Source organism: Anolis carolinensis, chromosome 2, assembly GCF_035594765.1.
Source record: "Anolis carolinensis isolate JA03-04 chromosome 2, rAnoCar3.1.pri, whole genome shotgun sequence".
Taxonomy (NCBI): Eukaryota; Metazoa; Chordata; class Lepidosauria; order Squamata; family Dactyloidae; genus Anolis; species Anolis carolinensis.
In genome coordinates, this window is record NC_085842.1 from 116055450 (window position 1) to 116199628 (window position 144179).

At 40.8% G+C, this 144179-nt stretch overlaps 2 protein-coding genes across 5 annotated transcripts; both read right to left on the minus strand.

Moving 5' to 3' along the window:
* Positions 1-266: 266 nt before the first annotated feature.
* Positions 267-6965, minus strand: rpl26l1 (ribosomal protein L26 like 1). Its single transcript, XM_003217342.3, has 4 exons — positions 6823-6965; positions 4099-4271; positions 2934-3074; positions 267-441 (listed from the first exon to the last, which is right to left on the minus strand). Exons 2-4 carry the CDS (start codon positions 4264-4266, stop codon positions 313-315), a joined length of 438 nt encoding a protein of 145 aa, XP_003217390.1. The 5' UTR covers positions 4267-4271; positions 6823-6965; the 3' UTR covers positions 267-312.
* Positions 6966-11313: 4348 nt separating this feature from the next.
* Positions 11314-121520, minus strand: ergic1 (endoplasmic reticulum-golgi intermediate compartment 1). Of its 4 annotated transcripts, none has more exons than XM_008104686.3 (11): positions 121360-121520; positions 79981-80042; positions 65541-65613; positions 48594-48647; positions 47049-47143; positions 45645-45769; positions 35112-35216; positions 29174-29234; positions 26005-26105; positions 21493-21615; positions 11314-13863 (listed from the first exon to the last, which is right to left on the minus strand). In XM_008104686.3, the coding sequence occupies exons 1-11, from the start codon at positions 121503-121505 to the stop codon at positions 13756-13758; spliced, it is 1053 nt and encodes a 350-aa protein (XP_008102893.1). In that variant the 5' UTR covers positions 121506-121520; the 3' UTR covers positions 11314-13755. The 4 variants fall into 4 exon arrangements, with proteins under 4 accessions (XP_008102893.1, XP_008102895.1, XP_008102894.1 ...); XM_008104688.3 differs by lacking the exon at positions 121360-121520 and adding an exon at positions 78025-78101; XM_008104687.3 differs by lacking the exon at positions 48594-48647.
* Between the last annotated feature and the right edge of the window lie 22659 nt (positions 121521-144179).

Sequence of the window (144179 nt, forward strand, 5' to 3'; positions counted from 1 at the left end):
TTTTGAACTGTTTTTTAGTGTCTTTTCATATTGAAGGAGAGTTTTTGCCTAGCCCTTTGTCTTTTACGGGCATTTTTTGGTTTTGTATCTTTAATAAACTGTGTTGAATCTTATCTGGTGGCGTTCTGTCTGTGACAGCAGATGTCTATTTAGAGACACTGACCAAGACTGTGTATTTCATCATTCCTGCTAGCAGAACGGACCTTCGGGTTATTTGAGCTACTGTTCTTTCACATTATGTTCAGATACAAAAATCAACATGCTGGTTTATGTTTCACTAGAATTTTAATGGGTTTCTCAAATGAGTCCATTTTATTCTTGCATCTTCTCAATTGTTTCTTCCTTGTATTTTCCTTTCTCTTTGCCAACTTGGCGAGACTTTGCTTTCCGTTCCAATATCTTTTTGCGATCCTTGTCCAGCTTTAGTCTTGTGATTACCACCTAAAAAATAAAATAAATGTTTAGCAGTATTCAATCGTATGCTTTAAAAACATGTTATTTTAGAAGCAACTGCTGAGAAAATCTATATGTGGAGGGGAAGCCTGCCAAAATCTACTGAACCTATATATTAAACCAGAGCAGTTAAGAAGGAGTTTTTTTTTTGTTTTGTCTCTCTCTCTCTCTCTCTCTCTATATATATATGTGTGTGACCAGTCAAGGAATGCTTGGCAAAATTAAAATACATGGAGTGTCTGAGAAAACTTTCCACAAAAAGGGTTGCCTCTAGCACTTGTTTTAAACCGTGCATTAATAGTCTTGCTGTACTCTGAAATTTGTAACAGCACTACCAAGTTGCAAATATAATCCTGAAAAAGCAATGCAGTGTCATTCATAAAAAAAAACTGGACACTGACTCTCCAGTTTTAATTCATGTATTCCTATTAAAAATATTTCTGCTTTCATTGGTATCTTGATTTCTAATATCTTTTCTAATCATTCCTGGATTTTTTTCCAAAATATTTTGGCTTTTCCACAGTACCACCACATATGGTAATACGTTCCTTCCTTCTCCCCGCATTTCCAGCATTTTGTGTTTAGATTTTTTTTACTTTATTAATTTCTGAGGAGTCATGTGCCACCTATAGGCCATTTTTTATCCAATTCTCTTTTAAATCTATCACATAACTATATTTTATTTTTTTATTCCACATTGCCTCCCATTCTTTCTGCCTAATTGTTCTTCCTATGTTTTTTTCCCATCTGATCATGTAGTGCTTTTCCTCTTCTTTCTCAATTTCCCATTCTAATAATTTTATATATTTTTGTTATTACTTTCCTGTCTGTTTGCATTATTTTGTCCTAAAACCTATTTTGTTCTGAGAAGCCTATTTCCTTGTCTTTTAAAAATGTTCTTTTATTTGCCAGTATTGGTACCATGAGATGTTTTAATCTAATTTATTCATTTGTTGTTGAGTTTTCATTTTCCATTCCCCTCCTTGTTTCTCTGGTAAGTCTTTGTATCCTAGCCATCTGTTCCATCCTAGTATTCTCTTTTGTGATGCTTCTAGGGGTGATATCCAAAGTGGTGTTTTATCGTATACAGTGTTCCCTCACTACTTCGCAGTTCGCTTTTCGCGGATTCACGGTTTTTCAATAAACTCTAAAAGACTATTATAAATCATAAAAAATTACAATTTACAGCCTAATGAAGTGAGGAAGGAGAAGCCGAAGGGAGAGAAAAGGAGCCCGAGCGGCAACAGGAGAAGGTGATTTATCAACACACAGTTGGTTGATAAAGACTTAAAATAGTGTATAACTACTAAAATAATGTATAAATATTAAAATTAATATAGTGTCCCTACTTTGCGGATTTTCACTTATTGCGGGTGGTCCTGGAACGTAACCCCCGCGATAAGTGAGGGAACACTGTAATTTCTTTTTATACTTTTCCCAAGTTTTGAGTATTTTGTACTAATTGTAGATGATTGTAATACTTGTAGGTCTCATCACAGCCTCATACATTTCCATTTCCTGAAACCTTGGGATTTAGTTCACTGGAAGTAGAACAAATACCATAAAATAAAGCAAGCCTATCAACAGAAGTGCTAACAGAAAAAGTTGATCCACATACAGTGTTAAATCAAAACTGCTGTTAGTTAAAATGCTATCACTCGCAGCTTTTTTTACCTGTTGGAAAACCTAGTGTAGACCATGTCCCATTGATGTATGCTCCTGCTACCTAGCCTATTAACATGCCAAGGATCACGACTACAATGAATAATCCCCAAGGTAATAGGGTCTTGCCAACCATCACCCTTTCACTCTTCTTTCAAACCAATGTCAACAGAATAAATAAAATCCTAGTTTTTTAAAACCATGTAGTGATACGAATGTGTAAGTTAGGTGTTGTTACACAACACTTCAGAAGAATGTATACTATCAAGATGATGTAACATCTTATAATAAATTCCTCTATAGCTTCAAAATATGGGAAGAAAGAATCAGCAGGGACATCCCAGGGGGATAGAATTGACTGAATGGATGTGGCCTGCCACTGCCTGCATCTGAGCCAGGGGACTTTCTTTCATGAAGACATGGAACAAATTAGACTCGGCAATGACAAATGCTATTCAAAGTCTGCTTTCTGCCTGAGATGCAATCTCTTTGTACCAATCTCCAATACATCTACTAGCTGGGATAATACATGGCAAACATAAGCACCTGACACTGCCTTTACTTTCACCAGTAAAACTTTGCATCTTTTGCTTTATCTAAACATGTTAAACACCTGAACAAAACAAAATCTAAACAAACGGTAAGTCTTAACTCCAAAACATCAAGAAAGACTGAGATATTGTATTTTAGCCAAATTAATTCTACTTCACCAATTAATGAACTAATCTGTACTAATATTTATTTATATAGCTTCAAACAATTATTTCTGGAAATGGAAGATTCAATCCTAGAAATGTTTCAATTTTCACCAAAGTTACCTTGCTAGGGTGGATGCCAACATGTACAGTTGTGCCATTGGCTTTCTCACGTTGTACGCGTTCAATGTAGATAACATATTTCTTCCTGTACACCTGGACTACTTTGCCAATTTGCTGCCCTTTGTAATGGCCCCGGACGACCTAAGAATGCAGAAATAATTTAGAGGTTTCAGGTAGAAATGACTCTCTTTCACTATCATTATCTATTTTGTAACAGCAAGTACAAGGAGGACGACATTCTGCAAACATATAGTTAGAGAAGGCTCTACCTTGTGTGTTGCATTAAGAACAATGCAACCACTAGCTGGGAAGCACATGAAGGACAAGAAAAAAGACAGGTGTCCTTGCAACATGATTTCTATGTAATGGTAATGATTTGAACTATGAACTGGAAATACTAACTGTAAAAATATCACAATGGTATGAAATCAGACAAAACAGAATTCATGTGATCCAAACTACACACTCTTTTAATACTGTTAATAACTGTAACTAATTTAGAGTAGTAAAAATTAGCAGACCACTCAATGAAGGCCTTACAAAGGTTTTTACCACTCTAAATTTGTTACACTTCTGTATTATAAGAGTATATATCCCACACAAGGGAGAAAAGCAGAATAAAAATACATTAGTAATGATGATGATGTATAATTTGGAAATCACTTGTTAGACTTTTGAAATGCCAGATATATTTTTTATTGTTTCAGCAGACTGATACAGGTCTCCTTTCACCTAACACAATTATAGTACTGCAATGGCTGCAGTCTATAGTACTTTGGGATTCATAGTTTGGTGAGGTACTACCAGTCTGGCAGATAATTCTAAATACTTACCAGTACTTCAGATCCCACGATTCCACAGAATAGTACCATGGTAGTCAAAGGGCTATGATTGCATAGTGTAAAAGAGACCATAATGAACCACCCCACCTCAGAACTCAAATATCAACTTAAACAATACAGCATCCACACTACCATATTACAGATGCACATCCAAAATTATTGTTTTAGGAAATTAGGCTATATCATGAAATTTAATATTGTTATGCCTGATGCCTAAGAACTTAAGGTGTTTCAAAAATTAACCACCCATCTCATCGACTTTGAGCTAGAAATAAAGTAAGTTTTTCCCCCCCACCCAGAAACAGATATTTAAAATCACATACCTGGACTTCATCATCCTTTCGAATGGGCATGGAACGGACATTGTATTTCTGCCTCAGTTCCTTGGACAGAGGAGAGGACATGATCTTTCTGCGAATATGTGATGGTGCATTGAAGTGCCGTTTGCGATTCTTGCTGCGGTCAGAGGTCACAAATGGATTGAACTTCATCTTGACTGGAGAAAACACATACAAAATTGTTACATATTCGCTGACAAAAAGCTCGTTTGATAACACTACAATCCAATCCAATGATTATGAAAGATAAATAAACATGTAAAGGGGAAGAGTACTAACCCCACTTCTCTCTGCTGCCAGAATAGCTTTGGAAGAGTAGAACCTCAGAAAAGATTAGGAACTATTTACAACTTTTATGAAAGTGCTTATGTGATTTGATGTTTAGTACAATCATCATATAGATACATGATAAAAGCCAGGGCTTTAAATACTATACTATAGTGAGATGATGTCAAATTGTTTTTATAAAAGTGTCTTTAGGTTGGTAGGTGAAATGTCAACCTATAAATTAAAAAAGTGATTGTGCTTTATTACTTTTTATTTTCTTATTTCTTCTTTGGTAAGAAAGTTTAGGTATAGGTAATACATGTTATGATATATTTGGGAAATGAAGATGTACTTCTGTTGCCTATACAGTAATAATAACAATGATGAACGAATTTTAAAAAGCAGTTTCTTTCCTACAATTGTGAGGACTCTCCGTGATACAAAAAGCAAGAAATTCAGCCTAGCCTTGTGGACTGTATGTTGAACCTTCAGCAGAAAGTTGCCCATTGTGACAAAAGATTAAAGCATTCCCCTTCCTCACAGGTTTATTTTTCTTACATTCACAGCACTCAAATCAATCTTACTAGAACCCCTCCTTAAAAAAACATTTATTATAATAGCTTTTGAAGAGTAGAGTCTCTTCAAGCTAAGTAATATATGTTATGATATATTCAAATACTGCAATGTTTTGCATTTAGAGAGGACAACAGCTTTCCCCCTAAAGTATAACAAGAGGACAAATACTATCAAATCCCTCCAAAAAGGGTACATCAAGCAATGCAAGTTAGACATAATTATTGTCATGAGGTCTGGACTACTACTGCCCCCATATTCTGAAACTAAGGGCCCTTTCACACAGCCACATAACCCAGAATATCAAAGCAGAAAATCCTACAATATCTGCTTTGAACTGGGTTATAGGAGTCCACACTGTCATATATTCGTTAAAAACAGAAAACGTGGGCTTTTCTTCAGCTGTATGGAAGGGGCCTAAGAAAAGATTCTCTGATCTGTATAAATGGGGTAGAATGTCTTGAAACTTGAATGCCAGGCTTAAACATCCCATGCAACTCGATTCTAATGGTGCTCTCTATATAGCATTAAAATAATTCAGTGTTCCCAATTACCAGTGTAATCCATAACTAAGCAGATTTCGGGTTTAACCAGAATAACCATATTCTGGCGATAACTTGCAGGTTCCTAAAAGTTCCTCAATTGTTTCCCTTGGAAAATGCTCAGGTTGTGAATTTAAGATTAGGAACAATATATTGATTAGTCTTGCAGCAAAAGCTCCTTCAGGTTTACTCTGAATTAAATCTCATAATGAAACCTAACTATGCATGCACAGGATAATCTTAATAAAATACTTCAAAGACCAGTGCGTTGTGCTAACAGAAACTGTAATGGTGCAATGGCCTAAAGCAGTGGTTCTCAACCTGTGGGTCCCCAGGTATTTTGGCCTACAACTCCCAAAAGTACCAGCCAGTTTACCAGCTGTTCGGATTTCTGGGAGTTGAAGGCCAAAACATGGGGATCCACAGGTTGAAAACCACTGACCTTAAGGGCAGGAGAGCAAATCATATCAAACAGTTGGACCACTAGTGGTAAGGACATTTGTGTATGTGGGGGTTGGTAAGATATACAAACAAGATGAAGAAATCTCTGGAAATTCCACTTGTAGCTTACAATGCGAGTGCAATGGTGTGCAGTGATCCCTTTGTAGCTGCAAGGGTTTGGCCCTGGGACTCCCATGGATTCCAAAACCCAAATAAAATGGCACAGTAAAATGGTGCCCCTTGTAGCAAGTGACAGTTTGGTGTTTAAAAATATATGTTTATTTAAAATGTATATTATTTGATACATATTACATACATACATACACACATACATATATATATTCAACCATCCACAACTTGAAAATGCATATACTATATATATATATATGCATGTTCCAAGTTGTGGATGGTTGAATCCGTGGATACGGAGAGCCGAATACACTGTCACCAGTTCCCCCACAGAAGCACCAAGGAGGGGAACGGAGGATGAATGGGAAGCTATTCCCTCAGGCCCTGCAGTGGAGCTCCGTGGTGGCATGCGAGGTCTCCCAGGTCAAGCGAGGATGCTCTCGAGCAGCCCCTTGACGTGCCACGCTCACACTCCAACTCAGCAAAAGCTTCCTAGCTCTCGCCTTCGAGAGAGGCCACTCCACCTTTCCCGTCAACACCATCCACTCTGCCGGGCGCCCACAGGCCCCGAAACCACCAGAGACGGCGAAGGCAGCGGCGCCCCCGCAATCCGCTCCTTCCCGCCTCCAATACTGGCGCCCTCGCGGAAAGCCTCTCCCTCCCTTTGGGTCTGGCCGCCAGCCGTGACCCAGTACCGGTCCGCCACGGGCGGATGGCGACGGATTCCAAAAGATATCCTTCCCCCGCCGGGCCTTACCCGCTGCTGCCTCGGCGATGGCCGCCCGGAAAGAGAGCTCCCACACACGTCCGGCGGTACTAGTGAGATCTCGGCTCTCGCGAGAGCGGCTTCCTATTCGGAGAGGGCCCGGCAAGGAGTTCCCGCCAGCGCCATCGCGCGCCCATCCAGGGAATAGCGTGCGTTGAAGATTCGCTGTCCTCCGGGAAAGGCGGACTCGTTTAGGAGCCAGTTTGGCTGAAACAGCAAAAGGACCTTTCCCTACTTGTTTTTCCCTCAGGCGCAATTCGAGGACACAATTTCTACTCCTGTGCAGTTCTGCTGGACTTCCTCTTAAATTTGCAGTGAAAGTTTTCCCTTTGTTGTCGAAGGCTTTAATGGCTGGAATCACTAGGTTGCTGTGAGTTTTCCGGCCTGTTTGGCCATGTTCCAGAAGCATTCTCTCCTGACGTTTCACCCACATCTATGGCAGGCATCCTCAGAGGTTGTGAGGTCTGTTGAAAACTAGGCAATTAGGGTTTATATATCTGTGGAAGGTCCAGGGTGGGAGAAAGAGCTCTTGTCTGTTTGAGGCAAGTTGCAAGTTGAATGTTGCAATTGGTTAGTTTGATTAGCATTTAATGTCCTTGCAGGTTCCTTTATTGGGAGCTGAGGGAATTCTTTGTTGGGAGTTGTTAGCTGGCCCTGATTGTTTCTTGTCTAGAATTCCCGTTTCTTGAATGTTGTTCTTTATTTACTGGCCTGATTTTAGAGGGTTTTTAATACTGGTATGCTAATCAAGAGTTTTTTAATACTAGTATGCTAATTCAATCACCCATTATTTGAATTTTAAAAGAAAAATTGAGAAGGCAAACAAAGATTTTGCCAACAAAGGATTCTCCCCAGGCAGGAAGCAGCCAGGCTTTGAAGTTGCAAGGCTATTCAGTACTAATCAAGGTGGCCATTTGCAACATTCACACTTGCCTCAAACAGACAAGAGTTCTTTCTCCCTACCTGGACACTCTGTAGATATATAAACCTCCCTTGCCTAGTTTCCAACAGACCTCACAACCTCTGAGGATGTCTGCCATAGATGTGGTTGAAACGTCAGGAGAGAATGCTTCTGGAACATGGCCATACAGACATACAGGGCGGAAAACTCACAGCAACCCAAAATATTTCCCTGTCTAAGGGTGCATCAAGATTGTAGAATTAATGCTGTTCAATACCGCTTTGACTGCCATGGCATAATGCTCTGGAATCCTGGAATTGGTCATTTGGGGAGGCACTAGCATTCTGCCAGAGGAGACCAAAGAACATACAGAACCATGACCACAACCAGGATTCCATAGCATTGAGTCGTGACATTCCCAGTGGTGTCAAACTGCATTAATTATACAATGTGTATGGCTGCACTTAAAAGTCTGGGAAACCTGCTTTTTGAATTCCAACTGGTAATGCTAGCTAAAGAAAGAAGCTGGGTTGCAGTTAAACATAAAAAGAAACCAAGATGATGGCAACCAGACTGACTGATAATTGGCAAATAGAGGGAGAAAACGTGGAGACAGTGACAGACTTTATATTTCTAGGCGCAAAGATCACTCCAGATGCAGACTGCAGCCAGGAAATCAGAAGGCGTTTACTTCTTGGGAGGAGAGCAATGGCCAACCTCGATAAAATAGTGAAGAGCAGAGACATCACACTGGCAACGAAGGTCCACATAGTCAAAGCAATGGTATTCCCCATAGTAACCTATGGATGCGAGAGCTGGACCATAAGGAGGGCTGAGCGAAGGAAGATAGACGCTTTTGAACTTTGGTGCTGGAGGAAAATTCTGAGAGTGCCTTGGACCGGAAGAAGGTCCAACCAGTCCATACTCCAGGAAATAATGCCCGGCTGCTCACTGAAGGGAAGGATATTAGAGGCAAAGATGAAGTACTTTGTTCACATCATGAGAAGACAGGAAAGCTTGGAAAAGATAATGATGCTGGAGAAAATAGAAGGAAAAAGGAATAGGGGGCGACCAAGGGCAAGGTGGATGGATGGTGTCTTTGAAGTGACTGGCTTGACCTTGAAGGAGCTGGGGGTGGCGATGGCTGACAGGGAGCTCTGGCGTGGGCTGGAAGCGACTGCATGAATAAACAACAATGCTATCTGGAGAGTCAGAGTGGCGCAGTGCGGTTTGGACTAGGGCTCAGCCTCCCACTCTGCTGTGGAAACTCGGAGGTCCCTTTTACACTGCCATATAAAATCCCGATTATCTGCTTTGACCTGGGTTACATGGCAGTGTAGACTCATATAATCCAGTTCAAAGCAGAGAACCTGGATTATATGGCAGTGTATTGGGGGCCTGGGTGACCTTGGGCAAGTCTTACTCTTGTAGCCTCAGAGAAAGGCAAACAAATCTTGCACAGAAGAAATTCCAGTGATAGGTTCACCTTAGGGTTGTGCTAAATTGGAAATGACAAGGAGGAAACTTCACAATGCCCTGGGTGACGGATTTAGGGGACCATTGTCCAAAGAAGCAGTTTCCCAAGTTCTGCTAAGAGTCCACCGCAAGTGGCTCTCCAAGGCGCAACCAGGACAAATCCTGCCACTGAAAACAAACCCAAGTAAAGTGATTGGCCATCTTCAAACTGCTGTTGTTTCATGTCAGAAGCAAATTAAGAGTATACTGCCAGTCACTTCTGGTGTGAGCGAATCGGCTGTCTACAGAGACATTGCCCAGGGGATGTCTGGATCTGTTATCCTGTGGGAGGCTTCTCTCATGTACCCGCATGGGAAACTGAAGCTGACAGAAGCTCACCCTGTCTCGCGGATTTGAACCACTGACCTTCAGATCTTCAGATCAGTTCATGAAATGATGAAGTAGAGCCAGGTTCTATTTTTTTTTTAATGAGCAGGGAATATGACCTCAGTTGTCACCCACCGGGGATTCCCTTCTTCCTCCTCAGTTTACCTGCAAGAACAAGCACTTCTATAGGTGGAGGAGAAACACATTTCCTCAGTGTGACCCTTACACCATTAGTTCTACAACCTTGCTATTTTGGCAGGCCCCCCTTTGTGCATTTTTCATTAAGGTAAAATGTGACTGCAAGAGCTGAGTGTTAACAGTAATTTGGCACAGATGGGCTAGGACCTCACTGGTAGCAGAGTGTGAATTTGAACTGCAGACCCTCTTATTTTTTTAGTAAAAGCACCTTACGTTTTACAACACATACACTTGTCCAAGTTTAATCTGCCTGTGAGTGCTTGATAGTGTTGTAAAACAAAAAATGAAAATAAAATGTTATTGGCATGGAAAAATAGTTCTACTTCTCCACAGGTGTGATGACTCATGGGCCTTGTAGTCCTGTTCCTAGTACTATTGTGGCAGACGAAGAGGAAAACATGGGATTTTCGCCGGTTCAGCAAGAGCCGGAGCCTCTTCACCTGCAGGATGTTGATGTTTGTCCACAAGAATTCAGCCAAACAGGCCTTGGGCAGAACTCCCCCCCGTTTTCCAGGAGGGAAAATTATTCTAAAGATAGGGGAGCCAGGGAGGCTAATCACAGAAGCCTGAGAATCGCTGCCAAACAAATGGCTGATTAGGTCTGCTTCCCTTGGGAAATTCTAAGGAGTCATGCATCTGGACAGAGTTGGGTTTCGCTTCTCGTTCTCTAGGGAAAGAGTTCTGTTGGCGGGAAAACGAGACCCAATATAGGTGTTTGGCGCGAGGATTTCTTTGTGGAGTCAATTGATCAGCTTGAGGAGAGAGATCGTGTGTGGACTTCGTAATCCCAGTTCCTTGCTTCCCGGATCAAGCTTCAAGCCTAGCCTTGTCTCACGTTTTACCACGGACTCTGTTTCATGCTTCATGTTCGTCTTGCCTTCAGTCAAGGATCTAGTCGAGAATCAAGTTTATTTCCAGCCTTGTTGTCAAGCTTCATTGGACTTTAAAGACTCTGTTATTTCCCCACACTATTGCTTGGCAAAGTGTGTGTTTCGGTCAAGTGGATTTAAACTTTGAACTCTAATATCTTATATTGGACAATACATTTCTGGACTATAATTGACCTTATCTGAAAGGTCTGCTTCTGAACTATATTCTTCACTTGTTTTTATTGATTTTATATATTCTTTAATAAAGATATTAGATAGAGACTGGCCTCTGTGTAAGGTTATTGGTGCTCTGCAGCCAGGATCCTGACAACAGGAGAAAAGAAATCAGAAATCTAAACAAACTTGTTGCTATCGGAATGGATCAGCTATTTGGCTATATGAATCAAATGAGTCCAAACACAAAATGCAGTTAATGTGAAATTTAGCAAAATTTCCCCCCAGACTCAGTGGCTACTTCAGTTAAAAAAGGAACCTTGAAAGGTTTCAAAGTGAGTAAGTTCTTCAAGACATTTGATTAAAAAAAAATCAAAGGCTTTTCAAATACCTATGTAATAATTTTTTGTTATAAACTATCATCATAAGGACCAATCCTTATTTCAACATGCAAAAAGTAGCACCATCCAGAACCCAATGCCCAAATAATGCACAACATTGAAATAACACACATGTATTATTTTCAACTTGATTTTTGCGAATGAAAAAATGTATAAAATCCATCCAAATATTAAACAAGGTACAAGAATTTATAAAATCCAGTTTTACACCAAGGTAGCAAGTTATTTCATAAGAAAAGTAGGGGAAAATGTAAAGATGTATAGATATCACTGTAAAGAGATTGAGAAAAAAAATCAGGAAAGAAAGGGATAATGAAAAAAATCCATACAATTTTTAATAGACAAAACCCAACTATCTTCCCTATACCCAAACACCGTGATTTTTTCAACAGGCATACTGGATAGATAAAGGCTGTAATCTTATATTTCTTTGTTTAAGAATGACGCCATTGAATTGAGTGGGATTTACGGAGAAAAAAAAATACACAGAATTATAGTTTGAAATACATCTGGGCCAAAGTTACTTAGTCACACTGTATCAATTTGACACTTTAATTTTTTTTTTTAAAAGGCAACCCTTATAGGACCACACACTGTTCCAACTGATGGATACTTTTCTCCAAATTGTAACATGGACATCCTTAGTTTTTGTTTTAAGAAGTGCAGCAAAACCTAGAAAACACACAGCAGATGTGTATGCAATCCCAGGTAGTATAAAAATCATGTAATGTTATCAGTTGGTTCATATAACAAAGGGCTATTTGAGGTCTTTGGAAATATCCTATTCTAGTTTCCTATGTCGACAGTCTTATCAAAAAAAATTATTCTTGGTAAAAGTTTTGCCTCCCAGGACTCTTTTTTGGGAGTTAACAACCTATTGTTATATACAGTACTTCAAAATGAAATATATCAGTAGGAAAATCTCTGTGTAGCAACTTTATCATATTCCTCAAAGTGCTGTGGAGTATCTTAGGCATCAGTAAGTAATATTCAGGAAAATATTAGGAAATTAAAATTGAAGGTGGTGTGTCATTGAAGGCGGTATGCAAGTATTGGGATTCCTCATAGCGTGGGCTACATCCTATTTGTTCTGCATATATGGAATACACATGTATTTCCTGTCCAGGTTACTTGAATCCTTCGTACCTTCTCCTTCCCTTCGTCATATCAAAGGCTTTGAACGAGTCGTATAGAAGCTCCCTCTTTTATACAAAGCCAACTCTTATATTCTCATCTCATTCATTATGTTCAAGTTTTCAGTTACTTTATACTATCTGTAAACACTCAGACTGGATAGTCAGTTGCTGGGAAATAAATTAACTGTTTCCTAAATTTGTTAGGGAAACAGGTACTGTTAATATCTGTCCTATTTAACACTACCACTTGTCAAGAGCATCTCTCCAAAGAGCTTTCCAGGAACTGCCCCCCAAAATATTTGCATGTCATTTCCCTCAATGTATTTTGTTTTTCCCTTGAGAACAAATGCTTCACAGTATAGATGCATATATAGTAGGCTTGTGCAATTTGGCTGGAGGGCGATCTGTTTTTAGTATCCGAATTTCATTGGGTACCCAGATCCATTTTTGGGAGCCTCTCAAAAATTGGCTAATGGAAAAATCTGTTTTCGGCTATGTAGGAACATCCGGCCCATTGGTGAGAATGGGGAACTTACAAGGCTCCCCTTTCGGTTCCTGTGACCCTTTCCTATCTTTCTTTCAAGGGAGCCTGGATTTGAGGAACAGGGTGAAGGAAGCATCCTTCCTGGGCTCCTTTTTCCCTCCTTCTTTTCAAGTAAGCCTGGGTTTGAGGAATAGGGTTAAGGAATTACCCATCCTGGGCTCCTTTTCTTTCTTCTTTTGAGGGAGCCTGGGTTTGAGGAACAGGGTTAAGGAAGCATGTACCACATGCTCCTGGATAGAAGGGAAGAAGCCATGCCCGGCAGTCACACGGGCCGTTTTGGCTGGAAAAAACATGGCGGCTGAGTCCTTACCATTACAGCCAGCCAAACAAGCCAGATTGGCTGAAGGGAACCGATCAAACCAAAGCGGTGCACAAGCCTAATATATAGAGTACTGTGCACACAATGTAGCACTCCATCAATGCATCTGAAAAAGTGGATTGTAATCCACAAAAGCTAATGTTAAAATAAGTATTTTTAATATTAAAATAATTATTTTGTTTGTGTTAAAATAAGGATTTTGTTTTATTTGACAATTTGGAGCTATTAAAATATGACTGGTTAGAAATGCCACAACGCTCCTCCTCTCTCTTTCCTCCCTTTAATGGTGAAACAAACTAACATTTCTTTCTCTCTTTGAAATATCCGTTTGTTAACACAATTAACCTCCATATACTTAGGGTGGATTTGGCTGGCATACGGGTAGTTTATTTTGTTTTTGTTTCATTTACTGCTTTTAAAAAGCTATCAAAGTGCTAACTCAATGTTACATATATCAACTAAACCAATAGGGAAAGAAAGATAGCTGTGGACTTCTCATTCTTTGTTTCTTCTCACAGAACCGGATTGAGAGTTGCTTTCCTACTGCATCTTCCCCAGCTGGATCTTCTTCCAGGCTTCAGAGGCAGTGAAAATGCAGGAGTCAAAAATACCAGCCACAGTGAAGGTCCCTCCAATGATGGCACAAATCTGAGATGTGAAAAAAGACAGAGAGAATGTGTGAATGTTTGTCTTTTTCCCCCTCCAGGAATGACCAAAAAGGCTATCCTTATCTTTAAAAGTGGTCCTTGGTTTTGGTTTCTAGTTAGCTATTTTTAGATGGGTGAGAGTAAGGCAGTATGTAGTCACTGGCTGAACTGAGTGTGGATTTAAACTTTGCTTTCCACATCCATGTTTACCAATTTGCCCTCCTACTTCATCAAAAGACTTTTATTAAATAGCATACCTAACTATTTTTACATGTTCTGCTAAAACATACTCCTGATCTAATTCCATCACCTCTTGATTTTGCTCAGTTTTCTGCTCCTTATCTTTGCCCCCTGCTTTTGAATAGGAGTGCATCTACACTGTCAGCCAAACATTGACTGCCACAGCTTAGTGTTATGGAATCCTGGGATTTGTAGTTTGGTGAGACATCAGCACTCTTTGACAGAGAAGCCTAAACACTTTGCAAAACTCCAGTTCCCATCATTCTATAACTCTGAACCATGACAGTCCAATCAGTGTCAAACTGCATTAATTCTACACTGTAGATATATCCCCCAAGGAACCCACACAGCATATGATTTCACTTGGCTCTCAGTACTCTGTATGACAGTCATTACTTGAATTAAATAATCATCCAATGGCAATTACTGATGTTCTTTCTGTACTGAATTACATCCCTTCCTTTTCACAATTTGCTAAGCACAAGGAAGCCTTGAGCAACAATTACCGTAATTCCAACACCAATGATAAAACATCACACAAGCAGCCTAGTTAGAACAAGGAGGCTAGGCCCACAATATCCTATTTTTTCAAGTAAACAAACCATATAGAATAGAGCTCAACATCCCGCTATTAAGGCAGAAAGCTAAGTGGTATATTGCACAGAGTTTCACATGTATCTGTTTGTGAGGTAGACACTGTGTGGGTGTTTGATGTAATGAGGTCCTGCTTGTCAGGGGGCAGGTCCGAGCCTTGGAGATACTAAGAGAGGCAAAAAGGAATATAGACAAGATCTTCAGCCCTATGACAATTCTTCCCACACACAGGCTGCCAGGGGAAGCATGGGTCCTGGGGAAAGGTGCATCATTGTAAGGAAGAAGGAATGAAACCTTAGACAATCTGTGCAATAAATCAATATCCTCTCTGGACAGCGAATGTGACACACCAAGGTCATGTTTCTGGGAGTTTTAGCAGTGAGTAAGCTACTACAGAGATACTGGTTTGTGCCTAGTGTGCTCCCTTTCCTACCTAATGTAAAGATTACAGATATCATGTGCCATCCAGGTTGTCTGGCAGGAGGCAACTATAAATTATCATAGCGCACTCTGGCCACACCGAATCATAAAGTTGGAAGGGGCTTCATAGGACATCGAACTCAACCCACTGTTTAATGCAGGATCTCTAGCTAGACTACCCCCAGTTGAAAGCTATCAAAGAAGGAGACCCTACACCTCTCTAGGCAATTGGTTCAATTTCTGGGCTACTCCGACTGTCAAGACGTTCCTTCTAAAGTTTAATGGAAATTTACTCTACTCTTGTAACTTCAAACCTTCTTGACAAGCTTTTGTCATTGCCTTCTTTATGGACTTAGAAGTGTCAAACCTCTGGCTCTCCGGGTGTTTTGGCCTTCAGCTCCCAGAATTCCTGATCACTGGACAAGTTCGCCGGGGCTTCTGAGAATTGGGGTCCCAAATACTTAAAAGGTCACAAGTATGACACCTCTGACCTAGACTGTGATGACACTCATTGGGTTTCCATGGCCAAATGACAATTTGAAACCTGGTTTCTCAGCATCCTAGTTGAACGCTCAAACCATTACACTATGTTGGCCCCTAAGACACATTATCTAGGTTTACACTTCATTGAATATGGTGGGACTTACTCCTAATCAGATATAATATACAAACTTGTTCTAAAGTAGTTTTTTCTTTAAAAAAGAGAACTGTCCATATTCTGCAGAGAGGGCACACATTTTTCCTGCTCTTTTCCACATATATCTCTCAGCCTCTGACACAGAGATGGTTGTTTATGAGAAGAGTGGCTAAGCTAGAAAGAGAACTGGGTAATATGAGTGGACAAGATTGTAATAGCAATTAGCAGAAATAGCAACAAGGAAGGAATTGGTCATTTTGATGTGTATTTTAACTCAGATATTTGTGTCCAGTGAGCTCAGTGAAACTGGAAGATGTTTTCCATGGCAGAAAGGCAAGGCAATGCATTTTTTTTCAAAGCACAACTGACAATCTGGGGAATAGAAACCACAAAAGAGTGCAGGAAATACTTGTACTATTACCTTAAAAAAAGAGATGGGTTAGAAGCTTTCATTATAACTTTGCCCTATCCTTGATCCAGTCTTTTTTCAAGAGTGATGTACTGTAAAGTTATTTTTCAGGGGGAATAATGGCAGGATGAGCTGGATAACCAAACCATATAGATCAGCTGACGCAGGAGGTCTTTTACTGAAAGAAGGGAAAGGAATGTATTTTGTGCAATGAGGGAAGGAAAATATGACTTCACAGCACCAAGTACAAGAAGAAAAATAAGCAGAGAGAAAAAGTATTCATTTGTACAGCTCTGTACTGCTGTTTATGACTCACATGTACCTGGCATCTGCTAAGACTCTTCCTCCACTGCATGCCACTTAAATCTATTTGATTTTGTAGGCAAAAAAGGTAGAAAGAAATGGTGAAGGAAGGTGTGAAGAGGCAGTTGAAAGACTTTCTTTCTTTGTTTTAAAAAGGGGGAAATAAATAACTTCTGCCAGACAATGCCCTTAGTACAGGTCCCAGAAAATAGGAAATACAACTGTTTAATCTACTAAGGTCTTACTAATCAAAAACAGAAAAATCTGATACATGGCTTCAGTGTACTTCTTTTTGACTGGCTGAACATGTACGTTAGATGACCAGTGGGTACTGAAACTGACATGTTGAGATACATGTTGTAGTGGTTTGAGTACTGAAATAGGAGACATGGGTTCAGGTTTCTTGTCTGTTCAATTTCTAAAATGTTTTATATTTTGATTTACTAAGAGAGCTCTAAAGGATGCCCCCTCCTCCATATGTCCAAGCTTCCTAGGTACCTGTCAGTGGTTCCATTTTCAATCTAAAGCTAAAAAGCTCATTGGGTGAAATGAGCAGTCATTACTGTATACCATTGCCTGACAACAGTCCAATCAGCTATGCTGCTTTGAGTTTCTTGAAAGAAAAGCAGGTCAAACAAAATAAGTGAGCAGGTATCCTCTTCAAATCAAAGGCAGAGGCAACTGGGTAAGTTACGGTAATCTCCCTTGCCTCTTGTTTATAGCTACTAGATATGCGAAGAAAGCAATATTTATTTTAATAACTGCTTCTTACTCCACTGTTTTTCCAGCAGTTCTACTGGTCAAAATTAATTTAGAAACATAATGAAAGCTACATCCAAGGTGGAATCAAAGAATGATAGAGTTCGAAGAGACCTCGTAGGCCAACCAGTCCAACCCCCTGCTAACAAGCAGGAAAGTCACGTTCAAAGCACCCCTGACAGATGGACATCCAGCCTCTGCTTAAAAGCCTCCAAATAAGGAGCCTTCACCACACTCCAGGGCAGAGAGTTCCACTGCTGAACAGCTCTCACAGTCAGGAAGTTCTTCCTAATGTTCAGGTGGAATCTTCTTTCCTATAGTTTGAAGCCATTGTTCCGCATCCTTGTCTCCAGGGCAGAAGAAAACAAGCTTTCTCCTTCCTCCCTATATGGAGCTCCCTCCATACCTTTCTGTTGCTTCTCCTGTAACCAAATACACACTAAATATCTTACCAGGGTCCACCTGACTGATCAGAAATACTTCAGTTTCAATATTATTCTTCCTGACAGCCATGCTTCAAGCTATCACAGAGAACAATGCTAAAAAGTAAGTCTCTTTAAGGTAAGAATAGAAATGTTTTACATTTCCAAGCTGGCCAAAGTATTCCCCAGCCTAGCAAGATCTTTTTCCCACCTAAGTTCATGCAAACCCACTTACAAAAACTTCCAGTGTTTCTGTGACCATTGCATGGCTTCAGCCTGATAAGCAAGCTGCTTAACAAAGGAGCAGCAGGTGCTCTTTCCACTGACTTCTTTTGTAGCTTTTCAACCAAGCATCTGTTGCTTAACCAGATCGAGGATGCATCTGTGGCTTGCCCTGCTTGACAATAACTCCAGCTGCCACAAGTGGATAATCCCTGTCTGGGCTAGAAGGCTGTGGCCTCTTCTCAGTAATGACGACTAGCCAGTCTCCAGGGCAACCATGATGCAGAAAGGCACTAGAGATGCTACTAAAGGCTGGGATGGCAGGGATGATGTCAGGATGGAGTGTCACTAGCAGAACTGAAAGAGACAGTAAAGCAGCAGTATCTGGAGCACTCTAGTTTCAATCCTAGAAAAGATCTTAATTTCTAGGATTGAATATCCAAATAGATCTTAACATTCTATGCTGGGAAAGCATGTGCCTGCTGTGAATATAGTTGGAAAACAAAGATAATACATACAAAGCATGAAAGGACTGCTTGCATTGAGCAAGAGACCTTTTACCGGAAATGAGCTGAAACTGTTCTAAAGGCTAAAGCCATCACCTGGATGAAGAATTTGAGCTTCAAAGCTCTGAGTCCTTGCTTTGCTTGGATGCAGGGTATGGGCAACATAAATGTATCATGAGGACAAAACAAATACCAAGAAACAGCAAGAGCAAATGGTAGACAGCACTTATACAGAGCAGGTGTAATTCATAGCCAATGCAGATTGTAAGAGGGGCAGGAAAGAAAAGGAAGGAGTAAACAGGGAAGGCATAGGCTAGGACCATTAAACAATGGTTCTCAACCTGTGGGTCACAAGGTGTTTTGGCCTACAACTCCCAGAAACCACAGCCAGTTAACCAGCTGTTAGGATTTCTGGGAGTTGAAGGCCAAAACATCTGGGGACCCACAGGTTGGGAACCACTGCTCTAAACGGAAGTTGCAGACCATCCTGCCAAAGGCCTCTCCCTTTTTCTTTCTACCGGTGCATATACACTGTCAAATTAGCAATCTAAGACACTACTTTATCTGCCATGGCTCAATGCTACAAAATCATAGGAGTTGTACAAGATCTCTGCATTCTTTGCCACAAAGGGCTAGAACTTCACCAAACTATAACTCTCATGATTTCATAGCATTGAGCCATGGCAGTTAAAGTGGAGTCAAACTACATTAATTCTACACTGTAGATGCACCCTCAGTCTCTGATTAGTGTGCACTTCAAGACAAACAGGGAGGCAAACAAAGTAGAGGACCAATAAGAGTGTGGAGAGTAAAAGGATAGTGTTGCATGAGTTAAAATGATATATACAAAGTTTCTGATTTGATTTAAAAATTTGAGTTTGATTCCTTCTAGAAATTAGAATTTCTACCAACTGCACTGTACTCCGAAATAAGGAATTAAACAGCCAAACTTGCCACCTTATAATCCCTTCATTTCTTAAGTAATGAACTTCCAAATAGATCTTAGCACTGTTGGGAGTACTGTGGCAATAAGTCTGTAACTATTGGACTCACTTGGACATGCCAGCAGCCCCAACTCTCTGCCACCCATATCTTGAGAGTAAGATCTGAATGTGCCCTGTGATTTGGTATCCAGCACCATAAGATTTCCATATGATAGTGAGTGTCTTGGTATATTTCTCAGGCTTCCCTTAGGACAATCCTTTCTCCTCTCCTGCCAAAAGTGTGAGAGGTGGGGACAGCAGCTACAGTCCTGCTCTCCCCATCAGGCATGTAAATCATGTGAATGAAGAACACCTGAACTGGTTTTTAGTCATTGCTTCCACACTTTTTTGGCATGTTTGTGGTTCCAAATAATAACATGTAGGGGGAAGCAGCAACAAAGAATGTTCACATGGTTTATACATCTAGAAACCTTTAAGATAAAGGAAACAGACAGAAAAAAGTAAGTATTCATGAAATAACGCAAACTTTGATCTACCTAAGTGTATAGTGAAGCTATGGGATATGGGAAATGTTTTAAACAGAGGTTTCCACTGAGATTCAGAAGAATATTTAGAACATATATTATTTTCTCAAATGTAAATTATGACTTTATTTGCTTTTAGTCTAAGCGACCATCTGGTTCTCTAAATGCAACCTATGGGCTTTGTCCTATGATAGTTTCAGTTTGGAAACATTAGGTGTCTTTTGTTACTCAAATACTATATAATAGTTCAGAAAGGAAAGATACAGTTGTTGAAAAGTAAAGTCAAATTATTGTCTGTTGTGGTGCAGAATCATGTAATTCTCCCTTTCCTTGTACATACTGCAAACTTCATTTGTGTATACTTTTTTTACAAGGAAAGTAGTGAAAGCAAGTTAGAGTCAGATTTAAAACCTGAATGAAAGATGACAAACTGTTTCAGTGTCCTGTTTCAGTAAAGGCAAGTTATCTCAAAATATCCAAATTTGGCAGGAACCCACAACAGATCATCTTATGAATTTTCAATGATAAGATCTTATCAATGCAGGAATCAGTCAAACAATTCTTCCAAGAATTAACAGATTCTCATGGTTAACTCAGTGCCCTTCCACATAGTCGGTTAATCCAGAGTAGCAAAGTGGGTTTAAAAATCTTGGTACCTGAAGGCAAGTCCATACATAAACCTATTAGTCCCGCTAAATAGTCCCATGGCATCCACAAAGGTTTGGTTAATGTAGATTGAACAGAACTGCAAAAGCTATGGCGGGACATTTGCTTGAAAATTTCCTTAAAATTTTTCCCCTAATGACTCTCCAAGATGTTCTGCACCTCATAACCATTTTGCCAATATTACAGCACTGATGCAGACACAACAAAGTGCACACAAGCAGATTTTCTATCATCGTCTCTCCTCACCCTCACTCTTGGTGCCTCCAAGTTTGCCCTCTTGAGCCCCATTTCCCTTTGGGGTCACTTGCCTGTGACATGCTTCTGCCCACTGTATAATTTCAAGCTCCAGTTCTATTAAGTAATAAACAGGAAATGAGAACAAAGGAATGGTTGGAGAGAGCTCTCATGGGAATTGCTTTCCTCTAGTGCTTCCATTTAGCCACCTGTGTGTCCATGGCTGCATCTGTTTCCATCCCATCTGTTGGCTGTTTCAGGATTTTAAAATGAGGATAAGCACTGGAGCAACCTACACCAGAATACCACAAGGAACTCTAGTTTTTTTTGGGAGCCCTGGGACACACAGTCGTATGTAGCAGTGCATTTTCCACCTGATCTTGGATTTTATTCTACATTTTTATCACATCTTTTCCATGCCGTTTCACAATCAAGTGTGCATTATGGGGGGTGTTTTGTAGCCACCCCCTCTTTTATCCCACTTTCTTATGAGTTTTCAGGCCTGTATAGATGGGTCCACATGCAGCTCTTAGGTTTCCCTTGAGCAATCGGGGGCAACCCTATCTTCCAGCAGTTAGGAGAAACCTCTAAAATCCTTTCCTGCTCCTCTAAGTTTCTTTCGGCAGCAAATGGGTGAGACTTCAGCATTGTGTCTCTTTTTTGACACAGCTTTCACATGAGCTCCTCTGGACACATTTAGGAAATTATAAAACCAAGTTAAAAGTAGATAAAAAGATTACAGCAACTTACTGTTGTGATAAATCTGTACAAGGGCTGCCGCCTTTCTATGTATTTCAATGTGATGGGAGTCAGGTCATAGCGGAACCAGATAGCTGGAGTGATGCGCCCTGTATGGCTGTACACTACGTACTCCTAGAAGAAAGAAGTAGGGAAGGGATGAAAAGCAGCAGCCGTGAACATCAAATACCTAAGAATACCCCCTTTGCACCTGCTTCTTGCCCTTCAAAACAATGCTTTGGTTATAGACTTATGCATACTTAGAGCAGACCCACTAAAATCAAAGAAGTAAGCTGTGAGTTTATTTTCATCTAGGTATGATTTAATCTGGATCCCACCCAATGATTTGATGTTTTAAGTGACAGAAAAATAGTACTAATAAGCTTCTGGGCTTAGGAAAAAGGAGAAAACGTTAGGCAGCCCTGCAAAATATGCACTCTAAAGTAGCACTGATTTTCCTCCCTTCTAGTTTCAGTGGCTAGAAGTGATAAAGGTGTCCGAGATAAGACCCCAACTGTAATAACTTCAGAGCCAAGCAAGCTGGGGTTGTGTGACAAATAAATTTTGAAAAATACTAAGAGAGTGCAGGCAGAACTTTTGGTATTCCTGGCCTAGAAAATCTACACTAGTTTATCCCACTGATGTCAATTTCTAGCATAAAATATCAGGACTGAGAGGATAACGATTCAAAACCTTATAATTTAAAAAGAAAAAAGCAAGAAGAAATACAGAAAACTAAGTTTTAAAATTTCAGAGAAAAACAATCCGTTACTTGCACATCCCTGCTCTGTGAAGCATTAGGCTTGCTTTTCTCAATTCTCTCACAGAACCTGTGTTCCATATAGTTCAATAGATGCTCAAATTAAAGAATTAGGCACTTTAAGAGAGTTGTTTTCTTTTTTATATTTTAGAGCAGATAACCTTCTGAGCAATCCAACATGCTGTAATGAATATGTATGCTGACTGTATATTTAGGTACTGCATGTGGTTTGTTTATTTATTTACTTTTATTCCGTCTTTCTCCCATGATTGGGACTCAAGGCGGCATACATAAGACCACAAACAAGTGCATAATACAAAATCCTCATTTCACAACCCCCAACATATGGACAATAAATCAACACATTATGTAGACCCAAATTACATAAATATAAATAAGCAAAAAATACATATATCATCAACAGTTTAAAACTCTACACCTCCAGCCATTGAGGTTATCCTAACACATTAAACATAAGTGCACAGCTCAGAGCTCCATGCTATATGAGCCTTGAGGCCTTATCTGACCAAAGTGACTAGTTATGTGTGTTATCGGGGAAGGCCGGCTTCCATAAGAAGGTCTTCACTTGGGAGCAAAAGACCAATAATTAGGGGGCTGAATGTACCTCTTTGGGGAGGGAATTCCAGAGCCGTGGGGCCACCACTGAAAAGGCCCTCTCCCATGTTCCCACCAAGCATACTTGTGATGGTGGCGGGACCAAGAGGAGGGCCTCTCCTGATGATCTAAGGGCTCATGTGGGATGATAGGAGGAGATGCAATCCCTCAAATCTACTTCAAGTTGCTCAAACTGGACCAATGAAAGAATGACTATAACAAAATGTACAGTTTACTTCCTTGCTACAAATAAAGCCATTTTGCTTCACACTCGCCTCATTACACTACATTTCTTTTTATAGAGATGATAACCAACAAAAAATGAAGTCACAGAACTGGAAAATGTACAAATACCCTCATGTACAGTAACCCACCCATGCTTTTACAGCACATTGTTGTGAAAGAAGAAGTAGGGATGAGTAAATATTGTTTCCAGTTTGTATCATTTCCCCATTTCATCTGTACTATTCCATACTGCTTCTGCTTAGTTTAAGTGGTCTACACTAAAATCTGCATGTACATTATATGACTATATAATAATAATAATAATAATAATAATAATAAAAACTTTATTTATATACCACCCTATCTCCTCAAGGGACTTTGAGCAGTTTCCAGTACAACATGAAGCATACAACAAGTTAAAATCATACAGCAATTAAACATAATATCACATAAACATAAATACAGAAGACCTATCTATATATATAAAAGAGTGATGGCATCACGGCAATTCACAAAACAACAAAAGTACAGGCCCCCCAACCTCAAAATTTGACAACACAACCCATCATCCACGCCTCAAGGTTGATACAACAAAAAGAAAAGAAAAATAAAGTCCTAATTAGAGGGAGAGCAATAATTTTTTTATCCAATTGCTGCCAGTTTAGAGGGCTAATCTCTGCCCACTTGGTTGCCTAGCAACCAGCCAAGGGACAGCCAGGTTTCAGTTAGGGGACAGGCAGATTTAGGCCTCACTGAGTCTTCTTCCACAGATTATCTAATTTGCACTGGATTATATGGCAGTGTAGACTCAAGGCCCTTCCACACAGCTATATAACCCATTTATAATCTTATATTATCTGCTTTGCACTGGATTATCTTGACTCCACACTACCATATAATCCACTTCAGTGTGCATTTTATACAGCTGTGAAGAAGGGGCCTCATATAATCCAGTTCTGAGCAGATAATATAAGATTAGAAATATACATTAGAGTCTCACTTATCCAACGTAAACAGGCCGGCAGGATAAGTGAATATGTTGGATAATAAGAAGGGATTCAGGAAAAGCCAATTAAACATCAAATTAGGTAATCGTTATACAAATTAAGCACCAAAACATCATATTATACAACAAATTTGACAGAAAAAGTAGTTCCATGCGCAGTAATGCTATGTAGTATTTACAGTAGAGTCTCACTTATCCAACACTCGCTTATCCAACGTTCTGGATTATCCAACGCATTTTTGTAGTCAATGCTTTCAATATATCGTGATATTTTGGTGCTAAATTCATAAATCCAGTAATTTCTACATAGAATTACTGTGTATTGAACTACTTTTTCTTCCAAATTTGTTGTCTAACATGATGTTTTGGTCCTTAATTTGTGAAATCATAACTTAATTTGATGTTTAATAGGCTTATCCTTAATCCCTCCTTATTATCCAACATATTCACTTATCCAACATTCTGCCGGCTCGTTTATGTTGGATAAGTGAGACTCTACTGTACTGTATTTACAAATTTACCACTAAAATATCACAATGAATTTAAAACACTGACTACAAAAACATTGATTATGAAAAGGCAGACTGCGTTGGATAATCCAGAACATAAGCGAATGTTGGATAAGTGAGATTCTTCTTTAATATGAAATAATTACTGGGATAGAATAATGCAGAACAATATAATCTCTAAAACCAGGACAGTAAATAAACAGGGGAATTCCACACAGGAAACAATCAGGGCCAGCTAACACCTCCCAACAAAGTATTCCCATCATCAAAGTCTGGCAAATCCTCTGTTTTCTCAGGGCCACAGACAGTAGAAGCACATAAAATATCGCAAACAACACCACTCTGAAAACAAGGGAATTCCAGACAGGAAACAATCAGGGCCAGCTAACACCTCCCAACAAAAAATTCACTCAGGGAGGAAACAGCCAGGCTTTAAATCTGCATGGCCATTACATCCTAATCATTTTTCCTAATTGCAGCATTCATACTTGCCTCCAACAAACAAAAAAAAACCATTCAGAATTACTGTATATTCACAACCTTTAGGAAATAATATCCCTTGATGGCGCAGCGTGTTAAAGCGCTGAGCTGCTGAACTTCTGGACTGAAAGGCCGCAGGTTTGAATTGGGGGAGCGGAGAGAGCCCCCACTGTGAGCCCCAGCTTCTGCCAACCCAGAAGTTCAAAAACATGCAAATGTGAGTGCATCAATAGGTACTGCTCCGGCGGGAAGGTAACGCCGCTCCATGTAGTCATGCCACATGACATTGGAGGAGTCTACGGACAACGCCGGCTCTTCGGCTTAGAAATGGAGATGAGCACCAACCCCCAGAGTCAGACATGAGTGGACTTAATGTCAGGGGAAAACCTTTACCCTTTACCTTAACTACCACCAATTCCTCAATTCTTTATTTCCCATACCACCAGACTTCGCCACAGCAACGCGTGGCCGGGCACAGCTAGTAATCATATAACAAGATTTAAAACCAATGACAAAACTCCATCAAAAAACCAGATACAGACTAAACATATTTTCTTTCATAACATGCAAGTATAAACATATTTTTCTACATACTGCATTTTGATTTTTTTTCCAGCAGAGCACTGGACTGGAATGTCTACAAAGTATGATGGCTAATGGACAGACCCAATATGCACAATACAGCAGGACAGAATTTGCAAAAAAGAAAAAGAAAACAAAAGAAATTCCCGGGCAGGCAGCCCAAGCAAATAGCTGTTGAATTTCCTTTTTCTTTTCATTTTTCCACTTTTCCAGCAGGGACTGCTATTGCTCTCATTTTGAGCCCAGCAAGCTCTGCAGCAGAGCAACAGTGGAAATGAGACTTGCAACTGAAGGTCTCTCCAATTAACGTTTTTTAGCTTTTCTAGAAAAAATGTGGCTATCCTTACCTTATTAGCGACAGTATATTGAAATGGGTACTGCTGTTTTCCACTCATGTCTTCATATACAGTGGGAACAATCTTTAGTATATAATCGTGAGATGCAAGGGCTGTGTGAACAGGGTAAAAAAGGTAGGATATGTTCAAATTCAAAAATGGAAGCATCAAAACATAGAAACATGATTGAGATTATTCCCCTTTCTGCAAATTAATTTGGAAGTCTAAGTCTTGAATCTAAATTGATCTGCTCTACCCTGTGCTATTCCCATTTTTAGCAGGGCTCAATGCACTTTAACCTCTATGTCCCACAGTACAAAAATCCATATATGACCTTTAAAAATGTTTCTGAGAGCTCCCACAAACACAAATCAAGTTTTCAGTAGGTGCTGCACACTTTATTTAGAACCTCCAATTGTTCCACAGCACTCATTGCACCTTTTCAGTGTACTGCAGAAGGCTACTTTGGCCAGATGCTGGAAGGACCTCATACGACCCTATTTAAGTTTGACAGAAAGTACTTAACGATAGATGGACGGATAAATTGACAGATATCAGATGCCTTCGGACTTAGATGCCATTTTGAAGGTAGAGTTTGGGGCAGTGACTGCAGCAGGTACTTGTCCAATTTTGATGGATGACTTTTAGGTTGTTCAGAATATTGATGTTGCCAAGTTGTTTGGAGAGGTGAGGCTAACTACTTTTCTGTTATATCCATGTCCATCCTGGCTAATTAAAGCTGCCAAAAAAGGACTGACCAAGGCTGTAAATGCTTCTAGATAGAGGGTTATGTATAACTTCCCCAAAAGAAGCAATCGTAAGGCCTTTGTTGGGGAAAAAAAACCCTTCACTGCATCCCATCTCATTGGGTAACTATCAGTTAGTCTCTAATTCCCCTTTTCTAAGAAAGGTCCTGGAGCAAATAGTGTCAGGCTTTCTTGGATGAAACACATTAACTGAACCCATTCAAATCTGGATTCAAACCTGGTTGTGGGACAGAAACAATCTTGGTCACTTTGTTGGAAGACCTACACTGGGAATGAGACAGTAGAAGTGAGTTCTTTGTGGTCTTCCTGGGTCTTTCAGATACATTTGATACCATCAACCATGGTATCTATCTGGATCATATGTCTGATATGGGATCTGGGGGGATTGTTTTCCAGTGTTTCTGGTATTTCTTGGCTAAATCTTCCCAGAGATGATGCCTGGACAACATCGTTTAACCTTTTGGCCATCAACCTATGGGGTTCCACAGGGATCAATATGGTCCTATATAATTTTCTACATTTACATGAAGCTATTTAAAGAAGTCATTTGGACCCTCTGGATGTTGGTGCCATCTCCATGATTATATCCAGTTGTATTCATCTTTTATAACTGATGCCAAGGAGGTTGTGGTTGTACTAAACCATTGTATGGATGAAGTAAAGGATGATGTAAGTGGATAGACCAAGCTTAAGTCCAGTCCTGCTGGTCAGTAGAAAAACCACCCTAGGATTGGGATTATAGCTAGTTCTGGATGGAGTGATTCTCCCTCCAAAAGATCAAGTTTGTAAGTTCTGAAAGTCAGTTTCTCTGCAATGTCTTTGTCAAGCTTCAGCTGGTACACCAGCTGCACCACTTCTTAGGAAAGATAGGTCTGGCCATAGAAGCTCATGCCATAGTGTCAGGTGTGCATTTCAGAGATCCTGCATGAACTACACTGACTTTCAGTTTGTTCTAAAAAACTCTAAATGACTTGGGACCAAGGTATCAAAAAGATCATCTCCTCCCAATGAGCCTACAAGAAATTTGAGATCTTCAAAGGAGGTCTTGTTGTATGTCCCAAAGGAGGTCTTGTTGTATGTTGTATGTTAGGTGGGTGGGTGGATATATCAGAGCTTTCTCTGTAGCAGCACTTTGACTGTGGAGCTCCCACCAAAGGAAGTTTGGTTGACTTCGGGCTCTTCTAGACAGGCCCTATATCCCAGATCTGAACCTAGGTTTTCTGTTTATCCCAGATTATCTGGCAGTGTGAATCCAGTTTAAGGCAGAAAATCTGGGATCAGATCCTGGGACATAGGGCCTGTTTGGAAGGACCCTTCATCTCTTTTAAGCCTCTAGCAGGTATCCAAAACAGTGCTGTTCTGCAGGGAATTTAATGTTTGAAATTTCTGTTTTGACTGTTTCACAACTGGATTCTAGGATTGCTTTTAGAATCTTTTAGTAATTCTTAAAGAGTATTCTAACATGCTTTAAAATGTTTTATCTTTGCATTGTTTGAATTGGTTTCCATGTGTTTGTTGCCTTGGGAGACCTTGGGAGTGACACAGAAATATTATAAACAAATAAATGTTTCTGGGAAAGATCAAGCCTGGAGTAGAACTACCACTTGTTCAGCAACCTGTGACAGTAGGTTCCTGGACTGCTTACAATAATCTCCTGGATAAAGGGACCTTTGAAAGAGATCTTCAGAGAGCAGAGAGGGAGATATTCTGTCGCAACAAGGGAATAGTGGCACTAAAATAAGAATGGTGCTACATCCCCAGTTAAATTAAATTAACAATAGTCAATAAGTGAAAAGAAATGCCCAGAATTAAGATAATGGCTCAGAATAGTCTATGGTAATGATACAGAATACATAAAAGCCCTTGCAGTTAAGCTTCTCATTGCCCTCCATGGTTCCTTTCAGTGTTCATTGATAAGTTTCTAATACATATGAGCTGCTTTTCTATTAGAAGTCTCCAAAAGAAACACATTTATAAGGACACTTCTGTACTTTTTAATCATTTTAATTATAAACTGTGTACCTTTTGAACCAGATCTCTTCTATCACCAGGGAAAAGACAAAGCCAATTGTTATGTGCCAAGTCCCTTTGGCTAATGTTATATTCGGATACAGGAAATTGCCTTATGCAAAGTCAGCCCACTCATCCATCTGATTCAATATTGCTATCCCTGACAGACTGCAGATCTTCAGAGTTTCTGGCAACCATTTCCTAACTCTACTTGGAGATCCCTGGTGGTCTTCCATTCAAATTTTAACTGCTTTTGTCCTATGTAGCTTTCAGGGCGATGCATTATCTTATTAGCAATATTTGTCCTATTAACAGTGTTAATTTTAGTTCCTATGGGTATCCTGAACCAAGGATTTTTAAAAACTATACTGAACAAGGCCCTAACAGTCAGAGACGATACTTACGGTTTGAGCTGAGCTTGTCTGCCCCTTCCAGTGCATTGAAAGATCCACGGATCTTCTGGGCCTAGAAAGGGAAAGAACACAGAACATACTTAAATCTGTATGTTCAAGCTTCGAGGACAAATCAGCTTGAAGACTGAATGCTCTTACATTGCAAATGGAAACTGGGAGCAGGTGAGGGAATGAACCTGTTCAGTTCTCACTGCAATTCACAAGTTACTTTAACATACCATTCATCCTTACTGCGGAATAATAATAATAATAATAATAATAATAATAATTATTATTATTATTATTATTATTTTATTCTTATATCCCGCCCCATCTCCCCGAAGGGACTCGGGGTGGCTTACATGGGGCCATGCCCGGGTACGACAATACAAATCAAATAAAAACATTAAACAAATCACCAAACAATAAAACTACAACATGATTAAAAACAGTCATAGAAAATCAATATACAAAATAATATTAAAATCACGATGTGGGTCAAAAGATCCAGAACAAATGTCCCACATTTATACAGTTCTCACAAATTAATACACTGCACTCAAGCCTCTCAGCACAACTTCAGGCCTTCAGGTAATTACATTTTCACCCTGTTTCTGAAGGTTTAGAATGGTTAATGTATAAAAACTAACACAAAATCGTTAAAAAAACCTTAATGAAATCCAGTGTCCTAGAATCATAGAATAGAGTTGGAAGATATCACATCGGCTATCTAGTCAAGCCTCCTGCTATGCTGGGAAAACACAATCAAAGCACCCATGACAGGTGGCCATCCAGCCTCTGTTTAAAAGCCTCTAAGGAAGGAACTTCCACCACCAGGCCTGTAGCCTCGGGGGGTGGGGTGGGGTGTTAGGGGTTCAACCCCCCCCCCCCCCCAATTTTTCAAGTTAAAAAAAACCTGGTTTACTCATGAATTTTAACTGGTTAACCAAGTCTATGAGACTCAAAACATTAAGAGTCCCTCTAGGCACTATCTCAAGCAGATATTGACAGGCCTGAACCCGGGGTGGGGGGGGGGGTGGGTCAGGGGTTCAACCCCCCCCCCCCCCCGAAATTTTCAAAACCCCTCCCAATTTTTTTTCTGGCTACGGCCCTGTCCACCACACTTCAAGGTAGAGAATCCCACTGTTGAACAGTTCTCACAGTCAGGAAGTTCTTAATATTCAGGAGGAATTTGAACCCATTTCTCCGAGTGCAGGCAGCAAAAAACAAGCCTGCTCCCTCTTCTTTATAATCAAAAGTAACTTACAGCCCAGCTTTATAAGCTAAGGGAGTCCACCTTGCACTATGAAGCTGAACTCAATATCTGGAATATGACATTTGTCACAATGAAGCAATGTTTGTTCAGGACAGCATTAGATTCAAATCAGTGTAGGATTCAAATCTTCAAGCATGTCAAAAAATAACAAAAATTATCTTTTTCTGATTCTCAGGAAACCTAACTGTCTCAGGTTAACTCATCCAATGTTGAGACTGCACAATGAACCAGCACAGACATCATTGGAGAAGCCATTCATGCTATAAGGGTATGACCACGTTGGGCTACACCATTCCAAATGAAAGGGGAAAAATCGTATTTCAATATTAGAGCACAAGTCCTGCGTGACAACATTCTCAGGCTCAGTTCCAAACTTCTCTGCTTAAAAACAAGGATGAGATTTTGTGTGTGTGTCAGGAGCGACTTGAGAAACTGCAAGTTGCTTCTGGTATGAGAGAATTGGCATCTGCAAGAACGTTTCCTAGGGGATGCCTGGATGTTCGATATTTACCATCCTTGTGGGAGGCTTCTCTCATGTCCCCACATGGAGGACAGAGGGAGCTGACAGAGGGAGCTCACCCGCTCTCCTCAGGTTCAAACCGCACTGCAGTCCTGCCGGCACAAGGGTTTAACTCATTGCACCACCAGGGGCTCCAGTATGGATGAGATGCAAATGGTGAGAAACTAGAGAGCCACTGCCAGTTGAAACAAATAACAACTTGCCAGACAGACAAAGAGCCTGTCTTGGTGCAAATCACCATTGCAAGAAGATGGGTAGAGTAGCCTGTTATTTCTTTATGTCAGAATATTTCAAGGAGGAAAACAAACAAGGAACTGTGATTACCAGGAATGGAGGGGTAGATATACAGACATGAAACTTTGGGCAGGTTCAGATTAAGGATGTGTACAGGCAGTGCGTGTTCTCTGAAACCAATTTGGAAGGTTAACATATTCAGGTCAACATCTGTTTCACAGGTGTGTCTGAACATTATATAATGGGATCTTGTCTACTAACCATTTACTCTTGAGGCATGGAGAAAACAGACTTGCAAATCTTGAATCATGAAAGCTTTTCAATAATGCTGCTGGTTCAGTAATTACAGCTGGGCCTGTTTTACTATTTCTAATCTACTGTACGTCTAATGGTCATATTGTACATTACTACTATGTATCATGAAATCTCTCATGGAACTAAGATTTCAAGATCTCTTTTACATGTACTGTTGTTGAGTCAGGATTGGTAACACCTGGCTTGACAACTGTAAATGTGAAAGATATCTTGGACTCTTATTAGACCACAAGTTGAACATGCTCCAACAATGTGATGCAGCAGCTAAAAAGCCAATTTGATTTTAGGCTACATCAAAAGGAGTATAGTGTCTAGATCGAGGAAAGTGATGGTGCCTCTCTATTATGCTTTGGTTAGGCCTCACCTGGAATACTGTGTCCAATTCTGGGCACCATAGTTCAAAATAGATATTGACAAGCTGGAACATATCCAGAGGAGGGTGACTGCATTCTTAAATTCTAGATGATCCCAGTAAAGATTGCTAGAATGAGCATATCTTGATGGAGGCTTTGTGTACTGCCTTCTGTGCACAGCCACCTCCAGTGATTTCCACTCAGAAATGTCTGTCCATCCAGAAAGGTGTCCTCATTTTCTGCTTGTTTTGAATTTAGTTTCATGCTAAATGATATACTTTGTTGAAAATCTGTAAACTAAAGTGTGCTCTGAAATTAGACCTACCCAATAAATTCATATTAATATTTGGAAACAGTTACTGCCAGGTCTCCATTTGAAGTTTTCATCTTGTTTTTGAAGAAACACAATACATCTCCCCAAATGTTACGGTTTGGATACTCTACTGGCCAGGAGGTACAGTCTTCCCATTAACACACAGCTAGCATGTTTTCATGCTATTATGTATAGTTGTTAAAATATAATGAATATGCTAATATATTAATACCTCTCTGGAGGTAGGATTAAGTGTAATGTAATATAATGAAACACCTATATGGAGGATCCAAAAATGCAGAGATTATGGTGTAAGAAGCATAGCTAGCACGCATGGTGAGTAGGCGGGGAGAAAAAAGTATTACAACTGCATGAAGCCTTTGAAAGTAGGTTACAGAAGGTGGAGTACAGTGATCCACCCGCACAGAGAAACCAAGAGTTATGTAACAATATGCAGCTCTCCAGATTACACCCATTACTACCAGTAGGCAGGCCCATGCCTTTCCTCAATCTGTTCTGGCCTGAGTGAGGAGACATGTCAAATGAAATCTTTTTTACTTTGCTCTCCGAAAGAGGAGCCGGGATAAATAAAGAGTAGCCACAACCTTTCCTAATCTGGTATTCTCCAGAGACACCAAAGGTGCTCACTGTTTAATAGTTCTAAATTCTCAGACAGCAGCTTTTAACTATTGTATTCTTCTGAGTTGCCTCTTGGGATGCAGCCTGGATAGTCCTGCTTTCCCGTGGATCTGTTCTTTTTGGAGGGGCATTCTTAGAAGGCGGTGCTGGGGGATTCCTCTTTGGCTCCTTGACCACTGGCCTGTGGGGTCCCTGGTTCAGTCTTGTTCTCCCATTCTGTTTTCTATCTACATTAAACCACTGGGTTTCCTTTCCACTTAATTCCAAGGAAGCTGTTCCTGTGCTAAACTAGTGCCTGGGAGCTGTAATGAACTGGATGATGGCAAACAAACTGAAATTTAATCCAAACAAGACAGAGGTGCTCCTGGTCAATCGAAATACAGATCTGGGTGATACACTCCCTCTGAAAACTCAGGTTTGCAGGTCGAATGGAGATACTCATGAATTCAGCTCCGAACCTGAAAGCCCAGGTATTAGCAGTGACCAGGGATGTATTTGCACAAATAAAGCTAGTGCACCTACTGTGCCCATTCTAAGAAAAATCGGATCTGTCCATGGTGGTACATGCCTTTGTTACATCCTGGCTGAATGACTGTAATGCACTCTGTGTGGAACTGACTTTGAAATGTGCTCAGGAACTACAGTTGGCCCAAAGAACAGCAGCCAGACTGCTGACTGGGTCTGGCTACAGGGAGCATACAACTCTCCTGTTGCAATGATTCCACTATTTGCCAACCCACTTCCAGACACAACTAAAAGTGCTGGTTTTGACTTATAAAGCCCTATACAGCTTGGATCCAGGTTTTTGTTTTTTGGTTTTTTTGGAGAACTGCATCTCTTTTTATATCTTTTAAGAACAATCATCTTGAAATTGTCTTCTCTCTGTCCCACCACCCTCTGAAGCTTGTTTGGTGAGAACAAGAAGAGGGCCTGTTCAGAGGCTGCTCCCAGATTCTGGAGTTCTCTCCCAAGAAAGACCAGGGTGGCCTCGTCTCGATTGCTTTTTGTAGGCAAGTGAAAATGTTCCTCTGAAATTATGGACTAATGAAAGACAGGATTTTGGGGTGATGTAATTAGGATTTTGGCACTGTTGTGGCATTTTAATGCATTTTGATATTTTTTATGTTTAATAGTTTTAATAACACAAATTGATTATTTTTAATTTTGCATTTCAGTGCATTTACATTGTTTTAATTTGCATTGTGTCATATTTATTGCTAGCCACCTTCAGTCCCTATACTGAAAGGCAGATTAAAAATAAAGTAAGTAAGTACATTCTTGGCAGAGTTTGACCAGAGACACTGGTATGTTATGCTTGATAAGCAGTACACTAGAAGAGTTGGGTGTTTTTCTTCTCTTTCCTCCCAGCTGACATTTCCATGCCAAGCATAAGCAACTCAGCAAGAAATGAAGAGAGATCCCCCCCCTCATGAAAAATAAAGAGGAAGATGATAGGTAGAGATAATCTGCCTAAAACCTCTGTTTTTTAAGGAAAGACAATCAAAAAAGTGGTATAAATTTTACCAAACATTTCTATGATTAGCAATTCATATAGACTACATATTCTTATGAAAAGTTATTACAACCAGCCAATAGAATGCAACATGATCAAAGCACCCACATTTGTTGTGAGCAGCCACCATGCAAACTATATGGAAACAGCATGAAAACTACAGTGAGCGTACACAGGCAAATATGAATGAGCAGAAATCAAATTGCATTGACTGAATCAAGTGCTTTCAATAATTTAAAATAACTAAAGTACAGGATTCATTCTTTAAATGAACAGGTTCTGTTTTCTTCAACATGTTTCAATGTGCGTGTTTTTTTAAAAGAATGCAGTACTTGAATGACACAATTGTTTCCCAGATGAGGCAGTCTGTTTAGTTTCCATCTTGATCCATTCCTGCTTCTTTTCTGCTGTAAGCCAGCATTCCAAATTGCACTTAATTTCATAACAACCTAGTTCATGCAGCTGTATTTAACAGATGAAAAGGACACATACAAATGTGCTCATTCTAAGTCATAAAGCTTGCAAATGGAAGTGGATTCCCATCTTACAATCCACATTTGTACGTACATGCTTATCACACATATTATCACATTAAATATGCAACAAAGCAGACCTTTGCCCAATACTGTCACCTAACACAGGAGATACTGAAATGATATTTCAGGCTGACAAGTCTTTCCACTTGACTGCCTTTTTTGGCAAATACACTTGGGAAAAAACAGTGAAGTTTATTTTAGCAACTATGGCTTCTCTTCCACCCTCTTAAGCTGTACCTCCCAAGACTCACCTGTAACTGGTCCCCAAAAGATAGTTTGTGGATGACATGTGTCATGTCAGGGTTCTGAGGCTGTGCCGTGGCACTGTGTGTTGAAACATGAAAGTTTCCTGGAATCTAAACAGAGGCAAGACATTAGAATTAAAGCTCTAAGTGACAACTTAGCTGTATGATCAGAAACACAAAGTTTAGACTGAAGACTTCTATCATTTGAGCCTTTTACATCTAGCACCAACTAATGGCTGAAATTCAAAGACTAAAAAAATTCTGATCAGTTGCATCACTAGGGGACTGCAAGGAGTGCAGGCTGGATGTCAACGGAATGGATGTCATCCTATGGAATTTCAGTGGAAATTTATTGATTATTTTTGATAACAATATTCCTGTAGTTATAACCACAAAACATTTCTGTAAGCCCAGCTGACATATACTGTATACCTAATTGCCTAAAGCCATATGATGATGATGATGATGATGATGATGATGATGATGATGATAACTTTATTCTTGTACCCTGCCTCCATCTCCCTGAAGGGACTTGGGGTGGATAATTTACCTTTTGAACCCTCTGATACACATGTACTCTGGTCAGAGCTGTCATTATTGCCCAGTTACAATGACACTTGACTCATGTGATTTGCCTGCAAGAGCTACAAGCATACACTATTGTTTTCACTGAAATGTGGGAATTACGATTTATAAGTAACTTTAATATGAAAACATTATTATGGAGTGTGTGTGGAAGGTGACAACATGAGTTACTGCACTGGGTGACACCAGCTTTGGTGATGCCACTCTTTATTATGCCTAAAAGACTAAATCACATGGTTATGGGGGGGAGGGGGGAGGATTTGCAGGAGATTACTATAACTGGGTATACAATAAAGGGCCAGAAAAGAAAGCCAATTTTAAATAAATGAACAAATGATTGGCTATGTATATGCAAAGGATCAGGCTCAACATTTTATTTCCTAGAAGTAGAAGTGCATCATGAAATGTTTGAACACAAACATGATTACATTAAGCAGCCATGTTTATCTACTATGTGTATGCTTTCAAGGTACTTGGCTTCTCACATAGCATTAAGGTGTTAATGTCAGCACTATACTGCAAAAGATAAGGAAAAACTATATAGAAAATCATCACGATACATATCAGCCCAATTCATTAAGTCCAATTTCATATGCCTTATTTCATACATTTATTAGTTGTACAGTAGAGTCTCACTTATCCAACATAAACGGGCCGGCAGAATGTTGGATAAGCAAATATGTTGGATAATAAGGAGGGATTAAGGAAAAGCCTATTAAATATCAAATTAGGTTATGATTTTTTAAAGCACTAAAACATCATATTATACAACAAATTTGACAGAAAAAGTAGTTCAATACTCAGTAATGCTATGTAGTAATTACTGTATTTACAAATTTAGCACCAAAATATCATGATGTATTGAAAACATTGACTACAAAAATGTGTTGGATAATCCAGAACATTGGATAAGCGAATGTTGGATAAGTGAGATTCTACTGTACTTGCACACCCTAATGATTACAGTCTATTGTTTTTACATTGCATTGCATGCTGCTTTGACTGCACATGCAGAATGCAGTACTAATAACAAGAACAACTATAGTTAATTCAAATAATTTTCTAGATTATAAGAACACGTGGGTTTTTTAAAAAAAGATTATTTATTTATTTATTTTAAAAACTGTCTGATGATAAGAACAAGTAATCTTCCTCCCTAATCATTGCAGCCAAGCCCATAGGTGACATTGGCTTAAGACAGGAGTGTCATCCTTTCATCTCCCTCCGCTAGACAGAATGGACAGGTACATTTCAGTGTGATTGCATGAAATGACGTGCCCATCATTTTGACCGACTTTTAACTGATATTCTTCTGTTGGGTCTTTTGAAGGGGAGGTTGGGAAGGTATGGGAAGCAAATTGCTGTATTTTCAGGTGGTTTGGGTGACTTCTGGCTCACTGTTAGGCAAAAAAAAATCACTCCTCTATCATAGCCTGAATTTCTATTTAAAAAAATCTGTATTTGTGGGCCTGAGAGCTTGGAAGGGTTTCAGACACTGCACTAAGGGCATCTTATAGGACACAGTTTGTCTAAAGGCCCCTCTTTTCTGCTCCTTTTGCTCCCATTCAGTCTTTCAAGCTTCTGATCCCAGTCAGCTCCTGCGCATTTATCTACCTGTCGAAAGTTCACACAGCAATGAACAGCATAATGCTTGCAAGCCAATGCTCAGTCTGTCACATCAAACAGCAGACTACTGTTCATGCTCATTTGCTGATCTGCCAGTGGGGAAGGCTCAGTTCAGCTCATCACTCTGGGCAGCCTTCTTTCTTTTCTTTTTTTTTAAATTCCTTTTTATTTAAATTTGTGTAGTACAATTAAAAAAAGGAAAAAAGAAGGGGAAAAAAACCCAGAACACTTTTAAATGTATAATTACAAATCTGCACGTATTTTTCTTCTTTCTTAAGAAGATCCTTGCAAGCATTAAATTCTAGTGTATCGCTCTCAATTCTAACTGTAAAACTGAGTAGTCAAATGGGTTCCTTCCCACTCTCCAGGAATAAAACAGGGTTAAGGAGAAATTGCTTGCTAGGCACTGCTCATAAGGATGGTTTACAGCCATGGAATGTCAGTCCTTCCTAACCAGATACACATCTGGGGAGAACCTGAAGCAGCCTGCCACTGGTTAGAATGGTCTGCAATAACTACCTTGTGAACTCATCTACTTATCATAAATATGGTACAGTACTCTGTCCTGTCATTTTTCCTAGCAAAGAACTCCTAGGGTCCACATTGTTCCCAATATTTGTTTACTTCCATCTTATCATGCCTGCAAATGTGTTAGGGAGGACTATAAGATACCAGCACATGAACTGAAGGCCTTTTTGGGCAAACAATGATTTTAAATGCATGATGGAACCTTTTCCTACCATACTATCAGCTCGCCACATTTGTGGCTCTGACTTTTGCAGATTTGATTATTTACAGATTTAATTAATATGTTATCTCTAGGAATCTCTAGGCCTCGGCATAACTTCTGCCAGAAGCTGACCAGCGAGACATTCTGTAGAACGTAGATATTCCAAGAGAGAACACGCATCTAGGCATTTGTAAGCCTCCCCGCAGTGCTTTCAGTGGACGTTGCCCATAGAATCAAGCAAGAGGACCTAGAGATTCCTAAAGAGGTGTTCTTTCAGATAAAAATAGCTTTTTTATTTGCAGTTTTTTTTCCACTTCTATGGGGATCCTGTGCCCCTAACCCCCTTGAATGTGGAGGGCTGACTATAATGTAAGATACTTCTCCAACACAAATGGAGCTTTTAATCTCATAAGAGTGTTTAATGATTCTTTTATATTTTAAGAGCAAATATTATCTCTCTTCTACATTGTATCTGTATGTATGTGTGTTCATACATTCAAATCCTCTGTCCACTTATGGTGGCATCATAAATTTCATGTGGTTTTCTTAGGCATGGAAGGTGATTTCGCTAGACCCTTCCTCTGGCATACACCCCACAGCATGTGATATTTGTTGGGTGTCCTCCCATCCTAGTCCTGGATTAGAGCTGAGCCTGCTTAGCTTATAAGATATGGTACTTTTAGGGTACATTCAGCTCTCCATCTCAACTGATTTTATATCCATAGATTCCACCATACAGTTTGAAAATATTCAAAACAATTTTTTCCAAAAAGCAAAATAATTTTGCCATTCTATATAAGGCACACCATTTTACTATGTCATTATATATAATGAGAACTGAGCATCCAAGGATTTTGGCACCCACTTACTTACTTACTTACTTACTTACTTAGGCGATCCCTCGACGTTCGAGGACGATGGTCTTCCAACCTTGGTATCTTGGGCGTGTGTTCTTAGGTGACTGAAGAGACCGATTCTTGACCCGCATATTCTCCCGCAGTGAGGACATCGGTTTCCAGGTGGAAGGCGGTCCCGGTCGGGGTTAGCTTGACGCTCCTTCCTCTTGGCACGTTTCTCCCTTAAGCCCTCCGTTCGTGCCTCTTCAAACTCCGCAGCACTGCTGGTCACAGCTGACCTCCAATTAGAGCGCTCAAGGGCCAGGGCTTCCCAGTTCTCAGTGTCTATGCCACAGTTTTTAAGGTTGGCTTTGAGCCCATCTTTAAATCTCTTTTCCTGCCCTCCAACATTCCGTTTCCCATTCTTGAGTTCAGAGTAGAGGAGCTGCTTTGGGAGACGGTGATCGGGCATTCGGACAACGTGGCCAGTCCAACGGAGTTGATGGCGTAAGAGCATCGCTTCAATGCTGGTGGTCTTTGCTTCCTCAAGCACGCTGACATTTGTCCGCCTGTCTTCCCAAGAGATTTGCAGGATTTTCCTGAGACAACGCTGATGGAAACGCTCCAGGAGTTTGGTGTGACGTCTGTACACAGTCCACGTTTCGCAGGCATAGAGCAGGGTTGGGAGGACAATGGCTTTATAAACAAGCACCTTGGTCTCTCTACGGATGTCCCGGTCATCGAACACTCTCTGCTTCATACGGAAAAATGCTGCACTCGCAGAGCTCAGGCGGTGTTGTATTTCAGTGTCGATGTTGACTTTTGTGGAGAGGTGGCTACCAAGGTAGCGGAAATGGTCAACATTTTCTAATGTTGCACCGTTAAGCTGTATTCCTGGCTTTGCAGAGGGATTAGCTGGTGCCTGTTGGAAGAGCACTTTGGTTTTCTCGATGTTCAGTGAGAGGCCGAGCTTCTCGTATGCTTCTGCGAAGGTGTTTAGAGTGGCTTGTAGGTCTTCTTCTGAACGCGCACAGACTACGTTGTCATCAGCATATTGGAGTTCTATAACAGATGTTGTGGTGACCTTGGTTTTGGCTCTCAGTCTGCTGAGGTTAAATAGCTTGCCATCTGTCCGATAGATGATTTCCACTCCGGTGGGAAGCTTCCCATCAACAAGGTGAAGTATCATAGCGATGAAGATGGAAAATAAGGTGGGGGCAATAACACATCCCTGCTTGACACCTGATTCAACCTTAAATGGGTCACTTTGGGAGCCGTTGCTGTCCAAGACTGTTGCCATCATGTCATCATGGAGGAGCCGCAGGATGTTCACAAATTTGTCAGGGCACCCGATTTTTTGGAGGATGGTCCAGAGAGCGCTGCGATTCACTGTGTCGAATGCCTTTGCAAGGTCAATGAATGCCATGTACAGAGGTTGGTTTTGTTCCCTGCATTTTTCTTGGAGCTGTCGAGCAGTGAAGATCATGTCCACTGTTCCTCTGGAGGGGCGGAAGCCATTCTGGGATTCTGGGAGGGTGTCTTCTGAGACAGGGAGAAGGCGGTTTGCAAGGATTCTTGCGAGGATTTTCCCGGCGGAGGTTAGAAGGGAGATACCACGATAGTTCCCGCAGTCTGTTCTGTCCCCTTTCTTGAAAAGGGTGATGATGGTGGCATCCTTGAAGTCTGCTGGGATTTTCTCGGTCATCCACACCTTTTCAATAAGCTGGTGGAGTTGTTGCATCAGCTCAGGTCCACCCTCTTTGAAGATTTCAGCGGGAATCCCATCAGGTCCGCTAGCTTTGTTGTTTTTTTGTTGGCTGATGGCATTGCTGACTTCTTCCAAACTAGGCAGTGCTGCAAGCTCATCCCTGGTTTGTTGTTGCGGGATTTGTGAGAGGGTCTCTTCGGCCACATTGGAGCTGCGATTCAGCAGGTTCTGGTAGTGCTCTTTCCAACGTAGTGCAATTGATGTTTTGTCCTTCAGAATTTTGGTTCCATCTGATGAGCGTAGGGGCTGTATGCCATGGTTTCTTGGTCCATAAATGATCTTTGTGGCTTTGAAAAATCCCTGAGCGTCATGGGTATCTGCAAGGTGTTGGATTTCTTCAGCCTTCTTTGTCCACCAGATGTTCTTGAGTTCTCTGGTCCTTCTTTGGACCTCGGCTTTTGCACTGGCATAGATCTTTTTCTTGGCAGCACAGTTGGTGTCTCTCTGCCATGTTTGGAAGGCTTTCCTTTTGTTATCAATCAGCTGTTGGATCTCTTTGTCGTTATCATCAAACCAGTCTTGATGTTTCTTAGTTAGGTATCCAATGCTTTCTTCGCAGGCTGTGATGATGGAGGTCTTCAGTTTGTTCCAATGTTCCTCAACATTTTCGGGGTGTTCTGTGGGTAGATGATCTTTGAGTGTTGTTTGGAGAAGGGCTCGTTTGGAGGGCACCTGAAGGGCTTGGGTGTTCATTTTTCGCCTTGTTTTCCTTCCTTGGAGTCTGCGTTTGGGGACGATCTTGATAGCCATCGTGGATCGGATTAGCCTGTGGTCTGTCCAGCAGTCATCAGTACCTGTCATGGCTCTTGTGAGAAGCACATCGCGGCGGTCTCTGGCACGTGTGATAACATAGTCCAGGAGGTGCCAATGCTTTGACCGAGGGTGCTTCCATGATGTCTTGAGCTTGTTTTTCTGGCGGAAGAGCGTGTTGGTGATGACAAGGTTGTGCTCTCCGCATTTGGTGAGAAGCAAGATGCCATTCGAGTTGCTGTTTCCGACCCCGTCTTTTCCTATGATCCCTGGCCACAGGTCAGAGTCCCTTCCGACTCTTGCGTTAAAGTCCCCCAGGAGGATGATTTTGTCCTCCTTAGGTATCTCCGATAGGATGGTATCCAGCTGACAGTAAAATTTTTCCTTGATGTCTTCGTCAGCATCTAGAGTTGGTGCATAGGCGCATATGATGGTTGCCTGTTGGTTTTTGGCAAGGTTAATTCGGAGGGTTGAAAGTCGTTCGTTGATGCCAGTGGGTGCTTCAGTCAGGTGCTTCACCAGGTCGTTTCTGATAGCAAAGCCAACTCCGTGTATTCTTCTTCGCTCTTCTTCAGGTAGTCCCTTCCAGAAGAAGGTGTAGCCTCCCTTTTCTTCCTTCAGCTGCCCCTCTCCTGCTCTCCGGGTCTCCTGAAGGGCTGCTATGTCGATCTTGAAGCGTCCCAGCTCTCTTGCAATGAGAGCAGTCCTGCGTTCGGGGCGCTCGCTGTCAGTGTTATCTAACAATGTCCGTACGTTCCATGTTCCAAAGTTCATTTTTCTTTTTTGGCCGCAGAGTGGTGACCCCTCTGGACGCGGCAGTCCAGTCAGGGTAGGAGAGGCAGACTATGTTTAGGGCACCTTTTCTAGCCCCTTCCCCGTGTGGGGTGAGCAGAGCGGATCCTAAAAAGGGCTGCTCAGTCATGGATACAGCTGCCGGACTACTCAACTGCCTCGGTCCTTGAGGTAGAACGACTGAGTCCATATCCACCGCCCATGTGCCAGTCTGTGACTAGGGGCTTCCAGATTTCACAGTCCTGCCCCCGTCGCCACTCGCTGATCGCCATGGGACTTTTGTAGGTTTGTTTTTATTTTTGTTGGAAGACGCCTGTGCGTGATTTTTTTTAATGTGTGGAGGTCGGTGCACGGCCGGTCAACACACAGTCTTCACAGAGTGAGGTTCCAGCAGTGGTGTGGTTAACACAACGACAGTGGCTTCTCAGTCTGTTGCAGCCTTCTTCCGCCTTCACAGCCGTTGTAACATGTACCATGTTATCCTCCGCCTGCTCCGCCGTTGAGGTCTTTGGGTCTTCGGATTGTGCTTGGTCTGGAACCTCCCCTGCGGCCACTCCTGGGAGTGCATCACTCCAGTGCCCACAGGTTCATCGGAACACGCAAGCCCCCTCACCACGGCAAGGTGACAATCCATCGAGGGGGGGGGGGCACCCACTGGGGCTCCTGGAACAAAACCCCAGCAGATACCAAGGGGCCCACTGTTTTTGGGCCCTTCCATATCAACTCTCTATTTGGGCTAGTTAAGACAAAAAACAGCAAAAAATAAGGGGGGGGGGTCACATTCTACCATGCAGCAGAATGAGACATTCACAAATGTTTTTACACTGCAGAATGAGCATGGGTGGGTCCAGTGTGTTATTTTTAGGTAGCCTCTAACATGAATTAGTAGGAAGAGGAAGCAACATAATTTTGTAGCCTGTGGTGTATAAATGAGGTGTGAACGATGGTGACATCTTTATTATGCCAGCAGCAGTCCACACACTCCCTCTTCCCCACCCGCCGGAGTCATAGGCCAATTAGCCAAATCCAGACACACCCATCCCACAGAGCAGCCTCCTCCAAGCCCACTTTTAATTCACTTCTGGAAGAGAAACATGGGTTCTGCTGCAACATGAACAGTGAAGACTCTCCTCTGATATTAAGATATCTTCTTCTGACAGGCTGGCATTCCTTTAAGGGCTAAGCAGCGCTTGGAACAGAAGGCAGGCGTGTGGCAAACTGGCCCTGTTGAGCTCTAGTGACTCACAGGCTGGAGGCACACCACTTTGGGAGAAGAGCAGAAAGCAACACACATGATCTGGTACTCATCAACCATGCCACAAAGAACTCTGAGGCACTTTCAGATATCATGTTTACTCATGTCCCTGTCATTCAGGTTACAAGGGGAACACCACCAAGTCTGCCTACTGCAACTTTCTTCATTCTTTGCCTCAGAAAATAGCCACCCATACTAGCAGCATTCTCTTGTAAGGCTGCTGCAAGTATTTAATCAATTAAATTGATAGTATAATTGATTTAAAGGTGCCCCAACTAATAACTGATATTTAGATATTGTCTAAATGTGTTTATTATTTTAATGAACCATATATACTCTTGTATAACTTGACATCCTGTATAAGCCAAAGTTCTGTGGTTAAGATTATGGATATGATCCATGGATAAGTCAAGGGTCATTCTGCAGAGAGAGGAAAGCACCAATATCGTATCAGAGGGTCAGTAGCTCATGGCTGCTACTGCCATTTTCCCAGCCAGGCATTCAAAATGATCAGGAGCAGTGCTATGGTGGAGACAGTAGAAAGGGCTGGTGCTTCTTTTAGTTTCTCTCAGGATGGACTAAGCTCTTGCCTTTTGCCAAACCGCTCAGAGAAGGGGGCAATTCCTTTTCTGATAAGAAAATCTACGGTTCACACTGACCTATGCATAAGTCAAGTCAGGTTTTGGGGGTTGCATTTTTTATTGTGATTATGATTATTATTCACTTTATTTCTATCTTGCCTTCCTTGTTGCGGGGACCCAAGGTGCTAACAACCTCAAAAATCAAATGACACTTTAAAACAAAACAAATACAATAGTTAAAAACCCAATTAAATATTTGTGTGTGGATATAATATTACAGTACAATTAAAATACAATAAAAATGACATTTTATGGACCATCCTCCGAAAATACCAACAATAACCTCCACAAATTTCTAGGCTTAGGGAGGAAGTATGGTGTATTCAGGCAAGAGTGGAGAAAGTTCAGGTTCACAGGATATAACTTGGTTTTTTATAATACATTAAGGGCCACCAATTGGAGTCTGGTATTTATACATAGGTAGGTAGAATGAAGGTTTTCTGAGCCTAGGTACCGAGGAGCACACTGAATGCATTTTGCAGTCCTTCCATGCAATAATCTAAACATTTACCAAACCACCTCCAGCTTTCTTTATTTCAGCAATATAATGAGAGTTTGTCAGGGTGAGTGACATATTGTTCAATATTAGGAAGAATGAATCTTTTCCAGTGTAGAGTAAATTACTCCTAGACCCACCACTAGATCCAAATTCACCATCTAGTGTGTAGGATATTTTCATTTTTTCCATTTCTATTTTCCTTTGTTATGTTAGCACTGTTCCCATGTTATTCTTTGTTATATTTGTAAACAAAAAACAAAAAACACAGAGAACAACATAAAAATGATGTTTAATAACACTAAGCTGCCATTACAAGACAAAAGAAAGTACGGTATCTGTAGCAGAAGCACCAACATCCAGTTTCAACAGTCAGAATGACATGTTTATTTGTGAACAGATTTATTCACCAGGTAGGCATCCCAACTTGCTGCTTGAAAGAGTAAGACCTGCTCACATAGACCCTGCCATGACTGAGTCAATACTGTAAGAGACACTGAAGGGAAATTCTGACGATATTCTGATTTCTTGGAACAAACCTAAATGTTTAACTGCTTTGGACCAAGTACTGGGAGGAAAGATGGGATATTACATATTTTGATTAGATTGTCACTTTATATTGTATTGCATGTATTTGTGTTTTTGTATTGGGAAAGTGTCCTTTCTAGGAATTTTCTAGGTCTAGGGGTGCTTCTGTGGTGTGCTTCTACTAGGCGTTACCATTGAGTCATCCTCTAGGAATTTTCCAGGTTCTCCTGGGTGACTCTATGATAGCTTCCATATTGTTAATTTCAGTATGTTTCTCTTTTATCCACTGTTTCCTGTTTCCACTGTAAATTCAGGAATGTATCCCCATGGATACAGGGATCCATTCCATTCCATAGGCTATAGCTATGGCAGTCTAAGTGATCTCTCAGTGCTATAGTTATAGGGCATGAAAAGGCTAATGGGTAGAGCACATTGCTGTCAACCTATTAAACTGTACAATCCCTAATTGTTTCTCCTTAAAGCATGCAGAATTATATTAATCTCAGAATATGGACATATGATTGTAACTTGCCTTGTTGATGCTGAAGTGGCTTTCAAACCTGCATCCATCCCCATTATTCAGGGGAATTTTCACTGAGTTGTCAATGTGGCCGATTTCATGTCTTCCCATTTCATCTTGAATATCCAGTCCAATCACTATAGGGCAAAATCAAAGGCAAACAAGGGAAAGAAGATATATGTGTTAAAAATCAAGCTACTAGAAAGGGCAATCATGAAAAGAACCCTCAAGAAGTGTTTGTAAAATATGTTTTTCCCTCTAAAGACAAAAATGAAATCATTTAATTAAAACTAGTTTCACTAGTCAGACAAAATAATCATCACCCCCCCCCCCCCCCAATCTTTGAAATGTAAAACTAGTTATATGGTCTCTGTATCTGATGGGCTGTCCTCCTAATCTAGATTCATGCAATTCCAAATCATTTTGAGAAGGCAATCCCTTTCCTCCTGCCCGGTTGCAGCAATGTTACTAAAAAAAACAAGCTAAAAGAGACAATGTCTCAAGGTAACAAAATACATATGTTTGATAAATGAGAATGAACACGATGTTTTTCAACCCAATGTGTATTCTGGGGCCTTCCTCAAAGAAGTGAGATATCTGGAGACTGTTTGTCATTTGTTTTGGCCTTCAACTCCCAAAAATCCTAACAGCTGATAAACTGGCTGGAATTTCTGGGAGTTGGAGGCCAAAACACCTGGGGACCCCAAGCTGAGAATCACTAGTTTAGAGAATATATGTTTATACCTTCAAGAAAAGTCTCAGACTTCGCATTGGGTCAAAACATGGACAATTCTATTGCGAGCATCTTAATACCCAGCTTTTTTATTTTCTTCAGTGGGTGGATGCTTGCCAGTATTTCTCCTGCCTTAACAATGCTATTTACATGATTTGTACCACTGATCAATTTAAAAATATTCTCAGAGCAATTAAAAATTACAGTCGTTTTAGAAACAATTCAAATAATAGAGTAACCAATCAAGAGCAAAAGCAGGGATCAACACAGCAGAAACACAATAAACCATAGCAGCACAACAGGGGAAGGTTAAAATAGTGCAAGTGATAACTAAAAGGGCCTGGGCAAATTAAAAAAGTCAGATGCCACAAAAGTAGGTGCCAAGCAGCCCTCCTCCCAGCCCATGAGGGAAGAGTGTTATACAAATGCTTTCATTTTATGTTATGGTCCATGCCACTTTCATACAGTGCTTAGCACACCATTGTCTAAAGAAGTGTTTACCACTGGTAGAAAGAAGCCATTCATAAAAGCAGCAAGAATGCACTCTAAACAAGATATCTTCCTTTTTTCCTAGAAAAGAATGGGAATTACTCATAGCAATCTAAATGTGAAACATAAAGTCAGTGGAGTGGTTGGTTACTCAACCACCCTTACAATGCCAGCTGCCAAAGAGGGGTACTCACATTCACAGTGCAGATTTGGCAAGCTGATGTTCAAAGTTACTTCTATTTTGCCACTACTGTCTTTGTCTGGATCCTCCACGTAGAGCTCGTTAACTCTGCAGGGGAGAGGAAGATCGGAGGCTCCGCATTAGAAGGAACAAAGCCATCATTTGAAAGGGAGAGAGACAAAGAAAGGAAATGGCTATAGAAGGAGAATAAAAACGCACTTTCTTTAATATTGCTCTCAAATGCTTAAAAAGACTCACTACAATGTTCTTCAAAAAGGTCATGTTAACCAACCTCTCCACAGAAGAGATGCATCACATAGAAATACAGGTCTAACAGTACTTGCAAAGTTATCTTGGTCTCCTTTGAGCCATTAGGAAAATAGGACCAAATATGATTATACTAAACCCCAAAAACTGCTCAGAGGAGGGCAGAAGAGGAAGAGGAAGTACTTTGGCCACATAATGAGAAGACAGGAAAGCTTGGAGAAGACAATGATGCTGGGGAAAATGGAAGGAAAAAGGAAGAGAGGCTGACCAAGGGTAAGATGGATGGATGTTATCCTTGAAGTGACTGGCTTGACTTTGAAGGAGCTGGGGGGTGGCCATGGCTGTCAGAGAGTTCTGGCATGGGCTGGTCATGACTGAATGAATACACAACAAAACTAGCCCAAGGCAAGCTATGTGCTTGGAAATGAACAAGTAAATAAAGATGCTTTAAGTAAGAGTATATTTCAAGCTTAGGACATTAGTTTCAGGTTTAAAAGAACCTTTATAGTGATCAGAATTTAAATACTACCTTAACCTTGTGAAACTACTGGGTGGCCTTGACCAAGTTATCCTCTCCCAGCCTCATAGGAGATAATTACGATCTGCCAACTGCAAAAGGCCACCCTACTGGGATCTGCACGCATCATCCGAAAATACATCACACAGTCCTAGACACTTGGGAAGTGTTTGACTTGTGATTTTGTGAAACGATATCCAGTATATCTATCTTGTTTGCTGTGTCATACAATGTCGTTGTGTCAATAATAATAATAATAATAATAATAATAATAATAATAATAATAATAATAATAATAATATGTATTCTGCCCTATCTCTCCGAGGGGACTCATATGTATGCTTTAAGCATATTGGGTCACAAGCCTACAAGTAAAAATCTATTTTTGAATTTAAAACGTAAGCAGTCATTAGTATGTTGAACAACGGTATGCATGATAACCCCCAATTACACTCTTAAATATACATAACACTTTAAACACAAGGACCAACAGTTAGAATATTAAGAATAATACCAAGGCTAAAATCTCCCATAGTATTCCTGTAAAAAAAGAATTAAAGTACAGTCACAAAACAGACCAAAGTCAAGTGAGGACTAAGATTAAGTACACAGAAACCAATTAATAGGAATAAATTCACATCCGAGTAAACATCAGAGTGACGGAGCTTAGTTCCCATCACATTCATCCTGGTCACACCTATTTTCTAGTAATTCTTTCACCATTTCACTTCTGCTGATTGTTCCTTCTCACTCATTCTCTCAGGACAGCAATACCTTTTTCTGTAACAACTTAGGACTTTATCTTCTCTGTTCCTTTCACATTCTTTTCTGGAAAAAAAACTTCAGTTGTAATAGGGTTGCCACAGAGAATCTTAATGAATGAATATTCAGACCAAAAGGAATTGAATTCTCTTAAAATGAATCTTCTTTTTAAAGATAACCTCATGTGGAAAGAAGTTGGGAGTAACAGAGAAATATCAATCAAGTGAAGTACGAATTAGGAAAGGTTGATTTTTGAAAAAGGTTTCCATTTTACATTAGTTTCCGCCACTGACCATCACAGGAAACATTGGAGTTCATGTATAAAACATCTACTTCCCAACTGAAGGAATATTTATTGAGAAAACAGGAGGCAGTTCTTCTCTGGAAATGTTCATACTTCTTGAGTAGGTCCATTACACATTTTCAGAAGCACTACTTTCTCTGTGTGTGTGTATTTTTCTTCAAGTTACCTGCCAAGTTATGTGACCCCATACTTTTCATGGGGTTTTCTTAGGCAGTAAATACTCAGAGGTGGTTTTATCAGTTCTATCTTCTGAAATATAACTTACAGAAACTGGTATTCATCGGTTGTCTTCAATCCAAGTACTATGTTGGCTTAGTTTCCAAGATCAGATGGGATCTGGTGTTTTGGGTGTTTTAGGGTGTTTTGGTTTTTGAATAACAAAACTTCTTATTAGTGTTCAAGATAGTATCTGGTAACTGTATAGCTGAGGCAGATTTAGCATGGAACAGTGAGTTGCTCCTTGTTAAAACACTAGGGAGCTTTTGGATCAAGAGCTTTCATCTAAGAGACAACCCATCTATCCTATTATCCCAGGAAAGGAAAAGAGATTTTGTTGAAACAACAATTGTGTCAGCAGGATTATGAGCACCAGGTAGGTGATTACAGGTAGGATTTCTTTCAGAGCAACACACCACTCTTACTCCTCTTGTCTGCTTGAACTTCACCACCCTCTCTCCTTAAAAAAGTCCCCAAGACCTACTGGTAAGCATTGCTCAACATATTTTCAGGTGATTAATAAACATGACACAGAGGGCAGGAACATGTCTACTCATGGATGATCGGGTTTGATGCTCCCTCTCACCCCAGCTGTTGCTTCCTGATAGGTAGAATTAAGTCTTCTGTATGGTTTATCACTGGCTGATTATGTAGTCTTTAGGATTAAGTAATATGGTTTTACCAGCTCCCAGGGGTGACCTCAGTCAGGATAAGCATTCATTGTCATTAACAGTGTACTATCTGCACCCAAGTAGTACTTCCTGCTAGATGTCAGTTTGCCAGACAGCCTGTTTCATAACAATGCTTGCTGTCCTCTTTCCCATCTCTTTCTGGATGTATGAGATCAGAACCACACCCATCCTGTCAGTTTAACACACGCATACACAAACACAACCATATCAAAACTTGATCTCTGATTGTCATGCTTTTACATATTCTCATGGCCGGAGAACACAGATGGTCAACTAACACCATTGATTAACCCTGGAGTGTTATATAGTGATTAGGGCCACCTCCTCACAGTTGCACAAGCTTCTTTTAACAACCTGAAGAAATAGATACTCCACTGCAATTTGTATTTTATTGCAGGATTCTAGCCTGTTCTACACCAGTTGGTGCCTTTATTTGGGCATGCTGTGGCGCTACTCATTTGAAAAGTTTATCTTAAGGTCCCTCCAGCTGCCTCCTTCTGCTGCATAGTTTTCTTTCTCTCCTCTTGTTACTCTGGTCACCATCCCTCCCTAACCCCACAGATATAACATTCTGTGTAGATAATACCAAGCTAGATAGTTGTGTGCCTTACTGTAACCTATCTTCTTATGTTCCCCTTCCTAAAATGATAAAGGGAAGATCACCTTTGAGTGCAGTGGAAGTCCTTCTGCTAGTTTCTTCTTCAGAATCCTGCTATTTGGTGAGATTTCACAACTTCTACACATTTGTTCCTTTTGTCTGATGAGTGGAAGGGTACAGACATAAAGCCTGTGTTGGATGATTGTCCTTGTCGTTTTGACTCAACCCTGCTCCCCAACACAAAAGGAGAAATAATTCAAAAGACAGTGGGCGCGGAATGCTAATTGTGTATAGCCAAAGTCATATGTTGGATAGAACACTGTGAGGCAAGTATTGTCTCAGGGGCAGAGATCCTACTGGGATCAGAAGCAGGAAAAATTAATCAGAGATCTGTGTTGTTCCAGCAGTAGATAGACAAGAATAGAGAAGCTATATAGCTTGATTTTGCAAAGCCTCAACCAGGCTCAATGGAAAATAGCGCACTCAAGGCTTCCTTCTCTGGAGGTGCCCTGTACTCTTGATTAGCCTTGTTTATTCAAATAAGCTTTTAAAGTTCTCTTTAGGATTGGATGGTAATTCAGCCACCTCCTTCTTACACAAGGAAAAACCTAGGTTCTTTGCAAGACTATCAAAGATTGCTTTAAGGTCCAGTGTTGCCAGAAGATCAAGTGTAACTTCTACAAAAGTGTAGGAAGTTCTGGTGCAAGTGCTGGAGGCAGGGTATCTCATAGGGCTGTTGTCCTCTGACTTTTAGAGGTGGTGACAGTCAAGCCCAAACATCGATCTAGTATGACAGAGAAAAAAACCCTGAGATACATGATGTTGTTATTGTATTTATTCTGCTTTGATCTGACCTCACATGAACTACTATGTACAGTTCTGAGTACCAACAGTTCAAGAAAAATATTGACAAGCTAGAACATGTCCAAAAAAGAATGACTACAATGATCATAGGGCATAGACAATGCCCTATGATAAGCAGATTAGAGAGCTGAATATGTTTAGTCTGAAGAAGATTAAGCGGTGACATGAGAGCTATGTTGAAATTTTTGAAGGGATGTCATATTGAAGATGAAGCAGGCTTATTTTCTGCTGATCTAGAGATGAAGAAATGGAACGATGAATTCAAATTGCAGGAATCATAGAACTGGAAGGGACCACAAGGGCCTCTTTGTACCATCAAATCCAGGGGTCCTCAAACTAAGGCCCGCGGGCCATATGCGGCCCTCTAAGGTCATTTACCTGGCCCTGCCCTAAAGTTTAGATTTAGAGTTGCCTTAAGTCCAAAACAACTTGAAGGCACACTACAACAACAATCCTAATTCACTTGACTAGCTCATCAGTCAAAAGAAGCATTTCCCTTTGAAATACTGGTAAGTTTATGCTGGTTAAAATTGTTCTTCATTTAAAATACTGTATTCTATCATGTTTTTTGCACTACTAATAAGATATGTGTAGTGTGCATAGGAATGTGTTAATTTTGTTTTCAAGCAAGTGTTGGGTCCCTTAACAGTTTGAGGGACCATGAACCGCCCCTTTGTGTAAAAAATTTGAGGACCTCTGATCTAGTTTGATGAAGAGATCTGGAGAACCTTAAAGTTTCCACACTTTTGTGGTATTTTGACCAGTCCTAACAGAAATGTTGCTCACCTTATAAACCATCAGAACAAAAATATTTGGGAGATATTATGAGCACTGTTTTAGGACATAGCTTCCAGTCAGTACATTTATACTATGTCCCCAAAAGTCCTTCAAAGGATGGATGAATGGAAGGCATATGGGATAAACAAGTTCTGTCAGCACTTTAAATAGATGAGGCAAACCTTCCTGTGTTGCAGAAGTATCCAGAAAATAGAAATTCTTAAGATTCTTAGGCAGGCTTGAGCAAGGCTGGAAGGAGAGCTTTCCAGAAGAATCTGGCCAAATCTACAAATTACATAAGCAGCAGCTGCTGACTGGGGTTTAGGTAAGGAAGGAGGTCAGATCATCATTTCATGGATTTGCCCCAAGAAGGAAAGGTTGGCTCCTTAACTGATGCCTTTTACATAGAAATTTTGGGACAGCAGTCAACTGAACAGAATTTGTACATATTTTTCTTCATCAGTCATATTAAACTGTTTGAACACATCTAAATGTTATCTTTCAGTGTCAGGGAGTGGAGAAGAAAGAAAATATCTTATACTTCCTCTATTACAAACATATTTTAGCACATCCAGCATTTTCTAATTATACCCACCAAACAACTCCTAATAACTCCCCCATTCATTTTAAGGGATGCAATAAGTATCTGCCCTATTTAAAAAAAGAGTTGCTAGATAAAAATATTTCTAGCTATCAATTCTTAAAATAACTGACCAATCTGCAACACCTTCCATAAATGTTATAAAAATGAATCCTTTATATTTAGAATAAAAATGGTTTCCTCCACATGCTTCAGAATCCATCCTCATCAGAAATTAAATTATTGCAGACTCCAGAGACACTGAAATTTGCCATGTACATATTTTCCATGCAAAATGGACCAACTGTTTTGCCTTGTTTATCTCTCCTGCATAACAAACAACTCTACAATGATGTTGCGAACAGATAAAATGTGTCTTGCCTAAAAACCTCTTACAAATAGCCATAAAATCATACAAGTCACAATCTAGACCAGCAGTTCTTAATATCTGCATTACCATGGACCTCATTTAAAAACATTTTGTTGCTGTGCACCATCAGGATTTAAAACCCTAAAATGCATCAAACATTTATTTCAAGTTGCTCATCAAAGGTCTTCATATTTACAGAGAAGAGATTGGCTTGCAGCTTGCATTTTGGTGGGAAGAGCCAGTCGATGGATTCAAACTATGACTTGAATTCAGTAGCTAATTGGTTTGGCTACCCAAGCGGAGTAACCAGCATTGAAATTTTCACTCCAGTCGGGAGGCCAAGCATTTATCAGGAGACATGCCAGGTTTCCAGGCAGTTCATTCTGAACTTCATCTCCCTCAAACTCCCTATATATTTGTGTTATGTCATGCATATGCCACAAAATTGTGCCATATGCATAAGACATAGATCTAAGATCAGGTAATCAGTGTCTCAGGCATTGGTGGTGTATGGGGGTATAAGGATTGTGATAGTGAGTGGCTACACTCAGCTGGAATCAATCATACTATATATCCTGGCAGGCCTGTAGCGGGGGGGGGGGAGGGGGGGGAGGGGGGGGTTTTAGGGGTTCAAACCACCCCCGAATTTTTTCAGGTTAAAAAAACCCTGGTTTTAACTGATTAACCAAATCCCCATGCTAAGTCTATGACACGCAAAAATTAAGAGTCCCTCCAGGCACTATCTCCAGCAGATATTGACAGGTCTGTAGCCTGGGGGGGGGGGGGGACAAGGGGTTCAACCCCCTCCGAAATTTTCAAAACCCTCTCTGAAATTTTTTTCTGGCTACGGCCTTGTATCCTGGGGGCTGTGAGATTATTCTGGGTATCTGAACAGTTGGACTCTTGCATGATATTCCAAGGATTCCAATATCAGCATGGAAATTCAACCTCACGGGATCAAAATGAATTGTTCAATGACTGGATCCAGATCCACATGTACACCAGCCCTACCAATAAAGATAACCAAATAAGGTTCTTGGATTTCTATTCAGTAAATAGGTCTTTGTCTAGTCTGTGTTCTCTAAGCACAGTGGACCTCACTCTGCATACATAACTGATGCCTATCCTTTAGCAGCTTCCAATCAGAGTTTAAGGCAGAAGTGGGCATAAGGGTGCCCATGACCCATGGGCAGTCCTTGGTACCTCAAAATACAGCCTCTGAAGCCCTCCAGAAGCTCCGTATCTCCAGACCTCTTAACAAAATAATCTTACCAAATTTTGGTCAATTTTTGGCCTAAACATTGGCCAATTGATACCCAAGCTTTAAGGTGTGGCCTTCTGATGTCCTGCAGGGACTCAAACCACTTAACAAAGAAATCCTAGAGTTGTTTCTTGACTTTTAGCAATGGAAAGAGTCTTTTTTAAAAAAATCAACCAATAATGAGACAGACAGAAAACAAAGCTGGAGAGGCACCTTCTTTAATGTTGATACAAGTCCACAAATCCATTCATTAAGCTTTATAGGATTGTTCTGTTAGTGTCCCATCCCCTCAGTTTCCATGTTATTCCTGTGCATCCCTATTCACCCATTATTATGAAAGGTATAAGCTTGACACAAGGCATGTTCTTAGTCTTCAAATTTATGTTTGGAACCAGCAAGTAAAATGGAAGTACAACAGAGCTTGGTGTTGCCTTGCTATTTTAAGATTTATGACGTGCCCAGCCTCTTGGCCATTTCCTTCCTGTTTAGATCAAGAATATTCAAAACGGACTGGCCAACTAAGGAAGGAACCACAGTTCCTAGACGAAGATAAAAGAAAATGGAGGTTAGAGGTGTCAACATTCCTTTGAGTCAGAGATTGTAATTGGCACACTTGTGATGGCACACAGCCTTCTGCTTCCTGTTAACCCAACCATCTTGATTATGAGGATGAATGGTGTAACCCTGCCACTTCAACACTCCTGCAACACCTTTCATTAAAGTATCTCAAAAGTGTTGAGCAAGCATTAATTAAGCTGAGGAAGTAGAGAGATAGAGGGAGTTTATTCTCATTTCAAAGCTTGGCATAATAAAAAAAACAGAAGCAAAGCTGTATGTACAGGGTCTGCCAATCATAACATTAAAAAAGCAATTTAGGAGTCCAACGTATTGTTTTGTTCAAGCAATTAAATCACACTCTCTTTATCGAAACAGTTAACAGTTGCTCTAATGCTGCAGTTTTCAAATAATGTTTCTGGGAACTCTAGAATTCTTCATAAGCTTCTCAGGATTTCTGAAATGAAAACATCAGCACCAGTAGATATGTTATTTAAAAGGACTTTCTTGATATTTCCGTCTGTCGCAGAGGGTCTGCTTAGCTGAATTTTGTCATCGGCATTTTTAAACAATGTGCTCTTAGAAATGCAGTTGCATTTATCCTGGGCGAAAGAAGCAGTAAGAGTAATACTTTTACCATGGAATTTTGTTCCCACAGACAACATATTATTTGAAAAGTGCTCTCAATATTGTGTCTAGAGGTTCACAAAAGCTTGAGTGAATTTACATTTTTGCACTCACCCATTCAGATATCTAAAACGATTAAAGATGTTTTATCTTCTAAATTCTTTTCACAAAAGCCAAACTTGACTACTGCCTAATCATGTTAAGTTACTCCATAATTTTATATATGTTTCAAAGAAACTTGTACAAGTCACTAAACATGCATAAGTATCTGCCTTTGACATTTATTCAGGAAGCTAAAAACAGAAAATTAAATTAAAGATATGCAACTGTCAGTATTAGGAGAAGGGGGAAAATGAAATGAAATGTAATAATGAACTGGAAAAACCATAAATCGTAACAATATGGAACTAGCAAATCTGCTGACCATCATTTTATCTTTTTTTGGGGAGGGGGGTTGATGCTAAGGAGCCTATATCGTCATGTATTCTTCTAATCCAACATGGGCAAATTTCGGCCCTACAGGTGTTTTGGACAGTAAGCTGGCTGAGATTTCTGGGAGTTGAAGTCCAAAACACCTGGAGGAATGAAGTCTGCCCATGCCTGCATCTAACACATTGATAACATTATTGGGGAATTTGAAAAAAATTAGAAAGTGAACTATTTCTTTAAAATAGATGTCAAAATGATATGCAAGTACTATTTCTCATCTTCTGTATGGTTATATTCCTGGACTGACTGCCACTCATTTGCATGTTGTTCTCATTTAATGGAGCTTTTTTAGAGGGCACCATCGCATTTTGGGGTTTTTAAAAAATAATTGTTGCCAATGCTGGATCACTTATGACATAAGAGTAGCAATATGGTGTTCTTGACATTAAAAAAACAACTTTGGCACTACTTGGTTTTTTGCCACCATTCTGCAAACTTGGTTCACATCCTTGCTATATAGCGTTCAATTAGTTGTGGCATCAACTAGGCTAATGACTTCATTCCACTTTAATTAAGGAATATATGAAAAGGTGTTTAACATTGCTTCTTCAGGGTATTAATTGGGTCAAAAGGGACATGACTATCACCTCAGCAGTTAGACTATTATGATAACAGCTGTCAGCGGGTAAGGTGGAGATCTGGGTTAACTATGAAAAAGGTTATTTGATTTATGATGTATCAGCAAGATGAGTTAGGAAAGGTGGTTAAAAATGACAATGAGTGACCTCTGATGGATCTGAACCTGCCACTACTCCTGCCCAGGAAATACCAAAGGCATTTAACACTTGCGGCGTTATTTTCTTAACCACCTGAGTCATTCACTTAGTGGAACAGGGTACCTGTTTGTGACTGTAAAGTTTGCAGAAATCCAAATATGGAACACTGACCTCATTTCCTTTATCTGTCTCTTGGGGACTGTTTTCCCTTTTATGTATTCTTTCACGTGTGAATAGAAAATGAATTCTGAAGGAAGGAGGTTATTTAAGACAAGCTTGTCAATATGTATCTGGAAGCCTTTATCTTATCATGATATGCATTTATTCTCTGCCATGAATCTTTTTTTTAAAAAAACCCTGCATATTGCATCTCACTGGGGGGAAAGAGACATCTCATTCTGCCTTAGATTTTAAAAATCAGGCATGTAATACACCTTGCTGAAGCTTCAATAGCCTTGAGTCTAGGCGCAAAGATCACTGCAGATGCAGACTGCAGCCAGGAAATCAGAAGATGTTTACTTCTTGGGAGGAGAGCAATGGCCAACCTCGATAAAACAGTGAAAAGCAGGGACATCACACTGGCAACGAAGGTCCGCATAGTCAAAGCAAAGGTATTCCCCATAGTAACCTATGGATGCGAGAGCTGGACCATAAGGAAGGCTGAGTGAAGGAAGATAAATGCTTTTGAACTCTGGTGCTGGAGGGAAATCCTGAAAGTGCCTTGGACCGCAAGAAGATCCCACCAGTCCATCCTCCAAGAAATAATGCCTGGCTGCTCACTGGAGGGAAGGATATTAGAGGCAAAGTTGAAGTACTTTGGCCACATCATGAGGAGACAGGAAAGCTTGGAAAAAATCATGATACTGGGGAAAATGGAAGGAAAAAGGAAGAGAGGCCAACCAAGGGCAAGATGGATGGACGGTATCATTGAAGTGACTGGCATGAACTTGAAGGAACTGGGGGCGGCGACGGCCGACAGGGAGCTCTGCCGTGGACTGGTCCATGAGGTCACGAAGAGTTGGAAACGATTGTGTGATTGAAGAAGAAGAAAGACACCAAATCCTGTCTGATCTTGTAAGGCAAGCAGGGTCAGCAACCTGGTTAGAACTTGGTTGGGAGACTGCCAACAAATGTCAGGTGCTGAAGGCTAAATTTCAGAGGAAGGAACTGGCAAAACCACCTCTGAGAATTCCTTGCCTATGAAAACTCTATGAGAATTCAAGAGGTTTCCATAAACTGACGGATAACACGAAAGTTATTAGTTTCCTTGAAGAAAAGAAAATGAGATATAAAAGGAAATTTAATAATAAATTAAAATACACCAAAAGGCCCATTTTTGGAATGGATGTCAATCTTTATCTCACCTGAGTCGGCTCTAAGAACTACAATTTCAAGGAATCTCTCTCATCAGTTATTTATTTATTTATTTATTTACTGTTCCAGAAGCTAATTGAAGGTACAGTTACAATGTATTTAAAAACACAAACAAAGTTAAACTTGGCATGACACTAAATGTCCTTTGACCAGAAGCTGGCCTCTTGGAGTGCCTCTGGTGTCACTGTGAAAAGGTCCTCCATTGTGCATGTGGCAGGGCTCAGACTGCATTGTGGTAGGTGGTCCATGGTTTGCTCTTCTCCATACTTGCATGTAGTGGACTCCACTTTGTAGCCCCATTTCTTAAGGTGCCAGAGCGCAGCCTGTTCACTGCCTTCCAAGTTGCCCTGTGTTCTGTATGCCCAGGAACAAGTCTCTCATCGGGTATCAGCCCCTGATTGAGATTTCATGTTCTGGCCTGCCACTTTTGGACTATGACTCTTATGTAAAAAAAATGCAAAGCTTCCTGTGTTTGCACCCAAAAGATTCTTTGTAAACACTGCAAGCGAACATATGCAAAATACTCATGAGACTCTTACTGCCAGCCACTGTTCACATTCCCTACCTGACTCATATACTTACATCCAAAGGAAAAGTGGGAGATCCATCAAGCAAACACATACACACACACCATGAAAGGGGAAAGAACTCACAGAATGTGAGACACTGAAGTGATTTTAGAGACCCTCTGATCCCTGTGTCAAAAATACCTATGTGCCAAATGCAATTTTCCACTTCTGAAAGCCTCCACAATGAGTAGTTTTGTAAGAAAATGGAAAACAAAAGCTCCCACAATGTGATTTTCTAGACATTTCCATTTTTGAATTTTGGAGAGAGTTAAACTATCACATGCTCAGGATTTGTGCTACCTAAAGTGAGTCTTGAGGTGGTAAACTGGTTCCTGGACTCACCACAAAGTTGTCCACCTCTGCTCTACTACAAAACGATGCCATAGGGGAACAAAAATGGAATGGGATCTTCTCTCTCTTGCTTTCTCTGCTGCAGCATGGATGAATGGGTACTGCTCAGCAGCAACTGCAGGAGAGTCAAGTGGAAACTGGTTATTAGAGTAGAGCTAACAGAATAGCTTCCCTTCCCTCTCTGCTGAAGCTTGACAAAATGCCTACTCCAGAGGGTTCACTTCTTTTTAAGGGGAGAGGGTGGGCTCACAACTTTCTGCTTCAAGGTTTTGGTCTATTCCACACTCACCTTGAATTATGTATATTAGCAGGCATTAAGTGGTATATTTTCACAGTATTTTAACATGTTCCTACCTGCATGCCAACAACACCTTTAAAACCTTCTGTGCCAAGCCTCTCAACTCTATCAAAATCTCCTTTTGGGGTTGCTGAACACTGTAGCTCCAGGTGAAGACATGACATCCTGTTTTGAAACACCAGTGGCTTCCTCTCATTCCTGTTTATCGGCTGAACATCAGACCCACAGGTTCAGCTGATGTGCTGAGAGACTATATCTGAATGCCTATGCTCTATAGAGTATTTTATCATATGTGGTAGACTTCTGATTAATCAAGAGAAACTTGGAAACAGATAATGACTTAATTCAGAAGATATTTAAGAAAAAAACTCAACAAAAACAAAAATTGTATTTCCTGGGATTGAAAAATGATCAAATTAAGAGTCAATATAAAAGTGATCTGCAATATGATTACCACAGCAGGATTGTTGTATGCAAGGAATTGGAAGAATACTGAAATTCCAACTATAACAAAAAAAAAAGATTGGTTAACGAAATTGTTGAAACTTACAGAACAAACATTGGGAAGTTTTATGAATAGTTGAGAACCTTTAATTGTATTTTTTTCAAGAAAGAGGCAGTAAAGCTAGTAACTGTAGCGTTTGAAAATTAGTCACTTCGAACAAGAAGTAGAATTGTGAAGTAGTATGAAGACTATACCATACAATGGGAAGAGATAATCTGGACTTCTAGCCAGCCAGTTCTTCAAGCAGTTGCAACATCACCAAGATAAGACTGATAATTATATAGATGCGACAACTGTCAGTATTCTAAGGGCCTTTTCTGACACTGTGATTTACTTACCAAAGGGAATTCGCAGCACTTATCCACCCACATGACACTTCAGCAGATGCTTCTGCTATGGCAGAAATTACCAGTTAACAGATAAGGAAATGTTTTGCCTACATTGAGCTACAGATAATTCATTTATAACAAGTATTAAATCAGGAAATGCTTCCTCTTTCCTTAACAAATTCACCTAACTTTGTGTCAGACTACATGTGTTAGTCATGTAGCTCTACACTGACATATGATGGCTAGGATTTTTTTTTAATAGCCAAACTGTGGATGGATGTTGATATAGATGGGGATCCCAGATGGGGATCCCAGACAGAAGAAGGAAGGCTTTAACACCCATCCCTACAATCTGGACAAAAGAAAAGCCTAATTGAGGCAAATGGTCCTTCTTTGGTGTGTGCCTTCAAGTTATCAAGGCAAACCTATCACTGGGTTTCATTGAGAAGATTTGTTCAGAGGGGCTTGTTTTTTTTCCTTTCTTGGAGCCCGTGAGAGTATGACTTGCTCAAAGTTCACTCAGTGAGTTTCTATGCAGGGGGTGGGGGGAGGAAGCTAAAGCTCATCGAACTCATGTGAGAGGCTTCAGTTGGGAGCAGGGTGCCCCACTGCCTATTTGTACAAAAATGACACCTGCAGTCAAAGGCAGAGCTGTGTAAGGGACCAATATCATCAAAACTTTGCTCTTTACTTCCGTTCTTAATGTTTTGCTTTTGTGCGCTATTACTTTTCAAGTAATTATCAGTTTACAAACATTTCCATGGCATTCTGCCAAGAAGAATAATTGAGTACTTTAAAGATCAGGTCAAATAGATACAAACCTGGTAATGGAAATAAAAGCCAAATGAAATGGAATTTAATCTTTAAAATGTTTTGCTTTTGTGCACCATGGATTTCAAGGGAAAGCAAAAAAAAATGAAGAAAACCTTAATTTTTTTTTAGAAAAATAGATCAAAATAAACACCAATGAGAAAAAATAGTTAAAATATTACCTTAGCCATACATTCAAAACCACAACTTCTTTTAGACTGTAGAAATGTTTTTTTTTATTATGTGCTTTAAATAAAAACAAAATCCAATACAATTCCATTGCGTCTTTTCAAGTAATTATCAGTTTACAAACATTTCCATGGCATTCTGCCAAGAAGAATAATTGAGTACTTTAAAGATCAGGTCAAATAGATACAAACCTGGTAATGGAAATAAAAGCCAAATGAAAGGGAATTTTATCTTTAAAATGTACTGTAATACCAAGACAAATCAAGGAAGCAGTTGAAAGTCAGAACACATAGATAGTGCCAGATTTCTACTTTGTACTTCAGTTATCACGACTTCTTATGGTGAGTAGGATCTTTCTGTGGCTTAACATCTCAGTTTACTCATCCAAGTGCCTTCTTCAAAGAAAATTCATCCATGCCTAATACTCAAAATTATATGTCAAGGACAACACCCTGAGCTCATCATGATATGGGCAGGTTGCCAATGAGTAACCAGGATGAATTTGTTCATATTAAGTGTCAGTAATTGAAGCTGATAGCAGGAAGAGAGGGAAGTTAAAATTGTTGTACTTTAGGAGTTCACATATATGATCTTTGCTTTTAGACAATACAAATAATTAAACTGTTACTGAAAACATTGCTACCAGCCATATGTATTTATTTGAATCCTTTTGCAAAACAAATTAGCATACTGAAACATTTCAAATCCAGAAATAGGCATGAAGATAAAACTGATGTATATGCTGATAGTAAAAAAAAAACCCGACTCCTAAAAAAAAGGCAATGTATGTGTTATAACTTAACTCTTATCAAAGAAAGGAACCAACTCTGAATAGAGTGACTAAAGATAGGTTTGTCCTTGGATAGCTTAAAAGAAGAATCAACCCCATCTATTATTTCCTCTGGGGCATTGCTTTTGGCCGTTTTGAATGTATGGGCAGGGAAACGATGGTGGCTGACCCTCTGAGATGGTGCTGGAACTTTCCCTGTCTGAATGACTCCTTGATTAATTGATAGGTCATATCAAAATCCATTCCCCCCATCCCTGGACATACCCTCAACTTATACACAACCATTTGTGGTACCAAAACCTCACAGCTCATCCAAAGGCCTTTTGAAAAGTCTTCATCATTACAAACTTGAGAGTAAGCCAGGGTGATGAGGTCCACTAGATGATCTTAATGGGGGTTTGTTAGGTTCCTCCCACCCCAAAAGCAGCCTTTGCTCCTCATAGTTATTGGCTGAGCTCCAGAGTGCTATGGCAATATAGACTGCACTACACCATTTTGTGTGACTTTAATCCTATCCCTCAAAAAACAACAACAAAGCTTTTGTTTTACTCTTGATTTAGAAAATAATTATTAAGAAAATAGATATGCAGTCCTAATGGTTAGGTTCCAAAACTTAAACATCAAGTAGGAAGGCCAAGATGGCTCCTTCCTTGCGGTATTTTCTGGCAAGTAAAAACATTTCTTGATTCTCAAGTGTACAATTTCTGCCAGTTGTCTACTGCAGCCAACCAGTGCTATTAATCGGATGGCACACTGGAGTCACAACTGCAGCAACTAGAAAACATTAGGAACAGCCACTCATCGAGGCCCAGAAAACCTCAGAGGGTATGGGTAGATGATGTCCTCCTTGAAAGATAATGTAAGCCTCTTTCTTATGCACTATCCTATTTATTAAATACAAAGAGAATAACAGGCAAGAACATCCAGTATTTTAAGATGGTCCTGTCTGCACAGTGATGACTCAGATCTCCTTACTTGTCACTCAGAACTCCCCTTGTAAAGAGGCCAGGAGGCTCCTTTCTTGCTGTCTTTTCTGGCAAATTTAAAAAATTTCTAATCTCATAGGCTTTTAGGAATTGACTGCCATGGGTTTTTAAGGATGTGTTATTTTGCTGGTTTTTATTATTCTGTCATCTCATGCATTTTTTCAAATAATTTTCGTTTGATAGGTTGTATAAAAAACACAGATGTGTGAATTATTTTTAAATGATGTATCAAACTGAAACCATTTGAGAATGCACTAACAAACAGAACATAAAACCAACCACACGTACATTTTACTGATTTTAAAAATGTTTTAGTGTGCACTAGTGTTAACATTTTGTAAGGTGCCTAGAATCCCAGTATTGAGGAAAGAAAAAATGTAAATGAATAAAATCAAGAAACTGATAAAAAATAATTATCACCCTTTTCACCAGCATTTGGCTATCTATAGGGACTAATGAAGAAGGCAAACCAATAAAAATGTGGTCCATGCAGCACAGAAACAACAACTCCTAAGAAACCTTGAGATGGAAGGGCTGGAATGAGAAAACCCACCATTTATGAGACTGCCACATTTATTTGCTCAACTTAGTAGCGTAACTTTGTCGCCCTAAAGTGTTCCTCACACTGCTATGGCTGGAACCCTAGGTTGCTGCAGTGGTTAAAACCAGTAAGACTCAATACTCAATTCAGTATACCTAATTTAAGTTAGGTTTCTTTTAGCTATAAACTATGGCTAGTTTTGATTATTAGCCACTACAGCAGTGGTTCTCAACCCGTGGGTCCTCAGATGTTTTGGCCATAACTCCCAGAAATCCTAACAACTGGTAAACTGACTGGAATTGCTGGGAGCTGTAGGCCAAAACATCTGGAGACCAAAAGGTTGAGAATCATTGCAGTATACAGCTATAACACGGAGCAATTCAGAGCAGTGGATAGCATGAACAATCTTTTTCGATAGCAGCAATTTAGTGATGGAATTGGACCATATCTTGAATTTGCAGATGGTCTAACCCAGTGATTCCCAAAGTGGGCGCTACCGCTCCCCAGTGGGTGCTGGAGCGATCCAGGGGGCGGTGATGGCACCTATTAGGACATGGGGGAGACAGGGATGAGAATCTATACCTCTCCTGAGGCTCTTGTTGGGACACAGAGAGCGGAGCTAGGGAAGGGGGTGGGGCCTCTTCCCAAGAGTGCGAGACAGGACTGAGCCTCTGTATACCTCCTCTGAGGCGCTTGTTAGAACATGTGGGCGGGGTATAGAGGTTCAGCCCCGTCAGGCACTTGGGAAGAGGCCCCTCCCCCTCCTCTAGCCCCGCCTCCTGTGTCCTGGCAGGCGCCGCAGGACAGGGATAGAAGCTCAACCCTGCCTCAGAGCTCGTAACTCCGCCCATCCCAGTCCTGGCTGCCCATTTGTGGCCCCACCTACCTCCCCCTTGCAGCCCTGCATCTTGGACTAAGGGAGAGGCTCAGCCCCGCCCTCTTGAGCAGGAGCCATGCCCGCCCCTCTAAGCCATGCCCCCCTTTCCAGGGGGCACTAAGTAATATTTTTTCTGGAAAAGGGGTGGCAGGCCAAATAAGTTTGGGAACCACTGGTCTAACCCTATGATCCCTAACTCAGTTTATGAGGCTCTTGCCCTTCCCTTTATCCAAGACCACCATGCAGACAACTGCTAAAATATTTTGAATAGTTTACAGAATGAAGATGAACAGTTCAATCTGTATAGGATAACTATCAATGTGGATGACATATATTCCATTCTGTAACAGTAAAAATGTTTTTCCCCAAGAAAATTTATCATCTCATTTACAAGCTTACAGTTAAGTCAAAACAGTCACACTTTATGGCAACACTAGCAGGCTCCCTTGTTCCAGAGTTGTGGAATGGTGGCAAGGGAAAGTAAAGAAAACCTTCCAGCCCCAAACCATATATGATTCCAATGCCTTACTTCCTACATCTTCTTAATTCTGCAGCTTTCCCTCCTATAACCACCACCTACTCCTGCACAGTCACACTACTGTAATGCACCAGTATAATTCTAGCCTTTGTATTATAGCTAAACAAGAGATCCTGATTCAACTCTCTTCACATTCAGCAGGATCTGCACTCACAAAGCCTCATATTTGTAAAAAGCTCGATCTAAAAATACATATAGAAGACACGAACAGAGAAAGTAAATTTCTCACTAGGTTATGTATGGTCCCACTAATGTCACTTACTTAGACCAGCTCTATTGGACATGTGGATCCCTATATTATACTTTGGTGGCACAGGTCAAGAGGCCTAGGATAAAAAGCTCAGACAACACCAAGGGGTAATGTTATCTGAAACATGTAAACATTTAAAAATATGGGTTCTGCCTTGAACTATCACTCTCAACTGCAGTAGATCTAGATAAAATTTAGATAAAATGATTTTTCTCCTGCCCTTCTTATGTACACTGTCAAATTCAGACTTTCAGAGTTATGGTATAAATTACACATAGGTATTCTTTTATGTGGGAATTTGTCTTTTTAAAAAGATGTTATCCATTTACTTGGGGAAAGGACAGGGGGAAGCAACCAACCTGAACATGAACACAATTTTTTTTATTATCATCACAGAAGCATAAGTTGCAAAATTAGAGGCATCAGAGCTGCAAAAACATCTTTTGGTGAAATAATCACTTTTTAAAGGAAATGAACAGCCATCAACAATGGTTCATACTTACACTTCAGTGGCTATGAATCCAGTGAGCTCAGACAGAAGGAGAAACAGTATGAAGAAGCAGCAGCAAACAGAGACTAGAAAAAAAAAACAGATGAAGTTTAGTTCCAGTCTATCAATACAAAATGTTGAAGATACCCCTACTGAATCCCTATACTTCACATTGACTCCACAATTGCCCTTCCCTCTCCCAATTGCTCTTGAATGTTTTCAACAGGAGAACATCAATCAGATAAGATCACTTGCAATTCCACTTTATTTATTTATTGATTTCCAGAATTTATACCCCGCCCTTCTCACTCGGGGGGTGTGTGCCCTACGGACCTTTGGGGTTTATAGCCTGTGGAGACACATGAGCTTTCTGGCTAAAAGTTGTAAACGTATCTCTCTAAATGGGGATTGCATAGGATGGAACCATAGTACTTAAAGAGGAAATCGTAGTGATACACATATATAATGTGAACAGGCCCCAGATTTTCATTCTCTCTTCTTATGTAGTTATGATGGCTAAAAAGAAAGAGTATAATCATGCTGGAAAGAAACAACAATTTTGTGACACCCCTGGCTGCGAGAGCACTGGAAACCAATACACCGAGGCCAATAAACAATCTAATATCTTTATTAAGGAAATGAAGAAATGAAGAAAAAACAAGCAGAAGATATAGTTCAGCAATAGACCTTTTGGGAAAGGTCAAATATAGTCCAATAATATATTGTCCAATGTCTAATATTAGAGTTTAAAGTTTGTAATCCAAAACCGAAACGCACTCAAACTTCCAAGCAGTTTGAGTGGGGAAACGTACAAGACTTTTACTAGAGTTCAAAAGCAAGTCCAAGGCAAGGAATTGAAGACAAGGCTGGATCCACGACACGACAAGGCAAGGCTGGAAACACGGCAAGGCAAGGCAAGGAACACGGCTGGACAAGGCACGGCTAGGCTGGAAGATAGTGGACTCCGACGCGGTCCACACTTGGCTGGGAACGAAGTTATCCCTTCAACCGACACGTTGACTCCGCACTGGCTAGCCAGCGCACAGAACTTTTAAAGAACATCGAATCTTCCCTCAGAACAGGTGTCTCAAATGCTCTTTTCCCAAGGGAAAAGAGCTAGAACAACATCTTGACCAGATGCAATCCTCCCTTAGGATTCTCAGGGGAAAATAGGTTAATCAGCAGATTCCTTTGCTGCTAATCGCGCGCTTCGTCTCCTGCCAGCTTTCTCCTGCCTGTTAGTTTCCACAAACATCCTTCTATCAAAGGGAGGGGAACTGGGAAGAGAAGACTCCGTTTCAAGGCCCTTTTTAATGAGCGTAGAACTAGAATTGTCAATAGGGAACATCTGGAACGGGGCAGAGTCTTGCTGAATCGGCACAAAACTTGTTTCCTCATCACTGTGGTCCACAATGGAGTCAGGTTCACGGCCCAAGGGTCCATGGGACATCACAAATATGAAATTTCTGGGGGCTTTTTGCAAACTTCTTTCTTGCTCCCAGGATACTTTCCCTTACTTGTGATATAAAGCAAGTGTCACAGTGCAAAAGCACCCCAGCTTCTCCTGCACAGCTCAAGCTTCTCAGTTTCCCCTTTCATACCATTTCTCCTCTACATGCCGCAAATCAATACAAAGATATTGGTATTTTCTCCACAATGGTAGGCTCAACAGGTGCCATTTCTTGCATAGTCTCTTCATTAAAGGCAAGTCTACATTCACTTAGTTGTGCCTAGTGTTACTATGACATTGCCCTCTCACTGAAAACTACAAGTGGAATTGCAATTGGCTTTCCAGAAATTTGTTCATTTTCCAGATGTATATCTTATTAGGGTCTGTACACACCAGGGCCCTAAGCATGATTCATTCACCTTTTTAAAAGTGGTATGGATTTGACACAGGTATGAATTTGACTCACCAAGCAGTTGAAGCCATCACATCCCTTTACAGTTTGTCCTAATTTGTTTATGTATTGCTAAAATATCTTTCTAGGTTAGTTTGAAATTTTTATAAAAATTATGAAAGCCAAATGCTACTTAAAATCGGCACAACTTTCTCTCTTTGTAAAGGCTCCAACACACATGCATACACAAATAAGGGATTTCTACCCATCTACCTGTTGCACACTTGCCAAATCTAATCCAGTGTCCCTTTCCCTAAATGCCAATGTTATGTTGGAGCTGTAAAAGTTTAGCACAGAACTTAACCTGATCTATTGAAAACCGTTCCTAAAACTGCTGTCTGGAAATCTCTACCCTGCCTACTTGCTAAAGCCACAAAGGAAAAGCAGGTGAGAAATCTCAAAAATAGTAAAATATCACAAGTGTAGCACATCCATCAAAATAATCTGAGGATATCTTCCAGTAATATAATAAAAACAACAAAATATACTGTAATTGATCAATGAAAGCAGCAGACAATATGAAATGAGGTGCTCTATTTCCCTCTTCTCATGTCTTGAAATGGTTGTGAATTTGCTTTTTGACAGGATGATCTGGTTTTCAGAGAGCCAGTGTAGTGTAGTGATTTAGGGGTTGAACTAGGACTCTAGAGACTAAGATTTATTCCCCGCTCAGTCATGAAACTAATTGGGTGACCCTGAGCAAATCAAACTTTCATAGCCTTAGAGAAAGACAATGGCAAACCTCTTCTGACCATATCTTACTAAGAAAACCTTATAATATGTTTCCATTACAGTTTGCATATATCAGAACAACTTGAAGGCACACAACATTAACAAATCTGGTCTTTGAAAAAGTGTTGTGACCCATTTTGCATTACAGTACTGGGAGAAAGTCAGAAGAGACAATTTAAAAATTAAAACTGAAACAAAATGGAAGAAAATTACATTTGTTGCTTTTCCTTCTAAAATGAAGAATAAAAACACACACACTGAAACTCTTTTTGAAATTTTCTCATGTCGCAGTTCACCAAAGACTCTGCAACATGAAGGACACAGCAATTCTGTACTCTATAGTAACTCCAGATTTGGATTTAGTTAAGCTTTGCTAGAGAAGAAAGTGCAATCTCTACTTTTCTGATTGGCTTTGGTATACTATTAGGTTAATACAGCTATCCCTGCAGGAAAGCTTGAATGTATTTCAAATGTCATCACTAAAGCAATGGTCTTCTGTGTGTGAAGGATACAGAGTGAGATGCTGGGTGGGGCAAAACAGTAAGAGGCGACGTCATGAGCAGGAGGGACAGATTGGTATTTACTGACGAACTAAAGCAAACATTCTGCACGTACTCACTCTATGCTGAATCACAACAAATAGGCAGGAAAAAAGATACCTTAAACCACAAACTAACAGTATGGGGGATAGCGACTAAGGAGCAAATAACTTTGTTTTTTCTTCAGTCACGATGACAGAACATTTTAACATCCCTCTTTGTCATTGCAATCACAGCCTCCTTTCTTGGACTATGTTCTATTTATTATCTCAGCCATGCTGCTTTTAAACAGAAAAAGCCTGGAAAAAAATGATGGGCACAGGTATTCACTTCAATGGATCATGTTAGGATTTTTCCTAAAGATGCCAATCCCTCAAGATACAGAAAACTGACATTGTGTTCTATCTATTTGTCACTAGTTTACAATTTAGGCAGAAAAGATTTAGGGCACAGGTGGGCAACTAGTCTGTGTTTATAATTCATTGTTGACTTATGACGTCATATCAAAGGAGATTTGCCTTTCTTAGAAGCTGAGAAAATGTGGCATTCCCAGTATCATTCAGTGGGTTTCCATGGCTGAGTGAGTATTTGAACTCTGGTTTCCCAGATTTCCAGTTGAACACTCACATTACTATGTCACACATACGTAGCTGTAGCCCTCCAGGAGTTGATGGACTGTAACTCTCAGCAGCCTTGACTAGCATTCCAAATGGTGAGGGATCATGATAGCTACAGGCCAACAAAATCTGGAAGGCCACAATTTGATCTACAATCAGTGTCCGGAGCAAGCTGTGATCTTGGGCCACTTTTACTGCCATCTGACTCACTCATAGTTATGCCGATGCTCATGCCACTTGCCTCTGTTGGAAATGTGACAGATGGTTAAAGGAAAAGGAAGTGCATTGTTCATGGCCTGGGCTTCCCCTCTTTACCATATCCCCCATTAATGTAAACTCCAAAATTAAAATCAAAGAACCTCCTAATCACTCAAAAGGCAGATCAAGGAAAGGGGTTTTGGGTTGTGCTGAATAGAGTTACATTCTATATTGATAAACTCCTGGATTGAATCCTGGATCTGACAGCTTGGGCCCTGTGATGGCTGGGTGAGTAAAGCTAGTGCACTAGTACACCAATTCCTTGAGATTTCTAATGTGGCCACAGCGACACATTGCTTACATTCTTATTGGAACACTGTCATGCACTCTATGTGGGCCTTTGAAGAATGTTCAGAAACTTTAATTGGCCCAAAGAACTGCAGACAAACTTTTGACTAGAATCATAGAATCATAAAGTTGGAAGAGACCTCATGGGCCGTCCAACCCCCTGCCAAGAAGCAGGAAAATCATATTCAAAGCATCCCTGACAGATGGCCATCCTGCCTCTGCTTAAAAGCTTCCAAACAAGGAGCCCCCACCACACTCCGAGGTAGAGAGTTCCATGGCTGAACAGCTCTCACAGTTAGGAAGTTCTTCCTGATGTTCAGGTAGAATCTTCTTTCCTGTAATTTTAAGCCATTGTTCCGTGTCCTAGTCTCCACAGCAGCAGAAAACAAGCTTGCTCCCTCCTCCCTATGACTTCCCCTCACATATTTATACATGGTCATCATGTCTCCTCTCAGCCTTCTCTTCTGTAGGCTAAACATACCCACCTCTTTAAGCCACTCCTCATAGGGCTTGTTCTCCAGACCCTTGATCATTTTATTCGCCCCGCCGCTGGACACATTCCATCTTGTCAACATCTCCCCTAAATTGTGGTACCCAAAATTGGACACAGTATTCCAGGTTTGGTCTGACCAAGGCACAATAGAGGGGTAACATAATGTCCCTGGATCTAAACACTATTGATGCAGGCTATTGGCGTTTTAGCTGCTGCATCACATTGTTGGCTCATATTTGACTTGTGGTCCAAAAGGACTCCAAGATCTTTTTCACACATACTGCTGTCAAGCCAGGCATCCCACATTCTGTATCTTTGCATTTCATTTTTTTTCTGCCTAAGTGGAATTTCTTGCATTTGTCCTTGTTGAACTTCATTTTGTGAGTTCTGGCTCACCCTTCGAATCTATGATTCTGTGATTCTATGCTCCTCTCCCACTTGCTGCTCACTCTCACTCTCTATAGGCAGGTGAATGTGGGTGATTCCCACAGTTGGAGTATTCCGATCTGCTCTAGTTGCACTTTAAAAAAGTATTTGCATCTGACTAACTCTGCCAGAATGTGGGTGGAGATGTACATTCAATGTGCACTAGAAAATGTATCAAACATAGCAAACATCCCAAGAGCACACATATTTTGTTCTGACAATGAATGCTTAGTTTTATAAATATGTATTCTTCATTTATTTATTACAAGGCTATTGTATATTTCTTTCATGAACTGAATGGCATTCATGTGGGGGTCCTAGGAGACCTTCTACTTAGGCAACAATTAGACCCCAGTTTACTTAGTTCCAGCAAGGTTTCCCTATCACATATACGACCTCTACTATTAATATTCTAGACAGCTATTGTTGTAACAGCAACTCCATAGATACAGTACCTTGCACCAACAAATTCTTTAGTGTAGGGTTGGGCAACTGTATTTCTCCACATGTAGTAATTTACATAATCCTTCATGATTGGCTATGCTGTGTAGAACTTATGGGGGTCAGGCCAAAAATGTAGAGCTTTTAAGTAGTGTGCAGAAGGCCAAAGTTACCCAGCTCTGGTTTAGTGGCATCTTAAAGACTAGTAAGTTGAATTTACTTTTGTGAACTGCAGTCCCCTCCATCAGATGTATGGAGTGTTGCCTCAACTGGCAGATATGTGTACATATGCTTGGGTGGGAAGGTCAAGGGGGAATTTAAATGCAGTGATTACCTTAAGAGTTTTAATGAACAAACAGTATTGAGAAGGTAACACAAATAGCCCTCTTTCACCCAAATATGGGTATACATGTGAGGAAACAGCCCATGTATCTGATGAAATGGCTACAATCCACAAACCATATGGCAAATAACTAGTTAGTCTTTGATGTGCCATAGATTGTTTATGTTGCTGAAATTGACTAACACAGCTAATCATAATAGAAATGTTCATTTATGCTTTAAGTTGAGTAAACTGAAGCCAGAATTCTAGCAGCGCTTCCTTCTTCTATAACATTTTCTTCATCAAACATTCACTAATTCAAGCTTTTAGGCAACCGCCAGCTTGAGTTTCCATCCATTTTATCTATTTTCACGTTCTAATCCTTTCAGCCAAACTGACAAGACCCTAATTTTCTGGGTTATCTGTAAGGCATGTACTTTAATGTGCCATTTTCCTCCCATATCATCAAAACTATATTTAATATGTGCCTAAAACAGAACTCACTAAGGCATAGAGACAGGTATTATCCTTTTGTGATGCTGGTGGCATATAACACAATATAACACAAAACTACAAAGAAAAAAAATATAAAAAGCATGGTGGCCTGGAAATGTAATATCCTTCATAAGTCACGTAGCACATCTGAGACTGTATTTATGAGTTTCAGAGTCTGAAATCACACAGAAAGCAAACACTATGTCTTTAGGAACTAACTGCCTGAAGAAATGTACACCCCGTGCTCATCAAGTCATTGGAATAGCCAGAAGTTGCTGTGAATGTCCTTGAAAAGAAACTTACTAAGATTAATTTCAGCTAAAGAAATACCTCATTCATAAAATTATAATTTATAGTAGCTCCCCCCCCCCCCCCCCCCCGAAAGCATAAGGCTATAATGAGCATATTGGGAAATGGAAGATGCCCTCAAAGTTTAAAAGGATTCATGAGGAAGAAAAGTCATTTTATAGTGACCGACCCTCATAAATCCAGAGGAAGAAGGAACTAAAAGGCACGTAGTGACATTCTTTGGAGATTTTGTCTGTATATCTAACTGAATACATGGATTGTTTGAGGCTGGTTAGAAGCAAAACAAACCAGTTCAAAGCAGCACAAACTCGTTATTCAGGATCTTTGCAACTCACCACTGTCAAGATCAGAAAGACTGGGTCTATAATCTTGGCAGCAATAAAGCATGAAAAAAATGACACCCTTTCTTGAATAAAGGCTTGGCAAAACAGCAGTACTGTATTATGCATCACGCTGTATCTTTGTCCCCTTCTGACTGCTCTTTTTACATGTCTACTATCCCATAGTCCTCTGCTCAATTTCTCTTTAGGGAGGGCTCTTTCTCCTCAGAATGCAGGCATGTAAACAGGGGGCGGGGCTTAAGGGGCTTTAGCCCCCCCCCCCCCCAAATTCTCAGGGTAGTCCACGAGAAGGCCTTACTGGTACATGACACGGCGGCGTCCTTGTCTGCGCCTGGGCCCTCAGTGCACTCTCTTTCCTTTTCAGTGCCCCTGGTTTCAGTCTTTGGTGCTGGGAGAGGAAGGGGAGTGCGGCGACAGCCCAGGCGCCAAAGAGGATGCCGCCACATCACAGACCATTCGGAGACCGCAATAGGCCTTCGCGCTCATTCACTCGGCAGGCCTTCGTGCCTGTGCATTGAAGTCTCACCACACTCATTGGCTGCCTTCTGGGATTCTCTGGATCCAGGTAAAAAACAACTCCCATTTGAAAAAGGGCAATCATTCCCCAATCCCTGCCTCTATGCACAGTGGGGCACATTGGCTCTATGTGCCAAGTTTAGTCCAGATCCAGCATTGGCTTGGTTCAATGCCCTCTGGATAAGGGCGCACTGCAACTTCCAGATCCAAGGTCAATCACCCCCAATCCCCGCCTATCCTGTATGCACAGTTGGTCATTTTTGGTCCAGATATGATGTTGGCTGCCTTCAGTGCTTTCTGGATCCAGGTAAACAACAACTACCATTTGAAAAGGGCAATCATTCCCCAATCCCTGCCTGTAGGCACTGTTGCTGTAAAGTAAAAAATAAGTCAAAAGTATTCTAAACATTTGGTTAATGAAAGTAAATGACATTTATTATTTAAACTGTTATGTTTATTCATATCATGATCTGATCACCATGCTCAATATATCCCATATGCATGAGGGTATTGGGATAATGATACAAAAGGTTTGCTAGGGTAGATCCTCTCTCACTCAGACTCAGCCCCACCCCCCACCCCGAATCAAAATCCTGGCTACAGGCCTGTCAGAATGCAATACCAGTCTGTGTCAGAGTTTGTTTTCTCAGGACTGAATAAAACATCATATCTTTCTGACTTTTACCTTCCCATCACCTCCCCATCCTGGAATGTTATTTCCACTGATAAAGACTGAAAAGAATAAATTTTGATTTATATCTTTTCTCTTGGGACCAAACTAGATGAGATGGGCTACTATCCCTATGCCTGTTATGCATATATGAAATTATTTTATTGGGCTGGGGGCTAATATTTTACATAAAAAGGAGTATGTGAGAGAGGGAAAAAATAAATTCTTCAGAATAATGGAAGCACGGTAGTAAATTACATAGGTGGTGCAGATAGGGTTTTGCTCCCTTTGAAAGGGATAGATCCCTGCCACAATATGTACACATAGCTATTTTAGGTGTGAAAGGGACAAGAAGATGAATAAAACACATGGAGTTCCCCCATCACATACAGTATGTCATGAGTGAAAGAGTACAATTCTATCGACCTAAATTTTAAAGGCACTTAGCAAAGCATCTGATTTAGCTTTAAGATGACTTTGGGGAGAAAGGGCTGAGCACATTAGTTTTAATAATAAATTAGCTTTAGTAGCATGCCACAAATACCCAAATGTGTCAGAACCTTCAGCTAAATAAATACCTCATCCATAGCAAGGAATAGGAGAGAGAAGTCATATGTTCCTAAGTTAAGGAACAAGACTATTAGAAAGTTATTTTGGTTGCTTCATAGGAGAGAACACATTGTTATTTTTAAAGTAAAGACCACTCATAAGTAGTGTACCTGCTAACTTCTTGAAGGCAGGGAAAAGGTAAGAAGAAAATCTTATGTACCTGACTATTTGTTCTTTCTGGTTCAGGACAACAGCTCCAGGAATAGAACACAAGTTGTATTCAGCAGATGCATAAGACAGACAGACACATAATGTACAGCTTCCTTTAACTGATCATTTCATATCAACAAATTTTGTCTACTTTTGTGAATAAACATATTGTTCTTTCAGCAGCACATCTATACAATGCCCTAAACAAGCAGAAATGAAAAGATAAGGACGCAAACACTTCATTGCAACATTGAATATCACTGTGGGAGTGAGCATGCTACAGTGCTCTCACAAGGACTGTGAGCATTAGCTCAGACCAGTTTGAGACAAAGCTGCCTACACAGCATTATCATAATGTATTATCCCTTACAGGGGTTGCAATACAAGATTTGTGGGTCAAGGATCCCAGAGACAGAACATGTTTAGCCAGCTTTTCAACACAGGCTGCAAAGGGCAGCTCTTCTAAGTGAGCTACAAATGGTTTTGTAATGGGAAACTGCCAATAGCATATTGCCTTAATATAACTCCAGGGCACGTCTATACTTTGTAATCTCTGCAAAACCATAAAGCTGAGTTCTACTAATAATCCCAACTAGAAGAGATCCATTGAATCAACTGAATTTACAAAAATGGGATTTCACCATTCAATCATTGACTCAATGGGTTGACTACAGTTGGGGCTAGCAACTGATCCAAAATCTGGTGACTGCTCTGAAAAGGTAAAGAAATCTGAAAGAGATGCAGGAAAGAACACAACACAAGAATTTTTTTCGTGTCAGGAGCTACTTAAGAAATTGTAAGTCGCTTCCAGTATGAGAGAATTGGCCGTCTGTAAGGACGTTGCACAGGGGACGCCCAGATGTTTTGATGTTTTTACCATCCTTTTACCATCTCTCATGTGCCCACATGGAGCTGGAGCTGATAGAGAGAGCTCATCCACGCTCTCCCCAGGTTGGATTTGAACCAGCAACCTTCAGGTCAGCAACCCAACCTTCAAGTCATTAGTCCTGCCAGCACAAGGGTTTAACATAAGAATTGAAAGGCTAGAGCAGTAATTTTCAAACTCTAGTCCTTCAGGTGTTTTGGACTTCAGCTTCCAGAAGTCTCCGTTGCTTTGGCCAATGGTCAAGGACTCCGGAGCTAAAGTCCAAAACACTTGGAAGACCAAATTTTGGGAAACACTGGAATAGAGGAAGTTCCCTATAAGAAAAGGTACAATATTTGAGATTGTTTAACTTTTTAGAAAAAAGCAAATAAAGGGCAACATATCGCAAGAGTATAAAATTATGCATGTTGTCGAAAAATAAACAGGGATGAGCTTGGTATATACTGTACGGTAATTCTAAAAATTAAAATCAACTGACAAACTAAATTATTGGATATCAAGCAGAAACAAAACAAAGTATTTCTTCACATAGCTCAGAATTAAATTATGGAGTTCACTTGCACAAGATATAGTAGTGACAACTTAGATTGCCTTAAGAATGAAGTACTGTGGACAAATTAGTGTAGGACATGCCTATTAAGAAGTACTACTCCAGTGGCCAACTGTCAGTAGTGGCAAATGATTAAGGTAGCCATAATCCTCAACAAGCAAAAATAAAAATGACACCAGAGTTAGACACTGAAGGAGATCAACTTCTCAGCACACATCACACAAAATACATGATGCAAATCTTGACTGAAGATTGACTTGAGGGATGTATGAACATTTTTGGGGGGGAGGGGTAGCTGAGACACCTAAATATGGTAGAAGAGCAATGTTTGATAGAGATCCAATGTCGACAAAATTTAGCACAATTTTTGCATCAAGAACTTCTGGCGTTTTCTATACCTAATGGAATGTTTTAGTCTTTTAAAGGAAAAGGGGCTATAACAGGGCAGCATACCTGGTGTCTTTTCACATTCTTAAACAACAAAATCACTATCTCTCTGATTGGAAGAGGGGATCTATACAAAGCATATGGTAGAATACTTGTCTAAGAGGATCTCCTTGGGCAGTGACCATGCAAACTGGTGATATGTGGGAGTCCAACAAAGTAACATTTCCAAACTCTGCATATTAAGATTTCAAGGTAGACCACAGTACCCCTCCTCTGATCACAGCCTCCTGTGCCAATCTAAAAGGAGGTGCTGAGATTTATGGGGCTTTGGGAGAGTGGCCTCAGTGAAAAATGCTGGGGCAGTCCTGGTGCTGTGCAGAAGGATGTAGCCTGAATCAATGCAAGGGTACTCTTGAAAGCCACATATGTGGATTGCATGTCTTAATAGTGAATTGTGTCAATTTACTTCTTTTACTGCAAAAGTACCCTAGGAAGAGGATGGAAATAAGTGTTTAAAAGAAAAATCATTTGATAGAATATGCCTGGATATCAGTGCCTCCACTGCTCGACAGTATTTTTGCAAAATGTTGTCATGGGTATGTACAACACTTCCGCACGAACTAATTATTACACTGTGGGACTGACAGAACAGCTGTCTGGGCAGCTTGCCGTTGTCAATATGTCGAATAGCTCATGCAGTTGGGATGCTAACTTTGTCACATGCCAGGGCATATGTCACCACAGACTTCATACCCAAACATGGGCAGATTGGCACAGTGATACTTAGAACAGCTACTAGGAGACACTAAACAGTGTAGCAGAAAACCTGGAAGGCATTCGGCAGTTAACACGGGTAAGGTAATAAAACCGAAAAGCTTCCTTAGTGCCAATGATTTCCTGACTCAGGACATGCCAAAGTCTATAGGAAGGTGAAGTTAACAGGAAGCAGTATTAAAACTGCACAGTATTACTTCTCAACAGCTATATGGAACCTTCTCACCTATATTACAGGCCTATACTATATTTTGGACTATACTGTGGTGAATGAGAAAGCTGCTCCTTCTTCTACATTGTACAACATAGTGCAACATAGTAGCTCTTTGGACACAACTCTGCATCTCCAGATTGCTAACTGGCTATAGGGATGCTTCAGGGTTTGTCACTGCAGAACAGGGGAAGAAAGAACAGCCTTCACTCCCTATTGGAAAGATAAAAAGTATTACTTTTTCCACAGCTGTTCAATGGCAGCTCCCAGCAACTAGGCACACTCCCACTGTCACACACTGGAAAATGGTCCTTATTTGGACAATCTTTCTTTTGAAAATTCCCAGTTCAATTTTTCTGAGGAAAAAAAATAAAGCACAATGTCCCTATGCATCTTGCTTCTTTGCTGAGCAACTAAACAGGCAGACCACCTTTGCTAACACCCTTGTTTCTTCAGAATGAATGGACAATTGCCATTCTTCTTTGTTCTAGATATTTGAGGACTACATGAATATATCACTCCAACTCCCTTCCTTATGAGATTTGTCTTTTAAACCCTTCATCTTCTGCTACTTTTACCTACCTTTACCTTTCATCTTCAGTTTATCTTTGCCCTCCTTGAATTGTTCTTCTAAAACTGAATCCAGAACTCAATGCCTTCTTTGGGAGAAACGTAAGATATAAAATTAATGTGTGACTAAAAAAATAATAATAACAGTCCACACACTTGTTCTTTTTCCTGACTTAGCTGGGCAAAAAATGGAGAGATCAGAGGGATCCTCAGTAGGATACTGGTCTTCCAAACAAACTACAGGCTAAAACCATTTACACATAGTTCAGCAGGTTCTTTCAATAAGCAAGGACACCAAAGGATCAAAGTTCCCACTACAATCAAGATGAGATGTGGGATTTCCCTTTCTTCAGCACAAAAAGTCCACATGGATGCTGCTGTCCCTTGAACAAACCTGTTATGGCATACATTGGCACTAGAAATAATTCTGGCATTTGTCTTTGTAACCTCAAGTGGGCACATTAATGGAAATTTGCCACTTTTCATACTGTTCCCTTCCACTCCAGATGAGTACTGTGAACAACTGCAGCAGGTGACAGTAGTAATCTGGACTAGATAAGCAAAATGGGTAAAGGGAGTAGGCAGTGACATTCTGAACTAAAACAGTTTATCACCACTAAATACTCAGTGAGGATGTCTCATATATGATCAACTGTCTTCTCTCAGTTACTTCTTACTGCATGCTAAGTGATGCAGGAAAACTTGAGTTCTAGTGATGTGACACTGTCCGCATCATAAGGATATACAGGGTCAGGGTCCCAAACAAAACAGGGGCTCCCTTACTCAAAGGAAGCTAGTGTGCAACAAGACAGGAAAGCAACATTAGGCATCTAATTACAGGTTTGAAAGGATCTACCCAACTACTCTACGGAGCACATTGGGTGTGAAATTGCATTACTCAACCGACAAGCGTCAGTCTTAAAAAGAAGAAAGACAGGAAGGAAGGAGACAAGGTGCAAAGTAAAAAGATGATAGCAACTCTAAACTATGCAAACGTGCTGATATAGTAGACTGAGGATAAAAGTGGCCTCTGTTCACCACTTTTTAGCAATTGGTGGATAACAATATTAAATTTATCTTCTACCTTGAGTTTGATCCTCTGGAAGCAACTGTCTATGCTTTCATCACTATAACAACTGCCCTAACCTGGGACAGAAAGATTTAGCAAAGGTCAACCAGCATGGCAACACCTAGCAAGGTCTCCCAGGTTGGAGATCATGGTGTTCCCTGAAACCCACCCAAACTAGAGTCTTCCTTCATCTGCAAGATAATTTGGTACAAACCACAGCAAGCTATGGTATCACAGCCTAACAAATTTATTGATCCTTTGAACAGGGATGGGAGAAACCTGTCAATCACGTTTTCTTTTACAATTCATATATCACAATCATCATATTCTTTCAATTTTAAATATAAATACATTTATTTATTTTTAAAAGTTCAACTGCCTTCTTTGACAAAGTTAGCTATTCCTGCTAGGAAATGATGGATTTGTACTTACCTGTTATGTGTCTGTTTAAGGTGACAAGTCTCTCTCTCTCTCTCAAAAAAAGGGGGGGGGGGGCTAAGTACTAACATGGTTGAATCCACATGGACTCAAACCCAGAGCTAAGCATGCAAACTCTTGAGGAAATTGTCAGTTTTGATTTCATTCACATTCCATTTTGTAAACATTCTTAAACCTTTCCATTTCTGTATGTATGTGTGTATATATATATATATATATATATATATATATAGAGAGAGAGAGAGAGAGAGAGAGAGAGAGAGAGAGAGAGAGAGAGGGAGAGAGAGAGAGAGAGAGAGAGAGATTTCAATTTTGGAAATTCTATCCAAAATGAAGTAAAACAAAAATTTTGCCCATCTCTATTTCTGAAGCAAAAGCATACTGTTCTAAATAAGGAGCCAAAAGAACTCTCATTGTAGTCTGAAATGCTCAAAAAGGAAGACATTTACACAGATACTTACTAATTGCTCCTGTAAATGTTGGCTGCGTAAGGTCTTTTGGCACCTTCCTGTAGATGTCAAACCTGGAAAACAGACCAGAAAAGAAACCACAAATGCTGTAAAACAAATGAAGCAATTTCAGTATTCTGAGTTCATAAAGCTAAATGATGCAGTGGATTTTTCCACTAAGGTTGCCAACAACATTATTTTTCATTTTACACTAGAGTGCAAAAAACGTAATTTTCATTCAGTTATGTAAGGGACTCCATTTTTCTTTAGTTTTATGAGTTAAAAGATCAATCAAATTAGATGGATAGGCTGAGGAAAAAGCTGCAGAGAAGTAGGAAGGCAGAAAAAAGCTAGTTCTTTTATCAACTTCTCCAACATACCAGAGACCTCTAAAACTCTGGTCAAGGAATCTATCCCATTTTGTTCTACAGAAATCAAAGGAAGTAACTGAGAATACTCAATGTCAGTCCCTCTCTGATAGTCTTCATTCACTTTTAATCAACCTGCCCAGATTCCTATTTCTTTACTACCTGCATGAAGGTAAATCTATTTTTGACCTCTATTATACCAGTATAGGTATACATGAAGGTGTCTCAATACTAACCAATAATATTTTTTACAAGCCACAAAAATGCTAGCATAGTTATCACCCTGATATAGCTTAGTATGTGGAAGATTTTGTATCAAACAACATTCTGACATGTAAATCTGTTCAGTCCAAAATGGTTCAGGTTCAATATCTCATTTGCAGAGTGTGAAAATTATATCTTAATTAGCCAAATAGGAGTGAAAGAAAGAAAATAACAAAATAGCAAGATTGACTGCAGTTTTAAGGAATTATTATTTATGTAACAACTGTGGCATATATATTGTCCTGAAAAGTATCAAGCCAAAAAAAGAGAAAAAGTATCCACTGTGAGGGCATTATAACCTACATTTCCTCTCTGTGAGGACCCCAAAGACAGAATGAAAGACCAGTGGGATAAAAGGAAAACAAAATATGCAGTTACATGAACTTAAGGTACATTTAACTTATGTCTGAAATTATGCCAAAAGCATAATACATTTTAAGGAATATCACATAAGAGTTCTGACAGATGCACATTACAGTCCATTTTAACACAAAGATGGAATCCGAAGACTGGTCACCCTACCTCTATAATACAGACCTATGTTGATACAGTATAGGGCTATTTTCTGAAGGCGCCACAAAAAGTTTTTCCTGCAATCTTTCATCCTAAAGTCACTAAAACCATAAGAAAGAAACAGCCTCTCTCCAAAACAGAGCTCACTGCAACACTGTCAGACTACTCTGGGTGCTCTTTTTCACATTTCCACTCTTAGAGCTTAGAGATCTAAGTCTGGAAAGAATTTCAGAGGAAATAACTGGCAAAGTCACCTCTAAGCATTTCTTGCTGAAGAAAATAATGAAATGCATGCAACAGGATGGATAGGAAGGAATTTAACTCCTGGAAGCTACCAATAACATCCAGATCAGTCCCAAGACTCTGAGGCAGGGCAACAAAAGCAAACAAAGCTGCCCCCTCATATAATGTTCCTCCCAAAACACATCCAAAGAGAAACTGTAAAGTATATGGTGTTTGGGATAGTCAGTCTAAGCAAATTCGAAAACATTTCACTGCCATTGGGAAGGATGAGATATAGCTTAGGGTGTGATATCACTGATATGCTCTCTACTCATGGGATCAAGTATTCAGAACCTGTCCCCAACTGACATTTGCTAAGGGAAATTGGATGAAATCAAAATAAAGTCAACCCAGATACCATACATGATGCTGGCAAAGTCATCCGAAACCTCTGAATGGAACTGCTTTGTCTCTGATTATCGATTTGACTAGATATGGGGCCTTCCAATGCTTTGGCAGTTCAAGGCATTTTTTCCCAACTGTGTTTACTGTATAGGCTTCATCCCCTCTTGGACACTGATCCAGAATTCTATAATAGATGTGACCACTTGACTTGCATGGGGCTATAGTTGAAGATCACCTAAATCAGTGGTTCCCAACCTTTGGGCCTCCAGGTGTTTTGGACTTCAACTCCCAGAAATCCCAGCCAGCTTAGGCCCTCTTATTAATGCTCCAATAGAGCCAGGTTCCTTGGGGGGATGGGGACCAGGAAGGGGGTAGTTCCATCAAGGCCGTGTGGGGGAGGGAGAGGTGTGGTCAATGGATTCCCAAGGTGAAGCGCAACAGGTTTCTTGTGACCCTGGAGAAGGATAGGTGTGGTAGCCTCTTTGGCAGCCCCTCCGGGCTGAAGGTCCTGCTGCTTAATGCCAGATCCGTCAGCAGTAAATCATCAATTATCCAGGACCTAATCTTGGATGAGCAGGCAGATCTGGCTTGCATCACCGAGACCTGGTTGGATGAGCTGGGCGGGGTAAGTCTTACCCAGCTTTGTCCTCTGGGTTTCGGGGTGCATCAGCAGGCCAGGCCTGGAGGGCGGGGAGGTGGGATGGCAGTGGTCTTTCGGCAGTCCATCGCCCTGGTCAGATGCGCCGTTCTGCAATCCGCCGGGTTTGAGTGTCTCCACGTGAAGGTGGGTACCCGGGACAGTTTGGGGATTTTGCTGGTGTACTGCCCACCCAGCAGTCTCCTTGTCTGAGCTAGCAGACGTGGTTTCTAGCGTGGTGTTGGGATCCCAGCGCCTGATGGTGCTGGGTGACTTCAATATTCATGCTGAGGCCACCTTGACAGGTGCAGCTCAAGAGTTCATGGCCGCCATGATGACCATGGGACTGTCCCAAGTAGTATCGGGTCCCACTCATCAAGCTGGACATACACTTGACCTGGTTTTTGTTGAGAGCGACAGCTTGGTCAGAGTGGAAGAGCAAATTATTCTTCCATTGTCATGGTCTGACCATTATCTGATCAGTTTAAGACTCACCGTGCCCTCAAACCTCCGCAGGGGTGGGGGACCCATTAAGATGGTCCGCCCCAGGAGGCTTATGGATCCTGATGGATTCCTGAGGTCTCTTGGGGATCTGTCTGTCATGGAGGCTGACGATCCTGTCGATGCCTTGGTCGATCGCTATAATAGCAAGATGTCCAGGGCAATAGACATGATCGCCCCCGAACATCCCCTCTCGCTGCGTGGAGTTGCCCCAGCCCCCTGGTTCACTGGGGAGCTGGCGGAGATGAAACACGCGAGAAGGAGATTAGAGTGCTGCTGGCGGACAACTCGTGACCCATCTGACCGAGCATGGTCTAGAGCCGCTACTTGCGGGCAGCCAGGAAGGTTTTCTCGACTGCCCGCATCGCGTCTGCAACAAATAGATCTTCAGAGCTGTTTCGGGTTGTTGGGGAGCTCCTCCACCCTCCTCAGGCTGGGGGGGCACCCGACAACTCGACAACTCAGTGTAGCGATTTCGCTGACCATTTTGCAGACAAAGTCGCTCAGATTCATTCCGAATTGGATGCGGCTTTGGTGCAATGCCAGGGGAGGTAACCGAGGCATCTGTCTATTTGAGCTTGTGGGATTCGTTTCAGCTTGTACAGCCTGATGACGTGGACAAGATCCTTGGAGCAGTGAGGGCGCCTACCTGTGCCCTTGACCCTTGTCCATCCTGGCTCTTAAAACAGGCCAGTGGTGGGTTAGTAGATTGGTTTGTGAGGATAATTAATCTCTTGAGCAGGGTAAATTACCAACTTGCCTAAAACAAGCTATAGTGAGGTCAGTCTTGAAGAAGGCCTCCTTGGACTCGACCAACCTAAGCAATTACAGACCAATCTCTAACCTTCCTTTTTTGGGCAAGGTCTTGGAGCGGGTGGTCGCTTCTCAGCTCCAGGGATTCTTGGAAGATACTGATTTTCTGGACCACTCATGGTCTGGCTTCAGACCTGTTACAGTACCGAGATGGCTTTGGTCACCTTGGTGGATGACCTCCGCAGAGAACTGGACAGGGGGAGTGTGACCCTGCTGGTTCTCTTGGACATCTCAGCAGTTTTCGATACCATCGACCATGGTATCCTTCTGGGACGGCTCTCCAGGATGGGCCTTGGGGGTACTGCTCTGCAGTGGCTTCAGTCCTTCCTGGAGGGTCGCTCTCAGTTGGTGAAGCTGGGGGACTCCTGCTCGGACCCCTGGCCATTGACCTGTGGGGTCCCACAAGGTTCTATTTTGTCCCCCATGCTCTTTAACATCTACATGAAACCGTTGGGTGAGATCATCCGGAGTTTTGGAGTTCGGTTCCATCTCTAAGTGGATGATGCCCAACTCTACTACTCTTTTCCATCTAAATCCAAGGAAGCCTCTGGGATACTGAACCAATGTTTGGCCGCCGTATTGGTCTGGATGAGGGCGAACAAGGTCCTCCAGGTCAGTCGTACGTCCGATTGGGGCATAGGGTGGCAACCTGTGCTTGACGGAGTCGCACTCCCCCTGAAGGCGCAGGTCCGCAGCTTGGGGGTCCTCCTGGACTCGGCGTTGACACTTGAGGCCCAGGTGTTGGCTGTGGCTGGGAGGGCCTTTGCACAATTAAAAGTTGTGTGCCAGCTGCGACCGTACCTCGAGAAGTCTGATCTGACCAGGGTGGTCCATGCCTTAGTTACCTCTAGACTGGATTATTGCAACACACTCTATGTGGGGCTGCCTTTGAAGACGGCCCGGAAACTGCAACTAGTACAATGCTTGGCAGCCAGGTTTTTAACCGGAGCAAATTACAGGGTGTGTTCTACTCCCCCGTTTAAGGAGCTCCATTGGCTGCCGTTTATTTTACGAGCCCAATTCAAGGTGCAGGTTATTACCTACAAAGCCCTAAACGGTTTGGGACTGACCTACCTTCGCGACCGCATTTCCCCCTATGAACCTGCACAATCTCTTCGCTCATCGGGGGAGGTCCTCCTCTCGCTCCCACCACCGTCGCAGTCGCGGTTGGTAGGGACGAGGGAGAGGGCCTTCTCCGTCGTGCCCCCCCCGGCTCTGGAACTCGCTCCCCAGGAAGATCAGGCAGGCCCCTACCCTTCTCTCCTTTCGGAAGAGCCTAAAAACATGGCTCTTCCAGCAGGCCTTTGACAACTGATCTAGTAAGATTGACCAGTCGCTTTCCACTAATAGTCCCGTTTACATGCTTCTCCTAGCACTTTTGATGGCTATGACACTTTGGATAACCACTCCCCCTGATGAGGATATCAGCACTTTAGCCCAGTTTCCTGCAGATTTTATTCATGATTTTATCATGATGTATTGTATGTATTTTTATAACTTGTTTTATTGTTGTTTGATTTGTTTTACTGCTTGTTTTTATATTGTCATGACCAGGTTTGGCCCCATGTAAGCCACCCCGAGTCCCTTCGGGGAGATGGGGCAGGGTATAAGAATATTATTATTATTATTATTATTATTATTATTATTATTATTATTATTATTATTACCAGCTGTAAGGAACTGTGGGAGCTCAAGTCCAAAACACCTGGAGGCCCAAAGGTTGGGAACCACTGACCTAGATGTTCCAGCTAGACAAAAATGGAGCTGATCATCACTTCATATGATTTTAGGGGATCATGAACATAGGCATCTTTTGTTGTTTATTCTGCGCTGGCTATTATTATGTATTTAAGACCAATTCAACATGTTGATTTCAATCTTTAAAATCATTTACTGCTCAGGTAGGGATCTGGCACTCACACTTTTAAGTCTTGAACACGCTAAGGGCTGGGGAATCTGTAGATCTCCAGATGTTAATGAACTGCTTATCATTGGTCAAAAAAGATGAGACTGGGACTCCATAAGCTCTGGTGGGACTAATGGACTACCAGATATGGTTTGCAGGCTGCCTCTCCCTTTATCATATTCCATATAATTTTATCCACCCTGTTTTGCTTTCTGTTAATAATGGAAGTCGTGGAATAAGAACAGAACCTTTAGAGTGCTGGCCCTTAAGGCTGTGGATTAATTCCCCCCCATCTTCTCCCCTAGAATATGAGTGTGCCAGTTTTTGGTTGCTTTTAGGAACTGTTGCAGGACATTCTGAGCTTGACTGGATATTAGCGTATTGTTGAAATAAATAAATTGTCTTCTGTTGATCTAAAGAGGACTTGCATGTCTGGGATTTATTCTGCTGTTTTTAAACATATTTATTCCATTGCACTCCTGCCAACCTAGCAGTTCAAAAACATGCCAATGTGAGTAGATCAATAGGCACCACTCCGGCGGGAAGGTAACAGCGCTCCATGCAGTCATGCCGGCCACATGACCTTGGAGGCGTCTACGGACAACGCCGGCTCTTCGGCTTAGAAATGGAGATTAGCACCAACCCCCAGAGTCAGACATGACTGGACTTAATGTCAGGGGAAACCTTTATCTTTTTATTCCATTGCAAGCTACAGAGTTTGTGGGAAAGTAGCCAAAAGACACAAGAATGTAATAGCAGGATGGCCTTCTACAGATATTGTCCCCGCTTAATAGTGGTTTCAAACATAGGAACTTCTTTGAGATGTAAAAAGGGGGCAGGCTGTCTGAAAGGCAGGAGATGATAAAAGAAAGCTTTTAGCATTTCAATATGACAGTTTCTGGAAGGCAGAGCTACAGTTTTAAACAATTCATTACGTATAGAAAACATCATTCTTTTCCTCCAGAATAAAGCCTGTTACAACATTTGATATTTTCAGAGTTAGACTTCTTAGAGCTTGATTCATCATTCCCTTCATTTTTAACACGATTCCTGAACAAACTGGCCCATTTATGGACCTGCAGCTTCCCTGGGAACATCTGGAAAGCCCTGTTTACATTCTTTCCATGTCGACCGCAGCAATGGCAGCATATGATAAAGAGCCCCATAGCAGATCATGACATCATGGCCTCACAGGCAGCGGAAATAGCTCAACTTCCTGCTCCCAGCCCATTAAAACCTCAGCACTGGCGTCGTCTCACTGAAATGACAATAATGCCTTGGCAAACCTGGCAAGGAAGCTGGAAGAGAAAGAGAGGGTCTTTGGAGTGTAACGAAATAATTGGAAACAGGAAATAGCTTTAGGCTGAAGGCAGTAAAAATAACACCATGTGGATACTATAAAAGGAAGTGTGTTCTTGGAGGACGAAAATAAGCCATTGCAAGGTTTTAAAATGTGTTGTCAACATTTCTGGGTTTGTGAGGTTTTGTTGGTTTTTTTGTTTTTAAAAGGATGGAGTCTTCTCTGTGAAGAAAGCAACGTTGTCTCCATGAGTGTGCATGTTTGTGTTTCAAGTTGGCTATTAATTTATGACAACACCATTAATTGTATAGTATTTTCTTAAGCAAGAAATACTCAGAAATTGCATACCACTGCCCTCCTCTGAAATACATCCTACAGCATCTGGTATTCCTTGGCATCCCCCATCCAACAATTTATCCTGCCTAGATTCCAAGATCAGCTAAGATATGGTGCCTTCAGGATACTTAGGCTTCTTCAGGATTTCTCATTTAAATGATCATAATTACTGACATTTCTGGTGAATGTCAGGAAAGGGAAAATATATGTATGGATTTTGTTAACATTAGAATCATAAAATAATATGAGTTGGAAGAAACCACATGGGCCATCTAGTCCAACCCCCTGTCATGCAGGAAAAGCACAATCAAAGTACCCCTGACAGATGGCTTCCCAGCCTCCGTTTAAAAGCCTCCAAGTAAGGAACTTCCACCACACTTTGAGGCAGAGAGTTCCGCTGCTGAAGTTCTTCCTAATGTTCAGGTGGAATCTCCTCTCCTGTAATTTGAAGCCATTGCTCTGAGCCCTACTCTCCAGTGCAGCAGAAAACAAGCCTGCTCCTTCTTCCTTATGATAACCTTTCACATATTTATACAAGGCTATCATGTCTCCTCTCAACCTTTTCTTCTGCAGGCTAAACATACCCAGTTCTTTAAGATATTCAATTTTGGTCTCCATTCTGATCATTTTAGTTGCTCTTCCCTGGACACTTTTCAGCTTGTCAATATATCTTTTGAACTGTGGTGCCCAGAATTGGACACAGTATTCCAGGTGAGGTCTAACCAAAGCAGAATAGAGAGGCACCATGACTTCTCTCGATCTAAATACTATACTCCTTTTGATGCAGCCCAGAACCCCATTGTCTTTTTTAGCTACTGCATCACACTGTTGCCTAATGTTCAACTTATTATCCATGAAGATTCCAAGATCTTTCTCACATGGACTGTTGTTGAGCCAATATATTTGCATTTCATTTTTGCATTTAATAACACATAAGAAAAGTTTTTTAATACAAAAATAAGGTCATTAAAATTTATTTATTTACTTTATTTATGCCCCACCTTTCTCCCTGTGATGACTCAATGCTCCACAATCTGGGAGCGTCCACCTTTTGACCCTTTCCCGTATTCCCACCAAGAACACTTGAGCAGGTGGTGGGACAGAGAGAAGGCCCTCCCCAGTAGATTGTAGATAACTGTCAGGTTCATACAAAGAAATACGGTCATAAGGGCTTTGTAAGTCAAAGCCAGTGCTTTGAATTGTGCCCTGAAATGGGTTGGCAGCCAGTGAAGCTGTTGCAACAGAAGAGTTGTACACTCCCTGTAGCCAGCCCCAGTTAACAGTCTGGCTGCTGCTCCTCAACACTTTTCAAAGGCAGCCCAGTGTGGAGTGCACTGCACTAGTCCAACTGGGATGTAACCAAGGCATGTACCACCATGGCTAGATTCAACTTCTCAGGGACAGGCACAGTTGGTGTACTAGTTTTAATTGTGCAAAAACATTCCTGGTTACTGCTTATACCTGGACCTTTAGGGTTAGAGCTGAAACGAGGAGTACCCCCAAACTCTGGAGTTTTACTTCTTGCCAGTCATAGGGTATGCACAGAAGAGTAATTCACAAGGAAAGGAATAGTAGAGTTGGGTGTCATCTGCGTATAAAAGGCACTGCATTCCAAAACTCTGGATGCCCTCTCCCAGCAGTTTCACGTACAAGTTGAACAGCATGGGGGACAACACAGAATCCTGAGGGACCCCACAGGCCAATGGCCAAGGAGTCAAACAGGAGTCCCCCAGCACCACCTTCTGAGATTGTCCCTCCAGGGATTAACAGAGCCACTGAAGAACAGTGCCTCTAAGCCCTATTCCAGAAAAGTGATTCAGATGGTATCAAAAGCCACTGAAAAATCCATGAGAACCAACAGGGACACACTTCCCATCTAATTCTCTGCATAGACCAATTATCAAGCTGACCAAATAATAGTTATGCATTCATTTTGTGGTGGTAATAGCTCCTTTCAAAAGCAAAAAGTCATGAAAAAATGCTAAATATACTGCTGGATTATGAAATTGTGATTAAATCACTACCCAAACTACTTTAAAACAGATTGGAATATGAGTTTCCAGAACCTTTGATAATAGTTATGTCTTAAGAGTACAACTTTCAAGTCTTTATTAAGGTTTACTGCTTTCAAAGTAATAAAACCAAGTCTTAAGAATTTTCATTGTAATCCTAAATCACAAAGTAGGTATCACTTACGGTGTATGGTTCTTTCTATGGATAAGCTTCCTCCAAGGAAAGATGCTTTGTGAGGGCAATTTAATATAACAAAACAGATTTCATATACTAGCTGTGCCCAGCCACGCGTTGCTGTGACATTGTCTGGTGGTGTTGGTGAGAACTTGTTGAGGTAGTGGTGGTATTGATGTCTGTTGTATGGTTGTCTTTATGTTTAGTATGCATTTGGTTGTTTGTGTACTGTGAAAGTGGTGAGGGTAGAGGGGGTCTATGTCCCTGTGCAGTATTGTATAGTATTTATACGTTGTCCATGTATTGTGAATGCTTGGATTGTGTCCTGCTGCATAGTAGAAAGGGTTGGGCTGGATGGCCCTTAGGGGTCTCTCCAAACTCTTGGATTCTATGCTATTATTATTATTATTATCAACACAACGACGTTCTATGGTACAGCAAACAAGATAGATATGCTGGATTTCGTTTCGCAAAACCACAAGTCGAACACTTCCCAAGTGTCTAGGACTGTGTGATGTATTTTCTGATGATGTGTGCAGATCCCAGTAGGGTGGCCTTTTGCAGTTGGCAGATGGTGATTTTGTAAATGTCTATTGTTTCCAAATGCCGGCTGAGATCTTTTGGCACGGCACCCAGTGTGCCCATCACCACCGGGACCACCTGCACTGGTTTCTGCCAGAGTCTTTGAAGTTCAGTCTTGAGGTCCTGATTATTATTATCATCATCATCATCATCATCATCTTCTTCATCATTATTATGTAGAGGCTGGACGGCCATCTGTCAGGAGTGCTTGGATTGTGTCCTCCTGCATGATATAAGGAAGTTGAACTGGATGATCCTTAGGGGTATCTGCTAACCTTAGGATTGTATGATATTCTTATTCTTCTTATTATTATTATTGAGAGGCTGGCTGGGCATCTGTTGGGAGTGCTTGGATTGTATCATCCAATGGCAGAGTTGGGTTGGGCTGGATGGCCTTTAGGGGTCTCTCCTAACTGTCTGATTCTATGATTTGATTTGTATTATTACTGTGCAGATCTTGGATGGCCATCTGTCAGGAGTGCTTGGTTTGTGTCGTCCTGTATGGTAGAAGGAAGTTGAACTGGATGAACCTTAGGGATGTTGCCTAACCTTATGATTGTATGATATTATTATTATTATTATTATTATTATTATTATTGAGAGGGTGGGTGGCCATCTGTTGGGTGTGCTTGGATTGTGTCCTCCATGGCAGAAATGGGTTGGACTGGATTACCACAGTAATTATTTCATATTACAGTAGAATCTCACTTATCCAACATTCGCTTATACAGTGTTCTGGATTATCCAACGCAGTCTGCCTTTTAGTAGTCAATATTTTTGTAGTCAATGTTTTAAATTCATTGTTATATTTTGGTGCTAAATTTGTAAATATGGTAATTACAACATAGCATTACTGAGCATTGAACTACTTTTTCTGTCAAATTTGTTGTATAACATGATGTTTTGGTGCGTAATTTGTATAATCATTACCTAATTTGATGTTTAATCGGCTTTTCCTGAATCCCTTATTATCCAACATATTCACTTATCCAACATTCTGCCGGCTTGTTTATGTTGGATAAGTGAGACTCTACTGTATATTTATAATCTTATATTATCTGCTTAGAACTGGATTATATGAGGCCCCTTTTACACAGCTGTATAAAATGCACACTGAAGTGAATTATCTGGTAGTGTGGACTCAAGATAATCCAGTTCATTATAAAGCAGATAATATAAGATTATAAATGGGTAATATAGCTGTGTGGAAGAACCTTGAGTGTACACTGCCATATAATCCAGTTAAAATCAGATAATCTGTATCTTATAGGCAGTGTGGAAGAGGCCTAAGTGAAGCCTAACTGTGCCTGTCCCCTGGGCTGAGTAGGTTGCTAGGAGACCAAGTGGGCAGAGTTTAGCCTTCTAAGTGGCAGCAACTGGATAAAAAACAATTATTCATCTCCCTGTAATTAGGACTTTATTTTTCTTTTCTTTTTGTTGTATGAACGTAGAGGCATGGATGAGGGGTTGTGTTGCCAAGTTTAGTTTTTCTGGGATGTGTAGTTTTGTTGTTTTGTCCTAGGCCGAATTTTTTTTATCCTTTTATATATATAGATATATACACACGCGCACACACACCTATATTTAGCTATTTGTATGATGAACAATTTTGAAAGGTTTGTCAGTTCTTTGTGTCTTATCATGTTTCTTGCACTACTGTTTCATATGGGAAGCTGCCTGAAAGACCCACATGTTTAAAATGCATTTCCTTCTGCAGTCTAATGCACCCATATTGACCTTTTTAGAATTCAGTGGTTCTCAATCTGTGGGTCCCCAGATGTTTTGGCATTCAACTCTCAGAAATCATAACATCTGGTAAAATGGCTGGAATTTCTGGGAGTTGTAGGTCAAAACACCTGGAGACCCACAAGTTGAGAACTACTGTTTTAGATAGAGGAATGCAGGAATTGCTGCTACATAATAGCTGCACCTTGAAAAATGTATGCCCCATTTCACACACATACAAACTTACCTTAGTGAACAACACTGCTCTTTGCAGTCACTCTGACACAGAGAATATGCAGTACTAAGCAATGCTTCTTTCCTCTCACAATACAGGTGTTCTAGATCTCAAGAACAATCATGTTTTTATTTACCATTATTTGCCATAGGAAAGCTGGACATATTTTCCTCTACTATTGCACTGTAGCTACAGGGATTACCAAAAATACAAAAACAAACACTTGAAATCCAAAAAGCAACATTCAAACACCATACTAAACTGGGGAAGGTAACTACTGTACTCCAAATTTTTGTTTGGTCTGTCATTCCCATCAGCACTCAGCAGAACAACCAGCTTTAAGGAATTAAAGGTAAAGGTTTTCCCCTGACGTTAAGTCCAGTCATTTCTGACTCTGGGGGTTGGTGCTCATCTCCATTTCTAAGCCGAAGAGCTGGTGTTGTCCGTAGACACTTCCAAGGTCATGTGGCCAGCATGACTGCATGGAACGCTGTTACCTTCCCGCCGGAGTGGTACCTATTGATCTACTCACATTTGCATGTTTTCGAACTGCTAGGTTGGCAGGAGCTGGGGCTAACAGCGGGCGCTCATTTCGCTCCCAGGATTTGAACCTGGAACCTTTCGGTCTGCAATTTCAGCAGCTCAGCACTTTAAGACACTGTGCCACCACCAGGGGCCCCTTTAAGGAATTATGGTAGTTGGAATGATAAATGGTATAAAAATGTCATCCACACTATAGTATTTCCAATTTTTATGTACACTTGTGAAAGCTGGACAGTGAAGCAAGTTAACAGCGAGAAAAAAACATTTCTGATATGTAACCCTGGCAGAGAGTTCTACAGGTACCATGGATTGCTAAAATAACAAGTACATGGATGTTAGAACAAATCAGTCCTGAAGTCTCACTAGAAGCCAAGAGGATTAAATTGTGGCAGTTGTGCTTTGGACATATAATAAGTGTTGTATCCCAGAGCTGGAGACCAAAAGGTCCCAGGTTCAATCCCCGGGAGCGGCGTGAGCGGCCGCTATTAGCTCCAGTTACTGACAACCTAGCTCTGGCGGGAAGGTAACGGCGCTCCATGCAGTCATGCCAGCCACATGACCTTGGAGGTGTCTACGGACAATGCTGGCTCTTTAGCTTAGAAATGGAGATGAGCACCAACCCCCAGAGTCAGACATGACTGGACTTAACGTCAGGGTAAAACCTTTACCTTTACCTTTATCCCAGAGGAGAAACATCTCTGACCTTAAACACCACACCAGTTGAGTATAATTAGCAAGCAGTTTATTGAAGACAGCCAGGCAATAAAAATGATGCAAACAGTAAAAATTATGGAAACAGTAAAGTCCAAAAAACACGATCTTCAATAGGTAGCAAATAGTCCATGAACTTTAAGGTACAAAGATAAACACAATAAATAAGGTTGAAAAATCCAAAAGAACAAGATAGCATAGAGATCCAAAACCTAAAACAAGAACTTGGAAATCCTGGAATCATGAAGCTAGAAATCCACTGGAAACAAGACTTGGAAACAAGACTGTCATGAGAATTCAACCTTGACCAAACTGATCTAAAACCATTTCCTTGTCTCTTATAAAGCCTTTCCTGTCTCATGCAATGAAAAGAACACATTCCATTTTACTTTACAACCAAATAAGGATTTGTTCTCCCTTTTCCCCCTGTAGACGGGCTGACCTTCGACGAACCTGGGAACTCTTCCTTAATTTACAAAAGTCTTGTCTTCTATCTTCAAACTCATTAAATTCTGCACCTGACAATTCATCCTCAGAAGACAGATTCTCAGAGAAAGACTATTGTGGGCTTCTTCCAAGAATTTGACCTTGATCATCCACAGGAGAAACTCTCTGTTCAAGAGAAACTTCAGGCCTCTCAGAGTCAGACCTTTCAGCCAGGTCAGGGAAAACATCATTCCCTCTGCCATCAGACACAGGCCCAGAAAACCAATCATCCCCATGGACATCATTGACATCAGACACAATCACAGGCTGAACTATAACAATAAGGTAAAACAACTTACTGAAAAAGATGATAATGCTTAGCAGAGTGGAAGGGAGTAAGAAGAGAGGGAGATTGCACTACAGTAAGACTGATTCAATCAAGGAAGCCTTGGCTTTGAGTTCGCAAAATCTGGGCAAGGCAATTGATGGCCAGGGGTCTTGGAGGGTTCTTATTCATAGGATTGCCATATTCTGGTACAATTCTAAAACTTGAGTCCAGGACTTCCAAGCTACAAGAAATAAAAAAAAATGGGGCTTTGGTATCCCTAAACCCATTGCAGCTGCCCATAACAGATTGTGCCTTGTTGCTACCTAGGGCTGCTTCCACCTGATCAACATTCCCTGAGCCCACACAAACACACTACTTCTCTGGAACAGTCTGATCACATAAGAAGTGACTGAAGCTTGCAGAAGCTCTCTAGAAGGTCTTCATTGCATTGCAGTATGATTACTGCCCTGGAGTTTTATTTCTTTGCAGTCAGAAGGAATGTGCAGAAGAGTAACTCACACAAAAAACAAAAGATTTATACTAGTGTGAACTGCAGCATGAGGTGGTAGAGGAGTGTATATCACTTTTCATATCAAAAGTTATAGAGGTGCTAATCTAATCACTGAGATAAATGCATGCTTCTCATCATATGTGTAAGAGGGACAAATCTATTTTTTTCACCATTTATAAGCAATACATGATATAATTAATCACTAAGTTACTATCCCTAAGATGAGGCAACTAACAGTCAAATTAAAGCTTTTGAATGAAGCAGAGAAAGAAAGAATTGTATGAGATGAAGATTCTATGAGATGAATTGCCTATGGCGAAGAACAGATTGTCCAGGTCTGAGAAAGGCCAATAGTCAGCATCACAGCTTGTTAAATTTTCATGAAATACCGCATCCATTCAACATCGTGTCTCTGAAGGCCATACACCAGCTCCTCTTATTCACAAGCATGGCAGCATAACTCACGACCTACTCATTAAGGCATACTTTCCCCCACACAGGTGGATGTGCAAGGAGGTAAGATTGGCAGCTGTCAGCAATGAAAGGGCAGCTGGCACTGTGAATCTGCCACTCAGTCTTGGCATCAGAGCGCAATGCTCTACTTAATGGCAGCCTCCTAATGTTGCCTTTTCTCCATATACAAGTGATTCATTCTGGTGAGTCACTGAAGAGACATAAAAATTCCTTTGCCACCTACACTCCACACGTTCTCAAAGTTGATGTGTGCAGGGGGGGGGGGGGGGAGAGAGAAACAAGGAGAATTTCACTGATGAATCTACTAAAATGCAGACTTCTGTGCCAAATGATGAGGAGAAAGAAAGTTATTCAATAGAATTTATTCAGGCTACTCATTAAAGGCCACTGCATAGTTTCCCGTCCCACACATATATGACAGGTTTTTAATAGATCAACACCCTCAGATGAGACACAAAATATTGATAAACATGGCACCTAATGGATGAAAAAAGCAAATTAACAGAACAATATTATTTTTATATGAGTCATAATAAAGAATTGGTTTTTAAATTACTTTCTTCATTTGTTTCTGAAACCACCCAAAGTCCTGATACTGTTGGAGAGTCCATTCCTACTTTTTGACATTCAGAAAATCATTCCCATATTTGCCAACATATGAAGTCATAAGTAGTTTGACCCAAAATAAGCAAAGAACAGCACAGCAACTAGGTGAAAGAGACTGCATTCTCACAGAGCAATGATAAATGAGAACAAGAATTGCTAGTCAACAAGATCATGGGACAAGATTAATGCTCAGCTACCCATTCTTTGCTTATCTAGATAAAGGTAAAAGCTTTCCCCTGACATTAAGTCTTGGTGTGTCCGACTCTGGGAGTTGGTATTCATCTCCATTTCTAAGCCAAAGAGCCGGCTTTGTCCGTAGACGCCTCCAAGGTCATGTGACTAGCATGACTGCATGGAGTGCTGTTACCTTCCCACCGGAGCAGTACCTATTGATCTACTCACATTTGCATGTTTTTAAACTGCTAGGTTGGAAAAAAGTGGCATGAAAATTGGAGGAAGGAACATTAACAATAGAAGATATGTAGATGATACCATATTACTATGAGGAAATAGCACATTTAGAATGCTTACTAAAGAAAGTCAAGGAAGGAATGTGCAAAAACAGTTGTACAGTTGAACATTAAATAAATAAAAACAATGAATACAAATGATTTACAAGTCTTCAAAGTAGATGCTGAAGACACTGAAATAATTCAAGATTTTCCCAGTCATCATTAATCAGAATGGGGACTGCAGACAAAACAGGGGAACACTAGAACTTAGAAAGAAGAAACTATACAAAATCATGAAGTATAAAAATATATCATTGAGCACTGAAATTATGATTTCCCATTTCTCATTTCTATTCATGGTTGTGGTAGCTGGACAGTGAAGAAAGTTGATAGGAAGAAACTCATTTGAAAAGTGATGCTGAGGAGTTTTTCGATAGATACAGTACACTGCTAAAAATCCATAAATAGGCCCTAAAGTAGTGGCTCTCAACCTGGGGTCCCCAGATGTTTTTGGCCTTCAACTCCAAGAAATCCTAACAGCTGGTAAACTAGCTAGAATTTCTGGGAGTTGTAGGCCAAAAACATTTGGGACCCCAGGTTGAGAACTACTGCTCTAGAGTAAAACAAACCTGAAGTCTCCTTAAAAGCCATAACATGAGAAAACCTGGCTCATTAAAAAAACAACAATGTTTGGTAAGGTAAAAGGCAATAGGAAAAGAAGAAGACCAAATTACAGATAAAATACTCCGTCAAGGGGGCCATGGCCTTGAGTCGGCAAGACCTGAGCCAGACTATTAATGATAGATTGATTTGGGAGCCTCTCATTCATCAGGTTGCCATAAAGACAAGTCAAAATTCACTTGATGGTAACAAATTAACAAGTATATTTGAACCAGCAGTTTTCTGAACATCCATACACAGCCAAATCTGGTGTGCAAGCACCCGAGCATGACCCAACAGTACAACAATTACTGGAGAAAGCTAACATTAAGATTTTGAATCATCATCATCATGAACTAAGTGAGAAGGTTGTTTAATCATCTGCCATCTCTGGAGCAATATTCCTGGGAAAGTATGACGTAGAACACCATGTAGTAGCCGTACCATGCAACTGGTACATGTTTTCACATCAAGTTTATGGAGGTCCTGAAGAGACTCAATAATGTGGAGCCATACAGAAAAGAGCTTTAGCTATTTTCTACATCACTGCTGGGATTATCGGAACAAGCTCTGTCAAGAAATGCAGTGAGCTAGTTGGCATATCTGTATAAATATCATCAGTGTGTTGATATTTAGAAGTAGCAACAATAACAGAATACAAACATTGCTACAGAAGGAAATGCAGTCTTGTCAGCTTCTGGCTCAAAACAAAGGTGCTGAGTCATGCAGTATTATTGGTCTGCAAATATCTTTGTGCAATGCACCTGCTTCCAGTGTAGTGTAGTTAGTTTTGTGTAGGCTGAGATGGGGGGCGAGGGTGATGATGAATGAATGGCCATACATTGTGCCATATGCATGAGAGGAGGGGGTGGTGATTGAATATTTTCTGTTCTTACATTATGACTCTATGAATGTTCCTTCCAAACAAAGTAAATGATGCATTAAAAAAACTCCAAATGGCAAATTAAAGCTCTGTGAAGCTCTGAAGCTATCTATGCATCTCAATAACTAATTAACATAATAATGTAATCAAAAAGACATTGTCAATAGATATATGATAGAATGGAAAAGACAAGGGGTGCAGAAAGTTCCTTGTGTTTTCCCAAGTCATTTCTCTAGTTCTCAGAAGACAGGTAAATAGGTTGGAAACCTCTTTAGTTGCTGAACTGGCACAACTAAACTGGGAAGCAGAAGGTCATGGATATGGTAGTCAAGAAAGATGAAAGTCACTGAAGAAACTGATTGCTCAGATTTGGGAGATTTTGCCTACCTTGCTTCATCTCAAGCATTGCAAACCCTGTAAAAAGTGCAACTAGTACACCAATGAAAGACTAACTACAGTAGAGTCTCGCTTATCCAACATAAACGGGCTGGCAGAACGTTGGATAAGCGAATATGTTGGATAATAAGGAGGGATTAAGGAAAAGCCTATTAAACATCAAATTAGGTTATGATTTTACAAATTAAGCACCAAAACATCATGTTATACAACAGATTTGACAGAAAAAGTAGTTCATTACACATTAATGCTATGTAGTAATTACTGTATTTACCAATTTAGCACCAAAATATCACGATGTATTGAAAACATTGACTACAAAAATGCGTTGGATAATCCAGAACGTTGGATAAGCGAGTGTTGGATAAGTGAGACTCTACTGTATAATATTTGACTTCTACACTTTGTTATTTATAGCAGCTCATGATGTCATGGCCCCAATAAGAGAAGGGGTGGATTGACATGTCTCTTTCAAGTATGTTTTGTCCATCCAACTGAAATTATTTTATTAGGTACATTACATTATTTTCTCATTATTCTAATGTTTTGTTTAAACTTTATGATTTATCACCATTCACACCGTTATTTATGCTGATGAACAACATGTGCCTGTTTCAATACATCTAAAAAGAAAAATCAATCACAAAAACAGCAAAAATGTAAATTTTGTTGTTCATTCGTTCATTCACTTCCAACTCTTTGTAATCTCATGGACGATATATCGAATAAATCTGTCAAAAGACATACTGTAGAAAAGTCTTCCTCTTAAAAGTATTCATAAGACAATTTTCTGCATAGAAAGAAGCCCATGAGACTCCTGAATACAATTTGCAATAAAACACTACAAGGTATATTTGCCAATACCTTTTATAATTAAATGGTTTTGTATAGTAGCTGTTACTGTTTCTTCAGCTGCAAGATCATTCAGCCGACAGGAAAATTCATTAAAAAAAATGGCAAAGAAGCACAACTAGTCAAGAGTGACTTAATCATCTAGAAATTGTGTACATCATAATTATTTAGCTAAGCAAGTTGATTATACTGAAATACTGAAAAATGCAATTTTGGTATGGTATTATTGTAATTTTCATGTAAATCCACTGTTTTAAAATACTTTTAATATAAATATTATTTTTGTGTATCATTTAAACTGACTTATTGGTAGGCTGGGGGCCTGTCAAAAATCCTACTTTATGGGGAAAAAATGAAAGTTATGATGTGTAGCCTCACAAAACATAAAGAGAGAAACCAAGAATTTTGAATGTTCAACTCAAGAAAATGCTCCATAAATATCCACAAAGGAAATGCAGGTGCTATCCTGTATAAAATACAAGATACTTCTTTAAAACGTATATTACTATACTAATGCCAAAAAATGTGATTCTTAAATCACTGCACTACACACTAAATTAAGTCCAAGCAATCCTACCAAACATTTAAGAAAGCAGAACTTTTAATTGCATCTAACATCAAACAGGCTGAGAAGCAAATAGCCATTAAGTCTCAGCATTTCCCTGGATCACTGCTCAGAAACAATGGCCATGGTATACTGTATTGTTCTTTTAAAAGCCAACAGGATTCACTTCCTAAATAGTTAGAACAACCAGAAACAATATGAAAGAATGAGCAAGATCACTATGTTCTATTATAGAAATGATTTCAAATTACACAAAATAAAACTAATTAAAACATACCTTTGTTCAATTTGTACCTGCCTGATATTTGCTTTACTAAGCCTAATAACTTCGCAAAGGCTAAGCTCCAACGTCAGGGAAGACCACAGGTTCCTCCTCCCTGAACTTTATGAAACTTAATAATGTTTCACCCACTGAAAGCCAAAGCCTCTTAAATCACAATGGCAGACAGGTAGTCCCCATTTTACAAAACAAGATAGGTTCTGTAGGCTTGTTCTTAAGTTGAATTTGTTTGTAAACCAAAACAGGTGCATTTTTAAATGTAACGCCAGACAGACAGGCAGACAGACAGACAGAAAGATGAGCTTTGGATAGCATTTAGATAGCACCAGAGCCTCAGTGGCACAATGGGTTAAGTCGGCAAGTCTGCTGACCGAAAGATCGGCAGTTTGAATCTGGGGAGCGGGGTGAGCTCCCATCTATCAGATCCAGCTTCCCATGCAGGGACATGAGAGAAGCCTTCTACAGGATGGTAAAACATCTGGGCATCCGCTGGGCAACGTCCTTATAGATGGCCAATTCTCTCACCCCAGAAGCGACTTGCAGTTTCTCAAGTCGCTCCACACACACACACACAGCATAGGGAAGAGTTAACCCCCTGTGGTGTTTGTTTTGCTATCTGTACCCCTGTTCAGAAGATTTCACCACCCTTTCTATCCCTGTGATAATTGGATTTTGAAAAATTTGGCTTGTTGTGGAAACAAGGATTGGTGATAATGGTTCAGTGCAGACACCTTTTCCTCCATGATAACTCTTTCAGGAGTTAATCTCCCTTCCTAAGGACAGATTCCTCTGACTCTGTTGTCTCACCCCATTCTTAACTATGATTCATTTAGAAGTCGGATGTTTGTAACTCGGGGACTGCTTGTATTGTCATTTATTTTGTATTCAAACTGCTTTTTCAAATTCATGAGATCCTCTCTGTTGTGAAAAACGAGAAACTCTCCAGATTGGACCAAGCCATCAGCACTCTTACCACAATAATAAAGAATCAGTGCTGTATTAGACAAGGGGCGAGAACTCAGTTCTTGCTTCTTCTAGAATTCCAGTATGAATATTTAATTTGTGCACCTCACAGACCAATCAGTTCTGCCTTGCAAACATGCTTTATCTCTTGGACATCTCCAGCCATTCCAGGAGAAACTGTCTTGACATTCTAGCACCTCAATTTAAATATTTTTAAAATCTAGATTATTTTTATCAGTAGCTACTAAAAAAACAAATAGTTATGTCAACCCACACAAAGATGGTAGAGACTAGACTAAATTAACATCCTTCCCACTGGGAGTACCCACAGCAGTAGTGTAACTCCCCACCACCACCACCAAAAAAATCACAAACATTTGTTATCATAACCGAGAACCCTTTGGATTATTCATGATCTTAAAATATCCATTTTATTTTCCACATTTCTTTACAATGACTTTCTAGACTTTCTAGACTGTGGGGCTAAGATTCAAAAGAATAAACCATTTTCCAAGCTCAATGCTCTTTGGATGAATAAGTCACAACCAAATTCCTTTTGACTATTGTTATAAAAACTGTGTAATCCTAACATCACAAAAGAAAAACAATATTTTCTTCTAGGTTTTAAAAATGCAAATAATTTTAATATCAGTTGCAGTCCATCCATATGATCCTACCATTGTGATCCTAGCATTCTCCAATAGCTCACATGAAAATGCTCTTTCCTGTTTGAAACAACAAATGTAACTGAAGAGAAAGTAAATCGGGAACATTACTGAAATACCATTTCTGTGCACCAGAACTCTGTGTATCTTTGTGTAATCATATACACAACTAAATTCTAATACAAGTGGATAAATGAACAAAGTGGCACTTTTATAGCTGCTGGAGGAAAGTGACACAATTATACTTCCAAGCAGCAAACTTCAGGTTTTGTGTACTGTTATGGATTGGTAGCCAACAATAAGTTCATCTGCCATGACGTTGCTTTGCTTAGGTCCACCCAAACATATGGTCCTCAGCAGAGCATGAGACAACATTCTGTAATTGGGTCATTTACCATGTGAAGAATACAGGAGGCTCACTTATTACAGAAATTTGCTGAATGCAATTTCATTTATACAGGAAGAGTTTGGAATATCATGGATTCACTCTGAAGGACATAACAATGCTTATAGTGGTTCCCAACCCTTTTTTGACCAAGGACCACTCTGACCAGGGACCACTCTCCAACACGAGTATCAAAAGAGTTATGAATCAGTTTTTAGTCAACTTTAGATTCAATTTAGCTATTTGGGGTGAGTATTCAGAAAACTGCATCAGATAGACCACATCAGCTCTAGTTTCTGATACAGAATATATGCCATCCAGTAGTTGTCATCTGCTCACCCACAGAAAACTATATTTAATTATCTAGAATGGATATGGTCTACCCAATGCAATTTTCTAAATCAGCGCCTCAAATAACCCCAGGAACAGGCCTAAAAATGAAGACACCAAGGCACCCCCCACTTGCAGGCACCACATGGAACAGTTCCGCTCAGGGGGAAGGAGGAGGGAGAGCAGCAGCAGTCAGGAGGCTTGATGTCGCTCCTTCCGTGGGTAATCAGCTTCTCCCCTCCCAACATCCTCATTGCCTTGGTATTATAAGAGGGTTTCTCATTGCAAAAGTGTAGTAACGGTGAGGCCACAGACCATATGTTAGTGCTTGGGGACTACTGGTGGTCCATGGACCACAGGCTGGGAACTGCTGGCTTAGAAGTTTTCTCTCTAGGCCTCCAGCATAATTCTTGGGCCATTTCCACTGGAAGTTCCATCAAAAGTTGACTACAAAATTGTGCTACAGACCTAGAGAGAATATGTCTCTAGACATTTTCTAGGTCTTACAGAGCAACTCTATAGTATACTTTTCCCCAAGTCCCTTCGGGGAGATAGTAGCGAGATACAAAAATAAAGTATTATTATTATTATTATTATTATTATTATTATTATTATTATTATTATTATTATTATTATCCCTAAAGCCCCAGATATAATTAATTTCAGGTAGAAAAACAGGGAACCAAATTACATGAAAATCGTATTACACAGAGTTTCCTGGAACAGATACATCATGTTATACCGTATGTAGGTTCACTGTGCTCAGGGGAGTTATCACATGGTATGTTGGGGAAGATGCTGCTCTCCAGTTTCCAAGATCACTGGGAAGGAGAGTGGTTTGCTCCTGTCCCTCCAGTGATACCCATATCTCAGCCTCAGGGAAGAAGGTTTAAACACAGCTATGAACTGAGGTTGATGCTTACACTCCCCCTTCCAACTGGCATTAGCTGTGTCATTTAAGTCAAAACTACTATGATTTCCTGCATCCCCTAGTTGCAATTCTTAGAACGTGATTGCAAGACCCCATACTATGATATGTAACTGCACATACAATGGTGGGGTGGGTTGAGTAGAAAGAGAGTAGCTTGAAATTCATGGAAGAAAAGACATTCAAAGTGGAAATATCCTCCTTCATAGTCTGAGCTCTTAACCACTATGCTGCATTATAAATGTGACCTGATTTCAGAAGCCTTCCCTTTCATGTATATGCAGGTATCCCATGTTGCAAACTTTATCGCAGGTTTGACTTGCTTAAGAATGAAAACAAACATAGGAAGTTGTTCTTTGAAAGTTTGACCACAAATCTTGATGAAGCTAAGCAAATGCATATCCAAAGCAGGATGAATAATGTGTTTGTTATACATGCAAACTAATTAAATGACTAAGAAACTAACATCCGTCCTACAGACAGAATGAAAAAGGAAGGAAAAGGCCTTTCCTGTATGCTTACCTCCCGCAGCCTTTTACGAAGGGGTTGGCCTTCCTCTGAATTCCAATATTAAGGAACCAAAAGACCTTACAGGACCAATTGGCTCCACCCTCCTAATTCCACATCCAAAACCCTTCTGAAATTAACAGAGGAAGTTACCTGGGTAAAGAAAAATGTTGGCTCCAGGTCAACAAATTATAAAGCTACATGGTGATGAGGAGAGCTGCTAAGAAAGAAATTATCATGTAAATAGAATAGAGAACAGCCAAGTAGTAGCTAAGAGAAGCTGGGGAACCATTCCTCTTTTCGTCTATCTAGAGCTTCTACGATTCACAGCCGGAGGTGTTCACCAACCAATAGAACAGCTTTGGGTGATGTCACACAGGTGAAGAGCATTAATGCACACTTGACAAACCCTGAAGCTATTTCACTTACCCAATAAAATGCTAACTTCCATATCCATCAAGTGCACATTTACTCCTATGACAGGAAGACCATGTTTGCAAAGGATTCTCCTGAAACCCTGATTTTTCCCTCAGAACCTGGAAATAAGCAGTCATCAGCATATGTTCCTCAAAGAGGTGATGTTACATTAATGTTACTGTGGTCATGCTCGGTGCTAACTGAACTTCACATCCTGAGCTGTTTGATTCACAAACAGTGCAAAAGCATTGCTGCATCAACACAGGCAGGGCAAAAGTTCTATGCTTCTTGAAGAATGCATGTGCTGGGAAGTACAACTGGAGGGTGTAGTGCTACTCAAAGTGATAATCCACAGTCCAGGGACAGTCCGTGAACCACTGGCTGCCAGTTCTTGGAGTTTCCAGGAAAAAAAGAAATCCAATAAATTACATGACAGTCAGCGTAGTTTAGCAGTTTGAGTGTTAGCCTGGGGCATAAGTACACTGGGGCTTGAATCCCTGCATGGCCATGGATACCTAATGGGTGACCTTGGAAAAGTCACTCTCTCTTAACCTCAGAGGAAGGTAAAGGCAAACCTTCTCTGAACAAATTCTGCAGAGACCTGAATGTCCTGAAAAAAATGACTTGGAGGCACGCAGCAACAAATATGTAGGTATGTCATTTAAGAACCACATGCTATTCCCCCCTAAAAAGAAACTAAACTAGCTGAATTGCAAGAACTGTACAATATTTTAAGATGTATACATCTTATTCTACAGTCATATTTCCACAATCCTAATTAAAGGAGTAAAAAAATTATTTGTATTATATGCTATAATACAATCTCTCAGTGTAATTCAATCTAAGAACAATTCATAAATACAAAAAAAAATTACAGTCTCAATAACTGATACAAAAATGAAGCACTCTTAGGCCCCTTCCACACTGTCCTATATCTCAGGATCTGATCCCAGATTATCTGCTTTAAACTGGATTATAAGAGTCTCCATTGCCAGATAATTTGGGATATAATCCTGGGTTACAGGGGCACTGTAGAAGGGGCCCTAATCTTTTGGGCAACATGGGCAAGTGTGTCAAAACTGTTGGAATTCAATTCCACACTGCCCTAGTTTGCAGTCCTCAATGAGGAGTAGTTAGCTTAGAATAGGCTGAGGAAATCCCCCCCCCCCCCCCCGACTCCGGAATGACTGTTGGAATGTATCGATTTCTTCTCTCTTTGTTTCTGCTCTCATTCTCATTGGTTGTGTAGAATGGATTCTTTGCAGGTGCATGACTTCTGTCTTTGACATTGACTTTTACATCTTAGTGTGTGTTGTGTGTTTTGAGATCTCTCTCTGCATGTGTGTGTCAGGAGAGATGTAATGCTCAGAGATTTTTTCCCTCTCTTTTAAACCCTAGAGAGATGGAGTTAGACAGAAGCTCAGACTCAGTTCTTTACTATCAAGAAATTTTGTTATTATCTTTGTAAATAAACCTTTTGTAATTTTAAAAATAGAACTCTGGATCTTTGCCTCCTAAGATCTAAATTCTTTTCCAGCCACAACACTTCATGCTCTGTTTGCTGTGAGCTAAATGCTCAACTATAAATATACTATTTTTGTATTTTTGGATACTCTGCTGTATTTTGGGAATTTTCCTTAACAAAATCATAACAAAAACAAGTATGTTTTCAACATGTATTTAAATCTTAACAGTTTTTCCTCTCTAGTCATATGGAGGTGATCATTTCACACCTGTTTGTTATCACCCAACAGCATCCCATAAGTTGCAGAATAATTGAAAAGGCCTTGACTGAGCATCTCAGGGGTTACCTAATTACATATGAGACCTGAATAAGAATTTGCCCACTCAAAGTTTTAGTTATTCATGTTTTCAAGGTGACATGTAAACTGTCATAATACTTACTCTGTCTTTCATACAGTTTCAGTTACTTAAATATTTGGCTATGCCAGTCTTTGATCATGCATATTCTGTGATTTTAGCGTTTCTCAGCCACGTAAAATGGGTTTCTTCCATTGCCTTATTCGAGCATCTTCCTAACTCACTATGAATTTAAAATCAGCTTGAGAAAAGCAGGACTATTCCTCTAAAGGAAAAACCACAGTAGACATGCCAGTATTTGACTTTCTAAGGGAAGTTTGCATCTTCAGTTTGGAATCAGTGCCAAAACTCTGTCCTTTCATTTAGGCAGCAAAAGTGTAAGAGCAAATAAATAATATATGCATGATAGATTTTTCCCCCTTTAAAGCCAGACAGTCACTTGGTTACATCATCAGCAAGAAAATATGTCCAATTAACAGGAGTGACATTCAAGCAGACCAACCCATTTTTGGACCGAAAGCTGAAAACGTTATTACAGCTGAAGCAGCACATAAATATGACAAACAAGAATCACTCCCAGTTGGCTTTTAAAAATAAGGATTGCAAAGCAATAGGCAGGACAGCTCACCAGTACCCTACTACATCAACTTGATGTCTTCTGAATATGATTACTCTTGTAATTCAATGTTGCCAAATATTTAATGTCCATGAAATAGCAAAATAGAAACAAACTACCTGTTCCGGCCCACAGCTCATGAGATTATTCTTTAAAATTAAAGTAACCACTGTAATATTGGGAGAAAATAGAAGAGTAAGATGGTTCTGACAGTTATAAAACCAGCTCAGGCTTTGCGTAAGAGAAGCAAGCAAGACAGGGATATGGAAAAAGAAAGGCTTAGTAAATGACACTGTCCTGGATTGTTTCATAACTGTTATCCTTTTTAATCCAACATGGTTGCTCTGGGATCTGCAGAATCCAGTGATCAATTAGATATAGCAGGGTTAAATCAGCATTGCACAAAGCAACACTTCACCATGAAATGGAAAAAGAAAGCCTGTTCTGTCTTGTTGGTATTCTTTTTCTGTCAAGTCATCTTAGATCCTATGGTCCCATCAATAGTACTCCATATGCACAAGATGCACCAAATAGGGGATGAGAGGCAACTTTTGTGATTTTCTTTCCCACTGCAATCTCCTGTACTTCTGGGGGAAATCTGTTCTTGAGGGGTGAGGAATTTGGGGCTGCAGGCTGAAAAACAAAACTGCCATCTGAACTGAATAGAAAATGTCTTTTATTTTTCATAAAAGAAACTTTGGACATAGACTAATACTTGTACTGTATATGGTATTGCCTTTTTGGCTGGAGAATGTTTTAAACAGAAAAGTAGAACGTATGTGTTTGAGGCCCAACATATCATGTTTGTAAAAGAGAAAAATATGAATGTTAACAATTCTATTTTTAAAAACCTAACTCTTGGTTTTAAAATAAAAATATTTTATTTTTAAAATCTGTAATTTTAATCAACTCATTTTCACCCTTTTAACTCTACTCAGGGTATGACTTGCCCAAAGTCACCCGGTGGGTTTCCATGGCTGAGCAGAGATTTGAATCTTGGTGTCCAGAGTGATAGTCCAATGCTCAAATCACTATTCTACACTTTTACTACACCTAAACTATGTTCCTCTATGAGGATTTGGCACAAGAAAGATTTCTTGGATTATGTTCGTGCCAAATTTAATCGTTCTAGTTGAAAGAAAAGTACCCTAACAGTTCTGATATTTTTGTGACCCTTTCTCAAATATCTTATATTTTCTTGCCTTGTAAACACCTTCCACACTACAGATTTTTTGCAATATGAGGCTACTGTAACTGCTATGCTTACCTCCTGTGGAGTCTTTCATTTTTCAGTTCTCTGGGTGAGAATTTCAAATTCTTCTCCCTCAATTATAAATCTCAGGGCCCCATATGATGCAGCCATGTTGGTTAAAGTGGAATTACAGAGCTAACATTTTGTGGTAGTTAAAAGTTAAAAGCTCTATGCATCTGATGAAACAGAACCAAAACCTAAACAAATTGTGTCACAATATTCCAGTTAACCTTATTTATTGGATGTGATCATAGAATACCATTCTTGTTTAAAGGGCTCGTAATTTGCAAAGGCATTTCAGACACTAGCAAAATGAAACTAGACATGGCAAGTTAGAAGTTAATCTCATTGATTTCACTAGCATTTACTCCCAGATAAGATGATATAGGATTGCCACTTGAGGTAATATATAGCAGGTAAGAGGAACCTCAGGTTCCAGGACCAAATTTGGCTTTCCTGGGATCCAGCTCCAGGTCCCTGTTATGTCTTCTACAGGTTAGATATCTCCAGTAAGTACTTTAAACTAAAATATGCTAGTATTTTGAGGACTTTGCCTTTGCCCTGCCAATCACGAGAATACAGTTCCCGAGGAATTACCTGAAACTGAATTCAGCCCTTGAGCTGAAAATGAGTCCCTGCTTTGTCATATAGGATAAGATACAATGAGGGACACTAAGATACACAATATCATTCTGAGACATACCATCTGAAAAAAAGCAGCTACATAAGTTTGTCTTTATCAATGGTATATATTTATACTTTATGCATTTGTGTGCATATATATGCGTCTTCCAAGTTTTCTGCAGACTTATGGTGACCCAATGAATCTCACGGGGTTTCTTAACAAGAAATGGTCACAGATGGTTTTGTCAGTTTCTTCTTCTAAAATGAAGTATCGTGGTTTATATAATCATGGGGAATACCCTTAAATACATATACTCTGTATTACATTAGGTCAACTGCAATATCAGGCTTTCAGATAGATTTATGGCCAATCATTCAAGTCGGTGTCACCAACATAGTGCATAACTGAAAAGCATGAGACAGTCAAATCTTTTCTTCACTTCTCTCCAATCAATGATAAAAAGTCACTACATAATAAAGTTTATTTGTTTTACTACAAAGAGAGTTCTACCAAATTAACAATCCCAGAATATGAGAATCAGTTCTAAAATTCAATACAGAATAACAAGCCTAGTTAATGTAGCTGTACACTTCCACACATGTGTATGTTCTACACTTCCGCAATACCCATTGTTTTTGCTTGTTTTATTGTAAAGTGCCATATATACTTAATAGCGCTATATAAATAACATGATAAAAATAATTATTACTATCATAATTACATTCCCAGAGAAACAAAATTTTTAGAAAGCTTTTGCCATTCCAGTTTCATAGTACAGTAGTTCTCTCCAGAGACCAGCCTATAGAAAGGAGAACGGGTTGAAAGCCTAACCATTCTTTAAAGACAAGTACGCAAGGTGGAAAATGAGATGGTGCTGTTTGTCATGAATCACAGTAATAGAGGAAAATGCTAACATCTAAATGCTCACAGATTCCACTCAAAGAGTCAAGTCGTTTCTTACACACAACACGCTTTCTGGCAAACAAAAACAACATATTGTTTAGGAAATCACATACTTCAGTAATCAGATTAAAATATACAACACATCATAATACCAACTAGTGCCTTCATAACACATTTATGGATTTTACTCAAACTTTATCAAGTCAACAGCTGACTCACCAGTATTAAAGGATCAATTCTTAACCAAAGTGACTGTTTAGAAGCAAAGCAAATACAGCAACAGAGTTGCCAAGAAAATATTCTGATGCAACACTGTTTATTGGATATTATTAACTCACAATCTCATATTCTTATGTATAAAACTGATAATCTCTAAATACCCACACTTGCCTTCATCCATTTCTCCACAACATCTCACTAGATCTAAAAATGTGTGTATGTATGCATATATTTATTTATCTATAAACCAAATTTATGCCTCACCTTTCTCGCAATATGAAATCCAAAGCATCTTGCAACAAATTAAGGAAATTTGACTAAAATCTTATTATACAAAACTTAAATGATTAAATAAACAATTATATTAGAAGCACAATGCTAGTTCATTTATTTAATTATGCATTTATAGCCCTCTTTTCTCCCCAAAGCAACATAAAAGTTAAAACAGTTTCAAACATTTAATAAAAAATATTTAAAAGCATACGGTAGCAAGCCACTTTAAAAGGATCACTTTGCCAGATAAGTTAAGAGTCAAACGCCTATCTAAATAAAAAGGCGTTTGCCTACTGGTGGAATGGAGTTCCACAGCCTAATACAGCCACTAAGAAGGGTCTCTCCTGTGTTGTGAAGTGAAAGCGAGCCCCTTCCTTCAGGAGCCCAGCCAGAAGCCCAGCTGCAGCACTTTGCAGTGAAGTTTCCAAACAGCTTCTAGAAGCAGATTCACATTGTAACCTAAATGGGATGCCAACAAAGTATGTGTCCCTGTAGCCAGATCTGACATCTCCAGGAACAAGCACAGCTGGTGCACTAGTTTTAGCTGTACAAACATGCTCCTCGCCACTGCTGAAACTCTGGGCATCTTGGCTCCAAACTGAGTTCAAGGGTCTGCCCAAGCTGCATTTGTCTTTGTCCAGCCCAATGGCACCTGCTTTTTTAATATATATAAAATACTGTATTTACGCAGTCTCTTTCATTATTCAGTGACACATAAGCAGCCATTAATTCTTCAACAACTGGTGTCAAGGACAGAACGCCACAAGATTCAAAGTAACAGAGTTTATTAGATTACAGAACTCAAAAATGCCCGTAAAACACAAGGGCCAGGCAGTTTTTGCCTTTAGGAGCAAAAAGGGGCAAAAGTAAATGTTCAAAAGATAAACCGGATTAAACCGGAGTTTAATCCGGGTAAAAACAAACTGCTTACTTCAGCCTGGGTATAAACGAAACGAAAGCCAAGGAACAAAAGATACAAAGAATGCAACTAATTGGCAGCAGATTCCTCTCTGCTGCCAACACTGTGCTTAGAGTAACTTGCGTCGCTCCCCCACACACACAGCAGACAGGATCTCCAACACGAGTAAAACAGCCAAGGATTGTAGCAGTTGAGTAGACCAGTTCCGTTCCGTAGATCAAAGCCAGAAGCAGACGTTTGTAGTTTTTCCAAGTCCAAGAAGGGGGGAAGACAAGCCGTGGTCAGTTCAGTCCGAGTTCTCAAAGCAGGAGATGGCGTCCGTCAAGAAGACGACGGAAGGTCAAGGTCACAGCACAGGAAAGCACACAAGTCTTCAGGGAAGCGTCCCACACACACACGGATCCCAAGCGTTTGCCCAGATTACCTTGCCCAACGCAATTTGCAATTGCTCTCAAGCCCCATTTTATGCCAGTTACAAATCTTCATCACTGTCAGCTGTCCTCCTTAACCCGGGCGTTTCCTCATCACTTTCCTCGTCAGAGCTGGAACACCTCTGACTACGCCCAACAGCATCTCCAGCTGTGGATCCCGTCCCATCCCTCCAGCTAAACCATGGGTCTAATCCTGAAGGTCCCCATTCATCTTCTGTCCCATCATGGCCAGTGGCACCCACTTCCTCCCTTACCCGAGTCCAATCCATCTCATCCTCCTCTGAGCTAACCAGCCCCTCCTCCATTCTCTCCGTAAACCCTTCGAAAGACTCCTCGTCAGATGGTGCTGCAAATATGTCTCGCAGTCTTTTTCTCTCTCGCTCCTCGAGAGTATCTGACTCTCGAGGAGTCTTACGCCCACGTCTGTCAGTAACAGAGCCATGAGGCTCAATCATAACACTATCCCCTCTCACAAAGGCCTCCTCCCCCGATGGCGGAGAAGTGGCAGTGATACCCTCCGCTATAGCACCACGACGACTAGAGGTATCAAGTTTCAACAGCGAACGATGAAAGACTGGATGGACCTTTAAACTAGACGGTAAACGCAAACGAAACGCAACAGAAGAAATCTTTTTAACGATAGGAAAGGGACCCAAATACCGAGGCGCAAACTTTCCCCCAGCCTGTTTAATATGTTTGGAAGATAACCACACCAAATCCCCTTCTTCCAACTCCTCCCCTGCCTGCCTGTGGCGGTCAGCCTGAGTCTTCTGCGTTGCCTTAGCTTCCAACAGTAAGCGACGGGCAACATCATGCAATGCAGCCATTTCCGAAGAGCGGTACACAGGGTCCGAAGAGACCACATTGGTCGACGGCGCCACACCTCCCCGTGGGTGAAAACCATAAGTTAGCTCAAATGGCGTATGCTGACTAGACGTGTGCACCGCATTGTTGTAAGCAAATTCCGCCACCGGTAACCACTTTACCCAAGCCGTGGGTTGATCTAAACAAAAACAACGCAGATACTGCTCTAAGAGCCCATTAACCCGTTCCGACTGTCCATCCGTTTGCGGATGGAAAGCTGAAGACACGTTCAACTTAGTCCCCAAACACTCATGGAAGTGTTTCCAAAAGCGTGACACAAATTGCGGAGCCCTATCTGAAATAATCACCTCGGGTGCTCCGTGCAAACGATAGATGTGCTTTGTAAATAGTAAGGCCAACGTAGGGGCCGCCGGAATGGTTGAACAAGGAATAAAATGAGCCAGTTTACTAAATAAATCCACCACCACCCAAATACAAGTATAACCCCCAGACTTAGGCAAATCTGAAATAAAATCCATGGAAATGATTTGCCATGGCCTCTCCGGAACAGGTAAAGACGATAACAACCCTCTAGGGCGCCCAACAGGCGTCTTACTCTGCTGACAAACGGCGCAGCTGTCACAAAAGCGCAGAATGTCTTGCCGCATCTTTGGCCACCAGTAGCTCCTGGTGATAAGCTGTACGGTCTTGAACCTGCCAAAGTGCCCAGCCATGGGTTCGTCATGGTGGGCTCTAATCACCTCCAACCTGAGGGTCCCTACTGGTACGTAAACCTGCCCCCTACGCACCAATACCCCGTCTTGATCCTGGAGATGCGGCAGTATGGTACGGTTACCTGCAGAGAGCAGCATCAGTTGCTCCTGAGTCCACACATCATCCTTCTGAGCCTCAAGGATCTGGTCATGTAACCCAAGCTCATTATCTACAACACACAGAGAGGCAGTAGGCAAGATGGTCTGACATACTACCTGCTCATTGGTCTTAAATTCCGGCTTGCGGGATAAAGCATCGGCCCGCAAGTTTGCCTTCCCCTCCACGAACTGCACCTTGAAGTTAAACCTGGAGAAAAATAAAGCCCAGCGGATTTGACGCTGGTTTAACTTCTTTGCTGTTTGCAAGTGCTCTAAGTTCTTGTGATCAGATCTGACCACGATCTGGTGCCGTGCCCCTTCAAGCCAGTGCCGCCACACCTCAAACGCCACCTTAATCGCCAACAACTCCTTCTCCCATATGGTATAGTTCTGCTCGAAGGGTGTTAGTTGCCGCGAGTAAAATCCACAGGGACGCAAGGTCCCTGAGGAATCCTTCTGAGACAATACAGCCCCCAACGCGTAGCTAGAAGCGTCCGCTTCTACCACGAACGGTCTGTCAACATCAGGATGGGTTAGTATGTTGTCCGATTGAAAACTAGACTTTAGTTGTAGAAACGCCTCGTGAGCTTCCCGCCCCCACACAAATGGCTGTTTCTTGCGCAGAAGCTGCGTCAAAGGTACCGTGAGCTTTGCAAAATTCGGAATAAACTCCCGGTAGTAATTAGCGAAACCCAAGAACCTTTGTACATCCTTCTTAGTCTTCAGCTCCTGCCATGAGTTGACGGCGTCAACCTTATGTGGGTCCATTTTAAGTTCCCTACCTGACACTACATGACCTAGGAACTCCACTTCAGGCACATGAAAGACGCACTTGGAAGCCTTGGCGAAAAGCCCATTAGCCCGCAGTCGGTGCAGAACCTGCTTGACATGTTGACGATGTTCTTTCTCGTCCTTAGAAAAAATCAAGATATCATCCAAATAAATCACTAAAAATTGATCAATTAGGTCCCTGAACACATCGTTCATGAACCTCTGGAATACCGCAGGAGCATTACAAAGCCCAAAAGGCATGACTCGGAACTCGTGGCATCCGAAACACGTGTTAAATGCCGTCTTCCATTCATCCCCTTCCCGTATACGGATTAAGTTATAGGCCCCCCGCAGGTCAAGCTTGGTAAAGACCTTAGCCCCTTGCACCCTTGATAACAGTTCCGAGATTAAAGGGAGCGGGTACCTATCCCGAATGGTGTATTTGTTTAGGATCCGATAGTCACAGACCAGCCTAAGTTCCCCAGTCTTTTTGGCTACAAAGAATACTGGTGCCGCAGTTGGAGAACTAGATGGGCGAATAAACCCCTTGGCTAAATTTTCATCTAGAAACTCCCGCAAAGCTTGCCTTTCCGGTACAGTCAAGGCATACAGCCTCCCTGCTGGCAGTTTCGCACCTTCTGCCAACTTGATGGCGCAATCATATGGCCTGTGCGGTGGTAATTTGTCCGCTTCTCTTTTACAAAATACATCAGAGAACTCCCCATACTCAGCAGGCACTCCCTCCATATCAGAATGAGTAACATTTAGAGTGCAACAATCCTGCCTCTTTAAGATCACTTTACGTGTTGCCCAATCTACTTGTGGGTTTACTACAGCTAGCCAATCCATCCCCAGGATCACATCATATCTAGGCAAGCTCGTAATATCCCACACAAACGTTCCCGTTACTCCCTGCACCTCCCACGTTACTGCTGAGGTTTCATGGTTAACCACCCCAGTCTCCAGCAGTCTCCCATCTGCTCCTTCCACCCACACGTCGCATGCCTTGCGCACTCTAGGAATGCCATGCTTCTTAGCAAACTCAATATCTACATAGGAGACCGTAGCCCCTGAGTCCAGCAGTGCCAAAGTAGAAACAAGTTCCCTTCCCCCAACAGATAATGTAATGGGTACGAAAACATGCTTCCTCCCCTCAGTTGACTGCTTGAGGAGCCCTAGTGCGTTGGACTCACGTCGCACTAGGGCTGGCCTTTTCCCGAAAGCTGGGAAGGTTTCACATTACAATTTTTGGCAAAATGCCCAGCATTCCCACAGTACAAACACAAGCCCAGCTGCCTCCTACGGCTCTTTTCCTCTGTAGACAGCTTTTTAAAGACCCCAAGCTCCATGGGCTCTTCCCCCATCACCACAGGTGCCCTGGTTACATGCATGGGTGGCGCACACATTGCTTTTGAGTGTTTACGAGCCTCGAACCTTGCGTCTAAACGCAGCACCTTAGCTACTAAGGCGTCCCAGCTTTCAGCCGGCTCCAAGCGTGCTAATTCATCCTGGAGCATATCACTTAACCCGGCAGTAAATAAAAGCATGAATGCATTTTCCCCCCAATCCAGCTGGTGGCGATACAGGTTAAACTTATTTAAGTAATCCAAAACAGTCCCCTTTCCCTGTTTCAACCGATACAGAGCCCACCCAGCGTTCTCCGTGCGGAGAGGATCCCCAAAAGTATCAGTTAACAACTTTTTGAAATTATTCAAATTGTCTTTGACTGGGTCATTTCCCAAAATTAAATTAGTGGCCCATTGTCCTGCGGGACCGGTCAACAAACTCAAAATAAAGGCCACCTTGCTAGTGTCTGTAGGAAAAGCATGAGCACTGAGCTGAGAAAAATAAAGCTCCACTTGTGCCAAAAAGGTTGGCAACTTGCACCTGGTTCCGTCAAAGCGTTCAGGAGTCAAAACATGTCCTTTCACAGCCTGAGCTGTTTGACTAACGGTAAAAGCCGTTTGCAATTGGTCTACTTTGGCCCGTAACTCATCCATCGTCTTCCTGACGGGTTTATTGCTGCAATAAACTTTTTATGGGCGTTGGGCAATCTGTCAAGGACAGAACGCCACAAGATTCAAAGTAACAGAGTTTATTAGATTACAGAACTCAAAAATGCCCGTAAAACACAAGGGCCAGGCAGTTTTTGCCTTTAGGAGCAAAAAGGGGCAAAAGTAAATGTTCAAAAGATAAACCGGATTAAACCGGAGTTTAATCCGGGTAAAAACAAACTGCTTACTTCAGCCTGGGTATAAACGAAACGAAAGCCAAGGAACAAAAGATACAAAGAATGCAACTAATTGGCAGCAGATTCCTCTCTGCTGCCAACACTGTGCTTAGAGTAACTTGCGTCGCTCCCCCACACACACAGCAGACAGGATCTCCAACACGAGTAAAACAGCCAAGGATTGTAGCAGTTGAGTAGACCAGTTCCGTTCCGTAGATCAAAGCCAGAAGCAGACGTTTGTAGTTTTTCCAAGTCCAAGAAGGGGGGAAGACAAGCCGTGGTCAGTTCAGTCCGAGTTCTCAAAGCAGGAGATGGCGTCCGTCAAGAAGACGACGGAAGGTCAAGGTCACAGCACAGGAAAGCACACAAGTCTTCAGGGAAGCGTCCCACACACACACGGATCCCAAGCGTTTGCCCAGATTACCTTGCCCAACGCAATTTGCAATTGCTCTCAAGCCCCATTTTATGCCAGTTACAAATCTTCATCACTGTCAGCTGTCCTCCTTAACCCGGGCGTTTCCTCATCACTTTCCTCGTCAGAGCTGGAACACCTCTGACTACGCCCAACAGCATCTCCAGCTGTGGATCCCGTCCCATCCCTCCAGCTAAACCATGGGTCTAATCCTGAAGGTCCCCATTCATCTTCTGTCCCATCATGGCCAGTGGCACCCACTTCCTCCCTTACCCGAGTCCAATCCATCTCATCCTCCTCTGAGCTAACCAGCCCCTCCTCCATTCTCTCCGTAAACCCTTCGAAAGACTCCTCGTCAGATGGTGCTGCAAATATGTCTCGCAGTCTTTTTCTCTCTCGCTCCTCGAGAGTATCTGACTCTCGAGGAGTCTTACGCCCACGTCTGTCAGTAACAGAGCCATGAGGCTCAATCATAACAACTGGGGGGAAACTATTTCCTATAACTATGGTACTGAGTTTCAGATAGTCTGGATCCAAGACAGAATAATGCTGGAGGACCTAGAGATTCCTAGAGGGAAAGCTTCTAAGTGCTCTAGTGTTATTCTATGGTCAGCTTCAGAGAGTTGTTCTCTCGGGTAAAAGGAGAATTTTTTATTTATGGTTTTCCCACTTTTTCAGGGCTCCTTATCTTCTAACTCCAGAGGATATTTGGGGGGGGGGGGGAGGGCTGGCTGCATTTGTTTATTTGCTGGCTTCCTGACTGGTGTAGCTGAGAGATTCACCTTCAGAGTTGAATCACAAAATCGTAGAGTTAGAAGAGACAACATGGGCCATCTAGTCCAACCCCCTCCTATGTAGAAAACGCACAATCAAAGCCACCCCAACAGATGGCCATTGACTAGCACTAATGTCATGGTCTGCCCCATTCATTAAACCAGTGGTTATCAAACTGTGCTCTTCCAGATGTTTTGGACTTCAGCTCCCAGAAATCCCAGCCAGGTTACCAGCTGTTAGGAATTGTGGGAGCTGAAGTCCAAAACATCTGGAGGAGCATAGTTTGAGAAACACTGTATTAAATGGAAGAGGTGGCACCAGTACTTGTGCTGCAGACGCCCTGCACTGCAGATGTTTCTCCTCACAGCCAGAAACTTGTAGCTCAGCTACACCCTATCTCAATTCTAGCCCTGAGCAAACAGGTGGAGAAGGGAAGGATTGCTCTCTAAAGTTGCAATTCTGTGCAGACATTCATAGAAAGAAGCCAACTGAACACAGCCTAATTTTCTTTGAAAGAAACAACACAGGATTATGAGGTTAGCAAGATGCAACAACCTCTTGCTCAATACTTTATTATTGGCAGAAAGGACAAACCTAACATAGAGGAGGAAAGATCTGATTATTGTTATTATTTAGCCCAGCAACAGAGATGGATAAAGGTCAAGGGCCTTTTCACACCACACAATTATAGTGTAATGATTCCACTTTAACAACAATGTTTCCATTTTATGGATTCTTGACAGTTTAGGGAGAGGCACAGTATTTAGATTTCTCAGTTAGGATAATATAACATGTAGCCAAAAAATTCAGGGGGGGGTTTTTGAAAATTTCAGGGGCCAGGTTGAACCCCTAATTCCCCCTCCCCCCCCCCCCCCCCCCCGCGCAACAGGCCTGTCAATATCTGCTTGAGATAGTGCCTGGAGGGACTCTTAATTTTTTGCGTCTCATAGACTTAGCATGGGGATTTGGTTAACCAGTTGGAATTCATGAGTAAACCAGGTTTTTTTAACCTGAAAATTTTCAGGGGGGGGGGGTTGGAGTTAACCCCCCCTCCCTCCCCCCCCTCCCCCCCCCCCCCCCCCCCCGCCGGCTACAGGCCTGAAGGCACATACACTGAACCTGGGACAACCTCTGGTAGCTCCAAAAACTGCTGGATAAGACTCTTATCTAACATCCTGGAAAGCTGTTGCAAGGCAGGATGAAACAACACTGAATGTATTGGCCAAACAGCCGAGCTTGATAAAACTCCTCTTTCTCTTTTCCTCAAACTTAAAGTGCTTTATCTCCATGGGTTACCTATTCAATTCACTTCCATTTCAGAAGAGCTCTGTGTAAAAGTACTATTCTTCTGAAATTGGAAGCTACTGGATATCTTCATATGTTTCTGTTCTTAAATCTGAAAGAAAGGCAATTGATAAAGCATTTGAAATTAAGGAATTAAGATGAATGTTCAGGAATGGCAACAAGAGCATTTCTACAATCTCGGCCACATTATAGTTCCAAGAAATACAGCCTATTCAAATGACATAAAAGGCACACCAAATGATACCTTATGTCCCTTAACATTAATGTCTTCAAACAGAGCAAACACTTATTGAGAGGCTAACTCTTTGGTACACTGCCTCCTCCTTGAAGAAAACAGCTCCATCATTCAGAAGGAACATTTGTTAGAAATAGGCACATTGTACCTGGGCTGCTTCCCGAATAGTTCTTAGTGCATGATAATCCAATGATCCAGAGGTTAGATACCGGTAATATGTACTCTCCCAATGGAAGAAAAAAATACATCCTCTGCTATTGTTTCCTTGTTGTTCTTTGTCTTATGGGAAACAGCATTTTCCCACCTTCAATTTATTTAAGGCAGTATGATTTATTAAGAAGAACCCTCTGGCTTCCTTCTCCAACACATCCTCTTGTCCTGAAGTATCTGGCACGGAAGAATTAACATAACAACATTATATAATAATAATCACAGGTTTGGAATAGCCTCCAGAATTTCTGCACACCCTCTCTTTAAGCCTGCTTCTTGTATACTAACTTATGTCATAAAGGCTTGGGGAAAGGACCTTACATAGTACCAGGTATGTCTGGGTTGTTATATAATGACAATAATAATAATAATGTGTTTTCTTTCATAATGAAATCTCCACCTGGGTTCCTCCCATCACCACCACCCCAGGAAAGATGTGAGCATCATAAGCAAAGGAATGAAGAGGTGAGGCCATCACCCCTTTCGAGGTACAAGTTGGAGGAAGTACTCAGGACACTTCCTTACCTCGATCTATGCAGACAAGTGAGGCTTCAAAGGGTGGTTGACCAAATCAAGGTGTCTCAAGATTAATTAAACCAGTTGCTTGTACAGCAAACCCTTGCTTTTTTAAATAAAAGAACCCTGAAAAAGTAAGTGCACAGAGGCTTCTTCAGGATCGGGAACATCACATTTGGGTAGAAAAACTGAAACCTATACCTTCTGTGCCATTTCGTCTTTCATATCAACCTCCTACACACATGCTCAGAGACTAAAATAATTAAATTTACTTTAAACCTGCTACAAAGACCTGTTGTCTCTGGAATGACTATCAGTGACTGGCTGGGGAGCCTGAATCACTGTCAGGGCAGTACTAGCAAGTGAAACTGTTTCAACAATGAACATGAGCTCAGAAACTTGCAACATAGTTTGCAATAATACATTTCAACTGATTCATTCATCAGAAAATGGACCAGTATTTGCAAGAATATAAGGATAAAGGAAAACACAATTTTTCCATAGCAAGAACTACCTTGCATAACAAAAGTGATGCATCAGTTGGAATGAGAAATGAAGCAAGAACAGCAGAGGTAAATGCTAAAGAAATATAATATAAGGCAGTAAGCTGTAGACATAAAAATAAAAGGAGCCTCCATGGCTCAGCAAACAGCATGGAGTGACAAGACAGATATGGAAGAAAGGTATAATGACAACCTATAAAGGAAAAGATTTCCCCCTGACATCAAGGAGAGTTCTAGTGTGCCTTGTTCTGACCAGAAAACTTTTGGAATTTTGTTGTCATTCATTCATCTCAGCACATCCTGCTACTTCATCACACTAAAGAAAAAAAAGTCTACTTAAAATCCAGTTTCTGCCTCCTGCAGAATTCTGGGGTTTGTAGTTTAGTGAGGCTCATTCCTAAAGGCTCCTTTCTGCAGGAGGCAGAAACCGGATTTTAAGTGGATTTTTTATCTAGTGTGATGAGTCAGCTAGAAGACTCAGCTCTTTGCAAACTCTGGGTCATTCTGAAGGATAAAAAGGACAGCTCCAAAACCCCCAGGACTCATCTAGTTGGGTCTTTCTTTTGCAAATTCGTGCAACATCTGATCTTGGGGTGGGGATCCCCTCTTTGAAGCCCCCTCTGCCCCATAGACTGCTAGTCTGCTACCAAGCACAATTCAAAGTGGCCTATAAATCCCCAAACAGCTCTGGTCCAGCTTATCTGTCTGAATGCATCTCCCTTTATGAGCCAGTTAGAACATTAAGATAGGCTGGGGAAGCCCTCCTCTCGGTCCTGCTGTCTTCCAAGTGCGACTGGTGGGAAGGAGAGACAGAGGCTTCTCTGTGGTGGCCCCTCGGCTGTGGAACTCCCTTCCCAGCAAAATTAGATCGCCCCCTCCCGCCTGGCATTTAGAAAACAACTTAAAACCTGGTTATTCAAGCAAGCATTCAGTGGGTAACAGCAGCAATGAATCAGTGAAATCATAACCTAGGGATGATGCAATGTTCCATATTTTATAGTTTTAAAGGTTTTACTTTACAATTGAATGCTATTTTAGATATGTGATGTATTTTATATATGTGAGGTGGTGAATTTGCCACTCATTATGTTGTAAACCGCCTTGAGGTGAGAAAAGCGGTATAGAAATGAAATACATAAAAATAAATAGACTGTCAGCTGCTTCCTCCTGTCTAAAGAGAAAAGGTGCACCAAGACTGTAGCATTCATGCAATTTGAAACTATTTTAACTGCCATGGGATCATGGGAGTTGTAGTTTGTTGAGGCCCCTGCACTCTTGAGCAGACCTTTCAAAACTGCAACTGCCTAGGATTTAATAGCATTGAGCTCTGGAAGTTAAAGTGGTGTCAAACTGAGGTCATGCTACAGTGTAGATCAGGCCTGGGCAAACTTGGGCCCTCCCTCCAGGTGTTTTGGACTTCAACTCCCACCATTTCTAACAGCCTCGGGCCCTTTCCTTTTCCCCCTCAGCCGCATAAGTCCAAAACACCTGGAGGGAGGGCCCAAGCTTGCCCATGCCTGGTGTAGAGGCACTCTATCTTTCAAGATGAACAGACCTGGATTTATTAGAAAGGATTTTGACAAAAGAAATCTGAAACGTGAGCTCCTTTTTCCTTGCAACCTGAACCGCGTGGTGTGTGTGTGTTTCCCTACATTCTGCACGGCCATGCACCTTCTTCCCAGGCCAAGCCCTGTGCCTGTGCCCCACACGCCCCCTCCCAGGAGACATGGCTACAGGGACGCCTCACTCTGCGGTGCCCGCCTGCCCGGGCCTTGCTGGGGAGGAGGCTCCTCCGTCCGTCCACCATCCCTGCCTCTCACTCACCTCCTGAAATCAAAGGACATGTTGGTGGCGCGGGCAGGCTCCCCGCCCCTTCCTCCTCCTCCTCCGCCTCGCTGGTGCCGGCTGGAGGCGAAGGAAGTGACGGCCCCCGCCTCGGCCCGGCCGGAGGAGGCGCAGCAGCAAGCCATTGGCCGGCAGGGACCGGCCCAGACCCGCTTCCGCCGACGAGTTAAAGGGGACGGGGAGCCTCCGGACAGCCCTACTTTCCCACATGGCGCTTTAGGGCTGGAAGGCCCTGGAGGTCTCGTCCCGCTCTAGGAGGCCATGAAGACCAGAGCCCCCCAGAATGTGCAGTCAGTCAGCCTTCCACATCATATGCATTACAAGCCCCATTGAAAGGGGGAAACCCAAAATTATTACTGATTTTTTAAACCTGTCAAAACACCTCTCTAGGAAGTTGTAATGCAGTCGTTCTTAAACTGTGGGTCCCCAGATGTTTTGGCCCACAACTCCTAGAAATCCCAGCCAGTTTACCAGCTGTCAGGATTTCTGGGAGTTGAAATATTAAATTGCCTCTGTGTCTGTCTATATGTCCTATGTCTAATGGCACTGAATGTTTGCTGTGTATATGTGCATTGTGATCCACCCAGAGTCCCCTTTGGGGTAAGAAGGGCGGAATATAAATATGGTAAATAAATAAATTGAAGGCATATATAGGAGTATAGTGTCTAGATAAGGCGTGGGCAAACTTGGGCCCTCTGGGTGTTTTGGACTTACCAAACCAGCTGTTAGGAATGGTGGGAGTTTATGTCCAAAACACCTGGAGGGCCCAAGTTTGCCCATGCCCATGCCTGATCTAGATCTAGGGAAGTCATGTTACTCCTCTATTCTGCCTTGTCAGACCACACCTGGAATACCTCTCAGCCTTCTCTTCTGCAGGCTAAACATGCCCAGCTCTTTAAGCCGCTCCTCATAGGGCTTGTTCTCCAGACCCTTAATCATTTTAGTTGCCCTCCTCTGGATGCTTTCCAGCTTGTCAACATCTCCCTTCAACTGAGGTGCCCAGAATTGGACACAATATTACAGGTGTGTTCTGACCAAGGCAGAATAGAGGGGTAGCATGACTTCCCTGGATCTAGACACCATACTCCTCTATTTATGCAGGCCAAAATCCCATTGGCTTTTTTTGCCGCCACATCACATTGTAGGCTCAACTTGTTGTCCACAAGGACTCCCAAGATCTTTTTCACATGACGAAGGTAATGAAGGACCCAGCACCATCCAAGACAACCAAAGAAGACCTTAAGATCATGATGGGAGGGAGGGAGGGGGGGTAGTAGGGTGTATCTAGATGCTGTTTTAAGTTTTAATATATCAATGTTTTAAATTGTGTTTATATGTTTATTGTTTCTATTATTTTATGTTTTTTTATTTTCTTTGTATAATGAGGCACTGAATTTTTGCCTAAATGTATATTGTATGCCGCTCTGAGTCCCCTACGGAGTGAGAAGAGCGGGATAGAAATGAAGTTAATAATAATAATAATAATAATAATAATGTACTGTTGTCAATCCAGGCATACCCCATTCTGTATCTTTGCATTTAATTTTTTTCTGCCTAAGTGGAGTATCTTGCATTTGTCCCTGTTGAACTTCATTTTGTTAGTTTTGGCCCATCTCTCTAATCTCTTAAGATCATTTTGGATTCTGCTTCTGTCTTCTAGAATATTAGCATAGGGAGGAGGGAGCAAGCTTGTTTTCTGCTGCCCTGGAGATTAGAATGCGAAATAACGGCTGCAAACTACAGGAAAGGAGATTCCACATGAAAATTAGGAAGAACTTCCTCACTGTGAGAGCTGTTCAGCAGTGGAACTCTCTGTCCCAGAGTGTGGTGGAGACAACTCCTTTGGAGGCTTTCAAGCAGAGGCTATATGGCCATCTGTCAGGGGTGCTTTGAACGCAATTTTCCTGCTTCTTGGCAGGGGGTTGGCCTGGATGGCCCACGAGGTCTCCTCCAACTCTATGATTCTATGATTCTAAATGGCAAGGAGTTGGACTAGATGGCCCATGTGGTCTCTTCCAACCCTTATGATTCTATGAAATCTCACAGGTCAACTCTACAGTCTGGAATCATATTGGAGGACCTTGGGTGCATCTGAACATAGGTTTAACTACCATGGCTCAATGCTATGAAATCTTGGGAGCTGTACTTTAGGTATGAAACAGCACTCTTCGACCAGAGAAGGTTAAAAATCTTACAAAAATACACTGCATTCATTTTATGGTGTGGATGCACCCCTAGAGATTCACAGAGAGAGCACATAATCCTATGTAAAAGTGATAGAGTTGGAAAAGACCACAAGGGCTATCCAGTCCCATTATAATATGCAGAAATGCACAATGAAAGCACTCTTGACAGATGGTGATCCAGCCTCTGCTCAGCAACCTCCAGAGGAGACTCCACTGGACTTTGAGGCAGCATGTTCCACTACCTAACAGCTCTTACTGTCAAGAAGTCCTTCTTAATGTTTTATTGGAATGTCTTCCTGCAGTCTATTCTCTCTAGAAATTTTTTAAAGATGTTCTCTCTAGGAATCTCTAGGTCCTCCAGCATGACTGGAGGATGTTGACCATCACACTGGAGGTCTAGAATTTCCTGGAAAGGTTGTGCAGGCCTGATATAGGGTGATAGAAGATAGTTTCTGGCTCCTTGCCCCTGGTCCATCTTTCAAGTTGTACTCTAATACGTGAGTTCTAAACTGGGGGGGGGGGGGGTGTCATTATTTTCCTTCCAGTGCACTACTTCTGAATATTTGTTGTCTTAAGAAATCCCTATGAAATTCATGAGGTCACTGTAAGTCAATAGGTTGCTTGACCTATTGGGACTGGCGTCTTGTTTGTGCCTCATTGGCTATGATTTTGTCATTACTGGAAGCTGTTAAGGTACCAGTGACTGATTCAGTGAGCACCATTTTAATAGTACTGCTATGCAGAACACAGATGGGTGTATCCAGAGAGAGATGATAGAGAGTAAACCTGAGGCTCCATCTACATAGGCACTAAAACCCAGTTTGAAGCCAGCTCAAGGTTGTGGTGTCCAGAAAACATTCCCCCTTCCATGCAAATTGCAACACGAATCCAGCCAGAAACAGCATATTAAAAAAAAACAAACCTCACCATAAATCCTAGATAATCAAGCCATAAAAGCTGCTGAATCCCTCCTATATATATAAACTAGCTGTGCCCGGCCACGCGTTGCTGTGGCATTGTCTGGTGGTGTTGGTGAGAACTTGTTGAGGTAGTGGTGGTATTGAATGTCTGTTGTATGGTTGTCTTTATGTTTAGTATGCATTTGGTTGTTTGTGTACTGTGAAAGTGGTGAGGGTAGAGGGGTTTATGTCCCTGTGTAGTATTGTATAGTATTTATACGTTGTCCATGTGTTGTGAATGCTTGAATTGTGTCCTGCTGCATAGTAGAAAGGGTCGGGCTGGATGGCCCTTAGGGGTCTCTCCAAACTCTTGGATTCTGTGCTATTATTATTATTATTATTATTATTATTATTATTATTATTATCATCATCTTCATCATCATTATTATGTAGAGGCTGGATGGCCATCTGTCAGGAGTGCTTGGATTGTGTCCTCCTGCATGGTAGAAGGAAGTTGATCTGGATGATCTTTAGGGGTCACTGCAAATCTTAGGATTGTATGATGTTATTATTATTAGTATTAGTATTAGTATTGAGAGGCTGGGTGGCCATCTGTTGGGAGTGCTTGGATTGTGTCCTGCATGGCAGAATTGGGTTGGGCTGGATGACCTTTAGGGGTGTCTCCTAACTGTCTGATGCTATGATTCGATGTGTATTATTATTGTGCAGATATTGGATGGCCATCTGTCAGGAGTGGTTGGATTGTGTCCTACTGCATGATATAAGGAAGTTGAACTGGATGATCCTTAGGGTTATCTGCTAACCTTAGGATTGTATGATATTCTTATTATTATTATTATTATTATTATTATTATTATTATTATTATTCTTGAGAGGCTGGCTGGCCATCTGTTGGGAGTGCTTGGATTGTATCGTCCAATGGCAGAGTTGGGTTGGACTGGATGGCCTTTAGGGGTCTCTCCTAACTGTCTGATTCTATGATTCGATTTGTATTATTACTGTGCAGATCTTGGATGGCCATCTGTCAGGAGTGCTTGGTTTGTGTCGTCCTGCATGGTAGAAGGAAGTTGAACTGGATCATCCTTAGGGGTGTCTCCTAACCTTATGATTGTATGATATTCTTCTTCTTATTCTTCTTCTTATTATTATTATTGAGAGGCTGGGTGGCCATCTGTTGGGTGTGCTTGGATTGTGTCCTCTATGGCAGAATTGGGTTAGACTGGATTACCACAGTAATTATTTCATATTACAGTAGAATCTCACTTATCCAACATTCGCTTATCCAGTGTTCTGGTTTATCCAACTTAGTCTGCCTTTTAGTAGTCAATGTTTTAAATTCATTGTGATATTTTGGTGCTAAATTTGTAAATACGGTAATTACAACATAGCATTACTGCGTATTGAACTATTTTTTTCTGTCAAATTTGTTGTATAACATGATGCTTGGTGCTTAATTTGTATAATCATTACCTAATTTGATGTTTAATCAGCTTTTCCTGAATCCCTTCTTATTATCCAACATATTCACTTATACAACGTTCTGTCAGCCTGTTTATGTTGGATAAGTGAGACTCTACTGTATATTTATAATCTTCTATTATCTGCTTAGAACTGGATTCTATGAGGCCCCTTCTTCACAGCTGTATAAAAAGCACACTGAAGTGAATTATCTGGCAGTGTGGACTCAATATAATCCAGTTCAAAGCAGATAATAGAAGATTATAAATGGGTAATTTAGCTGTGTGGAAGGGCCTTGAGTCTACACTACCATATAATCCAGTTAAAATCAGATGATCTGTATCTTATAGGCAGTGGGGAAGAGGCCTAAGTGAAGCCTAACTGTGCCTGTCCCCTGGGCTGAGTAGGTTGCTAGGAGACCAAGTGGGCAGAGTTTAGCCTTCTAACTGGCAGCAATTGGATAAAAAACAATTCCTTTCCCTCTAATTAGGACTTTATTTTTCTTTTCTTTTTGTTGTATGAACGTAGAAGCATGGATGAGGGGTTGTATTGCCAAGCTTAGTGTTTCTGGGATGTGTAGTTTTGTTGTTTTTTCCTAGGCCGAATTTTTTTTTATCCTTTTATATATATAGATAATGCACAGGAAGAAGCCAAATGGCAAGTGCAGAGCACTCAGGTAAACAAGAATAAGAAAGCAGTCTGAATGAGAGAGAAAATACCCAGCCATGCCAAAAGGAAAAGCACAGCAGTGTCATGGGAATGCTCAATTTCATTGCCTTGCTTTACTGTTCTGTGAGTCAAGCTTTGGGAAGCTGTTTGTATAAGTAGGTCTCTGTGAGGCTGTAAGAAAAAAATTGTGGATTTTGACTGATCTGCAATCAGTGTATCTGTGTGGACGCTCTTGTATCTTTCAGCTGGTTTGTTTGGATCCCCATAATCGACATTCTGCTCTAGATTAATTGGCTGTGTAGAAACAGCCTGTGTCTGTTTCAGCCTAACATTAAATAATGAAATAAATGCAATCTGTAGTGCATTTTAAATAATTGATTGAAGACTACAATCCTATATTCACATATTGGACCTATGATCCATGAAGTGTAATAGCCTTACATCCTACATAGGCTTTACATGATACGCCTACAATCTTACACCAGCTTATACACTACACTAGCTGTGCCCGGCCTCTTACACTAGCAAATACACTCGTCTTCAAAATGTGTAATTTATGTTACTTGAGTTATGCTCACAAGACTTTTATACACAAATAAGTTTGATTGCACCTATTATTGCAGTTATGGGCCTCTTGTTCATGTTCATGTGTGTAGTGATTTGAGTGTTGGGCTTTGACTCTAGAGACCAGGGTTCAATTCCCTGCTCAGCCAGGGGACCCATTGGGTGACTTTGGGCAAGACATACCTTTTAGCCCCAGAAAACCCCGATATAGGTTCACTCTAAGACAGGCATAGGCAAACTAAGGCCCAGGGCCGGATGTGGCCCCCAGGGTGCTCACCTCAGGCCCTCCTCATTTACCTTGTCCTCTTGGCATAAGAACACGGTGGCCCACAGCAGCTTAGAGCCATCTGGAGCATTCTCAGCCGCTGTATACCTCACCCTAAGACATTAGGACGGTCTTAGCAGCCCCACCCTTATACCAGGAGGACTGCTCAAGGAAGGCACATGGCGGCTGAGAGCCCTCCGGAGCACTCTCAGCCGTGCCTGCCTCGCCTACCTCCTAGCATAATTCTAAGTTGACAGCCTGAGGATCGGGGGAGGAGGATCAGGGCAGTCGCCACGTCTCCCGCCTTCCTCCCGACATAAGGACAGTCAAGCAGCCCCGTCCTTATGCTGCTAGGACAACCTGAGGATGACCCACATCCTGCTCTGCACTCTCCTGGCCCTGCCCTCTTGTGGGCCTACATCCATCCAGTGTGCAAACAGCCCCACTCTCTCCCGACCCAGCCCTCCTGGCCGTGCTCGCAATGCGGCCCCAAGGCAAAAAAGATTGCCCATGTCTGCTCTAAGATCACCTTAGATCAGAAACAACATGGTGTAGTGGTTTAAACATTGGACTTTGACTCTGGATACCAGGGTTCAATTCCCTGCTCAGTCAGAGGACTCACTGGGTGGCCTTGGGAAAGTCATACCCTATTAGCCACAGAAAACCCTGGAATAGGTTTACTCTAAGGACCTCTTCACTGTTACCTATTTTTTGGTGGCAGCAATGGGTGCTCTGCAGTTCAGCCACGGAGCCCAATAGCTCCTATTACACCCTGGAGTGTGATAGACGACAGTTCAGCTCCGTGGCTGAACTGTTGCAACTGTTGAAAAATTGCGAACAACAGGAGTCTCCCCGTCTTTCATTAGGAAAGATGGGTCAAGCCGGATTTAGGAGAAATTGAAATTGCTGCTATCAGTATGTCTATGTTTTATCTTATTGTGTATCCTCACCTGCCATTGGGCTGTTTGGCAAAAGAGTTTTTCTTCTAGCTGATTACTGTGGTGTGCTCTTGGTTTTGAAGGGTTGTGCTAGTGCTCTGGCATGTAGCCTTTCCTTCCATCCTTTTGCATATAGTGCTCCAAATGGTGTTTGTGAAAACACAGTATTGTACAAAGATATGAACCCCTGTGTGGTTGGAAACTTGCAGTAGTGGGGTCATTACCTGCTCTGCTCACAGGGCTGATGGATTGAGGGTGCTGTAGTATAAGTGTGTTAATTATGAGGCTGTGTGCTGAGAATGCTTCTTCATAATGAGTTTATTTGGGTTCTGTATAGATAGGTGACATGTAGAGGTAATCTCTTGGCTCTGTGGGTGCTTCCAGACAGCACCAAAATGCAAATTTTCAAAGAGGGATAAACAAACCCCGGGACCTGCCTGCAGGTCCCTACACAGACCTATGGGTCCTGGGCAGTCTTCCCCCACCATCTTCCCAGCCTTTTTTTCTCGTAATAAAATGGAGGGAAGATGGGGGACATCCACCTGAAGTTTTTTTTAAATTTTTTTAGCTTTGTAATGTGCTGATCTTCATATGCACACATGTCCAAACCTTGATATAAAATATGGATTCTCATGTGCACATATGAGGATCAGCAGATAACGGAGAGGATTTTAAAAAAAAACCTTCCCTCAGATTTCTCTCTTTCTCCAATTGTGTTTTCGTGCTCTGTTTAAGTTTAGAAACTTTAAAATAAGGATTTTCAGAGAGCTCCAATGGCTTTCCTTCCTACTCTGTTTATGCCAGCTGGAAATCAGCTGTTTCTTCGTGATAGCCCAAACAGCTGATCAGCTATTCTGGGCTTTTTTAAAACAGACCTGCAGTCTGGGGGGGGGGGGGGGGGGGGTTGTTACATTTTGCATGACTGCAGGGATAGACAGTTATACAAAAACGTGCATTTCCCAGCCAGAACCAGGATAAAAGAGGACTTCTTTATCCCGTGTTTTGGCTGCATTGTTCCGATTCAGCACGGATTTACTAGTAACGTCATCTAACCCCCCCCCCCCCCTTTTAACCCATTACCTCCAGTTTATTTTGTGCTGTGTGGAAGGGTCCTGGATCTTGGACTTGATTGTGTTTCCTGTGAAACCAATGTGTACCTGCCATTTTTTAGATTGTTTTGCAATTTATGTTTCTTCCCCAATCAGGCTGAGTAGATATAGGATGTCATGGCTTCTCTACTAGTTTACAATAGGCATCTCTCACACTGTTCCACACACTCACATTCAACTGTAAATTGTGTATAGATCCCTCTGCTAACTCTCCTATTTAAATCAATGACATTTTAAAGTTGTTAACCTTGGCATATTTTAAATTAAGTAAAAACATAGGAAATTTTTACTTGTAATAATAATGCTACCTACCTTTGCTTGTTATTCTACCCATTTTGTTATCTGGGATAGATTTCATGACATGTGAAAGAACTATTTTTTCAAACTTCATGTTCTCAAAAAACAGATAAACCCACAAGCAGGCTGCTAGAACACTGACCCGGTTCTATGTTCTATCTTATCAAAGCTTTAAGACATTAGTGGCCTGAGATAAGGTCCCCTCGTCATTACATTGTTTAATCGCATGAGTTGTCTAGGAAGTATGAGATAAGAAACAGGAATCTGACTGCATTCTAGCCGGGTGCAGTCCCTTAGACCACTACTGGCTATGCCAGAAGGAGCGCTCAAAACAAAAGTTTAAATGAGGTGAATGTAACATGATATGTATGCTGGAAATTAGTTGTCATTGGTGATTGGAGATGAAATTAACATTGCATTTTACTTCTAAACAAAATATATTAGGCACTGGGCCGTAATCTTAGTAATAGATTCTATTCAAGGGACATTACTAAATGACCCTCTCAAAATTACTCGGAAAATGCCATTTTCAGGTGGAGAAGATGAGGCAGTAAAGTGAGTCAGCCAAAGCCACCAAAGGGCTAGTCAGAATTAGTAATCTGAAGTTTCTGTTTTCCTGTTTTTTGTTCATTCTGTTCTTGGTAAAAAGGAACAGATTTCATATTCCTGATCACTTTCTATATTAAAAAAGATAAGTGACTGTACCTGAATTCCAAACCTATGCCTCATGTTTGAAAGACTCAGAAACACCACAGGCCTAATACATATGACTAAGGTTGAAATACTATCTTCTCTTATCTAGAGTCAGGGTACTTACAAGGAACTTGCGCTGATTTATGACTGGTGTAAAAGTTACAATCCTCTTGCTCAACTTCATTTCAGGAATCTAGGTCCCCTAGCACAAATCTATTAGATGTTGCCCATAGAGTTGCACTGGAGGATCTAGAGCAGTGGTTCTCAACCTGGGATCCCCAGATGTTTTTGGCCTGCAACTCCCAGAAATCCCAGCCTGTTTACCAGCTATTAGGATTTCTGGGAGTTGAAGGCCAAAAACATCTGGGGACCTCAGGTTGAGAACTACTGATCTAGATACATAGAAATTTGTTTTTTCAGATAAAAGAGCAAGCTTTTTTAAAAAAACTTTTGCAGGGATGCTTTGCCCCTAACTCCAGCAAACGTGGAGGGTTGACTGTACACACACAAGATCTGGAAACATTCTGGGAGTTGGGATTTTAAAAAAAGAAAGAAAAGGTTATGTTTTTAGGCGCTAAACAGGGTATTATAGATGCTATGTTGTAAGGGGTTCTCAGCCTGAGCAGCAGCTATCTGAGCACACCATGATGGATAATAAGATACTTCACACCAGTGGCACTAGAAGCAAAAGTGTCAGAAAATGACACATAAATAACCCTGAGGCAGAGTCCATCATTTCAGTGGCAACTTAGGAACTCTTCACACTTACCTCCCTGTTGCTCCGTTTCATTGGCAATCACCTGTGAAACAAGAGGCGCATGAGGCACTCGTGGTGCCCTGAGCCCCCTCCCTCCTATCCCCATCACAAAGAGGGAACAGGACAAGGTGCATTGGCACCCTGTCCATGCCCCCATCAGATGGTGAAAAGGGCGGCAACGTGTTGCCACTTTGCCCTTTCCCCCATCAGATGGGGGAAAGGGCAGAAAAATGTGGGTAGCTCTATTGGAGCTACCCAAAATACAGCTTACCTTGCATTGGTGGTGAGGAAGCTTCTTGCAATGTTTCCTCACCACTTCAGGGATTAATGGGGTGGGGCCAAGCCAGCGTCATCTGATGGCACTCGGCAGGCCTTGCCCCAGAAGAGGAGAAAGGGGCCAAAAGCCCCAAGTGTGATAATGTCCTAAGACAGGTGTTATGCGATTTCAGCTTCTGCAATAACTATGGCTTCGGAACTCAGTGTGTGAAACTTCCAAGAAGGTAAGATGAGACGCAAACAAGTTGAAGGCAAAATCAGAGTCTTTATTCTCCATGCTAGAGAGGATGTCAGTGGAGAGAGCATCCCAAAGAACTGACATACCTTAATGCAAGCATACAGAAATATTTATAGCACTTTGACAGCTATTTGAGACTATCACACTGACTTCTGATTGGTCTACAATGTGGCCGGCTAGGTTTTGCTCCCTGGTTGGTTAGGGGCTCCATCCAATGTCATTGCTGGTTGACTCCAGTTATGGTAGGAATTTTAATACGCTATAATTGGATTATTTTGAAGGCTTGTGTATGTTTATTGATCTGCCCAGGAGAGGGGTGAAACTGGAAACTAATGCGATGGGGAAATAGATCATGGACTGAAATGGGTTTTGCTATCCCAGTTCTGGCTAATACAATGGGTGCCAGTAGGTTAAACAAAAAAGGGTGCCCAAAGTGTTGGCCATTTCAATGGAATTCCTAGGAGAGGGTCCAATTTGGTGGCAGAGAGAAGGAAACATTTCCAGGAATAAGCCAGATCATATCAAGAAAAAAACAAGAAATGACCAAGAGACCCTTGTGCAAACCCATTGTGCGTCCCCTGAGTCTTCCTGGAGTGCTGTGAGGGGATTATGATAGTCATGAAGCTACATCCTAAGGTCTGGGGTGCAGTAAGGTAACATTCCAAGGGAAATACATGAAATGTCATTACAGAACAAACGAAAAAGGTCAATGTAGGCTTGCTGTATGTCTCATAATTTTGGGGTCTGCAACCCCAGAGATGGGGTTTGCAACCATCTCTGATTCTTGTATTATAAGAAAAAGTATACTAAAATGTAGAGATATCCAATGATGCTGAATGATAGATTGCAGAATAATAAAAAGAAGTATGTCTTCACACAACACACACTAGGTATATACACCTCTGGCATGTCATTTACATTCTGGATTAAAGAGTCACAAACATTGCAACCTTTTCTTCTTGGAAAGCTATTCCAGACATTTGATAGTTTTGATTACTATTTTCAGACAGTATGAGAAACATTATTTTTTAGGGGGGATAATGACTAAGACCATATATAGTTTGGTATATGGAAGCAAGGCCAGGGTGGAAAAGTGACAACTCTGCACTGTATAGCAGTTTGAATTTTTTTTCATAAGTTGGAGATGTAGCAATGCCTGGGAGAGAAGAAGCGCCATTGTGTCCATGGTGTTTGACATCATGCTCCAGATGAAATTAAGTAAGCATTGAATCATCTTCTTGATTATTTTTTTACTGTTTTCTGAAATACAGCATTCTAACCTTGGAGTCTGTGTCAGAGAATTGATCTTCGGGGCATATGAGTTTGTATATTAGCTTTACTTATTACATAGCATTCTTTAGAGTACATCTTTACAAACTGCTTTTATCAGATGACATTCTAGGAAAAGATTATGAAATCAGAGAAGCAAAAAGGAGAGGCAAATTTTAACATCTGTTAGTTCATCAGTAATTCAAAATGAATTCTGTGAGTCAGTACTGATGGGACTGAATTCTCCTCCCGTTCTCCTGAAAGAGAGAGAATCTCCCTCAGGTGAAGATTGCAATACCACAACATGGATGTAATAGTCAACATTTTCTTACATTCCAGAAGTGCTAACCATCTTCAAGGCTTCTTGACACAATCAGGGATCTTGGTTTTGTTTAAGAGAGAATTGTTAATTCAGATTTTTAAAATGAAAAAAAAAGTTCATTAATAAAATATTGGCCTGCCCATTTTGCTAGTTATCCTGTGGTCAGATTAATTGGTCTTTTTTCAATCAGTAGATCAGTTTATATAGGGTTTAATTAAATGGTGAATTGAAAAGTCAACAACTCATGGCAAGGTAAGGGAATCTTCCATGCCTTTCATCTTCAGATGTAAATTAACAGATTTGTTTCTTTCTTGAAATCTGAATGAATTCCTTTATCAAAGCTGAAGAAGTTTGGTGGAGGAAACAAATTAAGGGCCCTTCCAGACAGGTCCTATATCTCATGATCTGATCCCAGGTTTTCTGTTTATCCCAGATTATCTAGTAGTGCAGACTCATATAATCCAGTTTAAATAGAAAACCTGGGATCAGATCCTGGGATATAGGGCCTGTCTGGAAAGCCTATAAGACTATAATGAATGAAGGTAATGATACATCATACTATAAATCTTCATGACTGTGGTACTTTGAAAAATATTGAATAATGGTGAAGCCATAAACATTTTAACCCAGAAGACTTCTCATCTGACTGATGAACAGTTCACCCACTGACATAACTCTATCTGGATATAAAATCCAGTCCCCCCAACAGTCCCCCCAACCTCAAAATTTGACAACACAACCCATCATCCACGCTGTTGTTGATACAACAAAAAGAAAAGAAAAATAAAGTCCTAATTAGAGGGAGAGCAATAATTGTTTTTATCCAATTGCTGCCAGTTTAGAGGGCTAATCTCTGCCCACTTGGTCACCTAGCAACCAACTCAGCCAAGGGACAGCCAGGGTTCAGTTAGGGGACAGGCAGATTTAGGCCTCACTTAGGCCTCTTCCACAGATTATCTAATTTGCACTGGATTATATGGCAGTGTAGACTCAAGGCCCTTCCACACAGCTATATAACCCATTTATAATCTTATATTATCTGCTTTGCACTGGATTATCTTGAGTCCACACTACCATATAATCCACTTCAGTGTGCATTTTATACAGCTGTGAAGAAGGGGCCTCATATAATCCAGTTCTAAGCAGATAATATAAGATTATCAATATACAGTAGAGTCTCACTTATCCAACATAAACAGGCCGGCAGGATAAGTGAATATGTTGGATAATAAGAAGGGATTCAGGAAAAGCCGATTAAACATCAAATTAGGTAATCGTTATACAAATTAAGCACCAAAACATCATATTATACAACAAATTTGACAGAAAAGGTAGTTCCATCGCAGTAATGCTATGTAGTAATTACAGTAGAGTCTCACTTATCCAACACTCGCTTATCCAACATTCTGGATTATCCAACGCATTTTTGTAGTCAATGTTTTCAATATATTGTGATATTTTGGTGCTAAATTCATAAATACAGTAATTACTACATAGCATTACTGCGTATTGAACTACTTTTTCTGCCAAATTTGTTGTCTAACATGATGTTTTGGTGCTTCATTTGTAAAATCATAACTTAATTTGATGTTTAATAGGCTTTTCCTTAATGCCTCGTTATTATCCAACATATTCGCTTATCCAACATTCTGCCAGCCCGTTTATGTTGGATAAGTAAGACTCTACTGTACTGTATTTACAAATTTACCACTAAAATATCACAATGAATTTAAAACACTAACTACAAAAACATTGATTATGAAAAGGCAGACTGCATTGAATAATCCAGAACATTGTATAAGCGAATGTTGGATAATCATAGAATCATAGAATCATAGAATAGTAGAGTTGGAAGAGACCACATGGGCCATCTAGTCCAACCCCCTGCCAAGAAGCAGGAAATCGCATTCAAAGCACCCCCGACAGATGGCCATCCAGCCTCTGCTTAAAAGCCTCCAAGGAAGGAGCCTCCACCACGGCCCCGGGGAGAGAGTTCCACTGTCGAACAGCTCTCACAGTGAGGAAGTTCTTCCTGATGTTCAGGTGGAATCTCCTTTCCTGTAGTTTGAAGCCATTGTTCCGTGTCCTAGTCTGCAGGGCAGCAGAAAACAAGCTTGCTCCCTCTTCCCTATGACTTCCCTTCACATATTTGTACATGGCTATCATGTCTCCTCTCAGCCTTCTCTTTTGCAGGCTAAACATGCCCAGCTCTTTAAGCCGCTCCTCATAGGGCTTGTTCTCCAGACCCTTAATCATTTTAGTCGCCCTCCTCTGGACGCTTGGATAAGTGAGGTTCTACTTTAATATGAAATAATTAGTGGGATAGAATAATGCAGAACAATATAATCTCTAAAACCAGGACAGTAAATAAAGACCAACAGTCTGAAAGCAGGGAAATTGGGAATTCCACAAAGGAAACAATCAGGGCCAGCTAAAACCTCCCAAGAAAGGATTCTTCCAGAAAGGAAGCTGAGAAGGGAGTGAAGCACTGTGTATTACCAAAGTCATTATTATTACTATCATTACTACTACTACTATTACTATTATTATTATTATTATTATTATTATTATTATTATTATTGTGTTGTGGTCAATCGTGAAAATGAATACAATCTGGCTCCAAGTATTCAAAAACACTAAAATCAGAATATATAAAAATTAATGTGGTATAATAAAACAGAACAATACAATCTCTAAAATCAGAACACTAAATAAAGAACAACACTCTGAAAACAGGGAAATTCCACACAGGAAACAATCAGGGCCAGCTAACACCTCCCAACAAAGTATTGCCATCATCAAAGTCTGGCAAATCCTCTGTTTTCTCAGGGCCACAGACAGTAGAAGCACATAAAATATCGCAAACAACACCACTCTGAAAACAAGGGAATTCCAGACAGGAAACAATCAGGGCCAGCTAACACCTCCCAACAAAAAATTCACTCAGGGAGGAAACAGCTAGGCTTTAAAGCTGCAAGGCCATTACATCCTAATCATTTTTCCTAATTGCAGCATTCATACTTGCCTCCAACAGACAAAAAAACCAAATCAGAAATATTGTATATTCACAACCTTTAGGAAATAATATCCCCTGATGGCGCAGCATGTTAAAGCGCTGAGCTGCTGAACTTCTGGACCGAAGTTTGAATTAGGGGAGCGGAGAGAGCCCCCACTGTTAGCCCCAGCTTCTGCCAACCCAGAAGTTCAAAAACATGCAAATGTGAGTGCATCAATAGGTACTGCTCTGGCAGGAAGGTAACGTCGCTCCATGCAGTCATCCCACATGACCTTGGAGGAGTCTATGGACAACGCTGGCTCTTCAGCTTAGAAATGGAGATGAGCACCAACCCCCAGAGTCAGACATGACTGGACTTAATGTCAGGGGAAAACCTTTACCCTTTACCTTAACTACCACCAATTCCTCAATACTTTATTTCCCATACCACCATACTTCGCCACAGCAATGCGTGGCCGGGCACAGCTAGTAATATATATATTTGGAGGGGAGCAAAGTAAATAACACAACTCCTGCAACAGAAAAGAAAAAATGGAGTGTGGAGAAAAAAGGACCTAACACTTTCATTTGTGTCTAGAGGGCAATATAGTTGGCAGTGATCCAGCTATTACTCTATTCTTTTATTTTCTGTTCTATTTTTTTAATTTTTATTGTTTTATTGTGTGTATAAGAAAAAGAGCGGACAATCAGAAAAGAAAATTGAAAAAAAAGAAAAAAGTAAGTTTTTTAAAAAGAAAACAAGAAAAAATTGCAAAGGAAGGTTTAGAAAACAATATACAACAAATATTCATTAAGCATGTGAAAAATCAATACTAACTGTACAGTCATTGTACCTTAATATCTCCTTACCTTCTAACCTGCGCCTATGAACCCAAGTCCCATGACCTCTGACACTCTTCAATGTGAATCACATAACTAACCAGCAATACCCATATGAGTTCTTTCACTTTGTGGCAGTCATCAAATCTACCTTTGTCTTCTTTTCTAAAAACCCAAATTTTAGCCTTCATTTGTTTACAAATTCTTCATAATTTCCTCCTCTGCTACTATTTGTAAAATTGGCCATTTAGGTATAATCTAATAATTTATTTCCCCAATCTTTAATTGTTATCCCTTTCCCCCTCCTTCCATGTTTTAGTTCTTATTAGTCTTGCCACATCAAAGAAATATTGACAAATTTCTTCATCAAGTTGTACTAAAACATCTTTTAAATAAGCACATTTCTGAGTTTTTCTTGACCTTTTTGGTGGTTTCTTTCACCACCTTTTCCCAGAATGTTTGAAAGATATTACAGGTCCACCATACATGAGGAAAAATCCTTTCATCTTCATACACCTCCAGCAAGCCCCTCTTCCTGTTTTCTCTATTTTGGCCAATAACTCTGGAGTTCTATAAAACATTTTAAACATCTCTAATTGAACCGGCCATTGAAAATGTAAACCCCCTTTTTCCAAAGATGTTCCCAGTCTTCCAAGTCAATATTTCTACCTAAAGTTTTGGCCCACATAGTCATAACAGTTTTTATTCGGTTGTCTACTAAATTATACTCTAGAATATATTTCTAAAACCTGGAGATTAGGTGCTTGTTGCTTTTCCCAAAGATACATTCTAACTCCCCGGATTCGAACCTGCAACCTTTTGGTACGCAAATTCAGCAGCTCAGCTCAGCACTTTAACATGCTGCACCATCTATATCTTAAGGCTATTACTCCATTCTTGAAAGACAACTTTTTAAATTAATATTTTTGATTTACAAAACAAGTCTAACCACATGGCAAGACCACAAATGAATCAGTGAATATGTACCATTCTTTCTCAGGTGAGCTCATCCCAAGACCAAGGCCCCTTCTACACTGGGATCTGCCTAGGATCTGATCCCAAATTATCTGCTTTAAACTGGATTATATAAATCTCCACTGACAGCTAATCTAGGATAAACAGATAATCTGGGATCAGATCCTGGGATATAGGGGCAGTGTGGAAGGGGCCAAAGATGGCAACAGAGCAGACAGAGCAGAATTAGAAAGAATTCTGGCAACAGAGCAGAATTAGAAAGAAGATTTACAGAACTTCATCAGGACAACCTACTTTGTTTATAGCAATTCTGAAGTTTCCTGCTGTGACATGAGAGCCATTGTGATATGCTTGATCCCACATATTTTCAAGAAAGGTTTAAGCTGTTTATGTAGTTTGAGTTGTGGGTCAAGATAGACCAGAATATCACTTTATTGTTATAAACCAAATCTAGTTTTAAGTTTATTTGGAAAATTACAAGAGAAATGATGCTGAGCAATAGCAAAAATCACAGCAGCTCTTCATATTTTCCTTCAATCATGGGGATTTTTTTTCAAAGTGCTAGATTAATTTTATGATCTAACCAGAAACTGAGGTCACATGACTGACACGAAAACACATGAGCAAAATGCAATGTATTTGCCACCCAAAAGATTTTAATGACAGCAAGTTAAATATACATAAAATGAAAGGAAGTGGCAGAAAGTTATATATAGAAGAAAAAACTTTTGTGTCACTTCCTATTTTCTTTTATTGTTTAGATATCGGTGTTGATATCCTTTTCCCCATGATGTTGATATTTTTATTGTGTCAAAAGCGAATTGAGAACATGCTGAAAGTTGCTTCTGATGTAAGAGAATCAGCCATCTACAAAGACGTTGCCCAGGAGGCACCCGGATGTGTTATCATCCTGCTGAGAGGCTTCTCTCATGTCCCCGCATGGAAAGCTAGTGTTGACAGATGGGAATGCACCCTGTCTCGCGGATTCGAACCGCCAACCTTCAGGTCAGCAGTTCAGCTGGCACAAGAGTTTAACCCATTGTGCCACCAATGCTGATGAATCCTTGTTATTTAGCTACACATTATACCAAAGGAACTTAGTAGGTACACCATGACAAAATCCCTGACAGCATACCCCTTGTGAGACCCAGAATTAATAATACTAATCTGTTAGGTAATGCAGTCAAGCTGCAAAATACATAAAACGTAAGGACAGTGATGTCAAAGTGGGGTTATGAAAATGGGAAGTTGTGGATTGTGGTCACACAGTTTTGTACACCGAGAAACTATAGCTCTGGGGTCATTTAAAGGTTTGTAAAAGTCTTCTTATCCTTTGTATTGCACAAAGCTCAAGTTTATCTGAAGTTCAACAACATATGCTTTATAATAATCCTGGCACAAGCAATTTACTCTGAGGCCCCATCAACACAACTGAATAAAATCCCACATTATTTGCTTTGAACTGGAATATATGGCAGTGTGGACTCAGTTAACCCAGTTTAAAGCAGATATTGTGGGATTTTCTGCCTTGATATTCTGGGTTATATGGCTGTGTGGAAGGGCCCTGAGCAGCAAGTTACAGAAGCAGCTGAATTTAAAGAAGAGTGAAACACAAAGCCATATGTCTGCCCCAAATGATAAGCTGTTTGTCAGAAGGTCCAAATCTCAACATTTACTCAGCATGAGTGAAACTTCTTGTTCATATATATCTTTGGATTCATACTAACATTGAATATAGAACTACCAGACAAATGGAACTTGGAAGACTTTGACCCTCCTAGCTGCCCTTGTTAGTCCTTATGTATCATCGCAATGACTCATGCTTGATGCATCTTGGCAGCAAATACAGGAGAGAAGCTAAAACCCTTGTGGGTCACTGAACTGTATAGAGCCAAAAGGCATGATCAACTCTTGGAAATCTACAACATTCTTAAAATCAGAACTGGCTGTAAATTCTGGAGTGGGAATTCAGAAATGTTCAGAACATAATGTTGCTGTGGTTTCCTTTCTTAATTGATTAAAAGGTATATTTCTGATTGACATTTATCTTCTGGAAGTATAACATGACAGTACTTATGGTTCTCTGTATCCACAGATTATATATTCATGGATTTAAACATGACTTGAAAATATTCCAACACACACACATCCAAAAAGCAAACCTCGATTTTGCTATTTTACTATTTCATTGTATATAATGGGACCTGAGCATCTGCTATTTTTGGTATCCATGGTGGGTCCTGAAACCAAACCCCAGTGAATACCAAGAATACCAAGAGCCTACTATACTAGAATTCTTTTACAAATTAAAGTGTTCTGTCTTAAGTGTTTTTAGATTTTTCAGTTTAAGAAGTTATTCATTTCAGCTTTCTCTTAAGCCACAGAATATAACTACCTAAATACTCATGTATAAATCTTGGGGAGTACTTCTGGTCTGTAACCATAATAAATATCTTTTTTTTTTGCATTAAAAAATCTTGGGGAGATTTTGAAGCCAAAATTATGGATTTTGATATGACCTGTGGATAAGTTGAAGGTAATTCCAAAGAGGGGAAAGCACTAAGCAATTAGTTTCCAGACAAAGTACAAAGTGTTGGTTTTGACCTTTAAAGCCCTACATGGTTTGGGTTCAGGTTACCTTCAGGATCACCTTCTCCCATACAATCCACCCTCAGGACACTTAGGTCATCTGGAGGGCATCTACAAGCCATAACCTGAATGGCAACTGGCACCCAGAGGAACTTTTCATGGTTTGCCCCCAAATTGTGGAATGACCTGCTGGGAGGGCTCTGACATCTAAACAAGCTGCTGGAATTTAAAATACAACTGAAGACCTTCTCTTCTGGCAAGCCTACCCAGTTAATTTTAACTTGTAAATTGTATTGCTCTAGTCTTGTATTATATGTATTTTAATAGTATCTGATTTTATCATTCTGTTTTTAACCATGTTGTACTATTAATGATGTTGTTGTTCTTATTATTCCCTTTTCTTATTAGAGTAAAGGTACAGTACTCACATTGACCTCCGGATAAGTCAACCCAGGTTTTTTGGGTCAATTTTTGACTGAAAATTCTAGATTTGTCTAAAGGGATTTACTGATAGTAATTTCAGATTGCAAGTGGGGCAAGCAAAGGTGTAATGTTTTCATGGATATGGCTTCAACTAATCAGAGAGCACGTTGTTACATTAGCAAAGAGGAGGTATCCAACTTCAATTCAATTAAACCTTATAATTACTGAAAGTCTGCCATATGTTGGCACAATGGTGGTTAACCTGGTTCTCAACCTATCATCCATGGATAACAAATCAAAAAGTGAAAATATCACCAGAGCCTGGACTTCTGTCTTTACATTCAGGGGACAACATAATATTTTCACTTAATGTAATCATTACTTGCTTGCTTGAAAAACATATTTTTCAGTAACCAATGTCACACTGAATTTTATGATGTTGGAAATGGTTTCTTTTCTTAACAGGAACAGTCCTCTATATTTCCCTCCAATACACACTTAGATTTATATAATTATTTACTATCATAAGTGCCTGCTTTTCCTATTTGAAAGGTTCACCTCCATACTTTTATAGAAAGTGCTAGTTTGAATGTGTCCAGACTGATGTTCTCTTAACAGAGAAAGAATAAGGATGGCAATTCATGGGTAGTGGGGAACAAAAGCTATATGTAGATTGTTGCTCATAATGACTATGCATGCATATACAGTAGAGTCTTGCTTATCCAATATAAATGGGCCGGCAGAACGTTGCATAAGCAAAAATGTTGGATAATAAAGAGTGTCAGAAAGCCAAGATGGCCAAATTACAAAGGCAAACACAGTATGCCAGATGCATGCCTGTGAATATACCATGTCCTTGGGCATGACAAGGACGGATTAAGGAAAATCCTATTAAACATCAAATTATGTTATGATTTTGCAAATTAAGCACCAAAACATAATGTTTTACAGCGAATCGTCAGAAAAGCAGTTCAATACACGGTAACGTTATGTAGTCATTACTGTATTTATGAATTTAGCACCAAAACATTGCAATGTATTGAAAATATTGACTACTAAAAATTCACTATAAATAAAGATAGAATTGCATAACATGAACTTAAAGTAACAACATTAAATCTGTAAAACATTCAGTCCTGTGAAGGAAGGCTGTGTTAGATAATACAGAATGTTAGATGAGTGAAGGTTGGATAAGTGAGACTCTACTGTACTACATTGCAAATTTACTAAGAAGCCATGACTGGCCATGAGCTATCAGCAGAAGACATGTCTATGATTTTAACAATAAATGACATCATAGATCCTATTTTTTCTTTAAAAACAGTCTGTATTCTATCTGGCTTGTTTTGTAGGATATTTTCAAACCACCTCAACCACTCGGAAGTTCTAATCTGCTGAAGGGAGGTCAGTGCTATGATAATCTGGAAACAACATGCTGTAAAATTGCGTCAGGATGTGGAGATGCAGACATTACAACACTGTGGCATACTTCACATACTATTACATAAGGGAGGAAGAGTATGTGCAAAATATTAGCCAACATGTTCCACAACCTGGCACTCCTTGTACTACTTCCTGAAGACCTCAGGGATGCCTCCAAAATATTTCTTAATGAAAACAAAAGTTCATAAGTTAGTTGTATTCTCACTGTCAGTATATTACTACTGTCCAGTCTTTCAACCCGCAATATTTGTTGTTGTTATTGACTGCCGCGCAGGGCAGGTGAGAGGGGAATGGTTTCACTGTCATGTTGTGACAACCATCCCTCTTTAAAACTGTACCTATGCTTGATTTCTGTAGTTCTGCATTAAATGTCCATTGAATATTAATATTATTTGAATGTCATTTTTCGCTTTTATTCTGGAAAAAGGAACAAGTGCTATTGTTGTAATAAGAAACAGAGTTGGTTCAAGATATTTTGCCTAAAAAGGAAGAACAGCAAATGGTACCCATTTCCCTTAGGACCTTATCGCGTGAGTGGGGGGAAGGTGGGAAAAAGCAGAGGGAACTACCTTACCTTGTTCCCTACTGTCAAGGTCCAACTTCTGGAATGGCCAGCCATTCCACGTCCTTTCCCTATCTTTCCCCACCTTTCCCTATTTTTTGCCATTTGGAGTTAGGTAGCACCGACTCCTAAGAACTTATTTTGGGCTCTGTTTCCATGTGCTGCGGAAACAGAGTCCCACGGTGTCCTCCCGGAAGTGCCCTTGCATCTTGTGATGGCTTCCTTGGGGCTCCATTTCTGAAGCGCATGGTAATGGAGCCCAGACTGCGTATGATGAGGTCCTATGTCAAGGTGCCTTTCCTAAGTTGTGAAGACAAGTCATTTTGATATGTGGAGGGGAAAGAGTCTGCAATTTCCTCTCCTTTCCATTAAATATACAGTAGTCACTGAAAACTGAGAATTTATTGCTTTGTTTTGATAACCTAAAACTACCATCTGTACAAGGTGCCTCATTCAGCATAATGGTACAGTCAGTCTTGTAAAAGGGAATTTGCCCCATCTTTGACCTTTCTGCTTCTGTACTAAAAGGGGGTATGTGTTCCACTTTTAAAGTACACTTAGAATCAAAATTCTAAGTGTTTGTTTTCAGGACCAATGATTAAATGCAGATCTTGATCTTGTGAGTCACTATGACAGCCAGAAAACACTTCTCCCAAGCCTTCAGTAAGTGAAGAATTGTAACAGTCTGTGCTTTAGTTGGCCGGAAGTGACTAACTGCTTGCATGGCTAATCAAACCATGGTTTGTGTATATATTCTCAGGGTCCATTCAGAATTCTTTTTCTGAATGATCTTAGGATGATTCCAATATGCGCATACTTTTACCAATATGAGCTATTTCTTTCGTTTATCTCCTTTGCCTGATTTAGCCAAAAATATGTGTAAAAATTCCTCACTATTGGCTAGGCTAGATAAGGCTAACCAGAGTTGCATTTCAGCAATATCTGCAGGGTTACACAGTTCCCATGAACCCCATAGGAAATGTTACATATTTGTTTTCCTTGTTGGAACCA

Excerpts from the sequence above, each read along its gene's own strand:
- rpl26l1 (XM_003217342.3), bottom strand. The coding sequence starts at position 4,266 with ATGAAGTTCAATCCATTTGTGACCTCTGACCGCAGCAAGAATCGCAAA. Across the intron at positions 3,075-4,098 it reads GAAAGGATGATGAAGTCCAG|GTCGTCCGGGGCCATTACAA; the intron begins GTATGTGATTTT and ends CTGCATTCTTAG. Across the intron at positions 442-2,933 it reads TTGGCATCCACCCTAGCAAG|GTGGTAATCACAAGACTAAA; the intron begins GTAACTTTGGTG and ends TTTATTTTTTAG.
- ergic1 (XM_008104686.3), bottom strand. The coding sequence starts at position 121,505 with ATGGCTTGCTGCTGCGCCTCCTCCGGCCGGGCCGAGGCGGGGGCCGTC. Across the intron at positions 80,043-121,359 it reads ATGTCCTTTGATTTCAGGAG|GTTTGACATCTACAGGAAGG; the intron begins GTGAGTGAGAGG and ends TCTGTTTTCCAG. Across the intron at positions 48,648-65,540 it reads GGATTCATAGCCACTGAAGT|AAAAGAATGTGAAAGGAACA; the intron begins GTAAGTATGAAC and ends TTTTTTTTCCAG.